The following is a 134,780-nucleotide window of genomic DNA, read 5'->3' on the forward strand; positions in this document are numbered from 1 at the left end:
GAACACAAAAGTTCAAACTGCCTCGTACGTCTCCCACAAAGAACAAATCGATGGAGAAGTCACCATGTAACAAGTATCTTCTTTTTTTATGCTTTTTTAAAAATTTGCCTGATGCTTGAGATGTTAGTGATACTTATTATATGGGCAGAGAGACGTGAGAAAACCCTCAGCAGAAACCAGTTGATAGAAACACAAGGTTGGCGATTTACATGAGTCAAAGGTGTCTCTGTAAACACTGCAGAAGAAAAGAAGAACCTCAGAAGTACTCTGGTCCTCATCTCAGATTTGTTTTTGATTTATTTATTTATTTGACAAGAATCCCATGTGGATTTAAAAAAATTAATAATTGGCATTTTAAAAGTTTTTTAAGCCAACAGGGCTCATCTGGTCTAACCCAGCTCTATTAAAATATCTTTGCATCCATGAGGAGGATAAATCTGTATCTTTCAATCAAGTGATATGTATAACATATCGGTCTGAGCAAAGACTCTCCACATTGTGGGATAAGGTGGGATTAAAGATAAAAAAAAATCTGTGAGACTCTCAGAGAGACAGGAGCACTAGTGAGGCGGAAGAAGAGTTGAGTGTTTGAGGGTTAAAGGTGAGAAGAAAAGGGTGGGGCATGAGACGCCCCTGCGAGGATTACGGCCTCGGGAAAGAGCCTGAAACTCACCGGAAATTGGGGAGAGAACTGTTTCAGCCAGTCTCCCAAAAAAGCCTCAAACTCATCCCCGTCCGGGAGGGCATCAAAGTCTATGTCTTGTAGGATATGGTGAAAACCTATGTCTTCAAGGCTGTTGTGAATAAAGACAACTAAACTCTTAATGTCACTTTACAAAAAGCAGCATTCAATACATTGATTGTCTTTTAAACTATTTATTTTCCTCACAATCATTATCTGGTCACTAAACGTTTAAAAGACAGGGCTGTTTGGAGCATATCGTCATGTGAACATGTGTCTCCCCTCAATAAGTAGGTCTAACAAAAATAAATCAATGAATACATAAATAGAAGCTATTTTCTTTTCTTTTTTAGAATGAACAAAAATTGGTCCACAAAGTAGATATGTGTGTCCTCAAATGCTTTAAGTACAAAATAAAAAACAATATTATTATCAAAATATTCATTTTAATGGCTTACTTCATACATAAATACATGTTTAAGAACACAAAAGCGAATCCACTGATTGTTCAGATCTCAAAATGACGTCATGTGGGGCTGCACACACTTAAGTTTTTTTGTTTTTTTCAGGAGGGGGAGGAGGGGGAGGATGCTACAAATATGCCAGCCGGCGTCCTTTGTTTCTAATTCTCTGTCTATACCTTTTCCCAAGGACTGCCGCCAGGTATTTCTTGACCGCCATTTGCTTTCGGTAGCGGCTGTAGCTGTCTGTGAAGATCCCGTCTGAGTGTCGCTTGGACAGAGGCTCTGAACTGTCGTCCAGCGTTTTCCCCCCGCTGTGAGAGAGACAAGAGGTTTTCACTATCATCACACTGATGCATTCATATTCACATGATTCCCCCCTGTGTGTACAGTATGTGGCGCTGAGATGGAGAGCCTGGATACCCAAGATATCTTTGTGCAGTGCCGGACCTAGCACATTTGGTGCCCTAAGCAAGCTTCTACTAGTGTCCCCCCCTTCCAGCTCTAGGCTGCTGTAGGAGGATATGCATTTGTCTTTGTTTCACCATCTGAGAGTGGGAATAATCAATCAGGTTGTCCATTTTGTGCAGGACAATGCAGCATGTAGAGATGTGCAGAGACTCAATCTGTCCATTTAGTTTACTCTAGGACAAAGCAGGCAGCCTGTGCTCACATCGTCAAAGATTTTACATGAAGAATCTTTGCAAAATGATCTTAATTTAGGCAGTGAAGCTTTTTATAGGCAACAGAGGCAGTAGCCTGGGGTATCGCTGAGAGGGTGCATCATTTCTTCATTTCTTCTTGCTTTTTTTTTTTTTCATAAGGAAAATGGTGACGTAGAGTGTATGTGGAGAGCATAAGGGTAAGAAGAAACGAAAAGTCAAACACTATCTGAGGCGCAGTACAAAAGATGAAATTTGCAAATTTGCATGTACAGTGTTTTCATATTATTGTGAGCTAAGTTGTTTATTTGTGTTGATTTCACATAAGCTCTTGTTCTTGCTAGTAATAAATACAACATACATTAGTTGTAGAAGATGATTATAATAATAAGGGGGCAGAAGAAGCTTGCCTAGGGCGCCAAATGTGCCTAGCAGCCATTTTCTCTCTTTGTTTAACTTTAACATCTCAGAACAGTCTGGCATTTATTTCCGACCTGCAATAAGATGTGATAGGCCTGCTCATAAGGCTTGAGTAATTGCACCCCCTCTCTCCCTCCCTCTTCCATCGGGAACCACTGGGACTCCATCCTATAAATAATTTATATGGAAATAAATTTAAACCTTCCCTCTGCGCCCTAACGACGCAGCAGCGAGCTCAGAAAACGACACTTCCCAAATCAATCAAGCGCCCGTTTGTGCTCTTATAGCATCAATAAAGGCTGATTCAGGATTCAGCTGCATGCTGGGAGATAATGGGACCACAGACACATACAGTACGTATAACAGCGTGAATTTATGAGCCTTTTAAAGGAACAGTCCAAAAAAGAAACCAGAACGCACAGAGGACAGAAAACAGTGTAAAAAGAAGAGGTGACAGCCAAGAAGATGTTCTTACCCTACACGTTTTGCCATCAGAGAATGCAGATATTTCCTTGCTGATAACTGACCCAGCGCTTTCCTGTAGGCTTTATTAAACATGCCGTCTGCATGCCTTTCCGTTCTGGGATGATAGATAGCCACACAGTAAAATCACCACACACCCAGCGCAAGAGAGGCAACAATTTCAAGTAGCTGCACTTTAAATAAATTCCTAACAAGTCAATTATAGGTGCAATAGTGGGCCTTATGCTCGGTTTTTAGTGAAAAATACATGTAGATTATTTCACTTGTGCCCTTTAGAGGCCTAATTTGGCAGAATATTTCACCTATCTTAAGAAAAACTGGATTTTAAGATGTTTTGGAGCCAGATTTCTTTTTTTTCTTCTTCTTCTTTTTTACAATTTAAAAATGCTGATGCGTAAAAGTAAAGTGTCAGTCGACTAACTTCCCCTGGGGATTCGGTCAAAATAATAATACTTTTTTTGGTGGAGACATGTCTCAAAATAATAAATAATAATCATTGTGTGACGATACGTTACATTGATTCACACAAAACGTACGACATACGTAGACAGAAATAGGGACTACGGCAATGAGACGTTCAACATGGATGTCTCCAACGTCGAGACAATAAAAGAAAAAGTTTGGGGGGATAAAATGGTGACAGATACTCACCTTTTCTCTGGTGGGTAATACAAAGTGTAGACGTCGTCAGGGACGGACGGGGGGCTTCTCACATCCATTTGGTCTCTGTCGTAATCCAGGGACGGCAAGGAGTTTCCATCCTCATCATAAACCTCACTGTCGAGTCTGGAAAGATGAGAAGCGTTTTAATAATCTACTTTCTAATCAGCAACTGTATATTAGAATATATTTGCATATTCAGACATGATTTTGACCTTGTTTAGAGACTTTTTATTGTGTTACAAATAAAAAGAGAAGCATTATTCTATGTAATTTATATTTACATTAACATTATTTCTAAAATCCAGGAGCTCTATTTAACAGAAACGTTTCCTTTTAATTATCTAATCACACAGATTGATTGATTATTGGCTGCAGGACAAACGAAGCCACTGTACTCCACTGCCTCAGTAGCCTAAATGACATTACCGCCGCTCCCTGGTGAATGTTTCCCCGCAATTATTGCTGTGTGAGTAGCCCTATGGATCGGCTGTCAGATGATGTTATCCAGTAATCCAATTGGCTATTATTGCCACGGACATAACTAACTGTGGAGCAGATGTGGTCTTTAGCCTGCACCCTGCTGATGCTGTGCGCAACAATGCCAACCTCTCCTTTTAAATAATAAAAAAAATAGTAATGAACAACTTAAAAGTGATACTTGAATGATAAGTAGGAGTGTACGTACCTAACACTGGGAAAGCTAAGCCCCACAGGTGAGCAGTTGACGCTGTAATGCATTATGATTCCATAGATGAGTAAGGCTAAAGTCGCTTTACTAGACATTGTCCTGCTGCAAGAGAGAAAACATGAAGTGAGTGAACACAATTCTTTGATGCATTGAGGTGAATTTTGTTTCCTGCTACTTTCACACCACACCTAAGTTTCTAAAAGCAGAAAAAAATCAGCCACACCTAACTTTTCTCCAAACGCTCTCCACTTTTACGCTGCGTAAAAACCCTCCCTGAAAAGTGGCTCCTCTTACCAGTGATGAGACGCGATCCGCTGAAGATCTCAACTGGGAGAGTGAGATAGGATCTCTATCTCAGCCTCTCTCTCCTCCTCTTCCTCTGTTCCCTCAGTGAAGCGCCTCTCCCGTCTCCTTGTGCTTGTTCCGAGTGTACAGCCCTCCGTGCGCCCGCAGCTCAGTTCTCGGGGATTTCTACGTGTACTCGGTCATGGAGAGCGTCAAACATTTGTCTGCGGAGAACTTTCCTGCGTCCTGTGAACTTAACTCCCCTCGGTTTTTTATTCATGAATCCGAAAGGCATGCCTTTTTCACTTGTCACGTAGGTAGGGGTGGGGTGGAGGGGGGGTTGGATGGGGAGGGGAGGTGGGCGGCTGCGTCATCGCACCAACCCCCCCTCCAGCCCTCCACCCCGTCCCATTGGAGTGCATCCTTCTTCTTCCGCGTCAATGAAAGACCTCGAGCCAAGTCATAAAGAAGAAATGGATCCTGAATTCAAACATTATCATTAATTAAGTTGTGAATTAATGTCAACATCTGACGTCACGCCAGTAGGATCACGTGGGGCCCGGTGGAACGTGGGGGGAGTTGTCCAGTGCTGAAACGTGACTGACAGCTTCTCTTTTACAAAAAGTTTCTTTCAGTAACGCACCAAAGAGATGTGTGTGAGGCAGCTGGCCTCATTTATCAGAATATTTTTAGTCATATTCCATGTTTCACCTCTCTTCCTCTGCTAAGGTCAGAGGTCATAGTCAGTTACACAACCACAAACAGAGGCTGCCATTAAAGGAACTATTAATCTACCACAGCTCATTTAAAACATTCAAAATCACCAAATTTGGTAATGTATTCTTTCTATTGGACAGTGACAAAAAGATTAAAGAAAAAAGAAAAGCCATATCAAAAAAGAAAGTTGTATAACGGTATCTATATATTTAACTATTTATTAGAAATTGACTTGTGGAGCTGTCCGGTGCTGAATCATGACTGACAGCTTCTCTCATACAGAAGGTTTGTCTCACCACAAAGATGTGTCTGTGGCAGCTGACTTCATTCATCAGCATATTTAGCGTCACTTTTCTCCGTGTTTCGGTCAGAGGTCAGACTCGACCACAAACAGAGGTTGTTAGTGAAAGAATGATCAATCAGTTTATCGAAAAGATTCAAAATCACCATATATGGTAATGCATTGTTTTTAGTGGACAATGATGACAATTTAACAATCAGAAACTGTCCTGTGGAGCTGTCCAGTGCTGAAACATGGCCAACAGTCTTTCTTTGAGGAAAAGGTTCAAAAAACAACAAAGGCATCCATCCATCCATTTTCATCCACTATCCGGGGCAGGGTCACAGGGGCAGCAGGCCGAGCAAAGCACCCCAGATATCCCTCTACCCAGCAACACTTTCCAGCTCCTCCTGGGGGACCCCAATGCATCCTCAGGCCAGACAGGATATGTAATCCCTCCAGTGTGTTCTGGGCCAGCCCCGGGGCATCCTGATCAGATGCTCAAACCATCTCACCCCTTTCGACGTGAAGGAGCAGCGGCTCTTCTCTGAGCTCCCTCCGGACAACAAAACTCAGAGGCAACTGACTTGTATTTTAGGTATATTTCTAATGTTTCCCATGCTTCACCTCTCTGCCAGAGGTGCGACCAAGTCATTGTTTTGCAAGTCACAAGTAAGTCTCAAGTCTTTGCACTCAAGTCAAGACTGACTAGTCCCAAGTTCTTAACACTTTGTTTCAAGTCCCAAATAAGTCATAATGTGCTCTTTAATTAAAGTAATACCAGTATTGATTTTATAAAATCATAATTGCTTTTAAAATCTGCAGTTATTTGTTAAAAACAAGTTTGTTAAAAAGTTACTTAGCTATCAAGCTAACATTAGCGAAGCATTAGCTTTCTAACTATGTCACTATAAGCCTTGACTAGCCGTTCTTTGTGCAACTTCACCTTGTCTAATTTTTTACTTACACATTTTACGTACCGCAATTTGTTTTTGTTGTCCACCACAGTTTTTAAACATGAACAAATTGTATTTTGTATAATTTTATTCTAACTGGCCCTAAGCAACGTTACATTTGTTCTTCATGGTTCTCCCCTGTAATCTGACTGGATGCTGTCAGCTTGGATACAAACTGTTAACTTGCTAGGAATGAAGAGCATTTACGTCAGTAGATACAGGAAATGAATGGAAATAATTGACTCATGGCACACCTTTCATATCACATACTGTACCTTTAAATTGTTGGCCTTTGGGAGAAGGTATCAAGTACTATTAAGTCAACAGGCTCAAGTCCAAGTGAAGTCATGAGTCACTGGTGTTAAAGTCCATGTCAAGTTGCAACTCTTAACTCAAGTTAACGTTATGTGACTCACTTACATAACATGATACTTAAGTATAATGTTGAGTTTAAACTTGTCGTCATCTGGTTGAAGGATTTAGATTGATGAACATTTAAATTCTGATGTTTTTGCCTCTTACTTCAGGCTCCTTGCTTAATTCCTCATTAGCATTAATAAAAGTAATATCAGTCTGTCCTGTGAAGACCATGTATCTCCAAAACATCAACTAGTTTTCAGCTCTGTGATCATGCATTTTCCAGATTACCCAGCGGGTTCTTTGATGCTTTATTTAGCATAAGAAGAAGAACCTAAAAAGAAACCATTAATGCAATAACACAGTTTATTTAACAAAGTGAAAATCACCAAAATTGGAAATGCATTATTTCCACTTGATGGTGATGAAAAGCTGACGTATTACCTATTTATTTATTGAGCTATTAGCTGTGGTCTCATGAAGCTGTCTAATGCTGAAATATGACTGACTGCCTGTCTTCTAATAAAACTTTCTAGAGATGTCTCAGACAGACAGAGCTGCTTGATTCATATTTCTATTTTTCCCTCATGTTTCACCTCTCTGCCTCCATCAAGCTCCGTTATACAAGCAGATATATGTTATCTGAGTCATCTGGTCATCTCTTTAATCCTTTGGCTTTCTTTTTTCATAAATGTGAGTGATGCATAACACAAATATTCATTGCAGTGGTGGAAAAATACTTAGATCCTCTGCTTAAGTAAAAGTATTAATACAACAGTGTAAATATAAGTCCTGCATTCAGACTCTGTTGTCATCAATAGAATGTATCAAAACTGAAAGCAATTGTTCTGCAGGACAAAAGCTGTTATTGTACAGATTGGGACCAAAGTGTCAAGCCCCTTCAAAAGGCCACAAGAGAAACCTGAGGGGCCCTGAAAAGATGGGGCCACACAAAAGTGGAGTTAAAGTATAGAGTGGTATAACATAGAATAACAGCTCTACAGTGTTTGATTACTTTAATTATGTGTCTTCTGCTCTACTTTGTCTTGTTTGCAGGCTCTCATGGCCGTCTTTGTTAGTCACTGGTCATTAAAAGTCAGCTGTGTCCACACAGGTATCAGGGCCGTGTGTTGAATCCTCAGCGGGTGATTCAGACCGGTCGATCCTCGTCTGGCTCTGACGTCATGTGACGGCTTGCCTGGTGCAAAGAAACACTTTGAATTCCTAAGATGTTGAGGGGATAAAATCTGGGGGAATATGTACTGAGGTGGAGCACAGGCTTTACTCTGAGAGAGCACTGCACCCAAGTGGTTATGAGAAGAAAGTGCACATCTGAGTGTCACAAACCTGCAAGTATACAGGATGAAATGTGATACAAGACACAGGAGCTACCATTGACAGAATTGCCTGACTGTATTAAGTCAAAACAGACATATAAAGAAGGCAAAAATTACTGTATCATAGCAAAAAGTTGGAACTGGTAGCTGGATGATATGTGCTATATCCTCCTGAGACCCTGCGTCCTCATATGAGGACATCACATTTTGGGTTTACCAGACCTTCTACTTCATTCTACTTAGCTTAGACCTGTTGTCCTTGTTTGTGGACACTTCTTTCTGCCATCTATTGGTAGCAAAGAACAATACACTAATCCATGTAAAAACAAGATGGCAGCCATCTCTGCTAAGTCAGTCTGCAGCTGATCCTGACACAAAAGTGGACTAAGTACAAAATCTGATCAAATTTTATGGTTGAGACTTGTTTATTTATGATTAATAATGTTTGTAGTTTAATATGGCAACAAATTTGACCAATGTCAGCAACAGTAACAAGCTAAGATGCTGTTAATTAGGAATTACTCATCTGAATACATTGGGACTTTATGATCATCTCGTTTGTGGACATTTGGACTTTATTATCATCTTGTTTGAAGACATTGGGACTTTAGTGTCATCTCTTTTGAAGACATTGGGACTTTATTGTTGTCTTGTTTAGGATATTGGGACTTTATTATTGTCTCGTTTGAGGACATTGGGAATTTATTATCGTCTTGTTTGAGGACATTGGGACTTTAGTGTCATCTCTTTTGAGGGCATTGGGACTTTATTATCGTCTCGTTTTAAGACATTGGGACTTTATTGTCGTCTCATTTGAGGACATTGGGACTTTATTATCGTCTCGTTTGAGGACATTGGGACTTTAGTGTCACCTCATTTGAGGACATTGGGACTTTAGTGTCGTCTCATTTGAGGACATTGGGACTTCATTATTGTCTCGTTTGAGGACACTGGGACTTTATTATCGTCTCGTTTTAAGACATTGGGACTTTATTGTCGTCTCATTTGAGGACATTGGGACTTAATTATCATCTTGTCTGAGGACATTGGGACTTTATTGTCGTCTCATTTGAGGACATTGGGACTTTATTATCTTCTCGTTTGAGGACATTGGGACTTTAGTGTCATCTCATTTGAGGACATTGGGACTTTAGTGTCGTCTCATTTGAGGACATTGGGACTTCATTATTGTCTCGTTTGAGGACACTGGGACTTTATTATCATCTCGTTTTAAGACATTGGGACTTTATTGTCGTCTCATTTGAGGACATTGGGACTTTATTATCATCTTGTCTGAGGACATTGGGACTTTATTGTCGTCTCATTTGAGGACATTGGGACTTTATTGTCGTCTCGTTTGAGGACATTGGGACTTAAGTGTCATCTCATTTGAGGACATTGGGACTTTAGTGTTGTCTCATTTGAGGACACTGGGACTTTATTATTGTCTTGTTTGAGGACATTGGGACTTTATTATCGTCTCCTTTGAGGACACTGGGACTTTATTATCGTCTTGTTTTAAGACATTGGGACTTTATTGTCGTCTCATTTGAGGACATTGGGACATTATTGCCATCTCGTTTGAGGACATTGGGACTTTATTATCGTCTCGTTTGAAGACACTGGGACTTTAGTGTCGTCTCATTTGAGGACATTGGGACTTTATTATCGTATCGTTTGAGGACATTGGGACTTTATTGTCATCTCGTTTGAGGACATTGGGACATTATTGCCATCTCTTTTGAGGACATTGGGACATTATTGCCATCTCTTTTGAGGACATTGGGACTTTATTATCGTCTTGTTTGAGGACACTGGGACTTTATTATCGTCTCGTTTGAGGACATTGGGACTTTATTGTCATCTCGTTTGAGGACATTGGGACATTATTGCCATCTCTTTTGAGGACATTGGGACTTTATTATCATCTTGTTTGAGGATACTGGGACTTTATTATCGTCTCGTTTGAAGACATCAAGACTTTATTATCATCTTGTCTGAGGACATTGGGACTTTATTATCGTCTCGTTTGAAGACATCAAGACTTTATTATCATCTTGTCTGAGGACATTGGGACTTTATTATAATCTTGTTTGAAGACATCAAGACTTTATTATTGTCTCCTTTGAAGACATTGGGACTTTATTATCGTCTCGTTTGAAGACATTGGGACTTTATTATCGTCTCGTTTGAAGACATCGAGACTTTATTATCATCTTGTTTGAAGACATCAAGACTTTATTATCGTCTCATTTGAAGACATTGGGACTTTATTATCGTCTTGTTTGAGGACATTGGGACTTTTTTATCGTCTCATTTGAAGACATCGAGACTTAATTGTCATCTTGTCTGAGGACATTGGGACTTTATTATCGTCTCGTTTGAAGACATCGAGACTTTATTATCATCTTGTCTGAGGACATTGGGACTTTATTATCATCTTGTTTGAAGACATCAAGGCTTTATTATCGTCTCGTTTGAGGACATTGGGACTTTATTATCGTCTTGTTTGAGGACATTGGGACTTCATTGTCGTTTCGTTTGATGACAGACAACATTTTGTCGTAAACAACATTTATGTTTTATACTTACCAGGTCCTTCTGATCCCAAATAGCTAGGAGAAATTAAAAATGCTACCAAACAAAAGTTCAGGTCTCAGGAGGACAGGACAATCTCAGGAGGACAGGACAATAATGTTTTTTAAATGGGTCAATAAATGACAAATACTGTTTAGTAAAATAGAGACCTTTGTGTGTGTGTGTCCTCTTTTTGTCTTCTGGAGCCTTTAATTAATAGAGGTAGAAAATGAATTAGGATAAACAAGAGACAATCATTATGTAATCCAGACTGTGTTAATCACAGTGACATGCTGATGACTCAGTTGGTTTTGAACATGTTTTAATCATGTTTTAATCAATATTTGAGCTGATGTTAAAAGGATATCACTCCTTCGTCATTTCATTACATGTACAGAGCTGAGAACATTGAGTAGATAAGAATATTGATCCAGTAATTAACTGATGCCTGACTCACCACACCAAATGAGTGCCTTCCTGTCAGAATCATAGTAAATATTAATAAACTTGATGTCCTGAGAAACTATTTATAGAAGCATTTTAATCTCCTGATGATCGTTGGATGAAGTGATGAACAATCAGATAAATGTAGCATAAATGCATATACGGTAAGTTTTAAAAATGGCTCCTGACAGTAAGTCATCAGAAATATTGCCTCTGTGTGTGTGTGTGTGTGTGTGTGTGTGTGTGTGTGTGTGTGTGTGTGCAGTAAAAGAAAAGATGCTCCACTTTGTTCAGACGGTCTGCAAACAGCAGCTGCCTTAAAGTCACACTGTCTAATGCAATATACTTGGAAAGAGAGCTGTGAGCAATCGCACCTGTGTGTGTGTGTGTGTGTGTGTGTGTGTGTGTGTGTGTGTGTGTCTATCACCAAAGAAGAACATATGACTCACAATAATAATTTTAGGTAGCTTTTTATAGCCCCTGTTGGTGTTGACATGTCGTGTTTAAAGAGTTTTATTGAGGTTACAGTCTCATGATCCAACTATTTACCGCTCAGCTTTTACAGCGACGTGTGTTGACAGAGAGTGGCTCTCTAAATCTAATTTGTGAGGGGTGTGTGTGTGTGTGTGTGTTTGTGTGTGTGTGCGTGTGCGTGTGTGTCACCGGAAGGGCGGATAAGAAATGAAAAACACATTATAAAAACACATTTTAAAAATGCAGAAGACAATACCCAATATTTTATTAATTGTTATCTAATTTTATTAGATAACAATTAATAAATTGTTATTCTAATTTTGTCAGCGCTTTTACACTTTTTTGTTTGTTTGTTTGTTTTTGTTCCTGATGTTTATCTCAAACTATAAATGAACGGTCCTGTAAAAAGAAGTATGTCCATAACATCTTCTTCTTATGAGTTAATAAATATAGATGTGTTTTCAGCATTGTGATAATTATTATTTTTTCAAATAATAATTCTGTGGATTTTGAAATGGTTTATTTATCTTAAAAAGCAGGAGAATCTTCTTCATGAAATAACACACAGAGAAGCATCTCTGTGCAAGATACTGAAACCCAAATTCCCTCTGGTGGCCGTTACATCACTGCATGAATGGGTGAATGTGACATGTAGTGGAAAAGCACTATACAAGTGCAGTCCATGTACAAGGTACTAAAAATTTCAACTTGAACATATGGGAACAATATATAACGACATTGCAAAATATGCAGGTTCATGTATTGTCACAGCTTTTGCAATGCATTGTTGTTGTTTTGTCTGTTTTGTTTTGTTTGTTTGTTTATTGTTCCTTCTTTTATATGCTTATTGCTGTAAACAAGCAATATGACGTTGCAGTCCTGTCTATGTGAAATGACTATAACAGCACACAGTATGTGAGAGGTGTCCGTGGTGGGGGAAGTATTTAGATCCTTTACTTTAGTAAAAGTATTAATACTACACTGTAAAAAACACTTCTGTCCACACTGTTGTTGTTTTTATGTCTACCTGCCCAGTGATGACAGATGCAAACTAGCTGCTGGTTAACTCTGGTTTAGTCACATTTAACTGTTTACTGTCCCTGCAACAATAACCAATAAATGAGAAAAGAAAAACAAAGGTTTAAGTCCTGCGTTCAGGAAAATGTACATAAAGTATTAAAAGTACTCAATGCAGAAAAACTCAATTTAATCAATCAAAAATAATTAAAACAATTAAGAAAAGGGAAGCAAATCATCTTATTTGAGAAGCTGGAGCCATAAAATATTTCTGCATGAAAAATTACTTCAGTGATTATCCCAATAGGCACCAATTAATTTTCTGTGTTTTGTGTGCAAAAATCTTGCACGCCAAAACTAAAATAATTGCAGTGAAATAAAGAGCACAATAATTCCCACTGAGTGTAGCAGAGCAGAAGTGGAAAGTGGCTTAATATCAAACTACTGAAGTAAAGTGTCAAATCTGTCTTTAAGTAGAGTACTTAAGTAAGTGTACTCATTCCACTTCTGGTAGTATCACACTCAACTGATCTTGCAATATTTTGTTGTATCTATGGCCATTATTATTCTTACAGGACAAATGAATATAGCAATATATAATATATAATGTATTACATATAGTGAGTCTGTCCTGTAATGCCACCTGTACTGTACAATAAGTGAAATGGAGCTAAATGTTCACTGTGTAAGACAGTGGACTTCAGCATCAGGCCCAGCCTGCAGCACTGCCCTCCATTTCTGGGGTTTCTGGGATCCACAGTCTCCCAGGACCTTTGAAGTGGAACATCAAACATCATCAGTACGGCCCAGCCTTAATTTCTTGTGCCAGCTCAGGAAGTTCAAGGAAACATCACTGCAGACCATCACACCCTGGACACCTGTTCAACTTCTCCTCTTATGTTGGTGCAATACACCAAAACACCAAAAACACAGGAACACATATTTACAGTTCAAGATACACACAGTGCTTTAATGTGTTCATGTCATACCATTCAGTATTTATTCCTTTGCTCTTTTGCACGACTGTTTACAATTTACAGAAACACTTGGATATAAGCATGTAAGTTGTTGGTCATAGTAGCTTTATATTCATATTTATATACATTCTGTTTCACCTATATACAGTGGTAGAAAAAAGTTTTCGGACACCCCATGCATTTGTGAAATATTGCATTAAGAATCACTCTTAGGTCTTCAAGTGCAATTTCTTTTAGTACAGTCACAGCCAAAATACTAAATAAATCCTAAAAAAGCCAAATTAAAATTGATTGGTTCCATAAAAATACATAAGAAATTTTGAGTATTGGGTCATTTTGGTACCAGTGATGAAGGTCGTTCTTTTTATTAAAAGACACAATTTTTGTTGCCAAGCTTCGTGTCTACATAAAGCCAGCACATTTGAAAGTTCTTCAGACACAAAAATGGCTAAAACAAGGAACCTAACGCAGGAAACACGCCTGAAGATAAAGATTCTCAGCCAGGAAGGGTACAGCTGCCGCCAGATAGCCAGGAAGTGCAGATGCAGTCCTTCAGCAGTTGGATACACTCTGCAGAAATACAGACGAACCAACAGCTTGGAAGACAAACCAAGATCTGGGCATCCAAGGGTTTCTTCAGCAAGAAATGACCGCATCCTGATCCGCATGTGCAGGCAAAACTGCTGAATGACATCACAGGAGCTTCAGCAGCAGTGGTCAAACCAAACTGGTGTCCAGTGTTCCACCCGCACTGTACGTGGCCGACTTTTAGATCATGGCTTAAGGTCCTACAAGGCTATCAAGAAGCCCCTGATCAATGAGAGACAGAGGTTAGCCCGGCGTCGTTGGGCCCAGGCACACAAGAACTGGACAGCCAGGAATTGGAAGAAGATTTTGTGGTCAGATGAGTCCAGTTTCCAGCTTTATCTTCCTCCTACTAATGTGAGGGTACGCAGAAGGCCAGGCGAAGCATTATCTCCATCATGTACAGTAGCATGGTGGAGGCAGTATCATGGTTTGGGGATGCATGAGTGCTGCTGGTGTTGGTCATCTCACTGTCTGTGATGGCACATTGAACTCTACCAAGTATTGTACCATTCTCGAAACCCACATGCTCCCTTCTGCGCGTGCACTGTTCCGTCGAGGTAAAAACTGGATGTTTCAACAAAATAATGCCCCTTGCCACACATCCAAGGCCAGTAGAACTTGGCTGCAGGAGCACAGTATCCAGGTCTTAGAGTGGCCAGCTCAATCCCCGGACATGAGCCCCATTGAAAATCTGTGGTGGATTATCAAAAGGTCTGTTTCAAAGCATAAACCAAAGAATTTAGAAGAATTAAAAGCAGTAATTCAAGAAGAATGGGACAAGATTACCCCTCAACAGTGTGAAAGGCTCGTGGGGAACATGCCAGCCAGGATTAGAGCTCTACTACGTGCCAATGGCAGGACTATTAATTTGATGATGTGATGGTTTATTTATTTATTTTTTTTTCAGTTTTGAACACATTCTCTGTTATTTGTTGACTTTGATACCGACAATGTTGAGAACTGACATATTGAAACTGTCAAGAATTTAGTTTTGTTAGTTTTTCTTGTAAACAATAAACAAAAAAATATAATTTGTATTTGTTTGTATCTGTCTAATGCAGCCACACCTTTTGAAACACAAAAAAGATTTTTCCACAAATATTTCATGATAATATTTGAGATTGTGTAAAATTTTAAGGGTGTCCGAAAACTTTTTTCCACCACTGTATGTACATAATAATGCTATCTAACCCTAACCCCTATATGCTCAGCTTTGTTGTGCTTGTCTTTAGCTGTATGTCTATTTCTGCATTGGGAGCAACCTAAACTCTCTTCAGTTTTGCTGTATCTGTACACATACTTGCAGTGGTGGTAAAACTACTCAGATCTCTTACTTATGCGGCAGCACTTCAGTGTAGTAATACTCTATTGCAAGTAAAAGTCCTGCAGTCAATTTTTTACTGAAACACATTTGCTTTAAAACATAATTAAATTACCAAGAGTAAATTAAAGGGACAGTTTTTTTAAAAAAAAATGAAAAAATTAACAACATTGCCTCTTATCAAGCATGAGCCTCTCATCCATGAGTAGATGCACGCTTCCTTTGGCGTGGTGATACAGTTGGCGGATGTAGTTTGGTGTAAAGAAAATAGTTCCTACATGAAACTGCTCACAACAAAGTCTGTGGATTATCTTGAGTAACTGGGTCATGATTTCTGTTAAGAGACATTGCTGTTGAGTTTGTATTTTTTGGCGCTTTGAGCATCACAAGCCCAGGGCCATCTAGTTCCATTATATTTCAGAGAGGGCAGACATCTGTGTGGCTTCAGGACTGATGTTGATTTCTTTTAATAACCTTTAAGTCTTAACATGGTTTAGCACCGAGTTATATAGCTGAGCTTCTGACTCTGCATGCTCCAAGTCATGACCTGAGATCCTCAAGCCTACCCTCCCTAGTTGTCGCCAGGTCAGGGCTGGTACCAAAGGTGATCAGGCTTTTGCCATCAGGACCCAGAGGCTCTGGAATTCTCTGCCTGAGGAGGTTTGGTTTGCCAGCCTCATCCATTTTAAATCATTGCTTAAAACATATTTTTATAGAAAAGCTTTTCCTTTTATTGCCTGATTTGTAACATTTGTGTTTTATTTTCTTTTGTTCTGTTTTGCCTCTGTGCACAATATTTTCCTTAACTCTCAACATTGTTTTAATCGTTGTAACTGTATTTTTTTATTGTTTTATTTTTATGCATGTTGTGAAGCACTTTGTGACCTTGTTTTGACAAGTGCTATATATATATAAAATTATTATTATTATTATTATTATTAAAAAAAGAACTGCAGATAAGAGGAAAATATGTATTTATTTATAATCTGAATCTGCACATTAATTCCAGCTGTGAAATAAATGTAGTGGAGTAAAAATGTGGGTAACATAAAATGAAAATTGGCAAAGCAGCTTTATTTGTATAGCATATTTCATAGACCAGGGTAATTCAGAGTGCTTTACAGAGCAGTAAAACATAAAACATAATGAAGGATACAGATTTACAATAAAAGAATAAAGAAAAAAATATATATAAAAGGTTTAATTTATTCTACATGATTTACAATTTTTTTTTAAAAAAAATCCCCATTAAAAATAGAATTAAAATAAAAAATAAATTAGAACATATAAAATTAAAATAAATATAAAAGTATAAATAAAATATATGTTATAGATAAATATAAAATAGTCAATTAAAGTGCTTCAAAATCGTACATAAGTATAGTAAACGTACTTGCATTCCTGCCCTGCACACTGGGCCAGTAAAACTAATGCAGATGTGCAGCTGCAGTAACAACACCACGGTCAGCAGGGGGCGTTAGAGATCTGTACTGGAGCCTGAAAACGGTTCAGATTGAGGACGCTTTGAGTCCTCCCTTTTTCTACTCGCATGCAACCATCCTCCTCTCAGCCGGTCCGCTCCTCTGTCGCCTCTCACATTATCGTCTCTTTATATTTTCCTTACTGAGCCGGTTCTCCTCCTGGGTGTGTGTGATCCTCACCTCCCTTGCTGCTCCCTGATCAGCTGCACCGGACACACAATTCTCTCCAGCTGTGTGTGGCTCTCCAGTCCCGCAGGCAGGGTCGGCCATGTTGTTATGTGGGGGTTGATGTAAGTTTAGTAGTAGGAAGTAGGGAGCTACAAAGAGCTGGGACACTTTAGGGATCTGACTTTTTTTTTGTCTTGTAATGCTGCAGCTGGATTAATCCTGTGTGATGACAATGACTGTGTCCTCCATCCTCACACCCTGTGCCTCTGCTGTGCTTTAACTTCAGCTGCAAATCTCACCACAGTTGCTCTGCTGGATGGATGAAGTGAGGATGAAGGCGGTTCGGTCCCGGTTGGAATAACTCGGATTGTTTTTTTTACTCGTCCCGGATCTGACTGAGGAGAGGAAGAGGGGAGAAAGGAAAATACACAAGAAGAAGAAGGCTGATTTGTGAAGGTAAAAAAAAAAAATCCTAAATTAAAGTGGTCTTTGTGAGCAGGGTTAAAAAAAAGGATGGGCCGAAACGCAGCTGCTCGTCTGTCTGACCTGTCATCAACAAAGGAATGAAACTGTCTTATGATGATACACACATATATCTGACTGTGGGGTGTAGCATGGAGTGTAATCCTCCAGGAGCTATGTGTTCATCAGCAGATCATTTTTAAAGAGGTGAAAATCTCAGTGAGGATCTGCATGTGCTTTGAGTCCCACAGGAGTGTCAGTGCAACCACACCAGACAGCAGATAGATACTTTAAAGTAGGACAAGGTCACCACACCACATATATTTCACTATATAATAACATCTGTAATGATATTTACAATGGTAGTAAAACAAAAAACTCCTTCTGCTACATCTGCTCTGACCTCTGTCTCTCACTTCTTGTCTTAATTTAAAGTCATGTTGGCCCCAGACAAAAGAAGCAAAAGTGCCACCTCATCATTTCAGATATTTAACCCAATCTTTGACTCATGCTGAGTCAGATTAATGTTAAATCAGTAGCAGATTAAGGAGAAGAAAGAGGAGGAGGAGGAGGAAGAGGCGGTTCAGGCTCTTTTACTGATGCTCTCAGTCTGATTTCAAACTTCCTGATCGAACAGCTGAGTCACAGTTTCTCTCTGTGGCTTCCCCAGTTTGTGCTGTTGCTTTATTCTTCTCCTACTTTTTCTCCACTTTGGCGTTGAGGCCAGGGGCTGGGGAAGTGTCCTCATTACCCGCACAGTGTGTGACACTCAAATTAAAGCGACTGTCACGCTCGAGGTGAGTCGGGAACATGTCATGTAAAGGATCCAGCTCATCCTGAACAGCTCAGCAGAACTGGGACTGAAGTAATGCTAGTGTGGATCCATATAAGGGCTGGTGGACATGGAGGGGAGAATGCTGTGATTTATAAGATAAAATGTTATTAATATGTGGCACCGTCACTATGTACACACTACACAGTGAGTGGACAGTGTCTTTGTTGGCCCAGAGTTCTGCATGAGCTCATGCTCAAGAAGGTTAGAATTCCTGTTCAAAGTCTCATCTCTGGAAAGCAAGTTTTATATAAACCCTCGTCCCACAGAGCATGGGTGGATTATGAGACAATGGGCCCCTGGGCACAGAAGTGCAAAGGACCACCACCACCTCTCCTTCATAGGTGCAAGACAAGCAGACTTGGTGGTTGTTTTGCACCTCTTTGTAGTCATCTGCATCGTAATGCATCCTTTTGTGGTTTTGTGTCTCTTTGTAGTCATGTTGTGTCTCGCTCTGTTGTTTTTTGCGTCTCTCTGTGGTTGTGTTGTGTTTCTTTGTAGTCATTTTTGTCTCTGTGGTTGTGTTGTGTCTCTTTGTAGTCATTTTTTGTCTCTTTCTAGTCCTTTTGGGTCTTCTTGTGGTTGTGTGTGTCTCTTTGTAGTCATTTTTTGTCTCTTTCTAGTCCTTTTGGGTCTCTTTGTGTTTGTGTTGTGTCTCTTTGTAGTCATTTTATGTCTCTTTCTAGTCCTTTTGTGTCTCCTTGTAGTCTCTTTGTGTCTCTTTGTGGTTTTGTTGTGTCTCTTTGTAGTCATTTTTGTCTCTTTGTGGTTGTGTTGTGTCTCTTTGTAGTCATTTTGTGTTTCTATGCAGTTATTTGTGTCTCTGTAATGATTTTATGTCTCTTTGTGGTTGTGTTGTGTCTCTTTGTAGTCATTTTATGTCTCTTTCTAGCCTTTTGTGTCTCTTTGTTGTTTGTTTGTGTCTTCTTGTAGTCTTTTTGTGTCTCTTTGTGGTTGCGTTGTGTCTCTTTGTAGTCATGTTGTGTCTCGCTCTGTTGTTTTTTGCGTCTCTCTGTGGTTGTGTTGTGTTTCTTTGTAGTCATTTTTGTCTCTGTGGTTGTGTTGTGTCTCTTTGTAGTCATTTTTTGTCTCTTTCTAGTCCTTTTGGGTCTTCTTGTGGTTGTGTGTGTCTCTTTGTAGTCATTTTTTGTCTCTTTCTAGTCCTTTTGGGTCTCTTTGTGTTTGTGTTGTGTCTCTTTGTAGTCATTTTATGTCTCTTTCTAGTCCTTTTGTGTCTCCTTGTAGTCTCTTTGTGTCTCTTTGTGGTTTTGTTGTGTCTCTTTGTAGTCATTTTTGTCTCTTTGTGGTTGTGTTGTGTCTCTTTGTAGTCATTTTGTGTTTCTATGCAGTTATTTGTGTCTCTGTAATGATTTTATGTCTCTTTGTGGTTGTGTTGTGTCTCTTTGTAGTCATTTTATGTCTCTTTCTAGCCTTTTGTGTCTCTTTGTTGTTTGTTTGTGTCTTCTTGTAGTCTTTTTGTGTCTCTTTGTGGTTGCGTTGTGTCTCTTTGTAGTCATGTTGTGTGTCTATCCAGTTATTTGTGTCTCTGTAATGATTTTGTGTCTCCTTGTGGTTGTGTTGTGTCTTGTTGTGGTTGTTTTGCATCTCCTTGTAGTCTTTTTGTCTCCTTGCTGTTGTTATGTGTCTACTTATAGTCTCTTTGTGTTTGTGTTGTTATTGTGTTGTGTCTCTTAGTGGTTGTGTTGTGTCTCCTTGTAGTCTTTTTGTGTCGCTTTATGGTTGTATTGCCTCTCTTTCTAGTCATTTTGTGTCTCCTTGTTGTTTTTTTGTGTCTCCCTGTGGTTGTGTTGAGTCTCTTCTGGGTCTGCACATGTTAATTTCAGAGACATGTTGTAAGTGAAGGCCAGGGGGCCCCTTGATACATACAGGTGCTGGTCATATAATTAGAATATCATCAAAAAGTTGATTTATTTCAGTAATTCCATTCAAAAAGTGAAACTTGTATATTATATTCATTCATTACACACAGACTGATATATTTCAAATGTTTTTTTTCTTTTAATTTTGATGATTATAACTGACAACTAATGAAAATACCAAATTCAGTATCTCAGAAAATTAGAATATTACTGAAGACCAATACAAAAAAAGGATTTTTAGAAATGTTGGCCAACTGAAAAGTATGAACATGTACAGCACTCAATACTTAGTTGGGGCTCCTTTTGCCTGAATTACTGCAACAATGCGGCATGGCATGGAATCGATCAGTCTGTGGCACTGTTCAGGTGGTATGAGAGCCCAGGTTGCTCTGATAGTGGCCTTCAGCTCTTCTGCATTGTTGGGTCTGGCGTGTCGCATCTTCCTCTTCACAATACCCCATAGATTTTCTATGGGGTTAAGGTCAGGCGAGTTTGCTGGCCAATCAAGAACAGGGACACCATGGTCCTTAAACCAGGTACTGGTAGCTTTGGCACTGTGTGCAGGTGCCAAGTCCTGTTGGAAAATTAAATCTGCATCTCCATAAAGTTGGTCAGCAGCAGGAAGCATGAAGTGCTCTAAAACTTCCTGGTAGACGGCTGCATTGACCTTGGACCTCAGAAAACACAGTGGACCAACACCAGCCTTTGACATGGCACCCCAAACCATCACTGACTGTGGAAATTTTACACTGGACCTCAAGCAACATGGATTCTGTGCCTCTCCTCTCTTCCTCCAGACTCTGGGACCTTGATTTCCAAAGAAAATGCAAAATTTACTTTCATCAGAGAACATAACTTTGGACCACTCAGCAGCAGTCCAGTCCTTTTTGTCTTTAGCCCAGGCAAGACGCTTCTGATGCTGTCTCTTGTTCAAGAGTGGCTTGACACAAGGAATGCAACAGCTGAAACCCATGTCTTGCATACGTCGGTGCGTGGTGGTTCTTGAAGCACTGACTCCAGCTGCAGTCCATTCTTTGTGAATGTCCCCCACATTTTTGAATGGGTTTTGTTTCACAATCCTCTCCAGGGTGCGGTTATCCCTATTGCTTGTACACTTTTTTCTACCATATCTTTTCCTTCCCTTCACCTCTCTATTAATGTGCTTGGACACAGAGCTCTGTGAACAGCCAGCCTCTTTAGCAATGACCTTTTGTGTCTTGCCCTCCTTGTGCAAGGTGTCAATGGTCGTCTTTTGGACAACTGTCAAGTCAGCAGTCTTCCCCATGATTGTGTAGCCTACAGAACTAGACTGAGAGACCATTTAAAGGCCTTTGCAGGTGTTTTGAGTTAATTAGCTGATTAGAGTGTGGCACCAGGTGTCTTCAATATTGCACCTTTTCACAATATTCTAATTTTCTGAGATACTGAATTTGGGGTTTTCATTAGTTGTCAGTTATAATCATCAAAATTAAAAGAAATGAACACTTGAAATATATCAGTCTGTGTGGAATGAATGTATACATTATACAAGTTTCACTTTTTGAATGGAATTACTGAAATAAATCAACTTTTTCATGATATTCTAATTATATGACCAGCACCTGTACCTTGATACATTGGGGCCTGTCCCTGGTAGGCCCGTTCAGTGATCCCTACTACCAACAGGGGTCCCCACAGACCCCAGAGGTATACTTTTTTTCATATCTTGCAGGTGTTTATTCTTTCTTTCCAATTCAATCAATTTGTTCGTAATGACTTCATTTCATTTTGACTAGTGATTTTTCAAGGCACCAAGATATTGAGGTCCTGGGGGCCCACCTCAAAGCACCAATTTCCACCTTTGCAGTTTCAATAGCTGGTTAGTTTTGGAGGTGGTGGTTGTTTCTAACAGTAGTTTATTTTTTGGTCCCAGAGACCCCAGTTGGTAGTCCATGTAGGGTTAAATATCAAAGCTCAACTCAGCATATTACGATTCAACAAATTGGGATCTAACTTTTTCCCTCCCGATACAAATTCTCAAAACTTGTCTAATGATCAGTGTCAGTCCTCTGCTGTTATGTTTAAATCACCAATTTAAAATCAGTAGACCTCACCGCCTGGGACGCTTTTAAATCATTTTTATTTAATGTAACATGAAACAGAGATTGCTGAGTGGATGCGACAGATAGTGGAAACACTTACTTTTAAAATGACATTGACAAAAAACGATTATGTAAATTGCAGATGTGTGAACTGCTTAATAAGGTCAGTATCAAGCTGAAACCAATCCGGTGTGTGGGACCGGTGCAAAGCTACAATGCTGTTTAATCTGTATGTAGCAGCTGATTTTGTTAATCACAAATTGAGATTTCTTTTTTAGCTTTAGCTTTAAGAGTTGCAAGTTAAATAAATTAATATTTGTAAATTTCTAACAGGAGAGACTTTGAGCAAGGCAGCAGCTCTATGAAACACTGGTTTCATTTGCAGTTTTAAAGGTCTGAGTGGACATTTAACAGCCGTATAATCTGAGCTAACATGCAACTTAGTTATTTATAAATCTGCATCTGAGATGTGCAAGCATCTCCTTTGTAAATATTGTAAGATATCTCTAAAATTAATATTGGGAAAAAGGTAAGCAGAAAAAAGACAGGAACAGGTTCTACTTATGTGTAGTGTTAAATCCTTTAGGGTGCTGCCCAAGAGCTTGCTAAATTAAATTATACTAAGTACTGGGCAGGCACTGAATTTGCGTCGTACATTTTCTAAATTATTTTCTCAGGCAGAGCCCACACTTAAAGAGAGCTCGCCCCATACTTGTATGAGAGACTTGGACTGAAAATCATAGAGACGTCTTAAGATGATCGTCTTGTCAGCTGTCAATAATGTGATGGTGGGTTCAGATGTATTTTTCCAGAGAGAACAGCCTGATCCAGACCATCACGCCGCTTTTACTGTCACTCCATTAGATGTTGACAGTTCAAACAGCCAGCCCTGTTATGTGCTGACAAATGGATGATTGTAGACACACTCAGATTCCCAAAATAGCTCACACTCACCCTAGACTCAGGTGCCAGTGTTCAGGTATTCCCATGAGACCTGTTTATTCTAGAGGATGTGTGTGATGTCTGTTCTCTGGCAGCATCGAAAAGCTTCTCTGTGAGGACTTTGTGTACTGATTTGTCAGGTTTAGTTAAATTCCTGAGGATGTTGACTCAAATTTCCAGGACAGTTTTTTACCCAGGACTGAAGTATTGGTGCTAAAGACAGCTGAGGAATTAAGCTGCTATATTTCAAAGTGAAACAGTCGAGTGATCTGAAGTCTCTCCATTCTTTTCCACTGTTTTTAATATTTTCTTTTCTTGTCTTAAATCTGTTGTAAGCGTCAGGATCAGGTTACTTTGCTCGCCACAGAACTCTACACCCAGTCTAGATCTAATTTTAAATCATTTATTGATGTTTCTGTAGACGCTCTGAGGCTTCACATCCGTAGCATCACATGACATCTCTCCAGACCCAGTTTTAACCCTTTGGCATCAGAGGAATGCGATAGATGGTGGCAGGCAGCATCTGTTGCAGATCTGAAGCCCAATAAAGCCCCAGAGACCCTCCCCGTCTGCAGGCGCAGTGTCAGCCGCTAACAGCTGTCCGACAGGATGCTGGGCAGGGTTTCACTCAGACTGATGGATGGAGGAACTCCACCTTCATCCCCCTCAGCTCTGCTGTCATCGAGCCAAATGTCGACTTCATCAGCGTCTAAATATCTTTAACCCCAGAGGAGTGGAGGCTGTAAACGTGAGATACTAAAAGGACCAAACATATTTTAGAACCAGGGTTTAGTTTAGTTATAATGCATAATATGCAAAATACAGATTTAAAATCTGTTCAATAGGGAGGGGTGATACACATTTTTAATTCAATATGATACAGATACTTTTTGTTACAATTTTTTCTGCAAGCCAAGGATATGTTACATAGCGGATACATTAAAACTTAACTTTTTTTTTTTTTTTTTTTTCCAACAACCCTGTGCTTAATGTGGGGTTAGATTTCACCACAAAATCCACTTAGTTATTGTTAGAAAAAGATCCTGTTTTGGATTGAAACAGCCGCTTTTGCTCGCACAATCGCAGCAGGAGAGGCCAATGATGTCTCACTAAAAGGCAACTGCTTTTCATGGCACTGTCCCAGCTGGAAACACAGCCATGACTCACTAAAAGACAACCAGTTTCTATGTTTGTTTGTCTCAGACAGTGGCCTGCAGGCAGGTGTCTCACCTAGGTGTCACACCACCCACCATCCCCTCCACCTCCAGATGACAGTCAGCTCATACACTATGTCACTTTAGAAATGTTGATATGATATGATATGATATGATATGATATGATATGATATGATATGCAGTATATGTGGTTTGCAGACATGTAACAACATCTTCTCCTGGTGCCTGGGCTACTTTCTGACAATTAGGAATGTAAATCAGGATGACTCGGCCCTCCAGTAATCCTGCACTGTCAGCTTACTCAGCTAAACTTTGTCTCCGCAGCCTTCTTTAGAATTCTGTACCATGTCCAGCACAAGCACCCAAACTTCTTCATCGTTCCATCAGCGAGTGTGAGAGAGAAAAACACCGAGCTCTCCTCTGTCTTATCAGCATTTTGTGAAGCCTGTGTGGAATTCTCACTCTGTGGTCGGAGTAGAGGGGGAGGAAACCGAAGACAGGTCGCTGATAAGAAAAGCGCAGGTTTAAAGTTATCACAGTAACAGAAGAATATGTAAATGTTAGGCCTTTAAACTATGTTTGTTCCAGGTGAAAACAAGTCACAAGGAACCTAAGCTGTTCATGGAGGGGAATATCTGAAGCCTTCTTAAACTTCAAGTTATACGTGTCATTTTTTTATGTTTATTATATATACTTGTGGGTTGCTGCCAGGCCTTGTGGAATAAATGTGTTTTGGCTGTTGGTATGTTGAAAGCTTTCATATATTATTGCCCTTAAAGTTAACCACAGTAACTACAGTTCAGATTAAAATTGAGTTATGACTGAAATGAAACCTTTGGATATCTGTTCCATCTTGTGACAAAATCTTGTTCTGTTCAGGAGAAAACAGGGTGTAAAAATCGCAGTATCAACAATGCAACCATAACCCAAGGCAAACCACAGAAAATGGAGTTGCTGCACTCCACCTCATCTCGGAGATCTGGGATTCTATCTTGTATCACATTTTGCTAGACAGTCAAAAAACCTTCAAAGTCATTCCCTCAGCTTTAGTGCTAATGTCTTTACTGCTGTTAGCTTTTGTAGAGCAAAATACATAACAGCTGGTGAGTTGTATAAAATTTTGTTGGCAGTAAGTGAATCTGCAATGATAATTATTATCATAACCAAAGTTTTATTCTTTATTTAAGCAAAAGTGCCAAATATTTCCTGTTTCCAGCTTCTCAACAGTGAGATTTTTACACTTTTCTTTGTTATAAATAATAGTAAACTAAACATCTTTGCATTTAGGGCTGGCAGTCGGACAAAGTAAGATATTGTCAGATGTTATATGCATCCAGGCGTCTGTATCCAGCAATGCTACCTGGGTGTGTTTTCCTAGGCATCCTAGCAGCGTGAATAATGACGGTATATTCGGCTATTCTGCTTAAGTTCATGCGCACATTGTACATTCAGCAGCTTTATACAACTGAAAATAGTAAGTCAAGTAAGTCTAAAGATGATAAACCAACAGTGACTGACATAGGACTCAAACCTCTGTTCTTTATACTACATCAGCTGACATTCTGGCAGTACATCTGAGGGGTTTTTTCCCGTAAATGTGCCACTGTAATCTCAAAGAATATCCAAGATTGGTTAACCATGACCTCTGCCCGAATCCTAACCGCCCACGACCTTGATGTGTCACTAGACAAGTATGACTTAATCATAGCACATAGACTGAGATTTTGGAAATTGCTTAAGGTTAGTGCAGCTACACTGTGAGGCTTGGATCTAATAAACTTGGGTACGACATCAGGCTTGATTTATACAGACTGTACGATCACACGCGCCTACTGAATCTCAGGCTACGACGTACGATGCAATGGCTTCCCATACTGAGTGCGCAAGGATGCTGCACAGGTTATTACCTCTCCAACTGTGAGGCACAACATAGAGGGTCACATTACCTATAACGTTCAATAACCTAAAGTTTTGTGGGCAACTCTGCCGTTATTTCCATCCATGCTTCGTCCTTCTTTAGGCGATCATGGTACGAGCTGGAGGACACATCATACAGGCAAGGCTTCTGCTGCCACAACACAATAAGGTTTTCTGCTTTGCTGGAATCCCACACATTTCTTTTTAGCATGTTTTGCCTCCATGGTGAGCTGCTCTCTGTTTGTTTAGGTTTAGCTTAGGTGCGTCATTTCATGCTGCATTTCTATTGGCTGGATAGTAGACGTAGGTCATAACCGCAGTCACACAGTGAGATGGTGATCCTAAATTTTTACACTGTCAGAGTTTTATTCCAGGCTGTCTTTGATCACAAGACCTTGACAACAGCCATCTTTTAACCCCTCTCACTGTGCAATGTAGGACCACTGTTTTAGAGCCACGACCAAAGATATCAGCATGTTTCTTTCATTTTGGTCATCTATCATCTGGGACAGCCCAAAAATCACAGTGTATACCAGGCTTAAGATATCTGCAGATGTCACATTCGACTTTGGGAAGTTGTAACAAGCATTTTCCTACAATCTTCAGACATTTTAAAACAATTAATTGCCCTTAAATTCACTGCCATAGCTTGCTCTGTAACCGAAGCTTTGACCCTGAGCTGCTCTGTGTTGGTGTTTACCCTCAAGCTACCCGCAGTTATCATGTTTCAAGCTGGAGTATCTGCCCTGATGAAGTGTCCTTGAGCAAGACAGAGTCCTCACCAGATAGCACTTCTACAGAATATTAAACAAAGATAGTGTCTAGTGTGTGGCGCTACAAACTGTGGAGGGAGATGGGAAGTTTAAGGTTTTTATAGCAAACAAACTCAGGTGATAGAAAGAAACGTGAGTTTTTCAAGGTTTTTGTTTTCATATTCATCTCTCTGTGGTTCACTCAAAAGAGGAGGCTTCTTCTGGTATTGAATTAAAGAATGTACATATTTGTTATTCAGATTTCAGTCATGTTGGCTGAAGAGACATTTTAGCCTTCAGCGGATCATCTCAAACAGTCTGTACCAAATCACAGTGCTTTGATTTAAGCTGAGTGAAAAGTCAAGCTCACTTTGTTGTTACCTTCTGTCTCTATGTCAGAACTATAATAGCAACACGCCTCTCCAGGAGAGGAAGGAGCCTCTGTACATGTTTGTATTTTGTGATGACATGTAAACTTCCTCATTTCAACTCTTCACCTTTCTCTCCCATTGTTTCTGTGTGGCTCTGAACGGTGCAACCGGGAGTCTTCTCTCGTGTTTTCATGCGATGTGCTGTTGTAGGTCATGTTATCATCCTGGGGGAAGTGGGATGTTGTCAGCAATGAGAAGAAGTTACTATAATTAGCAGCAAGGCAGATTTTCCCTGTGGTTTCATGGCTCTGCTGTACAGGAATGAGCTTGTGTTTGAGGGAATAGACTTGGATGTAAAAGTCAGTGAGGTTTGGCGTTTAGGATCCAGTCTGGCTGCACAGTTTTGGACTTACATTATTTATAAGATGAGGTGTGATCTTTATTTACTGTGATCTTTTTTCCAGACACATTTCATTATGGCTTTTTGGTCTTTGCAACGTTAAAGGGACATTTCACCCCCTTAATCAAATACATAGATACTCTTACCTGTAGAGCTATGTATCAATCTAGATTGTGCTACTGTTTTACTGCAGAGTGGTTATAGAGATGTCTGCCTTCTTTCCACTATAATGGAACTAGATGGCACTCAGCTTGTACTGTTCAAAATATACTCGTGACAGCGCAAGATGTAAACATTAATGGCATCCTCTTTAGCTTAGCTGTAACATTAGTTAGCTCAGTTGTATAGATCCACACTTCCTTCTGCACAGCTTTTTTGGTTGGCAGGTGTAGTTTGGTAAAAAGAAAATGGTTTCTACATGAAAACGTTCATGACAAGGTCTGTGGATTATCTTGAGAAACCACGCCTTGATTTCTGGAAAGAGACATTGCTGTTAAGTTTTTTTGAATATATGTTTTTGGCACTGTGAGCACCACAAGTTAAGTGCCATCTAGTTTCTTTGAGGCCCAGACATACCAAACCATCTTCAAAGAACTAGTGATGCCAAAGGCCAACTGTTGGGTTGCCTTACTTCACCTGTGTCCAAAAAGTTGCACTTGAACGCAGCATGAAGACTACAGCTAACGGCCAACTAGCAGGCTTGTTCAAGATGAGCCAGGCCTGCACAGATTTGATCACCGGTGATCGCCGCACAGTGCATGCCAGTTAGTTTCGTGTCCAACTTCATTCCAACCTGTTCTGATGTCATACAAAAGTGGACAGTGATAATCTCGCGCTGCAGTCGCTCTCCACTGACTGCAAGACCCAGGGCATGATGGGCAACGCCTGGCTCTCACCCGATCCAAGATTGGTTCAGATATTGACTTTTGTTGAATTTAAGAGAGATTTTGATTTTATTTGTCTGATTTGAAGGTTTATTCTTTAACAGAAAACATGTCATGAGACTGATGGTGAAGTTTACTTTTTGTCTCCGCCTCCTGCTGCAGCCGCCTGATCTCATCCACTTTCCAGGTGAGGCACAGGTCATCTCAAACGATGTGCGTTCTGCGCCACTTGAGAGGAAATAACTCTTCATGCTAGCAGGCGGTGGTAGTCTGTATTCGTCACTCAAAGAGGGAAACCAGACAAGGCCGATTAACTTAATGATTTTTACCACGCTCTAGCAAACAATAACACAAACAAATGTGAATTGTTTCTGCTAAAAAGCTCAGTGGCTAAAAAAAAATCTTACCTAATATAACAACTTATGTCCTCGTGACTTTAGTCATTTGTTTGCTTTTCTCCCTTCTGTTTCTCTTCTCGTGTGCTAAGCTGAACTGCCAATCAGAGTGATTGTATCCACCAATGGGCTCAGATGCCAATTCAACATGCTGAATCAACCAAAAAACAGTCAACAAGGGTCGACAAGGGCCAACAGTGGAGAACACGTTGCAAAAACTAGGGCAACAGACGCTCACCAACAGCCGGACATTGACCGACAGCCAACAGTCAGCTTGGTGTTTCAGGACCCTTATATCGGACAGAAGGCAGACATCCCTAAGATTGATATCTCCAACTCACACCAAAACAATCTAGATTGATATAAAGCACTACAGGTATGAGGCAAAATATGTATTTAGGGGTGAACTGTCCCTGTAAATGCCAACCAGATTACATAATTTTTTACCTTATCCAGGGTTGCTGCATTTTCACTTTGGTGTTGCAGTGTGAAGTGAGGACGGCGCCCGCGGTGTCATTATGTGGTGGCTGGCTGGTTTGAACAACATGGCACTGATAGAGGGTTGTCTGAGCTGATTCAGAGGCTCCCGCTCTACATCGTATCATCACAGCTGAGAGTCCGTAAGAGCCCTCCAACAGAGATCCCTCTCAGCGCTGACACACATCTCGCTGTTGAAAATATTGAAGGTCACCGCAGGCCAAAATGAGCGTGTGTAGGTTGATTCTGAGGTCAGCACTGTTTCAGCTGCGGGGCCTGGTGGTTCACTGTTTTGTTTTCTGTTATTATCCTCTTAGGGTAAATCCTCCATCCTCATAATCCTCCTAGTAGTTCAAGCTGGTAGAGTTGGCACTGTCTGCCTGGTTGCCCCCTCCCTCATCCAACCAACCTGCTGTTCCTCCTCTCTGTTTCTAAATCATTGTCTTTATGCCCACACAGCCACTAATGGGGATTTATCTGAGTTATTCTGTTGCTTTGCAGAGCTCCACGTGTATATTGTGTCGTTATGAGCAGAAAAGGCAACAGTTCACTGTGTTTTAAAGACATCTCTCCAGAGGAATTCATTTCATGTGTATAGTGAGTGCAGCTTTAGTTCAGCTCTTAGTAAAGATGGTGGACCATATATCATATGACTGGGGAACATGTGTGTATGTACACACCCTGTCTGCTGACAGGTCAAGGCGCTCTTCTCTCCAGTGGGAATTCTGTGTTCTTTTTAACGCTTATTAAACCCAAAAATGTAAAGTGAAAATGCATCTTAAACAAGCAAAAAAATACAAACATTTTTCAAAATCTCACTGTATAAGTTGATATAACACATGATTTAAACAATGGCTGATCTATTGCTATTAGTTTCTATAACATTTATTTAAGGAATACTTCACACACAAAATGACCATTTGCACATCAAACTGATGTACATGTTGATTTCATGAAGAAAACTGTTTTTCTTGCATGCCTACATGGTGAACGAAGAATCCAAAAACTGAGAAAATTCTTGATGAATTGAAGTCATAGGGGGCCGCATTTAACATCAGCAAAACTCTATCAAAACATCTGATTACAAACTCTCACAGAGCTCGTAAAGCATAATCCAAGGCTCATTTATCCAGTCGTATGCTCAGTACTTCCCATACACATGTGTTACTTGGAAAACCCTAAACACTTCTGCATAAACAGTCCCATGCCCCTACGAGTAGTGTGCTTGGGCAAGCCCTCTGCTTAATGAAATGCATGAGCAGAGTTTAAAGGCATGTACTTGGCCAGGCTTATTACTCCTATGCTTATGTGTTATAAATAATAGGTTTGGTTACGATAATGCATGAACTCAAAGTGTTCTGCTTTTAATAATAAAAAGACGACAGCTTGTGGCCCTTGAGGCTGTTTGATTTGAGCTAAATGCTAACATCAGTATGCTAACATGCTGACATTTAGCAGATAATGTGCCGCGTTCCATTTACCTTGGGAGTTGGATGCCAAAACTGGAAATGATGTCAAACACAAGTTGATCGTGTTCCAGTAATAAAAGTTGGAAAAAACATAATTTCACAGTGGGCATGGCTCTAACCAGGTTGGGATAGTAAGGCATTATGATGTATTTTGCTCATACAACACTGTAGCAACATGTCCACAGATCCAACAGAAGTATGTATCACTACAGCTTTCACTACTATAGACGCTCGGAGAAGCCATCTTGGATTTTGAGGTTTGGTTTGATGAGGTTCTATAGACCAGAGCGGCACGTCCCCTTATGGGGGATCGAAAAGCGATTACTCCAAAAAATGATTTAGGCCTACGTGTGTTTAGCGGAGAGTTTCGAGAATGTAGCATCAATTCATTTCTGTTTTTTCACCAACTTTAGTATTGTAGTAATGTCTAGTAATTATTTCGACACCCTGCTTGAACCTGAGCGGTCCCCTTTCCTGAATAAATTAAGGTTGGTCGGTCTGCCGGTGTTTTGGATTTACTCGCGACTATGTTAACTGGTGACCTTCAGCCGAATGCATCTGTGGTTGTCATAGTGACAACAGCTGTTTTCAACCAGGAAGAGAACATGTAGCTGTCCTCGCGAAGGTCTCTTTATTCATTTTTTCAGAAGAATATCAAAACATAGCCAACGTGCTCCGTCTGTGGACTCTTGTTGGAGGAACCCAGTCACGGACTGACACTCAGTCGCGGTTTGAATCACGCTTGTTATGACGAAATGTTGAAAACAGGAAGAGGCCAAGTTGCTTTTCCTGTAAATTTAACTCCTGTCTCTCATAAATTTTCTAAATAGGCCTACACAGTTTCGTCTCTGGTGCCTGTCTAAATAAACATGTGCCATATTAAAGAACCGTGCAGCCCTGTGAAACGTAAAAAAGAATATTTTCACGGGATTCAAACCCGCTCCACCATGGGAAAATAAATAATAGGCGCACAATAAACGTGGTGCGCCACTATTACAACACCACTCCACAGACAGATAAAATAAAAATCTGACAACATACAGCCAGCTTATTATTATTGTGCTACAGGTCGATAAAGCCAATATTCATTTCCCCCAGACTTTCCCTCAGCAGGGGGGCGTGGCCTCGGCGCTTGGCAGTTGATGATGCGATGTCGCTGTGGTGTATTGATATTCCGAATCAGAAATATGACTTCAGGGGGCGTTACAGTTGAAAATTTGAACTGGAAAGATTCAACTTCCTAGTTCAAATGGAACGCACCAATATTAAACAGGTTCACCATCTTTGTTTAACATGCTAACATTTACCAATTAGCATAAAACCCAAGTTCTGCGGTTATTCTGTTATAAACCAAAGTAACAGAAAACAACCTAAGTGCTGTATCTTAGGCAACTGGACTTGCTTGGGTTCTTGAAGACATTTCACCTCTTATCCAAGAGGCTTCTTCAGTTCTTGGATGAGAGGTGAAACATCTTCGAGAAACTTAAGCAAGTCCAGTTGCCTATGATACAGCAATTAGGATTATCATGACCTGGATGACTGAGAACCTTCACTAACCAAAGACAGATTCAAATTGTGACTAAAACTTCGTCTTAGTGCTAGCTGTGCCACTGCTGGACAAAGATCTGGCTGAACCCATAACAATTCCTTGCTAAGGTAAAAAAAAAAAACACTTTGGGTTATTTGTATTTTTCTAAACCAATCAGAATGGTGTTGGGTGGCGCTCAGCTCAGGATGCAGTGACGGTGCTCTTACAAAATAGTGTCAGATGAAATTGGAAGGGGAGGAGAATTCCATGTGAAATAGGCGGATGATGACAATCTACATGCTCTGAGTCAGACTAGGGTGTCACCAAAGTCATTAGAATTTATCCTCTAGGAATCTTTAATATCTGTAGAGAATTTCACAGCAATCCATACAATAGTTGAGAAGATACTTCAATCTGGACCAAAGTCGTGCACAGACCAGCACTGCCGCAGCAATAAACAGTCAAATCCTCTTCTCTAAAGCTTGAGCCAGCATTTTTTCAAACAGTAAATGAGTTAAAGTATTGATTTTCTTACACAATCAGTTGACAGTAGGGAGATGACAGATAATGAAGGGAGAGTTGGGGGATTGCATGCGATGTGAGTAGCGTGCATGGACACTGCAGTTAAGAAAAAGCATCATGTGTAATATATCAGGAGGCTTCTTGAATAGTATGAATGTAAATGACAGTTTGCTAATGTGGTGTTTTATTTTGACATCCTTTCTCTTTAAAAGGGTCTATAAGTTCAGCTCAGTATTTATTCATTAATGATCACTGTGGAAGAGTGATGTCACTTTTATGAAACAGCTGATGTCTCATTTTTGGAAGGAAAAACCATCCTCATTTTAAAGTGCAAATATTCCTGGGACACTGTCCAGTGTTTTATAGTGTGGTTCATTGCTGACCCACCGAGCCAGGCTCTCGTCTCTCTGATGATGAAACACAAGCCCACCATAGTCGACTGAGCCTCTGAGCGAAGCCCTCTGCTTTCCACAACACTGGTTTTGTCTCGAGGTTAAAGGAAAGGTTGGCTCGGAAACTGAAAGTCTATTTTCCATGCCAACATTCTCAGCATATTGGCTCTGGATCTAACATCTGAGATTAGATTTATTGGTCCTTTTGAAGACATTTTTAAGAAATCTGTTTCATTTTGACACGTCTTCAGCGACTGACCACTCGTAAAATAGTTTTGTAGAAGACGGCCAGCGCTCAGCACGAGCTGTAACCTGCAATTTAAACGGATGTATGGTTTTATTTGAGCAAAGTGTTCTGAATCCTAGGAAGGTTTCTGTGGTTTGTCCCCGTTTTGTTGATTTCCTTGGCAGTTCAGCTGGAGAACTCGATGAACTCTCGAATGCGCCCCTCCGTCTCCGATGAGGAAAAATCTCTCCCACCTCCCAACATCAAGGCCGCTGTTCCAAAATGAGTGAAAGGTGTATTACTGCACCAGCAGATCGTCTTCTGCTTCACTGATGCATGGTTGTGATCCTGTAATCCTGTCACTCCTGTCACCAGCTGTGCCACAATGCTGCTCGGTAGCACTGTTTGTTTAGTCTGCTTTCATACCCCACATCACTGAATAAAAGCTCCTATTTCACTTCACTCCTCTATTGTTTTGCTGTCTTGTAAAGTGTCAACGCCAATTAACCAAGTCCAACTCCAGGAGCAGCTGTTGTTCTTGGAGAAAGAAAACGTTCTGATCTCCCCGAGCTCAGACTTCTTTACGAGCCTGTCTGATTGTCTCCACATTTTCCGGGGCTTCACCTCACAAAAGAATGCCTCAGTGTGACTCTGGCCAAATTATGTTAGGACGAGGAATGACAACCACGCAGATGGAGACACACCGATGTTTTAAATCTTGTATCATGGTCAGGGTGAGGCATGGACGCATTGTGAGACAGTGGGGCCCTGGGTTTACACATCAAAGGCCCCCCACCCCTCCTACAAAGGAGTAAGATGCCCAGACTTGAAATTGTTTCTGTAGTATTTTGCAGGTGAACCAGAACTCAGAGACAGAAAATCAAGTCAGAGATGTTGTCTGTAGTAGTTGTTGGTCTGTCTTTAGTTGTTTGTTTTTTTGTTTGTTTTTTTTTGTCCATTTTGCATCTCTTTGTAGTTGTATTGATTCTCTTTATGGCTGTTTTACGTCTCTAGTTGCTTTGAGTGTCTTTTTTGTCCTTTTGAGTCTTTTTATGTTTTACACGTCTTGGTATTTGTCTTGAGTCTCTGTCTTATCATTTTGAGTCTCTTTCTGGCCATTTTATGTCTCTTCGTAGTTTTGAGTCTCTTTCTTGTCATTTGGAGTCTCTTTCTGGGAGTTTTGAATCTCTTGCAGTTACATTGAGTGTCTTTCTTGTCATTTGGAGTCTCTTTATAGTTGTCTGGAGTAGAGATGCACCGATCCAGCTTTTTCAATTTAGACACCGATCCTGATGCTGTGGCTTTGAGTATCAGCCAATACCTGATACCGATCCAATGCCGTGGTTGACCTAAAAAGTTATATACCTTTACATGTAGAACAGAAAAGACTAGATGCATCAGGCATTGATGACTACACAGTTCTTTCCTAAGATAAAATGAAACAAGATGAAACAGATGAATGCAATGATGAACTATTTATTTTTAACGAAAATACACAACTGTGCAACAGCAGGTGAAATAGTGTGAAATACCTCCACACAGCAGATTCTCTCCTTCGCTCCATGATGTATGACGTAGCTCGCGTCGCAATAGATTTAAAGGGAAAGGATCGCCTCAGGTATAGGTTGCATTTTCCGATACCCGATCCATCTATTTTGATGATATCGGGGCCAATATTTGATCCAGATATCGGATCAGTCCATCCCTAGTCTGGAGTATCTGTCTGGCTGTTTTATGTCTCTTTGCAGTTGCCTTGAGTCTCTTTCTTTTCATTTTTTTATCTTCTGCTGGCAGTTTTACGTGTCTTTGTAGTTTTCTTGAGTCTCTTCCTTGTCATTTTGAGTCTCTTTGTGGAAGTTTTACGTTTCTTTGTAGTTGTTATGTGTTACTTTCTGGCTGTTTTATGTGTCTTGAGTCTCTCTGTTGTCATCTTGAGTCTTTTTCTGGATGTTTTGCATCTCTTATCAGTTATATTGAGCGTCTTTCTTGTCATTTCAACTCTATTTGTAGTTGTCTTGAGTCTCTTTCTTGTCATTTTGAGTCTCTTTCTGGCTGTTTTATGTCTTTATCATTTCAGTGAGTGTCGTTCTTGTCATTAAAGTCTCTTTTTGGTTGTCTAGCATCTCTTTGTAGTTCTTTTTAGTCTCTTTCTTGTCACTTTGAGTCTCTTTCTTGCCATTTTACATCTCCTTGTAGTTGTTTTTAGTCTCTTTTCATTTTGAGTCTGTTTTTGGTCATTTTGCGTCTCTTTGTAGCTGCTGTAAGTCTCTTTCTTGTCATTTTCAATCTCTTTTTGGTCATTTTGCTTCTCATTTGATTGACTTTCCAACAAGAAATACTAACATCATACTATTATTATTATATACATACCCCTGGACCCTTGGGCCCCTGGGTCTGTGCCCAGTCAGCAGGCTTAGTAATTCCTCAATGGACTGAGGGCCCCTGAAGGGGTTTTTGAATCACAAAAAGGCATAAATGTAAAACACAGCACTAATACTGCCAAGAGTTTTTATTTTTCTCTATTTCAATGCCCTAGATTGGCCTTAATCTGTCATTTGTATATAAACGATAATCTCTTTATGGAGCAACAATGGCATGTAATGGATCGCAACAATATAAAATTGTAATGACCTTTTTATCCCTCTGTTTTGTAGTTGTCATACCTCATAACATGCATGCACAGTTGAATCTACACGTTTGAGTTGTGCATGGTTCAAAGCGGATTTACCATTTGCCCATATGTCCCAGTTACCACATGGCTTATGGTCTTAGCAGGTCGCGACAACAGAATGATTCACATGAAAACATCAGGTCATTAGATGTTCGTTTCGTTCATGTTCCTGCGCTTACAGGCCTTATGTTGCAATCACTAATCCAACACAACTCCCTTGGCCCTTCACTTTATTTATCTTTCATCATCAATGTTGAATTGGATGCTGTATTCTTCAGTCTGCTGGCATTAAATTGACAGCTCTGTGTTGTGTTTATCCAGGCAGGGCAAGACGATGGGCTGCATCAAGAGCAAAGAGGACAAAGGCCCTACAATGAAGTATCGGCCGGAGAATTCCACGGTGTCGGACCCCAACGCCACCATCACCACACCTCATGTGGGTCACTACGGGCCGGATCCCACCCAGCTGCAGCAGAACCAACAACCCTCCTCCTCAGCAGGCTCTGGGGCTGCAAACTTCAACCACACCCTCACACCATTTGGTGGCTCGTCTGCCATGACCCCCTTTGGAGGAGCGTCGTCCTCCTTCTCCGGTCCTGTGTCCAACTCCTTCTCTGGTGCTGTCTCAAGTGAGTAGTGTTGTAATGTAAGATGTCATTACAGTGCTGATAATGGTCTTAGTGAAGAGCACTGTCCTTTTTTTGTCATACTTAAAGGACCATTCAGTGTTTTGTAATCTTGTAGCCCATTTGCTTTACTGCTGAACATTTTCTAAAGCATACGATTGGGTTTTAGCCTTTGAATATATTTTTTCTTATTTTCCAGGCAGCCACTCATAATCTTTGGATGCTTCAATCTGTTTTATGCCGTGGTATTTTCATAATACCGCATGGTATTCATTATTAATACCATCTTTTTTATATGGCATTTATATCAAGTTGTAGAGACTTGACTTGCTGCAGATGGGTAATCCATCATGTTTTTCATCATTTTTAGTCATGCTAGCAGCTCTGAAGATGGCACTCTGCTGCTCCTCAGAGAAAGAATACGACTGACTTTGATTATCCCAAATAGTTCTGTTATCGTCACCATGAGGTTGTCTATTTTTAAGTGAAATGTCTTAACAACTGTTGGATGGATTGCCATGAAATTTACCAAATATGTCCATGGTGCCCAGAGGATGAATTCCAATGACTTTGATGATCCCTTAACTTTTCTTTTAGCTCCACCAGCAGGTCAAATGTTTCTCTTCCTGTGAAAAGTCTCAACACCTTTTGTCAACTTTCCTCTGGATAGGTAATCCATCATGTTTTTCATCATTTTCAGTGATTCTAGCAGCATGGCTCTGGGGCTTACGATCTCCTGGTAGCCAGTTGTTGATCCCAAATATCTTTGGTATCGCCATCAAGAGGTTTACATTTGTGGTTTTGAATGAAATAAGGTCTTACAGGTTTTACACATGTAAGGAGTTTGCGCCACAGCAAATACACATGAAGTCATATTATGCATTTGTGGATCCGTTTTTACACACAAGACTGGATTTGCACATTTGTGGATTGTTCCTGTAAGTTTGCGGGTCATGTGACATGTGTTCATGTGATATTACAAATGAACTCCAATAAAAACTTCCATGAATATCTCAGCAACTACTGGATGGATCACCACAACATCTTGTATAAAGATTCACGTCCAACTCAAGATGAGTTTTAATAACTTTGGTGATCCCTTTTCACCTGCCACCATCACTTTGTTAGAAACTTTGGTTCATGACCAAACACCTTCAGAAATGACATTCCAATTACTTAAAGGTATACTATGGAGGAATTATTGATTACTGGTTATGAACAGCAACGCCAGCAAAAGAGGGAAGTGAAAGACAACAAGGCATTTTACCTCACTATATATGCAGGTTTTTTTCGGTGTCCACAATTATCAAAGCTTCCTCTTGGATGATTGCTGCTTACGATCTGGCATCTGGTTGCTGCCATTTGAAATCCGGACCTCAGCCCTGTGCTGGGTCCAGGAACGCCCTGAGCACAGCAAAATAAGACGAAAATCAGAAAATACTGCTGATAAATTCACTACCACACACTTGAAATGGATCAACGTGATGATTGAAAGGAATGACTGAGTTAATACATTGTTTTTGAGGAAAATCCTGCATAGTATACCTTGTGTTTTGTGCTGATAAGAAAATGTTAGCATGCTTAACTTAACTCTTGTTTTATCACAACATTTTGGCCACAGGACAAAAATGTCAAAATAAAACAAACATGATGTTAACTGTGGTATAAAATGCATTATGCTGAGGAGAATGGTCACCTGCAATGTAAAGTATCCATGATAACATGTGTTACAGTAAACAGTAAATGGGCTAAACCACACTGTACCTAACACTGAGCTTAATGTGGTCAGTGTGCTGATCCGACATGTTGGTGTCACAGCTAATGCCCCAGCCATTGTTACTTTAACTAGCTTTTCCTTGTTAGATTGAACCCAGGTCCTGTTATCATCTGTGATCACCCTAAATGTGTCTGAGCAGCTTATAGCGATCCTGAAAGCAGAGAGATGAGATTGAACCCTCCTGTTTCGGTGGGATTTAGGTTGTAATCCTCCTCCACGTTGGATTATCTGCGCTCAGAGGGGGGGCGAAGGTGGCACTGCCATGGTTATTTGCTTTCTGCAGGAGATAATGGGATTACTGTTGACAGCATTGTTGTCGGTGGTTGGTATATGAATGTCATCTGTGTGGGGTATTGCTGTAACAGGAGGCAGAGTGTTTTACAGGACGGGACGGAAAGATGACGTGACTCTTAATGTAAATGACTGATCTGTGTCTTGTAATGCGTCTTCTGCCATTAATATGTTTTATGCGCAAGTGATGGGATCTAGATTATGATTGTTAGGCAGTTGATCCCATTAAAAACTGCTTTAATGTATTGACTTTCCTTTTGCTTGTGTCTGTCTTTGCAGAGTCTAGTCACCGTCATATTCCCATGCAGGAGAAATCTCACACAATAAATTTATAAGCCAAAGGAAATCAATACAGTTTGAGCTCTCAGACCTTGACGAGACAGATTTATCCCCCTTAATTGGTCTTTAAACAGTTGCACACACACAAACAAACCCTCCACAGCATCATAATGTCCTCTGCTAACATCATTATCTGCTGGTATGTGTGTAAAGTGCTCACATTCACACGCTCACAAGGTATTTATTCATTACACGTGGGTCCTTTTTTGTGTTTTAGGTGGTGTTACGTTCTTTGTGGCCTTGTACGACTATGAAGCTAGAACATCTGATGATCTCTCGTTTAAAAAAGGAGACCGCTTCCAGATCATCAACAACACGTGAGTAGCCTCCCAGTTTTGTTTTTTTTTCTTTTCATCTTTCCAGGCAATTGCATGACGATATAGTGCATTCTGGTAATCATATGTTTTCTATACCACAGCGCTTTCCCTCTGTTTTCTCTGGTCATATAGCTCCAATTTAAAAAGTATATGCTTCTTAGTACTGCAAAGACAGCCCAGTTTTATGGAAAGACCATCCTTCCAGTAGAGAAACACCTCTTTAAAATAGCAGCAGATGTGATAAGATGTCTCTCTTTTAAGCAGTAATCCCTAAACTGCACCTGTTCCTTGTATATCTGTATTCATGAATGAGTTTGATTACTGTTTGTTTCCTGATGCTGCTGCTTTCTGCACGGGGCCGTGGATCTTTTATTTGATTCATGCTGTGGCAGAGATGTCGCCTGAGGTTATAGCATTGTAATGTAAAGTAGATTAGTCTCATTCAACCCTCATTGTGACAGTGTTTTTCAGTCCTACCTCACATTTCAAAGACAGTTCAAAATTCGAATCATGTTGAAATGAATGCAGAACCAATTACTTTAAAAGAGAAAAGAAAAGCCATGTACCTTCAAACCTTTACCATAAGCCACCACGCTGGCTAAAGTGAGGATCATTTCCTTCAACATGACCCTTAAATTATTAACCAGTAACCTTTATTAACCAGTTTTCATCCAGATGATCAATCATAGCGGGATATATAAGACCTTGGTTGACTGTTAAAAGAACGAGTCATTTGTCTCATCTCTCCTGTGTCATTTTGTCCTCCTGCAGAGAGGGAGACTGGTGGGAGGCTCGCTCCATCAACACAGGGAGGAACGGCTACATCCCGAGCAATTACGTGGCTCCTGCCGACTCCATCCAGGCTGAAGAGTAAGACCTTGTTTTAACCTCATTACTCCATCTGCAGCGCATGCACCAGGAGACTAATAACATCGCCATGATCACATCTCACATGGCTCGCAACAAGCACAATATTAACGGCTTCACAACCAAGATGAGGCTTCATAATTGACTGAATTGATTTTCAGCAGTCAGCTTCTCAGTCACCACTTAAAGGAATACCTCACCACCAAATGACTCTTTGTGTTTTAATTACTTACCCCGTGCTACGTTCAACTCATGAAGAAAACTTTGTTTTTCTCGCGTGCCTCCACGGTGAAAGGAGAATCGATTAACAGAAAAAATTCTTGATGAATTGAAGTCATGGGGGCCACATTTCACAACAACAAAACTATATCAGAACATCAGTTTACAAAGTGTCGCATAACTTACACAGTACAAAGCAAGTCTCATTTATCCAGGCGAATGCTCAGTGTTTTCCAAACACATTCATTTTTTCTGAAACCTTACAATTTAAAACACCTCTACCTTTGCTGTTTATGCAGAAGTATTTTAAATAGTATTAAAATGCATCTATTTGGGAAGTTCTGAGACTGACAGTTGTGTGAGAGTCTGTAAACAGATGATCTGCTGTTGTTAAACGTGGACCCCTATGACTTTAATTCATCAAGAATTTCCTCTGTTTTTGGATTTTTCGTTCTCCATAAGCGCATGCGAAAAAAACAAAGTTTTCTTCACAAATTCAATGTAACACGGGTTGAAAAATTGATTCACAAATTATCATTAGTGGTGTGAAGTATTCCTTTAAATTTTGAGTGTAAAGTTTTTTCTTTCTCTTGACAGGTGGTACTTTGGTAAAATGGGACGTAAAGATGCTGAGAGGCTGCTGCTGAATCCAGGAAATAATCGAGGGACTTTCCTGGTGCGAGAAAGTGAAACTACTAAAGGTGATGATCACTTCTTCATTAACAGACAAGTTAAGTGAAAGGAGGAATTTTCAGGCATCCAGAAGTTGGAGTACTTTAAGGCTTTGATGGGCACAAAACTTTCCCAGTTTAATTGTCGGCACAAAATAAGAGCAACTGCATCAGAAAATGTCTGTTAAAGGTTAAAACTGTTCACAAAATATGTACATATGTACAAAAACTCAAAACTGAGTGAGCTTAAAATTTCTGCCAACAGTGATGATTGATAGGAATCTGATAACACATCCCCCACTTTAAATCAGCTCACTCTCGGATTCTAGGTCAGTGTTGGATTGTGTAGATTCTGCAACTATGTGGAGTTTTTTTCTCAATGCAAAAACAAAGCTCTGATTTGACCCCCCTGACCACCTTTTTTTCCATGGTCACGTGAAATGATAAAAGCGAGTGTTGTAGTATTTAGAGCACAAGAATTAAGTGCACAGAAAACCTGTACTGTTAGCTCCCAATAATGTGCCAGTCTAACTGTGTTTGTCAGACATTATTCAGACAGACTTCTGTTTCTTGATCCTGTGGTATTGTTTTTTAATGAATGTGTTCTAAACAGTAGAACAGACTTTTGATAATGTCTTATAGAGAAATTGAAATTTCCTTGGTTCTCCGTTTGGTATATCTAATGACTTTGATGGTAACATTGGTATTTTTCAACCCGGACCCAATTTTCCCATGTTTTTGTGTCTAAGTGACTAATGGAAACAACACTTTTTGAAAATGGCCCAGTATTGAGTGAGACTGGTCTCACACTGCGCTCTTACACTGTCTCTTCAAAATTTCACGCTGTTATGCTGCCTTGCCATCCTGTATAAAAAACACAATCATGTAATGGGAGGAAAGAGTTGTCTTGCCTATAAGTCAGCATTGGAGGTAACATCAGGGCTGAAATGACGTCAGTATAAAAGGGACAGCTGATAGGATGGGATCATGGGCTGCATGGTTGTGACATTTTGACAACGTCTTATGCATGTGACCCACCACAGGAGATTCAAACCTGTGGTTCCCAACTGGTTGGTCTCAGTCCAAAAGTGACTCACGAACATGTCCAGTTTTTTAGACAACATGCTTGATTTTTAAGTCCAGCACAGAGCTTTGATTTTGAAGTGCTGTTTCCTGCTGTAGATTGAATGACTAATGGACAGCCTCTTTACAGAGACAGCAAACTAGCTCAAGAATGTCACCAAATGCAAGTATAATGCTTAATGTATTAGACTATGTGGACCTTGAACTAATGACTAAGGAGAGATCTGGACCCCTCATGGCTGGACTAGTTAGGAACCACTAATTTCAGTTGTAGCAGTTAGCAGCTAACTCAAAAAAGAAGAACAGCGGCTGAAAATTAGGAAAACAATGAGGTCTGGGAGCTCCTTACCCTCTGAACAGAGGATGAGATCAACCGCGATGTAACAGGGACGGATGATTTCTATTGGCATGATAAGCCATTGTCATTGTTTAAAAAGCGCTGCCAACGCCTTTGCTGTTTGTCACATTCGAGGCCGGCACTGTTATGTCACGTCACCCCTCTTTTGCTTCAGCGATGCCGGCATGCTGTCTAAAATTACACTTTGGGGTGGCAAGATGCTGCCATCGTTTGGTTCTATGTAAAAATGCAAAGGCGCCATAAAGAAGGGACTTTGTAGCGGCCCTACAGCACGATTTCTGTGTTAAAACGTTTTTTGGCAAAAACAAGCTCTTTAAGTGGATGTGACTTGACAGTGGGCAATCATGGCAGCTTGTTTCTTACTCAGTACTGGACCAATTTCAAAAATTGTTCCCACTATTCACTAAAAAGCAAACATGGCAGAATAGGGTCCAGGTTGAACAACACCAAAGTTACCGTTTAAAGCCATTTGATGTACCAAACTGTTGGAGAAAAATCACTTCCATCACTTTCTATATCTAGACATAACTGGGAACTTACAGGCGGGGAAAAAAACTTTTTCAACACAACACAGTCCAATCTTTGACACTTTTGTTTCGATGGATGAAGAACATTTCCCTCATCTCCTCTAGGTGCTTATTCTCTCTCCATACGAGACTGGGACGAAGCCAAAGGAGACAATGTGAAACACTACAAGATCCGCAAGCTCGACAGCGGGGGATACTACATCACTACACGCGCACAGTTTGACACATTACAGAAGCTTGTCAAACACTACACAGGTATGTAGTGTCTCTCTCTTTTTTCTGTCTTCCCTCATTCATTATTCATCACAGTCTTTCATCACACCTGAAAATTAGTCTCAGTCACACCTGCTGCTCTGTGCCACCATGCAATTTCCTGTTCCACCTGCATTATGCCCCAGAGATGAATAGTCTTTAATTTTAATAACAATTCACGGAGCAGTTTTGATTTTGAGCCTTGTCTATGGGCCTGAGGAGGGTTGAGGTTAAATCACTGTTATCCCACTTCATTTCACTCTGGAGAGGGTTTTGGTGTGTTAAAAAATCATCTCATTTATATTTCATCACTGTTAGTTTAAGAGCATGAATTCATCCACATCAAATGGAATGAATCGATGCATGAAACAGACTGCTTTTAAAACCCTGTATCCTGCTGCTTCAGAGACTCATGTGGGTGTGTGTGTGTTTGCCACCGCTGAGTGTAATAATGTAGCGTTTTGATCTCCACGTTTCGCTTCATCACAGAGCATGCCGACGGGCTTTGCCACCGGCTGACCACAGTTTGCCCCACAGTCAAGCCTCAGACGCAGGGGCTCGCCAAAGATGCGTGGGAGATCCCGCGGGAGTCCTTGCGACTGGAGCTCAAACTGGGCCAGGGCTGCTTCGGAGAGGTCTGGATGGGTAAGAGCGAGACAGACGAGACACTCAGGAACATGTTTTCTGACATCATGCATTTGTTTAGTATTCAAGTCATAATTATCAAGATTGAGAAACACAAAATCAGCCCATATTTATGTAGAAAATGCAAACATTATGCGCATAAAACATCCAAGGAACACTCCAGAGCCTATATTTATTGTGTCTATTTTTGTCCAAACTCCAAACTAGGGAATTATCCACTTCCTGCAGTTGCTTCCTCTGTTTGTTGTATCCTCTTTATCTCCAGAGATCGTCTCACTCAGCAGCCAAACCTATTTGTTCCTTTCTTGAACCGCGGCTCGTATCCGCTCATCCCAAGCATATTTCTGCGAGGAGTGCACGCATGACAGCACATGTCTGGGCAATTACAAGACCTAATTAATGATATTGTCTCGCTCCCACCCCATTAACAGCACTGATTACCCCCGCGGCCTGTGGGCTTTTCTCTCCCTATATCTTTGTCTCTGCAGGCACGTGGAACGGCACCACGAAGGTGGCCATAAAGACGCTGAAGCCGGGCACCATGTCACCCGAGGCCTTCCTCCAAGAGGCTCAGATCATGAAGAAGCTCCGGCACGACAAACTGGTGCCTCTTTATGCTGTGGTGTCCGAGGAGCCCATTTATATCGTCACAGAGTACATGGCCAAAGGTATACCAAACACACCTGAGAAGCTCCAAACTGACATATTTGATAAGTACTTAAACTGATTGTCTGAGATCTCTCAGCCCTGGGGAATAACACGACTCAGCAGTTTCCTGTCACATGACACAGATGAGATCTATTTTTAAAGAAAGCAAAGCGACATCTTCGCCTGTAGTCTTTTCGGGCACAAAACTGATCACGCAGCTCTGGTTTTTCAGGCGCTGATGTCAGATATATGCATGGTGATTTCCTTAAAGGAAAAAATTTAAATTTTATGGATGATTTAATTAATGTGCTGCACAGATTGAGAGTCCTTGAAGGTCCCTTGTGGTTCCCTGAGGCCTGAAACTGGGATGTTTAATTGAAAACTGCAGTAGTTTGTGGGAGGTTTTCATTGCTTCAGCTGCCATGTGTTTTTTTCTCTGGCTTTCATGAGTAATTAGATTTATGTGTGTGTAAATGTTAACTCGATGACATATGCCTCTGTGTGAGCATGTGTGTCTAAATGCCAGCAGTTTGTTGATCTACTATGTGTTTTGATCTCATAACTGTAGTATTTTCCACAGATCTCCTCACGCAGAATACTTTGAATCACATATCAGTTCACAGTCAAGCTTAATTTGATATTCAGTCTAATTTCCTAACCAGGTACAGTAATAACGGAGGGCTTAATTGAAATATTTAACATTTCATACAGCAGTACATTGATATGCAGCTGGTGTCGCAGCCCTTTTATAGCTCTTATAGTATATCATGGCTGTCCTGCATTTACGACTTCTCCCTTTCATGTTTTTATAGGGAGCTTGCTCGACTTCCTCAAAGAGGGTGACGGCAAATTCCTGAAGCTTCCCCTGTTAGTGGACATGGCTGCACAGGTGAGACAAACCACAAATACCTGCGTTTTTTATGCCTTTGCGCTAGCGATAGCTGTGGCCGGAGGCATTATGTTTTTGGGCTGTCCATCCGTCTGTCCCATTCATGTAAACACGATATCTTAAGAACACCTTGAGGGAATTCTTTCAAATTTGGCACGAACATTCACTTGGACTCAGCAGTGAACTGATTTTATTTTGGTGGTCATAGGTGATAGGTCAAGGTCTCTGTGACCTCATCTGTCTCATTCTTGTAAATGTGATATCTCAAGAACACTTAAAGGGAATTTCTTTAGATTTGGCAGAAACATTGACTTGGACTCAACCATGAAGTGATTAGATTTTGGTGGTCAATCAAATATCTCAAGAATACCTTGAGGGAATTTCTTTAAATTCAGCACAAACATCCACTTGGACTAAACAATGAATCAGTTAGAATTTGGTGATCAAAGGTCAAGGTCCACTTAGACTTCAGAATGAACTGATTAGAATTTGGTGGTGGAAGGTTAAAGGTCAAGGTCACTTTGACATGTTTTTTGGCTTCATTACTCAAGAATTCTTACGTTAATTACGACAAAACATCACACAAATGGCTGATGAGATATAATGATAAAATAATTAGATATTATATCCAAAAGGTCAAAGGTCAACTTCACTTTGACATCATAGTATTCTGCAGAAACACTTTTCTAGCCATTATTCAAGCCATCATATCTCAGGAAAAGAAGGGGGGACATTTGGTCAGATACCAAATTGGTGACACTAATCTTGGGTGTCCACCTTGAACCTGTGCTGATTGTGTAGATCTTCTGTGCAGCCAGGGGGAAGACTGTGTGTGAAGCATCCATGTTTTCACAGACGTGGATGTAAACTGTAACTGCCACCTGACTGGTTCACAGAAGCACACAACTGTGAAGCAGTAACTCTAGTTTGTTTCTTGAGTGCAGAATTTGTGTCAGTGAATGTTATGTTCACTGTTCTATTTTAAATCTCCGATTTTTAAAAAAAGAAATGCCTGCCTCGGGTAAACATGTCCCCCTCAGTTTGCTTTTGTTCTTTCATTATTAGCATCCTCTTTATGTCTGACAGAGGGCTTCATGTTCTGAGCGTGAGGAGCTAAAAATTATTTGCCAAAACAGCCTTCGTGAGATGCTGTCAAAATGTTTTGTTTTTAGATTGCTGACGGCATGGCTTTCATCGAAAGGATGAACTACATCCACAGGGACCTGCGCGCCGCCAACATCCTCGTGGCCGACAACCTGGTGTGCAAAATCGCCGACTTTGGTCTGGCCAGGTTGATAGAGGACAACGAGTACACAGCGAGGCAAGGTGGGTCCACACACAAACATGAGCACACACATAGACTGAGTCACAGGTGAATGAGGTGTCAGGGCAGAACAGTGGCCTCACAGCAAGGACGACTCCCTGTTGCTTCCTATCATGGTGAATTAGGATAATAGTGGAAACCAGATGCTCCTGCTCTCTCTGATTAGTCGCGCTTTTCCCATGCTGGGAGAATTCATCTCACTGCAATGTCGGCTCCTTAAAGGACTGATTCACTCAGATTACTACCTGTGCCTGTCATGGTATACAGCTATGTGGATCATTTTGGATGTATTTGCTCAGGTTTTGAGAGTCTTCTCTTAGATTTTTGCCTCCAAGGTAATACAATGGAGCTCTTCTGCTGTCAATATGCATGTAGTTGAACACACACCCAATAAAATTTGGGAATTTGTCTTTGAAGTTTATAGCAGGAGCAGCTGTGAAACTGTTAAAATAGTATTGGACAACAAATATAATCAAATCAGGAAATAAAGATAAGATACCATTGACAGTTTTTGGAGTGTATACACCTTGATAATAGAGATAACAGAGTGCATACCTCACAAAATGGTGCCCCCATCCCACACAGCATGACATAGCTTCACATTTTCTATAGAGGCAGCTTTGTTGGCAGTTAACTGACCACAGAAAAATTAACTCAACAGTAACAAGCAGCTTTATAAATTATATCTACAGATAATACTCCAATAAGGCAGTTGGAGAGTACATAAAATAGGCTTATCAATATTGTAACAATATGTAGCAATGTTAGCTTAGCTGCTATACAGCTGCAGCAGCATTGGTTGCTACTAGCAACAGACGGTTAACTGAAGCTGAAGCCAACTGCTGTTGGCTGAAGAGATGAATGAGATTTTGTTTGTGATGCTCTCAGCTTTGATAAAGTTACATTTAAAATATTCAGCAGCAACATCTCTTCACAGTCCCAGTGTTACTTTGGTTATTCCTCAGATCGCAGCAAGTTTACATGAGGACGATATCTTCAGCAGAAAGTAGCACTGATGAAAACTGTTCACAGAGAGGCACATTGATTCATTGAATTAATGTGATTTTTCAGAGGTTCTGTATGCAAAATTCAAAGCATTAATATAGCAGTAAACCGTTGTTTGCTATGTAAAGATAAAGTGGAGTAATGACCTGTGCAGAGAATGAAGTCACTCTCCCTGTGTGTGTGTTGTAATCTGTGCTTCTCTGTGGCCATGCACGCATGTTTGTGCATGTGTCTCTTGCTGGCTGGGTCATTGCCGCCATGATGCACTGTGTTCATACATCCAGAACTGCTGATAGCGGTACGGTGCCTATTGTGGCTTCCAAGTAAGTTCAAAAACAGCTGCCCACTTAACACAATTAGCTCTGTCAGTGCTGTTGTCATTGTTTAGAGCTGTTTATGGAGTTAGCACCATTAGCTGCTAGCTACCGGCTCAGCCACTTCCATGTTGAGAACCATGTGCAGACAAGGCATACACTCAAAAGAGGTATGACATGTAACACAACAGCATCGGCCTCTAGTGTGACATATACGCGTCAACAGCGCTTTGTAAACAATAACAATGGCAAATCAGGGCAATAACAATCATTTACTGTCGCTGTTTGATGGCGGCTGATCTCATCCTCTGCTTGGAGGGTAAGGAGCTCCCGAATCTCTTTGTTTTCACAATTTGCTGACATTTACAGCCGCTGTTTTTCTTCTTTGAGTTAGCCACTAACTGCTAGTAGCTACTTTTAAAATCTCCCATGGTGGGTCGTGCTCATAACACGGCGTTAAAACTTCACATCCGTCATGCCCATGGTCCATTTCAGCACTGTTATTCCTCCTATGGCGACTTTAAAGCGAGATCAATCTGTCCCCCCCCCATTCCGCCATTGTGCTGTATATACAGCACGAAGAGGCATGATAGTCCCGCCTTAAACAGGTAGTGTTAAAGGGGCCAAAGAGCATAATGTCATGCTTGCTCAACTCTAGGGAATTTGTATTAATTTGAGTGAAACAACCCTTTAATCATAAGATCCTTACTAATGTCCTTTATATTCACTCCTATCCTTTAAACCTTAAATTTGAGAGACTTTTCTCTGAGGTGTATTTACAAGCTGAAAACCAGAAAATGATGTGATTAAATTATATAATTGTGATTCACTGTGGCCTCTGGACATAAAGCCAGACATGAAGGAATACGCCCTCTAGTGGAGTCACCTCACACCTCTCTCCTCTCCATCGTATCACAGGAGCCAAATTCCCAATTAAATGGACAGCTCCGGAGGCTGCTCTGTACGGCCGCTTCACCATCAAATCAGACGTCTGGTCCTTTGGGATCTTACTCACCGAGCTTGTCACCAAAGGCAGAGTGCCCTACCCAGGTAAGTGACAGTGACACACACATACACACACCGAATGTGAGAAAAAAAAAAAAAGGTTGGCGTCAGAGGGTGGTGATTCACGGCCGGAGTTATCAGCTTTCAGTCTGTCAGTAGACGTCAAGCTGGCGTGCTTGTTAATGTCTGAGGATGAAGTGAAGCCGTCTGACATTGTCTGCGCTGGTTGTTTATGCCTCTGCAGGGGGAACACATACACACACACACTGATACCCTCACACACACGCACATTTGAGATTAGATGAGACCATCTGGTGGAGGACGATCAGGAGATTGAACACCACTCTTGTTTATAACCATCTGCCAGACTGACACTGCCCTGGGGAGCGATGCCTGCAGTGTTCTGCACCACCTTCGCACAGCTCCGCTCTCTATCAGATGGAGCGCTGAAACCATTAATAGATTACTCCACTGACTTAAATATTTTTGATTACTGATTGAAGGGGTAGTTGGACATTTTGGGAAATACACATATTTGCTTTTGGGAAATACACGTTTACTTTCTCTGCTGCAAGTTACATGAGAAAATCAATACCACCAACACAATACCAATATCTGTGTGCTGAATATTAAGATGCAGCTAGGAGTCCGTTACCTTAGCATAGCATAAAGACTGGAAACAAGGGGAAACAGTTAGCCTGGCTCTGCCCAAATGTGCTCTGCCTAACCACACCTCTAATGCTCACTAGTGAACAGGTTGTATCTTCTACTGTTCAATCCATACAAAAAATGAAGTGTAGGGTGTGTTCAGACCGAAGGCAAAGTGAATTTTCATCTTGCGTTACTTGCGCAGTTATAGCCACTGGAGGCCTTTTGAAGTAAAAGTTGATCTTACTAACTCTGGAAGGCAGCTAACGCTAAGGCTAGTGCTAATGTGGTTCGTAGAAAGGTACAACTGATAGCTGGAATCAAGTAACAAATGCGTATTTCCAGACCTTGACATGTGGTCTTATGGCTTTGCTCACTCTCCAAGCTCCCTCAACTTTTTGGTCTGTCTCTGTACAGTACAGTAGGCCACTGATGAGCTCTTGGTGCCCAGAGACAGCAACGATAACTTGGTCCTGTTCGTGAATCTGTGTGACGTCAGAAAAATATCAGCGCTGATAGGCCTTCCAAGTGCATCACGCAACTTTTTTGCTAAAGTTGAAACGCATGAACACATATCTGTGTCCATTTGTGTCTTTGCATTGACTTTGTATGTAACTGTGGCGCACAAAATGTTTGGTCTGAACACACCTTGAGAATAAGAAGTTGTTATTGGATGGTTTTCTGGATTCAGGAGGTTGCCAGGCAACAAGCATGGATTATAGACCGGATCACAATGGTTATTTACAATAATGTCTGCATGGAAGTTATAGCTAAAAACCAAAAAAGCGATGACAGTATCTGACAGTCTTCCTGCCGTCTCCTTCTCAGGCATGGTGAACCGTGAGGTACTGGAGCAGGTGGAGCGAGGCTACCGCATGCCCTGTCCCCAGGGCTGCCCCGAGTCCCTGCATGAGATGATGAAGCTCTGCTGGAAGAAGGACCCGGACGAGAGGCCCACGTTTGAGTACCTCCAGTCCTTCCTGGAGGACTATTTCACCGCCACAGAGCCACAGTACCAACCTGGAGAGAACCTATAGCCTGCCTGGACTCTGCTGCATATCCCTACGCCTGGGAGCAGATGCACTTAAAGACACGAGCTCTTAATTATTCGACTCTACGAAAAGTCGACTGGAGACCAGGCTAACCAGTCGCATAAACCACTACATGCTCCACCCATTGGTTATTTTTTTATTTCAGTGTCCGCCACCATTTCATTTTACTTTTATATTTTTTTCTTTTAATTCATGGTACGACACAGGTCTTAATGTTTGATTTTTTTATCTTTTAAATACACTACATGTTGAATTCTCTCTCATGAACACAGTATAATTGCTGTAAAAATAAGCTGTGATAATTCCTCACAATAGAGAAACACAGTGTTAAGACTGATAGTCCGACTGTTCTGTGGTTTAATGTGGAGATCTCACACTCCATTTCCCTCCAAATTGTATTCTTTTGTGGTAAATTGGTAAATTATGCATCAAAACAATGAATTATTAACAGAGATAATATATTAAACTAACAGGGAGAAGCTCTCAGGGGACTGATGGTCATTATCACAGTCCATTTGACAAAGATTATTTAAAATTAGATCCCACACAGCTTAACTTTAATTACATTTCAGCAGCTACAGTGCAATCTTTTATTTCTTACAAATGGCTGACCAGAGTGAGACTGTGACATGGTCTTTTAAGCCTTTATAATACTTTAAAATGCGTTCTGTTTTTTTTATATTATTTTCTTCTGTGTTCTTTTATTATCACAAGACTTTATCACATTTTATTCACATCACACGGACGTGGTTTTACAGTTTCAGTTGAAGACTTCCTGACTGTCCATCATCATCCAGACAATTCTCTGCTAAGACTTTTTATAACAATGCCATAATTCTTTCTTCCCGTCACTGCCTGGGTTGTATAATCTCAGTTGACATAAAACAGCCTGTATAATGTGTCAGTGAGTTAAACAGTGATGAAACTCGTGGACTCGCGGCTTCTTGCCAGCTTAGAATGACACTTCACAGTCACAAGATGATTTTACTGGCTGTAAAACTCTTTCTCAAAGTGGAATTCATGAACAAAACAACCATTTAATCTTCTGAAATGTGACTGAACGAAGCACTTGGGACTCCTTCACGTTCATGTATCTAAGGTGGCACCACAGAAACTCTTTGTATAGCAATGATTACAGTTTTTTACAGTGATTTTATCTTTGCATTTTGCTTCTGTGTGGACTCTTCGGGACAGTATTGTGATGGGAATAACACTAATTGACGCCTGAGCTTGTGAGAAAGGGCTTTGTATATTATAAAATCCTCATTTTATAAGATTATTCATAAAACCGACAACATTGCAAAATATATTTGGGGGGAGGGAGTGGGTGGGTGGGGAGTCATCTGAGGACTTTGTACAATAAAGACGTGATTTTGCAAAGACCAGTGTTCTTTTTTATATGTAAGGTTCAGTGTGAAAGCTTGAGGGGATGTATGGAAGAAATGAAGTATACCATTAAACTTCAATTAAAAGCCTAGTCCCTTTTGCTAGCCCTGTCTCAGTTAGACACCTGGTCTGGTTGCCAAGCAATTTTTTTTCTAGAGAAGTTCTTTGGATGTATAAAAGCGGTTTGATGGCTACCTCAATTTATGCGTCCATTCCTCAGTTACCCTGTAAGTTATTCATATTCCTTTGGTCCATGAGGGTCCTTGGATCAAAAGAATCAAAAGGGGTTTTCATAAAAATGAATCCAAGTTTTGAGTCTTGTTTTAACAAGATAAAATGGTGTTGTGTCACTGCTGCCTGCCAGAGCTAGATCAAATGAATGATTCATAATTGATATATTAGCTGAAGCCTAATTTTTAAAGAAGTACTATTTATGCTGGTTTAAATAATCAATATGATTGATAGGCCCGTTGATTTTAGTGATTTAAGCAAACAATAGCGCTGGGTACTAATTGTTTTACGGTAATAATGTTTTATTAAGTGTATAATGACCTAAAAATAAGAAGCGTTGTGTGTTCGTTACCTGTAGCAGCCCAGAATGGACAAACCGAACACTGCTCTAGATATGGCTGTTTGTGTTTGAGTTTCACATTTCACATTTTTGTGTTCTCACATTGGCCACTATAATTAGAAGCCTCTACCCGACTAGCATTATCACAAAACACTGATATTTTCACTTGAAACTGCTTTATTAAATGGTTTAAATCACTGGGTCTGTTCTGGAGAGGAAGAGACGTGGATAATTCAGCTCCCAGTGAAAACATCCTGAATGTCTGGATCTGAAGTTATCAGAGAAAAAAGGTAAACACACAGGGTGTCGGTAGCTTAGTAGATAGTGCTGGCGCCCCATGCTGCTTTATGCTCTAAAACCAGCTGCCAATGATTTGACCAGCTGAGCTGCAGGTGACATTGTTGGCTGGCTTGAGTCGAGCTCAGATGGCCAGTTCACACCACTGCAACATTGTAATACAGTTCCATCTCGTTGCAAATCCTTGTGTCAGCTGGTTGCAATCTGCAATCCTCACCACTAGACGGCACCAAACCTCCCTAAAACTTAAACACTGTTCCTTTAAATGTCCTGATTTGTCTCTTTAACTCTTTCAAGTGGACATTGGTTTAAAACATGACAGGCTGAGGTGGGTGGGATCAGCGTATACAGGTCAGAAGAAAGTGCTCTAACGGTGTGTGAATCATAAAACGATCTGCGCCAAAATGTTGCACAAAATTATCAATCTAAGAGTCAGAGATGTGAGATTTCCGACGTCTTTGGAGCAACACGGCTCCGATGCGATGGTAAGAAAGTTGCTGCACCACATTACTGTGCTTATATCTGCAGAGGTATGTCCTGAGTGCAACTCTCCACACTGCAGCACACCGACCCGGATTATTCAGCCGCATATGTGGTCATGGACACGGACTGTGGGCTCAAAGGCTTCGGGCTCACGTTCACTCTGGGGAAAGGCACGGAGATCGGTAAGATTCACACACTGTGCACTAAACATGCACTTCCGGTATAATACATGTGCGTATACACGTAGCAACATGAAAGGACAGACACAACTCGTGAATGTTTCATGACTCAACTACACTGAAGTTTGGGTTACAATGTTGCCGCTGCGTTCAAGTGCTCCAGATAAGCTCCGAATTTTGCTCTGTTGGGCAACGACTTGCAAATTACCAGTGGTGGACATTAACTAAGTAGACTACATCCAAGAATAAATAAATGAATAAATACACACACACACACACACACACACATACTGTGACTTGCTCCACATTCACTCCTGTGCCTCTTCAATCACAGAAATCACTAATCACCAGATATGCCTTTAAAGAGCATCATAGTTTCTTTTTTCGTTTTGTTTTGTTTGTTTTTCCTTTATTTGTCCCTCTTTCCAACATCCTCAACCTCTTCCACAAGCTCCGGCTCCTTCCCCGCCAGAGAGGTGACATTCCATGTCCCAAGAGCAAGCTTCCGTAGCTGAGGATCGGACCGCCAAGGCCCCCGCCTTGGTCTGCTGCCCGATCCACACTGCACCGAACCCTTCTGGATCCCTCTGCGGGTGGTGGGCCTGCAGGAGGACGAGCCCATGTAGCCGGTTCGGGCTGGGCCCGGCCGGACCCCATGGGCGAACGCCCGGCCACCAGGCGCTCGCCCACGGGGTCCCAGCCCCAGGCCTGGCTCCAGGGCGGGGCCCCGGTAACCCTCCGGGCCGGGTACACCAACTCTTGTTATCTTCCATCATGAAGGGTCTTCTCATAAGTTAAAAAACAAACAAACCAAAACAAAAACAAAAACAGGACAAATACTTTTCCCCCATGAAATGAGCATTTTGGCTTTTAATGTATTCATCTGGTACAGCCTGAGCTATATATTATTTTACTGAAACAACCCTTTGGTTGATCAATACCCACATACAATTATTGGAATTTGCAGTCGTGGAAGAAAAACTCATATTTTACTTCAGTAAAAGCAGAACAACTACAACAGTATTAAAGTAAAATAACTTGTTGGGCAGAAGTGACCCTGCCAGAGTTATATTATTGTACAGTACAGGCCAAAAGTTTGGACACACCTTCTCATTCAATGCGTTTTCTTTATTTTCATGACTATTTACATTGTAGATTCTCACTGAAGGCATCAAAACTATGAATGAACACATGTGGAGTTATGTACTTAACAAAAAAAGGTGAAATAACTGAAAACATGTTTTATATTCTAGTTTCTTCAAAATAGCCACCCTTTGCTCTGATTACTGCTTTGCACACTCTTGGCATTCTCTCGATGAGCTTCAAGAGGTAGTCACCTGAAATGTCCCAACCTGAAATGTCCCAACCCCATTGATAAAGCAAGAAATTCCACTAATTAACCCTGATAAGGCACACCTGTGAAGTGGAAACCATTTCAGGTGACTACCTCTTGAAGCTCATCGAGAGAATGCCAAGAGTGTGCAAAGCAGTAATCAGAGCAAAGGGTGGCTATTTTGAAGAAACTAGAATATAAAACATGTTTTCAGTTATTTCACCTTTTTTTGTTAAGTACATAACTCCACGTGTTCATTCATAGTTTTGATGCCTTCAGTGAGAATCTACAATGTAAATAGTCATGAAAATAAAGAAAACGCATTGAATGAGAAGGTGTGTCCAAACTTTTGGCCTGTACTGTACAATAATATAACTCTGGCAGGGTCACTTCTGCCCAACAAGTTATTTTACTTTAATACTGTTGTGGTTGTTCTGCTTTTACTGAAGTAAAATATGAGTTTTTCTTCCACGACTGCAAATTCCAATAATTGTATGTGGGTATTGATCAACCAAAGGGTTGTTTCAGTAAAATAATATATAGCTCAGGCTGTACCAGATGAATACATTAAAAGCCAAAATGCTCATTTCATGGGGGAAAAGTATTTGTCCTGTTTTTGTTTTTGTTTTTGTTTTTGTTTGTTTGTTTTTTAACTTATGAGAAGACCCTTCATGATGGAAGATAACAAGAGTTGGTGTACCCGGCCTGGAGGGTTACCGGGGCCCCGCCCTGGAGCCAGGCCTGGGGCTGGGACCCCGTGGGCGAGCGCCTGGTGGCCGGGCGTTCGCCCATGGGGTCCGGCCGGGCCCAGCCCGAACCGGCTACATGGGCTCGTCCCCCTGCAGGCCCACCACCCGCAGAGGGATCCAGAAGGGTTCGGTGCAGTGTAGATCGGGCAGCAGACCAAGGCGGGGGCCTTGGTGGTCCAATCCTCAGCTACGGAAGCTTGCTCTTGGGACATGGAATGTCACCTCTCTGGCGGGGAAGGAGCCGGAGCTTGTGGAAGAGGTTGAGTGCTACCGGCTAGATATAGTCGGCCTCACCTCGACACATAGTTCCGGCTCTGGAACCCAAGTCCTTGAGAGGGGTTGGACTCTCTCCTTTGCTGGAGTTGCTCCGGGTGAGAGGCGGAGGGCCGGGGTGGGCTTTCTGATAGCCCCCAGACTCTCTGCCTGTACGTTGGGGTTCACCTCAGTGGACGAAAGGGTTGCGTCCCTGCGCCTTCGGGTCGGGGAATGGGTCCTGACTGTTGTCTGCGCTTATGCGCCGAACAGCAGTTCAGAGTACCCGCCCTTTTTGGAGTCCCTGGGACAGGTGCTGGACAGTGCCCTGACCGGGGACTCCATTGTTCTGCTGGGGGACTTCAATGCTCACGTGGGCAATGACAGCAGGACCTGGAGGGCCGTGATTGGGAGGAACGGCCTGCCCGATCTGAACCTGAGTGGTGTGCAGTTATTGGACTTCTGTGTGGGTCACAGTTTGGCCATAACTAACACCATGTCCGAGCATAAGGATGTCCATCGGTGCACGTGGCACCAGGACAGCCTAGGTCGCAGGTCAATGGTTGACTTTGTAGTCATGTCATTTGACCTGCGACCATATGTTCTGGACACTTGGGTGAAGAGAGGAGCAGAGCTGTCAACTGATCACCACCTGGTGATGAGTTGGATCGGGTGGCAGGGGAGAACGCCGCGCAGACCTGGCAGGCCCAAACGAGCAGTGAGGGTCTGCTGGGAACGCCTGGCGGAAGAACCTGTCAAGATGATCTTCAACTCCCACCTCCAGGAGAACTTCGACCGCGTCCCGAGGGCGGAGGGGGACATTGAGTCCGAATGGGCCTTGTTCCGCTCTGCCATTGTCGAGGCGGCTGTTGTGAGCTGTGGCTGCAAGGCCGCGGGGGCCAGTCGCGGTGGTAACCCCCGAACCCGCTGGTGGACACCAGAGGTGAGGGGAGCCGTCAGGCTGAAGAAGGAGGCCTACAGGGCATGGTTGGTCTGTGGGTCTCCAGAAGCAGCTGAGGGGTACTGGCGGGCCAAGCGGAGTGCAGCAGCGGCAGTCGCGGAGGTAAAAACTCGGGCGTGGGAGGAGTTCGGTGAGGCCATGGAGAAAGACTATCGATCGGCGCCAAAGACGTTCTGGCAAACCGTCCGGCGCCTCGGGGGGGGGGTGGCAACTTGCTCACACTGTTTACAGTGGTGGCGGGGAGCTGCTGACGTCAACTGTGGACATTGTCGGGCAGTGGAAGGAATACTTTGAGGAGCTCCTCAATCCCACCAACATGTATTCCAGTGAGGAAACAGAGCCGGGGGTCTCGGGGGCGGGTCGTCCAATTTCCGGGGCAGAAGTCGCCGAGGTAGTGAAGGAACTATGCGGCGGCGGGGCCCCGTGGGTGGACGAGATTCGCCCTGGATATCTCAAGGGTCTGGATGTTGTAGGGCTGTCCTGGCTGACACGCCTCTGCAACATTGCGTGGACATCGGGGGCAGTGCCTCTGGAGTGGCAGACTGGGGTGGTGGTCCCCATCTTCAAGAAGGGGGACCAGAGGGTGTCTTCCAACTACAGGGGGATCACACTCCTCAGCCTACCCAGTAAGATCTACGCCAGGATGCTGGAGAAGAGGGTCCGGTCGATAGTTGAACTTCGGATTGAGGAGGAGCAATGTGGTTTTCGTCTCGGACGCGGAATTGTGGACCAGCTCTTTACCCTCGCCAGGGTGCTGGAGGGGGCATGGGAGTTCGCCCAACCAGTCCACATGTGTTTTGTGGATTTGGAGAAGGCTTACAACCGTGTCCCCAGGGGCATCCTGTGGGGGGTGCTCCAGGAGTATGGGGTTGGTGGCCCTCTGCTGAGGGCCATCAAGTCCCTGTACCGAAGGAGTGCGAGTCTGGTTCGCGTGGCTGGCAGTAAGTCAGACCTGTTCCCAGTGAGGGTTGGACTCCGCCAGGGCTGCCCTTTGTCACCGGTTCTGTTCATAACTTTCATGGACAGAATTTCTAGGCACAGCCGAGGGGTGGAGGGTGTCAGGTTCGGTGACGGGAGGATCTCGTCCCTGCTATTTGCGGATGACGTGGTCCTCCTAGCTCCATTGAACAGTGACCTCCAGCTCTCACTGGGACGGTTCGCAGCCGAGTGTGAAGCGGCTGGGATGAGAATCAGCACCTCCAAGTCTGAGGCCATGGTCCTCAGCCGGAAAAGGGTGGATTGCCCACTCCAGGTCGGGGGGGGGAGGTCCTGCCTCAGGTGGAGGAGTTTAAGTATCTCGGGATCTTGTTCACGAGTGAAGGTAGGATGGAGCGGGAGATTGACAGGCGGATTGGGGCGGCGTCAGCAGTGATGCGGACGCTTAACCGGTCCGTTGTGGTGAAAAGGGAGCTTAGCCAGAAAGCGAAGCTCTCGATTTACCGGTCGATCTACGTTCCAACCCTCACCTATGGTCACGAGCTTTGGGTAGTGACTGAAAGAACGAGATCGCGAGTACAAGTGGCCGAAATGAGTTTCCTCCGCAGTGTGGCTGGGCTCAGCCTTTGAGATAGGGTGAGGAGCTCGGACATCCGGGAGGGACTAGGGAGTAGAGCCGCTGCAGTATGCTTCCATAAATTACATTTAAAATATTTGACAAAGTTAACATTCAACCAAATAAAAACATTTACAAGACAAATATGATACATAAACACACATACACACACACACACACACACACACACAAAAGACAAAATGGTAAGCCTACTACATACTAGTGCAATGTTACATAGAGCTATCAGAAGAGTTTTCATTATTCCGACTGTACATGAAGGCAACATCTCTTTCTTCACGTGCTTGTGTGCAAAGTTGAACTGCACACCGCCATCTTGTGGTTTGTTAAACACAATGCAACCGATTTTAGGTCCAGTTGGTCAAAGACAATAAAAATATAACTCCAAAGAAACAACAAATATTACAACAATAAAACAATACAATGTTAAAAAAAAATCAATAATAAAACAGTCAAAACATGAAAATAAGCAGCAGGGATTAAAATAATACAGAAATCTTAAAAACTATGGCTCTGACATTACTCCAGATTAAAAACCAGATTAAAAAAATGCTGCATTGAGCTTTCGTTCTGTTGATTGTATCCCTGCAGTGGTGTGTGCTGTGGAGGCCCTGGCTGCACTGGTTGTTGGGAAATCCCTGCAGGAGATTGTGAGCGACTTCCGTGGATTTTACCGCCTCCTGACCAGTGATGGTCAGATGAGATGGGTAAGAAGAGCAGACACATGAGCACTGAAATATAAAGTATTAAAAGATGAAGATAACACTCAACAGTGCAGCCTGGTATTTATCATATTTAGAACAAAAGCAAAGTCTCACTGGAGTTTTATTTGCCTGTCTCCTCCTGGCTCCACATTACATTATATTTATTGCTTACAGCACCTTGCTTTACTTTTCCAAACATGGAGCGAGTGATTCACATCCTCTTATCACATCATAGATTCCTTTTACTACGTTTATTAAGATATATTGCTTTTGTTGTCTCATCCAGAACACGATGAGTCATGGTGTTTACATAGATCCAAAAATAAGAACCACATAAATCCTGTTTGGTTTTCCAATTTTAAAATCATTCTGTTTGTTCTTACGACATCTTGCTGCTGAGTTTACCACAGAATTGTTTCCTCGTATTATTGCAAGGACCCAGCGGCCCTATCGTCTAGTTTCTAAAGGATCAAAAGTCCTGATTAAGACTGATAGAGGACAGAGAAATGTGATGAATCCAGGCTTTTCAGAATCTGAATCTGGTTCATCGCCAAGTAGGTTTTCACGTATAAGGAATTTGCTTTGGTGTACTGGTGCGTAATGTCAACATTATATGAGAGAATGAAATAAAAAATAACAGCAAGAATTGCAAAAATCAAGAAACATACACATAGAATAGAAGAAAATCCAAATAATATGTGGAAAAACCACTATTAAAAAGTCTGTTCAGTATTTTTTAATTAAAATGACAGAGCTGTGCAGGTATTAGAGGTTGTAGTTTGTGCAGAAATGTGCAGACTTGTCCAGGAATGAGCAGAGGAGTGAGTTCAACAGGTAGCATCAGGTGCATGCAGAAGAGCTCTTCACACACAAATAAAGCAATTTATAATGTGTGCAAGGTGGAAATATTTTTTATGTTCCAAAAATTCTGATTAAGGCTTTTCAGTAAGTAGTGTCAGGTGCGTGCAGCCAAAAAAAAGCAGAAGAGGCTCTTTAGAAATCTAGTTTCGAAGGCCCCAGAGACACTTTTTGCCATCTTAGTATTTTACAGCATTTTTTAGTGCTACCTGCTTATGTAAAGCTGAACTCATGAAGTGATGTCACAGCTGATGTTTCAAGCTCTCATGTGAATCAGTTAGGCCCAGAGAAAGGAGTGATCCACCTGGCCACAGCTGCGGTCCTGAACGCTGTGTGGGACCTGTGGGCGAGAGCGGAGGGCAAGGTGGGGACTCCCTGATGAGGCATTATTAGCAAATCACCATTTCCGCCATAAGCGTGACACTTCATGACTCATGAGCTGTTGTCATCATTTTCCCGCAGCCGCTCTGGAAGCTGCTTGTTGACATGGTGAGTCACGGAAAATGTAGATGTTGATTTATGTCCGGGATGTGACTACGGGGGGAATATCATGTTTTATGTGTGTCAACGCAGGATCCAAAGCAGATTGTGTCCTGCATTGACTTCAGATACATCACTGATGCGCTTACGGAGGAGGAGACGCTAGGTGAGACTGGTTTATGATGTGTTATATATGTCCAGCACAGTTTAGGGAAATAAATCCCCTTTTCCTAAATGCATTGCTCACTCTGCTTATCTTTTTTCTGTCAGACATACTGGTGAGAGCGCAGGAGGGCAGGCAGCAGAGAGGTGAGCACACTAAACACAGTCTTTAATTACCAGGTTGAATGGGATTCTGCAGAATGAAATGGCCTCTTTAGAAACTATCAGGAGTGCTTTTAGCCCGCATAATAGGCCCCAGCACTCCACGATCGCTCCATTAAAACACACTTCTCCTCGGGCGTTTATCATCTATGTGGACTGCTTCTTTGGCCTCCCAGAGGAGCACATGCTGAGAGAGGGTTATCCTGCCTACACCACCTCCTGTGCATGGCTCGGATACCCAGACCAGCAGCTCAAACAGGTCTCTGTGCTGCAAAGTGCACATCATTCCTCAGGTTACACAAATCATCCTCAAATAACCTTCACAGCTGTGTGTTTCTGAAGCTCTGCACAGATGCTCTTAAAAGCGGTTGGACCAAGTTCAAGGTGAAAGTGGGTGCTGATCTGGAGGACGACATACGCAGGTGCCGCCTCATCAGGCAAATGATTGGACCCAATAACACTTTGGTGAGGTTGTTTTTCACCCCAGAATTGTATTAACACCAGGAAGTAAAAGTGTACTGAAGTTTATTTGCGTTTAGATGATCGATGCCAACCAGAGATGGGACGTAGCCGAGGCCATCAGCTGGGTGAAGAGCCTGGCTGAGTTTAAACCTCTGTGGATCGAGGAGCCCACGTGTCCTGATGACATCCTGGGTCACGCTGCCATCTCCAAGGTGAGGAAGAAGTTTGATTTTCCTGCTAATAAAATGAAAATAAATGTTTATTGAAAATTAAAGCATGTAAACATGTTTTAGTAGAAGCCAGTATGAAGTATGAACCTGAAAATAACCATAATAGGTCCCCTTTAAATGCTGATAAACGATGTTTGACTTTGTTGTTGCAGGCTTTGGCTCCACTCGGGATTGGAGTGGCAACAGGAGAGCAGGTCAGAGCTCGGGTTTATTCAACCGTACATATCGCTGGCCGATGAATCGATAGTTTCTAGTTGGGTGACTGTTTCCTCTGCAGTGTCACAACAGGGTGATGTTTAAGCAGTTCCTCCAGGCCTCGGCCCTGCAGTTTGTCCAGATAGACAGCTGTCGGCTGGGCAGCGTCAACGAGAACCTGGCCGTGCTGCTGATGGCCCACAAGTTTCAGGGTAAAACTCAAGACATGACAGTTTTTTTAATGAAGCCACAAAAATAATAAAAGAGAGTAAAAGACTGTCAAATAAGTCAAAAAATATATATAGTCTGTATCTGCAGTACACACACTACTACGTCTTTTCCCTCAGTGCCTGTGTGTCCTCATGCCGGAGGAGTCGGTCTCTGTGAGCTCGTCCAGCATCTGATTCTGTTCGACTACATCTGTGTGTCTGGGAGTCTCAGCAACAGGTAAGAGCAGGATTTGTTTGTGTCCCTAGTCAGAACTCTTGACTGTAAACAATAAACAATTTAGGTATCAGCACTGTTGTTTTTCTCTTTAGAATGTGTGAATATGTAGATCACCTTCATGAACACTTCACCAGTCCTGTGGTGATTGATGACGCCCACTATATGCCTCCAAAGGTAAGCTGGACAGATGGAAACTATGATTTACATAATTAGTGTCTGCATTACATTACATCTTCGACGCTTGTTGCTTTTGGCCAGTGGTGAAGAAGCAAAGGTCCAGTGTGTAGGATGAGGGTGCATATATTGGCAGAAATGGTATATAATATTTATAGCTGTTTTCATTAGTTTATAATCACATGAAAATAAGAATCATTGTGTTTTTGTTACCTTAAAATGAGCCATCTGTATATACATATGGATTTTTTTAAACTGGTCCAGTATTGAGAGAGACCTCTGCAGCTGCAGCAGCTAAACAGGCTGCAATGTAGCGCCTACAGGCAATTATGTATCGTCAATTTACGTCCACTATGGGTTCTTGTTTTTGCCACTGATGGCTTCAGATTGTTTGAATTGTCACTTTAAAGGCCACTGAGACCCCTGGTCTTAATGATGAGATTGATTTTTTGCCATTTCTCTGATTCCCAGTATTGAAACTGATGTATTGTAATTTGTGTATTGAAAATCCTTGTCATATTTTGTACAGCAGCCTACATTAATGTATATAAGGTACGGTTAAAAAACACAACATTATTGCTTTGCTAAAATCACTTCTGGCAAAACATTATTCATGTAAGCCTGTCTATTTGCTTTATGGATATTAGACATTATTATTATTAGACATGATCTATTGATATGGGGGATCTTTATCTCCTTGTGGTTTTTTTCCCCACATGCCTACATGTTTTCTGATTTTTCTGTTTTTTTTTGACACACCTATATTGCCTACACCTTTGGCGCCCCCTGCTGTTTACATATTTGTGTCAAACAGAATGCCAATCTCACCTGTATATAATTGAGATTGATTAGTTGTTTGTCAGACCCTGAAGAAGACTTTGGTCGATACGCGTAGGTCTGTCTTGTTGCCTTTGCTCTAATAAAAGTTACTTTATACATATTTTTACCTGAAGACGGAGTGCCTCAGTTTTTTTTCCTTGGTTGTCTGCATTTTTTTTTTTTCAAACAGCAAGACTTCCTTGGTTTTTTGTTCAATATCAATTTACCTACTTCACTGAAGAGCACCTGTCGAGTCAGAGCCTTGTTTACCCAAGCAGCGCTTCCTTCCTTCTTTCTTTTTCAATAGGCTTCAGATTGTTATTAGCAGTGTCTTGCAACACTAGAGAAAGGATCCCTACAGAGAACTTTGTTTTTCTCCTTACCTTTCACTGGTCTGTTTGTTGTTTTTGTTAGTGCAGCCCTTTGAGGCATGCTTTGTGATACTGGGCTGTAATAAACTTCAACTTGACAACTGTAACCAAGTCTCACTCAAGGAGAAGTCTCGTTCTGAAATCTCATGAGAGGTGACTTGTTACAGGAAAAACATGGTTGGAAATGTTAGTGAGAGCCGGAGAGAAGAGTGTCAGGAACAGTTTGTTGTGTTGGAGTACAGAAAGCTTAGGTTAGTGTTATCTAAAAGATTTTCAGTGTCACGGCTGACTATTTATCTGATTGTGACAATATGAAAAGTCACAAGTCACACTAACAGACTGGACCGGTGAAAGGTAAGGAATACATTTCGTTTCTGTTGGGTCTTTTGTCACAATGTTGTCAGACACTTCTAATAATCTGAACCTGTCAGTAGCAAAAGCAAGCTCTTCCAGGGGGCATAAATTGATGGTGCAGTATTTCAAGTATTACATTGCAGCCTGTTTCCCCACTGCAGCTGCAGCGATCTGTCTCAATACTGGACCAATTTAAAACAAGTTGTCTCCACTGGTCACTTTGACACAAAAACATGAGAAAATACAGTGGAGGTTTAAAAATACCAGTTTCAATTTAAGTACAGACAGTACTTGAGTGACTATTTTTGGCCACTTTCTACCACTGCTTTAGGCACTTGAGCTCACTGTGCTTATTGTTCCCAGGATCCAGGCTACTCCTGTGAGATGCTGGAATCATCAGTGCAGCGACATCAGTACCCTGAAGGAGAGGTGTGGAAGCTGCACGGAAACAAATGAGGACTTTATCTGAAACATTTTACCCAAGGCTCTTTTAGACTCGTGACTAGATGGGGTTAAGTGGACTAAACCACAGATGTGTACCAGACACTGTAACATTCTGACCTTTGTAATATTTAATTGTGTTTTGCTGCTAGGCTCCTGTCAGGCCAATAATTCTGTACAAATCAATCTGAAACAACGGTCTTTATTTACAATTAGAAATAAGTAGTATTAAAATCAAACATATCAAACTGGCATTTACAACAAGCAACCTGAACATTCCTCCTCTTGTGATCAAACTAAGTGCATCAGCAGTTCAACTACAAAAAATGTACCATGAGTGGAGGTTTGTTTACACTTGGAGGAAACACCTCTGGAAGAACCTGATATGGTTTAAAGGGCCAGTTCACCAAAATCACAATAACATTAAGGCACTTTGTTATTTGGATGAACTGAACTTAAACTATGATCTTTCTTAAAAAGAGTGAAGGATGTATACAGTACAAATAAAGCAAACACATTTGAAAACTACTTCCTACACACCATTAACTGTGTTTTTAAACAGCCATCTGCATCTTAATGGTGGGATGAGGGTTGTAGTCACAGATCTCAAAGTCCTCTGCACGGAAATCATTGATACTCTCCACTGTTCTCAGGATCTTCAGCGTGGGGAAGGGGCGGATCTCCCTCTGCAGCTGTAAAGTCAGACACGTGTGTAAGTTTGAAATCAAGCAGAGCAGAAAGACAGAAAAATAAATCTTAAACTAACTTACCTGTACTTTAAGAGGTTCGATGTGGTTCAAGTAGATGTGAGCGTCTCCCAGAGTGTGAACAAAGTCACCAGGCTGGAGGGACAGAGAAAAAAAAAACACAACAGGTGAGGTGAGCACACAACAATGTGCTGGAAATTAGTTTTAACAACAGCGCACTGCTCTTACCTTGAGTCCTGTGATGTGTGCGATCATGTACGTAAGAAGTGCATAGCTGGCGATGTTGAAAGGCACCCCCAGGCCCATATCACCAGAGCGCTGGTACAGCTGACAAGACAGCTCACCGTCACACACGTAGAACTGGCACAGGGCGTGGCAGGGGGGCAGAGCCATGAGGGGCAGGTCTGAAACAGCATATGAGAATAAAGATTTAATATAATAGAACATCACTACAATCAGGTTTAAAGAGAGTCCTAACGCAGTTTAGGATTAGTTCGAGCTATTTTTGATTTTAATAATGCCACACCTTTGGGGTTCCAGGCGCACATGATGATCCGTCTGTCCTCTGGATTCTTTTTGATGGTGTCGATGACCTTCTGCAGCTGGTCGACACCTTGTCCTGTGTAATCTGATGAAGGGATTAATGAAAAAAGAATCATTGAAGATGCTTTATTTAATCCATTTAAAGGAATAGTTCTTCATTTTGGGAAATAGGCTAATTTGATAGATCTACTTTTTAAAATAGAAGCTGAACTGCAATTCTCAGTGGAGATCTACACAGTCGATCATCTAATGTGATCATTCACCTGCAGGACGCCTCAGCCTGCAGCTTTTCCATGTGATTTTGATCGTACAACCAAATTTGGAAAAATGTATTTGTTGTGACTTTAAAGTGGAGATGCATAAAAACCTTCAAAATGAGAATGTGTAGTAGTAAATATGAACCCTTTGTCATAAAAAAAAAAGCTTTGTCACTTCACAGTAGACTGGATGTGGTTGTGACAAACCGTACCTGCGTGCATGTTTGTGTACTTGGCACCAAAGTGCCTCCACTGGAAACCGTACACTGGTCCCAGGTCGCCCTCCTCTCTCTCTGTGAACCCAAGGTTGTCCAGGAATTCCCGGGAACCGTTGGCCTCCCAAATCTTCACCCCTTTCTCTGAGAGCTCCTTGGCATTTGTTGACCCCTGTGCGAGACAGTGAGGAAACATCAGAGCCAGGTCAGTGCTTTTTGACATGAAACCTCAGACAGAAATGCTACGTGTGAACTTAAAAAGTCAATTCACCCAAGCCAAGTTTTGAGATTTCTATTTCCATGTCTAAGAATGGAACTTCGTGATGGTCTAAAAAAAATTTAAGAGCATAATATCAGTTTTCATAGGGACTATTTATTTGGTAGAAAGTGTTCAAATGAAAACTTTCAATATGGTGTGGATAGTTCAGACTAATGGAGATCATTTCTGGAAAGCCATGCCACTGTTATTTTATTGTCTTCTTTTCAAATGTGGATAGATTAAAATCTAAGCAGTAAAACCCAACACTATCTGCATGGCTTCATACCAATAGGAGAAAGTGGGAAAATATTTTTTTCTGCGAAATAATTGGGGTGAACCAACTCTTTAAAAAGGATCAATCTCGTCTTATCTTGATTCCTCACCTTAATAAACCACAGCAGCTCTTCAAGGATCCCTCTCCAAAACACTCTCTTGGTCGTCAGCAGGGGAAACTGATCTACAAATAAACAGGAACAGGTTAATAGATAATTACAGACAATATTAATAATTACAGAAAGTTGTTTAACAGTGGTGAAAAAGTAACAAAGTACAGTTAATAGCCTGACAGACGCAGGATTTTGAGGCCAAAACTGACATTGATTTTTGAGACTTTAGAAAAAGGAGCTGAATCTTTCTATACAAAGACATAAACAGATATAATTACATTATAGATACCCCTTAAAAGTGGTTTTTAAAATGATGATTAAAATATGTAAGGGCAGCTGCTTATTTCCGGCTCTTGTACTGAATTACTTTTACTTTACATGAGTATTTTGATGCCATGCTATGTTAAACTGCTACTCCTCTAAAATACATAAATATTGTACTTCTTACTCCACTACATTTATTTCATTTGAAAGCTTTATTTAACAGTTGCATAATTAAGATTTTACATGTACAACATAAAGGATGTAGTGTCGATTGATTAAGTCAGTGTACAGTTAAAATTATTTCTATTATTTATATATAGTATATAACTTATGCAACTAACTGGGGACATTCTGCATCTTTTACTGTTGATACTGAGTCTATTTTGCAGTCACTGTTGAATTTTCAATGTTGTACACTTCTGTAGGAGTATTTTTACATTGTGGTTTTGCTTTTACTTTAGTAAAATGACCTGAAACTTCCTCCACAACTGTTTTCTACCAGCATTTTAACATTTACAGGTTAAACACACCTCTCAGACTGTATCTTGCCTGGGCACCAAACACAGAGATGACTCCTGTCCCGGTTCTGTCCCCCTTTTTGCGGCCGTGCTGCATGATGTACTCGATTTGATTCAGGTACCCGCGTTCATCACAGAAAACACCGACGTTCTTCTTCTTCTCTTCCGGTGGCGGCGTCTGAGTCTTTTCCTCCATTTTACAGCCGTCTGCTATGTGTATTTCTGTAGTGGCAGGCATTTTCGTTCACCTCAGAGTAGACGGTGTGATACTGAGAGCTGCTGTGTTGTTAGTGTCACTGGTGGTTTCTTTCCCGGGCGATTTTAGAAGAACCGCCGAAACGGCAAGCCCGGCCCAACAGCTAACCGTCGCTTCCGTTACGAAACAAAAGCTGTGTCCCAATTCAGGGTCTGCATCCTTCGAAGGGCGAATTTGAAGGCCCCTTACGTCACAACGCTGCGCGAAGGCTGTCCCAATTCATTCAAATTCGAAGGCTCCTCCAAATGCAGCCGACGAATGCGCCCTCCTTTTCCCTTCATTCGGAGGATGCACCGCGACTATCCTTCGTGGCCTCCCATATCCCAAGATCCTTTGCGCGCCTTTGTTCAACCCGGATCTTTTTACAATGGCGGCAAGCTTGAGCAGCGGCAGCGGCAGCGGCACCGGCACGGAATATACTTTTAAATGTAAGTAACGGATTTTTACTTAACGCCAGAAGTTCAAGGGGCATTAAAACCTGTAAATGGCTGTTAAAATACCTGACGTTAGTAACGCTAACACGTAGCCACCGGAATGTAGAGCCAGCTCCGCGATGTAACGTTAGCTTGGCTAACGTTAACCTGTTGATACGAGGAGCTTAGCCTTTAAAAGTAACGGTAAAGCCTAAAAACCCTTCACTTTGAAATGTTACAAGCTCGGATGGTGACTTATATCTTATTGTAACTGTGGAGATGTTGTTGGCTGTGTATACCTCACATCAGGTTAATTTGTTGTCGTTGTAAGTTGTACATGTGCAGTTAGCTCCTCTTAATTACAAGAGATAGGAGCTGTCGGGGCGCATCTCTCCTGCGCCCAAAGCTGAGTGCAGCTGAACAAATAACGTTAACGGTGGGTTTATTTCTAGGCTGTAAAACTGTGAACGTTTGGATTGAATGCATAGCTAACTTGAGAAGCATTATTATTGTTATTATCGTTATTATATCGAACAATCAAATCTTCCTGTTGACATAACTGAAAATATGCTTTACATGTCATTTTGTTGTAGGGAGCAAGGAGCAAACGGAAGAGTTCATTAAACTCCGTGGTCAAAACGACCATCTGTTTACGGGGGCCAAAAACACTGCCACACTTGGATGGAGGTAACTGTTAAGGCATAAATAAATAGCCCATTTGTACTCTATACATACTTGTATGTAACAGTTACTTAATTTAAAATGAACCCAAATCCTGTACAAAGAAAAAATATAATCTTTAGATCACATTAAGTGAATGTTGTTTTTGGGTCGGGGTGGGAATTTTATGTCTGTCCTGATGTCACCTTTTGTGAATCTTTACATATCTGTGATAATGTGATTTTTTTTGTGTTTGCCTTTTGTCATGCTTCTCTCTTGTTTAGAACAATCCTGCAAAAAATGGGCCTGGAGGGAAAGGTGGAGCCCCAGCAGGCCAAAAAAAGTGGGACAACTTAAAAAAAAAATACAAAGTATGTGCAGGTTTGGATAATGATATGGAAACTACATTTGTTTTACCTAAGTTAATAAATACTTTGATAAAGAAACATAGAAAAAACCTCCAAGGCACCCTCCCAAAGTTGTTAAAATGCCTTTATTCTCGTGGCATGGTCATATAAACCTTAAAACCACAGTCCTTCGACGCGTTTCAGCATCAAGCCTTCATCAGGAAGTCAAACAAATTAATTTTCTTCGTTCTCTTTTCTTCGTTTCTTTATCACTACATGAATTGCATTGCAAAGAGCACCTCAAACATATTTCTTTTTGAGTCCATGAAACACTCCTTTTTCAAGACTTTTTAAATAAATACTTTAAAGAAAACTGCTGCTGTTGTGATTCATTTCTTCTGCCTTAGGAATGCAAAGATCCAGGGACAGGACAGGGGGTCAGCGGGAAGCCCACTGCTGCCACCTGGCCCTGGTTTGTCCTCATGGATGAGGTTATAGGACAGAGGCCTTCGATGGCACCTCCTGTCCTAATTGCCTCCATCCCTGAGGACACACCAGGGCCAAGTGCTGCAGTGGGTGAGCAGCAGCAGCAGGAGGAGGAGGAGGAAAGGCAGCCAGGGCCAGCAACAACAGGCAAAAGAAAGAGAAGAAGGGGAAGAGATAATGAAATTATAGACCTGATCAGGGAAGACATGAGGTTGCAGAGGGAGGCAGAGGAGAGAAAGAGAGAGCAGAGAGAGGATGGAGAGACTTTTCAGCTTATTGGAGAGGATGGTTGACAGACAGTGATTTTTTTTTTTTTGGATGTTTTTTTTCTCTGTTCGATTAAGTTCTGTGTTTCTTATTTAAAGTGTTAATTAAAAATATTGTATATAGTTCTAAATTAAAATCTTGTAACCTTGTTCCATTTTCTGTTCTAAATATTGTATATAGTTAAATTAAAATCTTATAACCTTGTTACATTATCTGTTCCATTTCTTATTTACAACTAAAGTAAACTTTTGAACTCCTTTTCAGTGACAACACAAGTAATTTATTTTTTCTGTGATTAACAAATATTTACAAAGATACAATATGAACATTTATAACTATAACTATTGGATATTCTTAACATGTACAACTATTTACAAAAGATCAGAAATTACTATTTATAGAGAACATATATACAGTTTAATTATTGGCTGAGCAGGAGTCCCTGGTGGTGCTGCTGGACTGGATGGGATGCCACAATAAAGACCCTGGAGTCTTCTGGCTGTGAGTGGGACATCATGTCAGGGGTGGGGGATGCATGTCTCCACTGTCCACCACATCGTCCATCAATGGGGTTTGCAGGGCTGACGCAATCGACGGCTGCCACGTCACTAAAAATGTTTAAAAGAGAGGCAAGAATAAAACACACAAAATACTACTGCACAACTTTTTAAACCCACCACAAACTACCTCAACAAACAAAACTTTACAAAACACTTTAAACAGGAATAGCTTTAAAATTATTTTACTTGCCCTCTAAAGGTAATCATGGTCGAGGACACCCTCCTCCAGGGCAGACACCTCTGCAGAGAGCTGGTTCCGCCATGGAGCACCACTGACTGCCTCCAACCCGTTCTCCCCCTCATCCTCCGGCATGTCGTCCTGCACTTCATCCTCTGGGGCCATGATGTCACCAGCACCCAGGCAGATGTTGTGCAGGACGGCACATGCTGTTATGACCTGGAGAAAAGAAGAAAAAAAAAAGATTAATGTAAATGTAATTTAATTTTAATTAATGTACTGGTATTCACCATTTAACAATAATTCTGTTGTGTCATGACATACCTGAGGCACAAAGGTGTGGTGCACCTCCAGCGCTTGGAGGAAGATGGCCCTAAACCTCGTCTTCATCATCCCAAAGGCACGCTCTATGATGGAGCGTGCCCTGGAATGATGGCTGTTGAAGCGCTGGGCTCCCACACCTTGTACCGGCTGCTTGTAGGGAGTGATGAGGGGGAGTGGATGTTGGAGGCACGGGTACCCACCGTCTGCCAAGATGAAGTACCCTGGAGGAGGGTAGATGGCACGCCTGTACAGTGGGCTGTGCCGGAGTACCCTGGAGTCGTGCACCGACCCCAGCCAGCCCACGTACGTGTCGATGAAGCGGCCCTGATGGTCACAAAGTGCTTGCAGAATTATAGATGCAAATAGTTTGCGATTCCTATAGCATTGACCATCAGGGCCGCTTGGTGGCTTGATCCTGACATGGCAGCCATCGATTGCTCCAGCAGCTTTTAGAAAAGCTCTGTGTCTTGCCAGCCCTGCAAACCCGAGTTACTGCCGCCAGGTCGTCAGCGGTCTTGGGGAGGTAGATAACCCTGTGGCGAATGGCCACCACCTCCTCAGTAACTCGATGAACGATGCGGTGAACAGTGGAGCGAGGCATCCCAAACACCCTTGAGACCACCCTGTATGATGTCCCACTCGCCAGCCAGAAGAGAAAGACCAAGGTCTCTATTGTGGCACCCCATCCGTGTCGTCTTTCCTCTTGGAGAAGGTCCAGCAGCACCGCCAGGGACTCTCTGCTCAGCCTGAAATCTCGCCTGGTGTCATGATCATCAAAAAATATTTGGAGAACTGGAACATTCATATTGATGCGGCAGTACATCGGTCTCGTCTGGATGGGGAAAGGAGGGTAAGAACAGGAGAACATAAATGATTAAAGCAAGAATAGCTATTTAATTTTAGTTAATAAGACAATGCTAGTTAATGTTATACCTTAGATCAATAATGCTTTATTTGTCCATCTATCCACTTTGGCTTCTCAATATGGTTTTGATGTTTAATGACACATTTTAATACTGAATTAAGTCAGGGTTATTTACAGGGTTCGTACACATTTTACTATTCAATTCAAGCACTTTATAAGCCCTTTTAAGCATTTAAACTAAAATTCAAGCACTTTTCAGACCTTGAAAACACAGCATTAAAATTTCAACATTTTCAAAGATTTTAAGCACCTGTACGAAATCTGTATCAAGTGTAATGGTTAAATGACATGAACCACATATATATATAATGTTATGTAGCGTTTGTCACTTAACGGTATCGTTTATTAACGGGTATATTAATTACCTCGAACTACGCTAGCTATGTATGAACATTAATGTGAAATGTGTGTAAAATAACAGGTTTAACGTTACCTCCCCACAGCTCTCTCCCAGCCGGAGATAAACGAGCCGCCGGTGTCGCTGTCGCCGGAGCCGCCTCTCCTCTTCCTCCAACAAAAAATATATTAAAAAAAACAAAATCAAAACCTCTGGCTCCATCGTCTGTTATGTTTTTGTGTCGTCTGTCCGTTATGTTTCCGTGTCGTTTCTTAAGTTCTCTGTCCGTTATGCTTCTGTGTCGTCTCTTAAGTTGTCTGTTATGTTTTTCGTCTTTCCCGGGCTTGGGCGGCAGGAGTCATGACGTCGTGACGCAACCCCGAAATGCTCCGTAGGCTAGACTGTCCCATTTATCAACGTGACCCGTCCTTCGCGAGAGTAGCAGAAACAGAAACTAAAAAAGGAACCACAAAACATTTTTTACATTACTTTCTTAAATTTTAGTAATAATTAAAGACAAAATATAGACATACAATTATAAAAATGGAGAGAATGTATCATGTACAACAAATAAATTCGGGAGAAGAGGCTACTTTTAAATATATGTCAAAGGAATCCCATTATTTTTAATATATTTATCTAACAAAATAAATGTCAACTAATTGTCCTGTGGTTCAAGCTTTACATTATATGACAATAAATTACTGCAGTACAGTAAAATTGAATTATTATTATTATTTATGGAAAAGTAGTAATATAGGCCAGAATAAATTATAAATTTATAAATTAAATTCATTTTAAATTACAAATTAGTTTGTATAAATAAAATTAAATCAAATTAAATTAAATCACATTACATTTTGCAAGCAGAATCATTTTGTATACCAGATTTTCACCCTTTTCCTACTGCACAAAGCTTCAAAAAACAATTTTATGTATAGACTTTAAAGTAGAGGTTTTGTCTTTGCATGCACATAAATACAGATTGTTTAAAAAACTGCACAGAAGATGTTGTATTATAATTATTCAAGTATCAAGCTTACAACAAATTGCAAATATTACATTCAAAGTTATGGTTTAAGAAGTCATTACATGAGCTTGCCCTACTTTCTTTGGATTACTTGTGACAAACATGACAAAAAACAAAAGAATGGCTCAAGCATAATGTTCAAAGTTTTATTGCCGAAACATTTAAAATCATTAGAATGAACATACATGAATAAAAACAACACAAGCTGTACATGTAAAGGTACATTTTCAAGTTTTACAAAAATATGCTTAATTGTGCAAGAACTGGACACTTAATTCAGCATCTGATGATGGTGTGTGAGTGCTGGAAATAGTCGCATTACTTAGTTTAAGTGCAGAAAACAAAACATAAAACTGTTTGTAAAGACAAGCAAGTCTGTAAATTTAAATATTCCCATGTCTACAAATACCAATGCTTCAGTGCACATGGGTGCATTTGATTTGTTAATACAAAGTCAATGAATGATTACATTTGTTAATGTTTCTTAATTAACTCATCATTTTGGATAACAACATTTGCATAGTCTCTCAGAATAATACTGCATTTGAAGAAATGCACAGGGAGTTGTTATTGTGTGAAGCTGGTTGTTTCAAATTACCACAATTCATTTTACTCAGTTGCAGTTTGGAGCTCTGCCAGGTGAAGCTGGGAGCCAAATAATTAACACATTAAGCCACATCGCTGCCTGAATCAATACCTCTTATCTGCCGTTTATGGAGTGTCAGAGCCTCCTGAGCTACGAACTGGATAAAAGCAGGGTCGTCCACCTCCAACTCTGCTGGGACTGAGACACTGATTGGAGCAGAGTCCAGTATGGTTACAACCACACTGCTGTCAGCTTTGGGTCTGATATTCTTCATCTGCTGCTGCGGATTCACCTGGAAAACGAGTAAAACTGCATCAGTGATGGGAAAACAATAAATAATTGTCTGCCTTACCTGCCATAGAAACTAAAATAATTAACAAGATTACTGACAGCCAAAATGATAATGCACTTCTTTAGGCTATATTGTCAGGTAATCTTGTTTTGGTTTGGCTTTGGAGTCTTTATTTAAACCGTGTTAATTCATTTTAAGGATCAAGTCTATTATCTACAAGAGAATTAAAATAACAGGATTATTTTAATGCTCTGTGGTAAAGAGATTCACATGTTGTAGGTAGGAATAACTGTAAAGAAAATAACATTAACATTTCAAATTAACTACTGTAAGAAAAAGTCTGACAAATCTAACGTTACTACAAACGTACTGTGATCACGCTGAAGATACTGTGTGACCCTGCTGTGCTGCTGGACAGCTGGCTGACCCAGCCGTACTTGTCATCCATGTTTCTGAGCCATCTCTGTGTGTCGGCTGTGTGTCTCTGGACCAGCTGCAGCCTGTCGTTGTATTGCTGTTGGGAGGCGTTGAGCAGCATGTACATCTCCTCCACCTCAGAGTGTAACTGCTGAACATTGGGACACTCTAAATAAGCACACACAGAGAAATGCGCATTAATCCAGGTGTGTGTGGTGACGTCAAGAACAGGAAAACAGTCCAACTTTATCTTTATTTTATTCTCTGAAAGCCAAGTATTTAAGATATTTGACAAAAGCATTCACATATTACTTTATCAGTGTGAATGCAGACATTCTAAAGCTAAAACGCTATTAGTTATACACAAAATTCAGGAATTTCCAACAAGTCTTATTAATCAGAAAATTAATCAACAATTTTAACAATCGATTATCTATTTAAGTAAGTCATATACAGTTTCCAGCTTCTTAAATGTGAGAATTTGTGTGTGTTTTATGTCAGAGTAAAATAAACATATATTTAACATAGCAAACATAAATGAAGAAAACTAAAGACAGCGTGGATTTTGGGAAAGTGTGATGAGCATTTTTTGCCCCCTAAATGATTAAACAAACTGTCTAAGTAACAATGGATGGATGTTTCACTCTGGCTATGGCAATGGCTGTGCTGCAACTTGTGAAATACAGCTTTTTAATTGCCCCTTTAGGTGAATTTCTTCATTAGTATTTGGGCCAGAATTACCATATAAAATCCAGACAGGAACAACTTTGGCATATCTCTATATGCATATAGATCATATCTACATACACCACTCAGCCACAACATTGAAACCATTGACAGGTGAAGTTAATCACACCGACATCTCGTTACAGTCTAATGTTCTTTTGGGAAACCTTGGATCCTGGCATTCATATGGATGCCACTTGACATGCACCACCCATCCTTAAACACTGTTGCAGACCAAGTACACCTTTTCTGGCAACAGCACCCCCCAGTGGAAGTGGCCCCTCAGCAGGACAATACACCATGCTGCGCTGAAAAACCTGCTCAGGAATGACCCAAGGAAAATGGCAAAGACCTCAAGGCTTCAACATGGCCTCCAAATTACCCAGATCCCAATCTGATTGAACATCTATGGGGTATGCTGGCCAGACAGACAGGTAAGAGCCAAGTCTGATCCACAGTGGGACCTCTGACTTGTCAGTGCATGGACACAGGGCTTCTGGGGGTGTCCGTAGTATCTGGCACCAGGGCATTGGTAGCTGATCTTCTGAGGCCTCTGGGTTGCAAGGTGGAGTTCCGGCACATCCAACCTGATTGGGATCTGGGGAATTTGGAGGCCAGGTCAACGCACTGAGCTCTTGTCATGTTCCATAGGTCATTCCTGAGCAGTTTTTGCAGGGTGGCATTGCCATTGGGGAGTGCTGTTGCCATGAGGGGGTACTTAATCTGCAACGGTGTTTGAGTTGGTGGTGTGTGTCAAGTGGCAGCCATGCCAGGACCAAAGGTTTCCCTGCAGAACACTGATCGATGTGATTCACTTCACCTGTCAGTGGTTTTAATGTTGTGTCTGATTGGTGTATGTGGCTGCTAAACAGATCTGAAACCAGTACTTCCTACTTAAAAAACATGTTATTGTAGCAGGTATTTACCTTTTACCAGATAATCTTCACACGCCTCGCACAAGGTTTGGAGCTGCCAGCACTCTGATGTTTGTCTGCGGAGTCGTCTGCACAGATATCTGCTCTGGGACAATCCCAAAGCAGAAAGGGATCCCGTATCTTTGTAGATAGACATACAAAAATAGATGTCACAGTAGATATCATTATTTTATATCTAGAAATGTAGAGCTACAAGTGTTACACCAGATACCTGTGCTCGGTTGCTGAAAGTACTCCTCTGCTTCTTGTATCTCCTCAAATACGTCAGCCACTGTGGAGCTGAATTCTTTCAGCACATTCCTCCCAAAGTCAGACACTGAGTCAAGGATGTGATCCAGAGCCACTGTCCTGAAGAAGCCAGCACTGGAGTCGCTCTGCATGCCCGACAGCGGGCTGGGTTGGGCCTCTGTGGTGAAGGCCGTCAGGAAGGAATGCCCGAACACCTGTTGCATCCTTTTCACCAGTACGACGCTCTGGTTGTACAGGAGGCTGATGTTTGACAGCAGCTGGCTGAAGGATGCATCCGCCTGCAGGAGCTCCAGATCTGCTCCATCGTCTGTGACCTGGTTCTCGGGTGAGGTGGCGTGACCCACATTCTCCTCATAAACATGCTCTGTGGCTTGCAGCTGGGCCGCCATTTTCCTGAAGAACTCCTCCACCTGCAGAGAGAGGTTCATTTGGAACTATCTTGTTACAAGTGTATTACGAATCATATTTAATTCTTATAATTTTGAAGGTCAGTGATGATAGGTGGTGAGGTCGAACCTTGAATGAGAAAGAGGCAAAGCCACGGCGACACGTAGAGGTATAGAAGGCTTTACAAGTATCTTCAAGACAGGGTCGACATTCTTCAAAGGAAGACTTGGTTAAATCTTGACACTGTCTCTCAGCCTCCTCTAGTTTCTGCTCTGTTTCCCGGACCAGCAGCATCGCCCCCTGAAGGAACCCCAGAACAAAAAATGTCACAGATACATTACCTCTTAATAAGCCAGAGAGGATAAGATGTGGTTTGGGGCCTTGGCACAAAGCCTTTTATTTTGAAATGATATTTAAAAAAGCAGATTAATCTACAGACAGTTCATTTATCCTTACTGCAGTAAAACTAGACTCCCTAAACTAGCCCCACTCCCACATTCATTCTTCACTGTCTGCTTTGAGGTTTCTCTGTGAGGCTTTGTGTGGCTTTGCCTTCATGAGGCAGAGATTATGTCATGGGCTTCAGAGTAACGCACAGAGACTGGTATGTAACTGGTCACATTTTGTGACAAGTTATTGTATTTAAACGCAGCCTGACTGCATGGTATTTCTTACATCAGGAGTGATTACTGTGACTGTGCAGACCTATTACATGTCTGCAGGGGTTTAATGTATATAACAGTAACACATAGCATACCATCTTCTTGTCACTGCTGTGCCTCAGGGCGTCCATAAGATGTCTGTGCTTCTCCTCTCTTTTCCCCATCGTTTCCTTCACCTGCTTCACCCCGAGGAGCGCTCGCTTTATCTCCTCATCGACACACTGCTCTCCTGCTGCAGACAGCTCTGCACACACCAATGAAACATACCGTGATTAAGCAATGCAAACAAATTCAGTGAGAAAAAGTGCTATAGATATAATTTTCTATGGATGAAGGCCTCACTTTGCAGCATGTCCTCGCCCACTGGAGGAGAGTCAGCTGCACAGAGCAGGAGCTGAGTGATGCAAAGAATTTGAACAAGCAGCCTCCTCATCCTGTGTTCAGCTCTGTGAAAAGGGCAGAATTTACTTATTATTCTGCTATGGAGCACCACACAGCACTGTGGATGGATTACTGAATGAGCCTTCTGGGCACAGGGCCAGAGCTCCAAAGTTTTTAAGGGCCTTCGTCTGCAAAGTATAACTCAAATGAACACATGAAGACCAAGAGGAGGCTCAAAAAGACCACAAAGAGCTGCAAAGGAACTACAAAGAGACGCAAAACAAAAAGGCTAAACAATCCGCCCATGCACAGCACCATGACTGCTTTGACATTGCACAGATCATGTCATGTGTCTACCACAAGATGGTGCCATTTCCCAAACATTTTAATACAGAACTCATTTAAAAAATAATGCAACACGAAGGGCAAGTAATTATCCCAGTGTTCATTTATAAGCATGAAATATCACACCAGTGTAAAGCCATATACACATAATTGCCAGAGGTGATCCCCATTAACTAAGCTTCTGTAGCCCATGGATCTAATCACATTATATAACAGGGATAATAACCATAATACACTGCAAATTGATTATTTGTTATAAGTTAGCGCAATTCCAAAAGCTTTAATGACTACTTTTATTATTCCTTAGAGTAATCTTGTTCTTGTACCTTTAACGGTGGACAGGCAACTCTGTGTGCATGTATTAATCAACAAAATTAAAATAAAATAACAAAACTAAAATTAATGCAATGCAATTTTATCAATTAATATTCACTGTAAACACAGACTATCAATGTGTCCATTCCAGTGTCCATGCATGTGACCCTAAATCAGTCTTAATAACTGTATTGGATGCTTCCTAAGAAATGCCTTCTCCAAGTGCACTGTTGAACAGCTATATTTTGGTTATTCTTTTTGTTACTGGTGTTTTTGACAAGGATATCCGAGCAAAACAGAAGGTATAGCATATAACAATCAGAAGACATGTTCACTGTCCCCTCTGGGAATATAACAAACCTAAGTCCACAAAGACATTAAGTCAATTCTCCCCTAATTCTCCTCTCACCCAAAGCTGCTCACAGCCATTCAATAGAACTTCAACATGAGACACAACCTGGACAACACAAGAACACTAATGATGATTTAAAAAGTAAATGGGCCTTAATAATACCAGTTACATCTGAATCTACTGAGTCATTACACCATGTGGCAGTAAAACTTAGACACTCCCTCTATTAGGGCCAAAAAGGGGCCCCAGGCTTCTTCAAAATATCCTCTCCCCCCCTTGAAATGTGGTTTTCCTATATGCAAAACAGACACGAAATAAACTGCAAAGTAGTTTAAAAATAGTGTATTTACCTTGACAGCTAGGCAAACATCAGACTCCACAACAGAAGCAGCAGGCCGTGCTGTTGGAGAGATGAGAGTGAGGCGCCCGCTGCCCGCTTCCTCGAAGGATTGTTCTATTTTTATGGATCTACTCACCAGCACAGATCCTATTAGTGTGTTTGCATTATTAAGCCCTACACGCGCAGCATAACTACAGATCAGTGTAAGACAGGCTTTAATGCGAGGTTAACATTACATGCTCGACTGTTTGCAGGTCTATCTCATTTAATTGTCTCCCAACATACTGCAGGTAAAACTTTCTGCTCTAATCTCCATCAGGCTGACAGTACAGCTGGGCCTCCTGCAGGGAGCTGGCACACACCGACATGGTCTTGGCTGAGCTCTGTGTTGTAGGCCACAAGGGGAGCAGAGGGACGGCATGAGCATGTGCAAATATGTATGCTATTACAAAAACATTAAAGAGGAAACTGGTGTAGCTTTTAACTTTAATCATGTAGTGTATACTGTGTGTTTAAATTCTGGAACATCTGCTCTGTGAGAGTCATTATGCTTCCTGTCTTTGCTTCTCTACCACCAGCGACTCTCTCCTTCTGCATACAAGACAATCAGAGTTGTTCTTATCATGATCCAAACTTGGCAGCCGCGTGATAAATGTGGAATTCCTGCATGCTCTCTCAGCTTGCTGTTAATCTGAGCCCACTGCTAAAACGCCTTGACCCAGCAAATGAGGTCCCAACCTCTGAATGAGGACCAGCAGGAGCGAGGCTGTAAGATACCTGACCCTCAGCTGCTTTTTATCAGCTCCCCGAGATCCCTATCTGGAGCCTAATACCAGCCTGCTGCTCCAATTATAGCCGACAGTAAAATAACAGTTTTGAAGCCTTTAGGAAAACAAGTAATTAGTCGCTTTATCATCTCAGGCTGGTCTGGAGTCTGAGATGTGGCGGACTGGGTCAAACTCCAGCTATTAGCACTGAGCCTGGGTTTGAAGGCTCTGCTATCCAAAGAAAGAAGAAAAACAGATCTCAGTTTGATGTCTGTGTCAAGTTTTTTTTAAAGCTCAGAGGACGTTAGAGCTGGGACAGTCAGTGTTATCTGTTTCTTTTTGCTGTAAATCAACTGGTTTGAGCTGAGCCAGTATAAAAAGATAAACATCAGGCAGGGCCACAGCAGTGACACTAACCTGCACTGTGAAGACATGAGTGTCTAATTTCTTTGATGTGAGATGCAGCTGTTTTCTGCCTTTGATCAGTGATCTGCATCTGCAGGCTGGAGAGATTATGGACACAGGAAGTGTTGAAATGATCACTGCACCTGTAGGAGTTAAAGAGGAAGTGGCCGCTGGTGAACCTTACTTTCTAATTCTGATAGATTGTGGTCACTCTTGGCTGCCATTGGGACCACAATGTGCGATAGAAATTATCATTATGATGAACGCAAAATTTTATATCATCTAATGAAAAAGTTTGGGAGGATATGAAACATCATACAGTATATGAAGCAGACATACCATGGAAGATAAATGAAGCTACTATAATGCAGTGGTTCCCAACTGGTCCAGCCACAGGATCCAGATTTCTCCTCGGTCATAAGTTCAAGGTCCACACAGTTTTATATATTCAGTGTCATACTTGTGTTTGGCCATGTCGTTGAGCTGTCATGTCGTTGAGCTGTCTCTGTCAAGAAGCTGTCTGTCACAACAGCACTTCAAAATAAAAGCTCTGTGCTATAAATTTACTGTACTTCAAAATAAAGTGTGTTTTTCACAAACTTGACACATTTGCAAATCACTTGCGGTCTATTCAGAATGGATCTGCAACCCACCAGTTGGGAACCACTGCTATGAAGCACATGGTAAAACATTTAAGCCGGACACAGGTAGCAATAAATGGAGTAATCAAAATTTTGTCTATAATTGAATCCAAAAAATGTTATTTTCTTCTAACAAATGAAAAAAAGGCATTGCTTCATGACTTCTTAAAGGGACAGTTCACCCCAAATCTAAAAGTGTGTGCTGGAGATATCGACTGTAGATAATACTGCCTTCTCTTCAATATAATGGAACTAAATGGCACTCGGTTTGTGGTGCCCGGATAAATAGATTTAAAAATTCAATAGCAATGTATCTTTCCAGAAATCATGACCTGGTTACATAAGCGTGCATCTACTCATGGAATAAAAGAAAAATATGTAAATGTTTACAGCCGTATTACAGGAATGTGGGGATATTGTGATAAATCAGTTGATAAAACACTCCAGACCACATGAGTAACCTATTACTGAGTACCACAGAGGGGCCAAGTGGCCCTGCAGGAATATCACATGAGTATGAGAGTGATTTTTCATCCTTAAAGGAAATGAGATGTGAATATGTAAAAACACAGGAACTGCAGTGAAATGTCGCCGTTTCGGTGTCGCTCCACCTCCCAAAACCTTTGAAATTATCTTTAATGGGTACCAGATTTTCACCCGGGGACGCGATTGCCATCAACCCCCAGTAACTTAATCTCATGTCCGGCTGGATTACTGCAGCGCCGCACGACGTCCCGGGGTCTGTCCACACTTCCTCTGTCCCTGCAGGGGGACAGACAACAGGAGAGGACAGGACAGGCACCGGGAAGACTTCAAAAACCCAGAGTGGGACAGTGGCTGTGTCCTCAGGGAGCTGGCAACGGCGGAAAGTTACAAAGAGAAAGCTAGAGAGAAAAGGAGGGGAAACCGGAAGTTGGGCGCAGTAGCCTTCAAAATAAGAGTTTTGTAATTGGTCTTTGTTTAGGGGGCAGAAATGATGATGAAATGAAACAGGAAGTGTTGCGGAGATTACTTTTGACATGTAATGGGTTACAGATGACTTGTTACTTTGTTAAAGTCGTAATTAGTAATGTAACTATTTTAATGACTTCATCAAAGTAATATAGCCTAACTTATTACGCCTGATTACTTTTCTAACATTTTTTTTAAGCTGGGCAACAAAGCTAAAAAAGGTGCAGGTATAGACTATGCCAAAAGAAGGTTTTCCTGCATGGTAAAAAGATGCAGAGCAACAGAATGAATGTTATATTCTACATATTAACTTTTCTATATTTTTATGTAACCTCTTTTTAATCACCAACATTTTGATCAGTAATTTAATGACAGATAAATACAGTTACATTTCTTTTGTAATTTAATTACATATTACTATTTCTTCCCAATCCTAGAAACAAGATATGATTAAGCCAACCCAACACATTAATGTTATATCTTGTTTTTTTATATCCCCAAAACTGTTTTTTTTTTTTTTTTTTTTGTGGTTCTGTAAGAATTTAGCAAACACTAAACGTGTTAAATATTGAGATTAAGTTGTAAATCTAAATTTGGACAATCAGTTTTTTTCCATAAAGAGCTGTCAACTCTGTGCTCGCTAAATACAAACCAGAGCTGTACCCACTCTTAGCTCTATGCATTCAAACTTTTAAGGGTATTAGTGTAAGTGTTCTGGTGTGTAATAATATGTCTATTGTAGTAGATGTTCTGTGGGATATAATGTGATGTATGTATTCTGGTATATGTACTGTGGTGTGTGCATTGTAGTATATGGATTGTGCTCTATGTATTTTATTGTGCCTTCCATGTTTATAGTGTGGTTGTATGATGTTTTAAACTGCATATTTTTAATAACATTATAGGTCTACATGTAAAAGCCCAACTAGGGACGAGAGTTGAAAATAAGCAATAGCTATAAATTCTGTGCAACACATCAGTCCCATACTCTGTATTGGAACTATGTTAAATTGCGTCATCTGTATAAATAAAATTAAAATAAAATCAATTCAATTCAATTGAAATAAAATAAATTAAAATAATACAATTCATTTCAGTTCAATTCAAATACAATAAAATAAATCAAATTCAACTCAATTCAATTCAATTAAAATAAAATAACATAAAATAAAATTAATAAAATATAATAAATCTATTTCAACTCAATTCAATTAAAATAAAATAAAATAAATATAATAAATCAAATTCAATTCAATTCAACTCAAATGAAATAAAATAAAATAAAAAGTAACTTTTTTTTTTTTTTTTTTTACAACAGTGTTAGTGCTTTCCTTACAGTTGTCTGGACTCTTTGCTGTTACGTAACAAAAACTCTTTAATTCTGAAAGCGTCACCGGAAGTGCAGCTGGTCTCTCAGTGTAACTTCACAGTGATAGTAAACGCACAGCACTTCTTCCTCCTTCAGGCTCCGTGAACATCACATCACTGCTGCAAAAACCTCCTCTGAAGCAAAGCGAGAAGCACAATGGGATTTTAAACCCAAGACTCGACATGAAGACAAACTGATAGCTGTGTGTTATTTCTTTTATAAGTGTGTGTGTTTTCTGTGGAGCAAGTTTACACTTTCGCACTGGATGCTGAGATGCGCAGAAAGTGACAGCGGTCCTCATCTCTTCTACAGTCCTCAACGAGTTAGAAAACGCCATGAAAGGTTTGTTGCTTCTCCATAAAGCGTGTGTTTAAAGTGTGTGTTTTAAATCCAAACATACAGATTACACTCATGACAGATTTCTGTGCGCATTTTCTTTGTGGTGCGCGGCTCACATCTGGATGACATTACGGTACTGCGGTGCAGAAGTTGTGAAATACTTGGGAGTTTCTTCCCTTTTATTCCCAGCACTTAGTCGCATCTCAGAAGGATATAAAACACCAAATAATGTTTGCACAATTAGACCACATTGAACTTGTTAAAGTTGTGATGTCTAAGAAACAAGATGCTTTCACAAGAAGACATCCTGCACACTGATGATGACCAGTGCACATCTCTTGTTGTGCATGTGATTTCCAGCTTACAAACTGATGTATGTGTGCTTAAGCTCCAACCAGGGGCCACTTGACTGCATTTGTAGCATCCATAACTACACCATGTTACCCAAGAGAAACTGGGGTGAAATAAGACTCTGACCCCCCGCCAGCACGCACACACTCAGCTCATCCCTCTGTGTCTCCCCTGTCTCCCCCCTCACTCCCATCTGTTTACCATTACCAGTGATGTTCCCCCTGCTCTGCTCCAGTCTTCAGTGTAGTGCTGCACAGTGTAATTAGGGTTTACTGTCAACAACCCAGAGAAACCACAGCCTGTGGCTTTTACAGTTCTCTGGACCTCCTATCTCCACACACACACACTAGATATCATACTACACTATCTCCAACCTAATGCCTTGATGGCTGCCTCCACTCTGCCAAACACAGATCACTGTACTCAAGGATAACTTTATGAATTCTTGGCTCTGTGCAGCTGCCCTGTAGTGTTTCTCTCAGTTTGATTTTGCCTTAGACACTATATACCTCCAGCAGAGCACATTGACCTACTTATGTCATGTTTCTGATTATGTCACACAGACGACTTTGCAGACGAGGAGGAAGTACAGTCTTTTGGATACAAGAGGTTCGGTGAGTGAAAAATCCTTCTCTAATCATAAAACTTTTATTGCTCTCTGTCCTGCTGTTACTCACCTTGAATTACCTTGATAATTAGAGGCATGGCGGTCTAATTGAATCCTCTAGTTAACACAAAAGACACATTTTTCATGTCAAGACAGACAGCTCATCTGTCCTGGCTTTTAGCTCAGTCGCTAATGGTTCCGCAGGGTACGGGTGAAACGTAAATGTGGCTGACAGTCTGTGAGGTCCACCTCGCCACAGGCCCAACGACTGCTGACAGAGCTCGCCAGATCAAGGAGAATCAGAAACTACCCGTCTCTCTTTCATCCACTTAAATTGAGTCACTTGAACACGTTGACTCACACAAACATGCCGCAGGACCTCAGAAATGTGGAGCAGCTCAAGCTGAAATTGTAGTCAACATATATCTCTGTGTTGTGGCGCAGATGGAGTTCACCTGCATTTGGTTTGTGTACAAGTGCACTCATGCACATGCACCATGAAGGCTGTGTAGCTTAAAGGAACAGTGTGTAAGAATTGGGGGGATTTAGTGGCATTGAGCAGTGTAGACTGCCGATTGCAACCAGCTGAAACTCCTCCCTGTTAGAATTCCTTCAGCGTGCAGGTTTTTACCAGGAGCTGAATCATCTGCAAAACATACTGAGCAGGTGATTACAGCTGGTAAAGTTGTAAGTTGTAGTGTTCTCCCAGCACTGTTCAGTGTGTTTAGATGAGCCACTAGATTGTGTTGTGATTCACACACTGTTAGAGTACTTCCTTCTGAAGTGACCTGCAGACGCTGATCCCACCCACCTCAGCCTGTCATGGTTTAAACATTATCCACTTGAAACACTTAAAGAGACAAATCAGGACATTTAAAGGAACAGGGTTAAGGATTTAGGGAGGTTTAGTGCCATCTAGTGGTGAGGATTGCAGATTGCAACCAGATGAAACGTCTCCCAGTTAGAATTCTTTCAGTGTTCATTGTCCAGGAGGTTTTTACCTGTTGATTTATATCGGTAAAGACACTTAATGAAGCAGTTTAACTTTTAAGAATCAGTGTTTTTCTGATACTCTCATTGTGGAGGAGCCTCTAACTACAGTGGCCAATGCGAAAAGGCGAATGGCCCTATCTAGAGCCACTGTTTGGTTTGTCCTTACTGGGCTACTGTAGAAACATGGCCGTGCAACATGGCAATCCTTTTGGACGAGGACCAGCACCCTATGTAGATATAAACAGCTCATTCTACAGCAACAAAAACACAACAATTTTTATTTTTTAGGTGATTATACACCAAAGAAATCACACTTAATGTATTGCTTTCCATTTCTGCAACCAAATCCCACTAACTCTTAAAATCTTACACACTGCTCCGTTAAAGTCACAGTGGGGCCCCATTCTCAGAAGTTTTCCCATTTGACTTGTACACTGGTAGTGAACTGGACAAGACCAGAATAATAAGGATAAAAAAGCTTAAAGGGTCAGCTCACCCAAATTACAAACACTTACGTATCTCTTGTTGTATCAAGCCATGCAACCAGTGTTGGTCATATTTTTCCAGGTTTTGGGACGTTTGTCCCTGAAGTTTTTCCCTACAATACAGTATGACAGAAACACGTCTTTCCAGGAAAAGTGTCCCCATGACTCTGGAGAATCCACAGACCTAACTTTCAGCAGACTTTATCTTTTGCCAAACATATAGTTCCCATTACTAATAAATCCTGTAAAGTGAAAAAAATATGTCTCTAATTTTGGTGAAATTACCCTTTAAATTAGCATCTCTGGTTTTTTTCCTCCATGGCAGCTATAATATGGTCCATTCTGCTCTTTCTCCTTTTCTTCTTTGATGTGAAATGCTCATACAATTTGTATTTTTATGTCATAAATGCACATTTGTTCCTCTGACATGCTGCATTAATGATCGTTAAGCACAGCTACTTTTACACAGAAAGGATCAGTTCGTTTCAGCGCTCTCCCAGTCACTGATGTTGGGTTTTGTGAGGCATATGTTTGCCATCAAGTGCATGCATTCATGCTTTTTGGATAAAGAAGAAAAAACTGGCAGCAAAGGGCAAACGCTGTGTCACACACACACTCAAACACATCATTATTACTTTCCTTGGAGACGGAGCGCGTGCTCCATCTCGGTTGTGTTGATTCAACATTGATTTGGGATCAGGAGCCTCTGTGTCTCTGGATTTAGGGTGTTGCTGCAGCATGACTCATTCACACACAGTTCGGCCGAGGTCCACCAGAGTGGATGTGAGGCAGCACCAGCTGAGAGGAATTCAAACTGTGTTAAAACACAATCTCTTTTATCCGAGTCACCCGAGTAGAAGCATCCTGTTTGTCTTTCTCTGCGAGCGCGTGCGAGTCTCGCTCATGAATTAGATTAGAGAGCTGCAGGGCGGGGAGCCAAATCCTGCTCACTTTTAACTTTATTCAAATGAACTCTTGACATTCAGAGAAGTAGGAGGAGAGAGCTGCTGAACTCTGAGCTGAGTGCTGTTGGCCCTCTCAGGGACCGGGCAGCTGTTTGGAGGGGTCGACTCCAAGGGTCTGCCTCACCCCTCCAGAGGCTTTGTTGTGCAACAGAGATGCATTCATGCAAACCATCACAAACCCTCATTCTTCCACTATTAGCACCATAATGTCAGGACTCAGAGGAAAACAAGCAGTTATTTCCTCTCTGCATGTTTTGCTTTAATTGATTGCACTCTCCCAGGAGACTGATAGTGTTTAAACTGTTGTGATGTGTCAAAGCTGTGGCTGTTGTGCAAATCTGTGTCTAGTTTATAAAGTCACTACTGAGCAGTAAACATTGGTAAGAACCAGTGCATACAACACCAGTGGGCTTCTGTTTGTCTATGCATATTTGGATACACATTTCATATACTTTGCATACATTACTGCTGACCATTTAATATAGTGCTTCAGACATTATGGAAAAAGGAAGAAAGGCGGCCATTGACTTCCAATAAAACTAATACACAATGAAAATCAACTTACAGTGGTTTTAAACATGCACTGTGGATTAAATCACATATTATACAGTACATGTGAAATCAAACATGAACAACAAACAAGATGTCAAGACTTTTTTTTTATTATTAGGTTTTGCCTTTTGGTCTCATAATTTCACACAAGCACTTAATAAAACCTAGTACCTATCAAGTATCAAGTACCTAAGTTTCAAGCTTCTGCAAGTTGATTTTCATACCTTACTGAAATGATTAGTAGTCAGTGGTTGCCGATAAAGAAATCACACAATACCAATGGGCTTCTATTTTTCTATTGGCATTTACATTTTCAATACTTTGCTATTACTGTTGACCATTTCTTAAAGTGCTCCAGAAGTTTTTCCATGAAGCCATTTACATCCACCATTTCTAGTACACAATGAAAATCCACTTGCAGTGGTTTGAAACATACTTCAATTTGTAAACCATTGTCAAGATGTCATTATCAGGACAACAAGAGGATTGTATTTTGTTTTGAATGATCTATTTCAAGTAAGTTTCAAGCTTCTGGAAGATGATTTTCATACCTCACTCAAATGATTAGAAGTCATCGGTTGCCAATGAAGAAATCAGTGCATACAACACCAGTGGGCTCCTGTTTTTCTTAGCCTATTTACTCATACATTTCACTTACTTTGCTATTACTGCTGACCATCTAAAGCACTCCAGAAGTTTTACCACAAAGCCATTGAATTCCACCAATTCTAGTACACAATGAACGTTGTTGCATTGCTTTTTGATCTTGTAATTTCACACAAGCACCTGAAGACATCACAAAGAAAGTGAAAACTTTGCGATTGACCCCATGAAGATATAAAGGTAGCTAAATGTTAACTGTAATAATTTATCTTTTTCCAGTAAGTTTCAGGCCTCTGCAAGTTGATTTTTATACCTTACTGAAATGAATTCAGTTTGATCAGAAGTCAAGAGTTGCTGATAAAGAATGCAGTGCATACAACACCAGTGGACCTCTGTTTTTCTTAGCCTATTTCTTCACATACTCTGCTATTACCACTGACCATTTTCTGAAGCGCTCCAGTTTTCCCCAGAAGCCACTGACTTCCATCAATTCTAGTGCACAATGAAAATCACCTTGCAGAAGACTGTATTTTTTTCTGGATTATTAGGTTGCTTTTGGATTTGGTAGTTTAACACAAGCACTTGAAGACATCACAAAGAAAGTGAAAACTTTGCTACTGGCCCCATGAAAATATAAAGGTCGCTAAATGTTAACTGTTATAAATTATCTATTTCAAGTAAGTTTTAAGCCTCTGCTGCCAAAGAAATCAGTCATAAAACGGAAAATGGATTCCAGCACTGTAAAGAATACATGGCTTGTAGTTAATGGACTGAAATGTGCAAAAACACAGTGGTCCAGTCAGCAAGATGCCTCAGCATGTGAGATAAAGCGTGGGAAGGCTTGAGGCTTGAGTGCTTGAAGTTTTCCATATAAAAATGCAGTAGGAAAGATAACGGAGCATTGGAATACCATATGGTTTGATGGTCAGCTTTATCTTCCCAAGAAGGGTTGTTTGCGAAACTCCCTTTTAGTTTCTTGAATTCCAAGATTTAATGCACTCATCACAGTTTTGTAATAAAATGCTCAAATGCAGCTGTGATAAAATCTGACACAGCTTTCATTCAGTTTCTTCACCGCTTTGGCAAACAAACACAGGCTCGCCTCCAGCTTTTCTGCATTATAAAGTACAATGTGTAATGTCAACATACGTGTACAAGTAACACGTAGTGACCATGTTGCTGAAATATCTTTAAGAGTACCTTTGGGGTTGTTTGTATGTGTGCTGACGTGCAAGGTAACGAGTCAGCTTTCCGAAGGTCAGAAAGAGCCCGCTGGGGAAATGCACACTTACACACACACACACACACACACACACACACACACACATTTTAAACAGAGTGAACTGTTTCTGATTCTCTATCTTACACAAACGTCACCCAGTAGGCATGCATACATCATGTATATTTACACAAATACACACAAGGACGCACATTTTTCCACTAGTTTGTATACAAGTGGAAATATGTAAACACACACACATGCATACGCACACACACACACACACACACACACACACACACACACACACACACACACACACATTCACTGAGTGAATTCATCTGGTAATCCCATCTCTCTCCCTGCCAAGTTGAAGCCAGGCCGGAATTGCTTCCACAGTGCTCAGGCTTTAAACATATTTATTTTTCAGTGGGGGGGTTGACATAAGAAGGCCATTAGAATAAAATAGAAATCTACCTGAGCTCTGGCTGAACTCTACGGCCCCTTTAGAGCTGGTATAATCATCGGTCATTGGCAGTCAGTAGTTGCCCCTTGGCCCAACCCAAACCAGTAATCATCCAGTCACAAAAATCTTGTAACTAAAAAGTTTGGATCATGTCAAAAAATACAGTTGGCAATGTAGTCCTGTGCATATCCAGAAAACCTCTGTGGGAAAGGTGCTGCATACAAAGCGTGAAAAAAATCAGTAGAAAAGCAAAAAGTTTTACCATTTAAAACGTAGCGAGCTCTGATTCCAGTGTGCAGGTGCCTTCCGGAGGACAAATCTGAGACGAGGTGAAGCAAAGTCAAGCTAAGATTTTGGGTTCAACTTTCATGAACTTCCACTGTTGACCAATGGCAAAACAGTCTTGACAGTGCTGACCTTTAAGGAAACAGAGTTGTTATAACAATGTTATAGTATCAGTTGTCATATTATCCAATTTGATATGAGTTCTGCTCTCCAGAACTTTAACTGCTCTACAAAAGAGATGTGGAATGGTTTGCACTCAGTCGTCCAAGAACTTGCTAGCTAGCGCTAGCTAATGTCTGTGGAGAATTGTTTTGCTCCAGCTAAGCCCTGCCCACCTAAAAATGCCATACTGTTTACTAACAGTAAAAAGGTAAATAATTCACAGCTAAATGCAACAAGAATATGCACTATGGAAACCAATCAAAGTAAGTTAGCAAAATGCCAGTGGCATCCAGAGGAAGCAGTATGTAGCATTATTATTTGAGATAGTGGAAGGGTTTTCCTGACCAAGATAGGCATGTTCTTAAAGGACAAAAATAATTTATCTATAATATATAAAATGTTTGTATGTTCAAAAGAATTACAAAGGACACATGTTTTCATCTCAATCCTTTGTTTAAAGGGACAGTTCACTCCAAATCAAAAAATACATATTTGTCCTCTCACCTGTAGTGCTATTTATCAATCTAGATCTGGTGTGAGTGTCCGAGTGTTGGAGATCATGGCTGTAGAGATGTTTGCCTTCTTTCCAGTGTAATGGAACTAGATGGTTCTTGGCATTTGGTGCTCAAAGTGTCAATTTTTAAAAAAAAAAACAAAACTCAACAGCAATGTCTCTTTCCAGAAATCATGACCTGGGGCCTGTATCACGAAGCGAGATCAACCTTTCCTGGGTTACCCAGACCTATCCTGGGTTGACTAACCCTAACAATGGCAATCAGGATAATCGGTATCACAACGCTGGATATCAACTCGGTAACTCAACCCAGGGTTGCTTTATCAAGAGCCGTGAACGTGCACGCAGCGGACCAATCACAATCATGAGAGAAGCTCAGCGTCACTGAGCGTCCTCACAGAGCGCCGTATGTGAGGGGAAAAAAAGTATTTCTTGTGAGGATCAGAGATTAATTCTACTAAAATATGAGGAAGAGAAAAGCAACATTACAGAAAAGGCCAACACCGTGGCAGCTGCAGGAGGAAACATGCGTGGCAACGCATAACGGGATGAATAATGTTTAGTTTTAGTTTAGATTAGTTTATTTGCACATAATGTTAAAAACAGACAGTATAAAATTTACAAGATTAAAAAAAGAAAAGTGCCGGAGAGGTTAGAAGCCACTAAAAGCTTATCAAAGAAATTCCCCCGTCAAAACATCAATGAAATCACATAATAGAGAAGAAAAAAAAACGGGTAAGGAAAGAAGAAATAGAGGAGGAGAGAGGGAAAAATCAAGACAAAACAAGGCAGCAAATAAAATTATGTGTAGGTTAAATTACTCATCACTGGTTCAAGTAGCTACAGTACCTGTGCCTGTACATCTGACACTGATCACACCCTTGAATCCCATGAAATCAATGCTGCGCAGATGAATTGCGTGTATTACAATTATCGTCTAACATCATTGCGTCTGATAAATTGCTCTTCTTTGTCATAACGTTATATATGCTACAATAAAGCTTAAAGCTGACGCCACAATTAAATCATATCAACACCAAATTGATAGTCTGAATAAAATCGTCCTGATATTGAGCTGTGTTAGAAATTACAGCTGTGCAAAAATATACCTAGTCTCCCTCTTTAAAAAACAAAAAGGAAAATCCCTCAAACACCATGAAGTGTAGACATGATAGGCTACTTTTCACATTTCCAGCAGCAAAGCTGTCAGTTAGGCCCATTATCTTTAACAGGGATCATTTCCTCCAACAAAACAAAATGTTGGCACTAATATATTAAGTTTCCGCAAATTATCAGTTTCTTTCTTATGACATTTCGACTTCTTTCCACTCCTTTTTGAACAATCTTTTCATTGTCTGTTGTTGTTGCTTTCTTTTCTTTTTTAATGTTCAAAATAAACTTTCAAATCAAAATCAATCAAATGAATTAAACTTCCCGTCATGACTGGGCTGCATTTCTGTCAACGGAGTCATTTTTTCCGAACAGCTGATTGGCCAGTGGGTGGTGCTTTTTATAGGATCAGATTCAACCCTGAACTTACCCTGCTCCGGAGCAGGATAGCCGTTCAGAGTAAGTTACCATGGTGATCTACCCCGATAAGAACTGAACTGGCTTCGTGAGACCGAAAACCCAGGGTTAACCCTGAAGTTACCTCACTAAGACATTAATCCTGCTTCGTGATACAGGCCCCTGGTTACTCAAGATAATCCACAGACCTTGTTGTGAGCAGTTTCATTTAGGAACTATTTTCTTTCTACCGAACTACACCTGCCAACAGTATCACTGTGCAGAAGGAAGTGTACATCTACTCATGGATGAGAGGCTTGTGTTCATGACATCGGAGATGTAAACATTAATGACAAATTGGTCCGGTCAGTCTTCTGGTTTCCCTTTTTGAGTGATGAATACAGACTGCTGGGCCTGAGAGTTGCCAGTTGTATCACTGTGCAGAAGGAAGCGTGCTTCGACACATTGATGGGAGGCTCATGTTCATGACATCGGAGATGTAAACATCAATGGTGTCAAAACACAAAAGGAAGCGTGCCTTCTACGGCTAGATCACCTGTCACCACTGAGCTAGCTAACGTTACATGAGTAGATGCACGCTTCTTTCTGCGTGGTGATGCATTTGGCAGGTATAGTTTGGTAGAGAGGAAATAGTTCCTACATGAAACTGCTCACAACAAGGTCTGTGGATTCAGTCAGTTACATAAATACAAACTCAAATAGGTTGGGGCAGTGTCAGTACACCAAAAAGTAAATTGCAACATTAAAGATAAAAGACTCTGAACATCACATACTGAAAATAAATAACTATATACGAGGACAAAATTATGAACTTTTCACCAGTCAGTGAGCTTACAGTCACAAGTGAAACCATATTATATTATAATAAATTCACCAGCTTCCTGCACTGGCTCTCATGTCGTGCGTCACTGGGTGGTATTACTGTATAGATTTTTACTGGAGGCGTATTGGTCTGCAGGTAGGAGTCAGGGCCAATCATGAAATAACGGAGGCTTGATTACTCCATGCAGCAGGTCCTCCTGGGATCTGCCCTGATGTCTGGATGGGGGTCTTACTCCCTCTGCTGCTGGGTCTCCTGTTCCCACACATGTGGGTTTGGAGAGGCCGGGCTCAGGAGGTTTGCGGCCGGCGTGGAACCCAGAGTGCACTAATCTATTTCCTGCACTTGTTATGGTTTCTCCAGCGAGGCCCGGAACATTCCTGGAGCCGAGCTTGGCGTAGGGGTGTCTGTGCCTGGAACCAGCTGTGTCAGCACAGCCGGGCCTCGGATCGGGCCCGGTGGGTTTCTCTGGCAACGAGCATCCCCCGGCTTCACAGCCACCTTCAGCTGTAGTCATAATGACACCTCAGCTACCACCTCATCCATCCTGGTTAACATGGAATCAAACAGGGTTATGTTGACGCTAGCTTTTGTCAGGCCCTGACACATTTAATACAGACTGTCATGTGATACTTTGCAGTGTGTTTGTCAGAATGTCTGATGAGGATTTTTATGCACTTTGCTGTGGTTTCTTGGCCTTTTTTACAGAGTTGTGTTGTGGTTTTCTCAAATTCTGCCTCTGAGTTCTTTCTTAAAATTGCGTGGCAAGTTTTGATCACTTAATACTTTGGTAAATCGTCTAAAGCCTTCTTCACTGTCTGCCATACCACTGTCAAAAATGTTCCCTTGGCCTTGAGACTTCACAGTCAGCATGCCTTCGCAAACATTATTTAATCTGTGTGTGAGCACATTTGTCTTGATTTGTTTTTTTTTTTTACTGAACTTCTCTCTTTGCTGCTGTCCTTTCTCTCACGTGATTCTCATAGTCCATAAAGTCACATTTCTTATTTCCAGTTCCCTAAATTGCAGCTTGTCATTGCAGCTGCTGTAATCAATACTTTTGTATTAATAATTAAACAAATAAAGATGTGTAATGTGAAAGGCATTGCTCACAGTGACAAACTCCTTGAAAAGCATCTTTCAATTGGCATTTCACCTCAGTGTTGTGTAGCTTTGTAGCATCTTGTTCCAAAATCCACTGCATGCTAAAAGTTTGCGATTAATCAATAAACATTGGGAAGCATTTAGCAGCTTAAGAGCCACAGTAGATACTTCCCTCAGGAGTGGGCGGAGACCAAAACAGAGTTAGGTTTTTGGCTTTTATGTGCAATTTACTGAATTTTTGAAAGGTTGTTTTTGTCCTGTGTACTCTCACACAGCACAATATCACAGGACGACAAAGCTCATTAATTATTTTTGGAATGAGGTTGGAATGAGGCATCAACCACTCACATCATGCAGAATGGAAACCATGATAATGGTGGACTTGTTGCAGCTGTTGCAAATTCCCTTCGCTGCCAGTGTGAATAGTTTAGATGTTAAATATTTGTGTCTTTTATTGGTCTGGCTCCAGGTGTGTCAAGGCCCTTAAAAGGAAAGTGAATAATGGACTTACTCTCATCAGATCAGATAGGTTAAGGAAAAAAAGACATGGTGACCTTAAAATAACTCAAAGTTCACCCCCATCAGTGGTTCTCTATGGTTACTTGATCACATCCTTCCCAGATACATTGATTATATATTACTGGCTCATGATTAGGTACATTATATGCAAATTGTGGTGCATTACTTTTTGTAGGTAAATGTACGAAAAGTGCATGAGAACAGCCTGATCAGAGGCCTTTACTATGAAGCAGGATTTGCAGTTAGCGTGGTAACTTCGGGGTTAACTCTGGGTTTCCAGTACTGCGAAGCTGGTTCTCTTTTTACTGAGATAAATCACCATGGTAACTCATGCTGAATAGCTAACCTGCAGTAGAGTATGTTAACCTCAGAGTATCGGATCACAGTCTGGCAACACCCAGACTGCTGAAGAAAAAGTATGCATGGACGAAAATCCAGAGTCTCAAGGGAAAAAAAAGAGTAACCTTTATATTGTTAGAGGTCGTTAGTAATAGTAGGTAATTTTATTGTTTCAGGGCTCTATTTTCATTCTTCAAAATAGAGCTCCTAACAAATATAGAGATCGTTAACAACACTAAACACATGGTTTTAGCAGTGTTTTAACTTATGCAAACTCGATTTTAGTCTGTAGTGATAGTGTTGCTATTTTACACTCTTATTCCATCACTGCATCTCAAAATAATGAGACACCTACTTGGTGAGGTCTCAGGTGGACCCAAACAGGAGTCAAAGAAATGCTAAGTTTGCTCTGTGCCTGCTGGATGGATGCAACTTTGCTTTCATGTCATCATATTTAAAACCTGATGATGTGTCAGCGTTGTGTTTGCAGCTTGTGTCTGCTGCTGCCACCGAGTGGGGCAAGAGGGTACAAACTGATATGGACGCTTAATACATTATTTTAAGGGCTTCATAGTGAACTTCTCTGTTGAAAGGAACTCTTGTAGAAACTCCAGACACAGACATACTAGACCCGAGTCTGCAGTGTGTTAAACACCTGCTGTAGAGAGCAGACATGGATGGAAAAACACTTACTGAAGTCACCTGCTAAAACGAGGGGGACCAGCTGTAAAACACAGGGTTTCTCTTTGACTTTCAAGGAAGTAAAAATGGGCTTTTGGCAGTTGGGCGCTATTTCTCAAACAATTTAAAGTGATTTCAAAGCCATGAATTTATTTTAAGCACTTTCAAGCACACATGGTTTATTCTTTACACACTATCAAAGGATGTAATGCCTCTTTAACACCTGTTCTTGATTTTTTTGTGGTTTTCTCCTCCACACCTGTGGCTTGTTGACTAAATGGGCCCATTCAGTATAAAGACAACTGTGTGCTGGTGCTCTGTTTGGCTCTGATGATGTCTGCTGCTCTTTAGTTTTATTAATTGGGTGATAATTTAAGAAGATATGTTCCCTTTACTTCATGCCACCTGGTGTCATGTGCAGGAGATTCTCAGTTGTGTTTTTGCGCCTTTGCAACTCCAAGCTGGGGCACTTTTTTGATTGATTTGTTTCAAAAATGTTCATACCCACAAGGTTTTTAAGTAAATTAAAGGCTGTGAAGAGCCTTGAAAACACCTCAAAGAGAAAGTAAAGTGGTGACAAGTGGAGAAAGAAGTGTGCGTTTTTTTGTGTGAGTGAGAAAAAGAAAAGTGCAGACAGACAAATTATATTTCCCAAGGAGACACCCAGAAACAATGAAGTATAATGTGATTAAACAAATAAAGTCAGATGTCAGCCAGTGGCTTACAGAAACCAGCTCCACGTCTCAGTTTCACATGTCAGGCTTAAGTCTTATTTTCTCTGCGCAGAGACAGGAGAGTTCACCCTGAGATATTTGGAGCGGGCTGTTAAAGCTGGAACCTCTGGGTGTAAACAAAAAGATGATGTACAGACCAGGAATGAGGGATTTCATTCGTATCTGGCTTTGGGAGAATCTCACCACCGGACAGACGGGAGGAGAGATAACACCAATATGCTGAATGAGCTAGAAGAGCAGGGGGCAGCTGGGCAAGAGGGTATCCTATCCCAGGAGATGTGGAAGGGAGTGAAAAGGAAGTGGGAAAAGGTGGAGGAGACTCAGCTGTTTGAAAGAGAGGAGCAGGAAGTGGATGGATGGGTTTGGAGACGCATGAGAGAAGCTCTTTGTGAGGAGATAAGAGTTTGTGAGTGTGTGTGTGATGGTAGTAGATAAGGAGGGAGTTGTAACCGTATAGTCTCCAGCTGGAACTGTTTATCTGAAGCACGAACTACACACCTTTATTACATTGGAGCATACGCACTCACAGATACAATTAGAAAATCATTAGTTTAGCGCTGCAGTTTCTCAGATGTCATTACTCAGTACTCTCAGACGTTTAGACTCGCTCTTATCTCCGGTATAACTCAATCCTTTCAACCTGGAATCTCACGGAGCTGAGTGAATGTGATGAACGGCAGCCAGGAGGGGAAATGGCAGCCGATCACAGAGAAATTTTTATTTTTTTCTCTCAATGTACAATAATAAAGCATGGATGACAGAAGCAGAGGTGGAAAGTACATTAACACACATGTTGCCCAGAAGAATGATTTTGTGCCGATTTAACACAAAAGTATGAATGTAAAAATATAAATTCTTACTTTACTGTAATAATTTGACAGCTATGGTTACTTGTATAGTGCGCTTAGCTTTTTAGTCTAATAAATAAACAAAATAAACTCACAAACTGTTAAGAAAGAAATATTCTTTCACTTGTTTTCCTTAATAAACAGAAAGATACAACCATACACCCTCTGAATCCTCATCATACATCATCCTCATCAAACATCATTTAAACTTGAAAGAAACAACAACAACAAAAAAAAACTGTCAACTGTTCCAACAATCACCAACTTTGGTTTAGTTAAAAATAAACCCTTAATCCACTGAGTAAGATGTGAAAATATGCTGACTCTACACACGGTTTTACCCACTGTCTCTCTTTTTACAGTCCTGTAACATAATCCCCACCAGTTGCCATCTTCCTCAGCTCAGCCGCCTGTTCCTCCAGTAGTGACTGACCTCTGGTGGTGTGGCCTGTGTACTGCATCACCCCAATACAGCATTTCTGTATCAGTTGAACAGACAGAGGGGCATCTGTATTCTTGATGGTATTTAAAATCACATCATCTGGATTGCTTAATACTCAGCGATACTGCCCAAGCTGACTTGCATATTATTTTACATATATATTTTAACGCAGTTTTTCAGTTTGTTCTTGGGACCCCTGCTGAAAATGAAATGATGCATCTCAAGCTGTGGTATCATGATATAATAAATTTGACTATCATAATAGAATTATATGTCTAAACATCAATCAATTCAGCTTGAAGTAAAATTGTGAATGCAGGGAGCTGTTTCATCAAATGTGCAATATGAGATCACTTCCTCTCACATTCACATTTTGACACATTCCAGTAATCGAAACAAAAGCCATACTTGTGACTCATGCGTCAGCGTGCAAAAGCCCTGCTATTCTAGCACATTTCTGTAATTAGCCATGACAGTCAAATGTGGCGTTGCAATCTGGACTTGCAAAAAAAAGAAAAAAAAACTGAGTAGTCACAGATGATCAATTGAAGCAGCAACAGCTGAGACATGCTGACCTTTAGTCTCTAATGGTCTAAAGGGGTTGAGATCCAAAAACACTGGACGGTGATCAGTTTAAATAATCAATTTTCCAGTTCAAGTCAATCTTAATTTGAACAAGCCGAGCTGATTTATAAATCCCCAAACTGATCCTTTAATACATGACTTTCCCCATGGATGTGTGATCTCAAACCTCGTTAGTCTCATGCTGCCAGCCTTTGGTTCTTTATACAACAATACTGGTGAACCTCAGCTGAATCAAAACATGCCAGGAGCTGCTCCACTGAAGGCACCAAAGAGCCCTAAAGGTGGATGTCTGGTTGGATTTCGGGTTTAAAAATGATAAAGACAGAAGAGTTGGACAGAATTACAGCAGAATTACGCTATAATATTGTAAAAAAAAAAATGCTACAAAAATTTCTGCAACCATTTAAAGACATCACTCAGATACATAATCTGCAAAAACATCTGATCCAAAACAAATCCCACTTGCGAAGGTATTTGCATTACTGTAATAGAAATATCCCTAATCGAATCAGTTTGACTTGGCAGTCCAATCATTTGGGAACTTGTGAATCGGAATCAAATCAATTCAGGAAATCAGTGGCAATAACCGGCGCTACAACTTGACACCCTCGGGCTGTAATGCAGTTTGTGTGTTAAAAATCTGATTCCAAAAAGTGAAACCCAAAGCATGTTGCTGTCTCAGACTTTAGAGAGCTAATAGTTAACTGACTGTGACATGTAAAATCAGTGGAGTGCCACTTTAAGTAAATGATCTGAATACATGTTCAAACACTGGACAGCAGGTAGAGAAACTACAGTATGATAAATGATTTTAACATCACAGTCAGTTCTGAGGGATCCTGTAAACATTCTTCCAAACCATCCACCCCCTCCTCCTTTTCTTTCTGTGTTTCGCAGTCATTATGCTGAATAAAACAGCAGTAACATGACTCCAGCCGCTATATATGAAGAGCAGGCGTCGACCGGTGATGTTTTTGCCAGGACAACACATGTGCTGGTAGTTAGGTGCTATTTTCAATCTGGCCCGTGATCATCTGAGTGTCGGTGACTTTTTCTGACTCTCCTTTAAGAGTGAGGAAAAGCAGCAGAGTCCCCTCCAGCTCTCACACACCATAATAACCCCCAGTGTCCTTGACGTGACCCACATGCAGATGTCGGGAGGGTTCCAGGAGTTCAGTAAGGCCTGTATTTAAGAGCCTTGAAGGGGGTGTTCAAACAAGGGGGTCTGACTCATCGATTTCGTAATTAAATAAAAGAATAGCAGAGTGCAGAGAAGGTGCTCCAAGACACCTGCGTTCCCGTTACACCTCCAGTGAAAAGACTTTGGTTGGATTTTGGCGAGCTGCAGTTCTTTGTTCTGCAGGGATCATGCAATAGATCTTACATTTGTATTCCCTCCAGTGTGTGTGTGTGTGTGTGTGCGCATGTGTGTTCAGTCTTACAATAACACACATGATCACACTGTTGTAATACAAACTGAAAGCTTTTATATATGCGAGTCTCTTGTGTCCACGAGGTTCTCCAACACCTCCGGCAGCAGAACACACAGCCACAATTTAACAACGAATTTGGGGATTCTAATTCCTCCTCTTTTAGCATAAGTAATAAAACCTCCTAGATCTGTTATTCATGGTCCAAAATGTTAATGAAGGGGGGGAAAAATGGCTATGAGCGTTGCCAAGATCAACCTACAGCTTCCTGGTTTGCAAAAGGGAGTTGAAGCAGAGAGGAACAGAAAGGAACTGCTCCAACACTCTGTCAGATGCATAATGACTATCACATTTTCCATGTGTGGCTAAGACTGCAGACAGAGGGAATTCACTGAATTCATTTTTTGGCACCTTATAGAGCTCTGCACAACGCTTGTCATGCATGCATATGGTTAATTAACAAATTAAAAAGCAATAAGACGCTGCATATTTCTGTTGTTCACATGCCTCTGTAATTTGGGCCCTCTTTTTTCTTTGAGTCAAAGTGACTCCAAACATGCAGAGTTTGTGTTAGTTATCACTCACAATAGTCTGTGATCACTGACTTGATTTGTTTCCAACTTCCATGTATGGTAGTGCTGTTAATAAATCAGCAATTTGGCAAAAACAAGGAAGGGTTTGCAGATAAAACTGATAAGAAAAATGAGAAAAATGTTTTATGTGTCTGAGGAGGCTGTGGATGAAAAGGCTAAAAACAACAGTCTGTACATGTTCCAGAGCTCAGGGGCACATGTAATATTGTTATATACATTTTTCACTTATTAAAACTGAAATATAGTTGTAAGTATTTACATTATATAAATGACATAAAAGATACCTAGGAGTGTTAAGTCAAAGGTAGTCTGACTCACTGGATGTAGACTGAGGCTATAAGCCTGCCATTGATTATTTTAATCATCATTCTCCCTCCCTTGCATGTTACTATTTTCAAAATCTCCTTTGCTGAAACTGGGTAATATTGACGAACGCATACCTGCTTTGCTCTTTCGGTGAATTGTTGTAAAAATCTACAACAAATGAAAAAAACTTGTGAATGCACCTCAGAAAGGTCCAGACTCCATCTTGCTTGACTCTCATGTCCGACATTGCTCTGTTTTCTGACACGGCCAGTCAGAAAACTCAATCAGAGTTGATTTTCCAACATCTTTCGAAATGTCTCCAGTCAAGACATACCTGAATTTGATCTTTTTTGCACCGGTGGTCTGATCCCAGACCGTCCTGACACCCCATCAGATTAGCAAACCCTCCGTTGCTGCTGTCAACAGAGCCACTCTCATCCTGGCAAGTTTGCTAGGTTAGCATGAGCTAAGACATCAGACACTGTGCCATTTAACAGTCCCAACAAACTCAAATCAATACCAAAACATCTCGACTCTCTCCTTAAACCTGTTAATAACCGCTAGGTAACGTTAGTCGTGTGGTGCTAACAGTTAGCCCTGTCACTGCGTGTGTGTGTGCGTCCAACACTATTTTGCAAGGACACAGTCGCTGCATCCTGGGTTTAGTGCTGCCATATATCTGCAAACAGATTCTGCGTATGTGTGCAGGGTCTGTAGGTGACGGGATAAGATTTGGCCGAATACAGCCTTGGAACCTGACAGCTTTTGTCTGACCACATGTTAGCTTGATTAGCTTTTTTAATTCATCAGAAGAAGAAAAGTCTTTGCTCGGATATCTGCTGTCTACACCAGATCAACCTGAAATATTGGCCGTACCCCCAGAAGCTTCATCGTCATCAGACCAAAAGCCAATAGGCTCCAAGACTGAGCGCTAACTTGGACAATTGTCACTGGCTTCGAGAAATACAAACAATCCAGAGTGCTTTTCCCCCAATACCAGAATGATAATATGTGCTTCCAGACCTTCCTCAGGCGCTGTCACAGCTCTGTGGAGATAGTTCTGGCTACAAGAGACAAAGACAACTGGATGTTATTGAAGCCTCTGATCCAAAATACATCTTTAGTTGCCTTTCACTTATCATCCCTGGATGTACAATGACCTGGATGACTGAGATTCTTCACAGCCATAGAAATATCATGAACTGTGTGCACTTTACCAAATCATGAGTTTGCATGGAAACCTTCTTTCTTTAGGGACACATTTTCTAAAGATGTAAAATCCTGCTACTGTTCAAAGGAGCTCTGAGTTTCTCATTTTCACTGTCAAATTATTCCCTTAAGTAAATCCTAAAATTTTCTCACGAGTATCTGCAATCAGAATACATTATTTTGTTCAGTTAAGTGAGTAAAATACAGGATGACAGAATGTGTGATCACTTCAACAGTATTCTGTTACCTGTCTGCGCAGCACAGATTGCCGAAGATTGATTACAAACTGTTTTTGGTCATCAGATCTTGCTGTTTGGAGTATTAGAGTAATCTCTTTGGTCCTGGATGACGCCTGTGCAGCACAAATTCTTCCACTTTACAGGGAGGAGTTTCCCTTCCCAGCACTTCTTCCACATTACCCTAAACAAACAGTTGTGTAGAGTAATTTAAAGCCATTGTCTGGTGTCGATTACTGCTTTCAGTAAGTGGTGTGATTCACGACGCAGATGTCAGACAGCTTCTCTTGATGCTGCTCTGAGGTAGAACAGCGTGCCATCCTCATGTCTGGAGTGTGTGTGTCTGGACTGATTTTGGCAGAAAAAAACATCCTCTTCTTCCTGACCGGCAGCGGGAGAAGATGCCTTGTTGTCATTCAGACTGACAGACCACGCCCCCGCATCCGACCGCAGACGTGGCGGGCCACCCAGAAGGAACTCCGGCACACATGATGCTGCATAACAGAGAGCATTCCTATTGTTGCCCACCTCAGAGAGCATCCCAGACCTGCGTTTCAATTTTGTCTTGCTGACTTTGGAGGGAAAGTGTATAATTTTATAATTGAACATTATGCATGTGGTTTGCTCTCATCCTTGAGTACGAATTATTGTGTTGAGCAATTCATACAAGAGATCATAATTTTTTGGTTGAAAAAGTTTCCACTTTCTGAGCAATGCATATTTTGTTTCATTTTTAATAAGATACTACTTCACTGACGCTGTATGAGAAAATAGGGTTTAAAATCACCTTGGAAAATGCTCAGTTATGAGATTATATAACCATATTTTCCAAATTTGCATACATTTTCACCTCATCTGTAACTGAATTAATTCTAAGCCTTTCATTTAAGGCAGTCCACCCACCTGACAGCACTCAGACCACAGTCATATTCATATTTTACAGCCCTCTGTGTTCTCTCTGTGTTAAATGATAGAGCTTCTCATTACAAGCAACCCTGAAATCACAGAGCGGCATTCTCCACCATGACCATAATGTTATACCGACATTACCCACAAGCAACACCAGAGCAGAAACCGCCATGTCGGGTAGAAACTGTCACGCCACAGCGGAGGAAACATTCAGAGAACACAAGCGGTGCTTCGGTGTAGGCCTGTCCTCCTCCATATGGCGGAGTCAGTGACGGATGTGGCCAACATGGTGATGAGTTTGACTGATGTGGGCAGGGCCTGTAAAAGAAACTGTCCCATTGAGAGTTTCCCCAACCAGCTTTCTGTCAGGTATTCCAAAAATCTGCACAGCTCTTTAAAGCCTTCTTGGTTTTATCTGGCAGCATCTCAGCAGGACAGGAACTGTAGTTCACTATATTTACATCTCAGACACTGTTTTAGTGCGGACAGACTTCAACAACTGAAAAATAAACTTTTCCTCTGGTGGATATTTTTAGCTTTAGATGTTTGAAGAACATTGTGCAGTTTTATCAAAGCAGAAAGTCTGTGGAGACAAGACATGAAGATCGTTCTGTTGCTGTCTTTTTGTTTATTCATCCAACTGAGACACTTGCTGTCCATCAAGCAAATCCAATGCAAAACACACCTGCCTTTAAGATTTTTAATTGTCAACAACACACGTTACCCTAAATTTACTTTTGAGGTTCCATCTTCATGTAGTTGTTTCCAAAAATCCATCAACCATGCATTCCTGGTCAGTGTAGAGTTCTTCTTGGTCACTTCACCTTACTTGCCACCCTCCTGTTTTCCCTGGAGACTCCCATTTTTTACTGCCCTTCTGCATTTTCATCTCGAGGTCACAATCTCACCCGAATTTCTCCTTACTTATTTCAATCAGGAGAGACTCGCTCTGAGAGAAAAGAATATTTATTTACATGAGAAATATGAAGAGTCTTTGGCGATTAGACCCCATCATGATGTCATCTATTTCAGGAGGGAACATTCTGTATAACATGTTCTCGCCACCCCCAGTCATTTCAGTGAGGGAAGGTGCCAGAGAGGAAGCGGTTTCAAACGTGGCGGTAGTTACAGCACTAGCAGCTTATAAGGATAACCAGAGGAGAAACTGGCCTGGAGTAACATCTCCACCAAACCTGGTCTCACTCCAAAGTCATCGAAATTCTGGTGCTTCGGCGGCGTCTTTTAACATCAGCATGATATGTGTCCAGTCACTGTTGCTCGGCAGCGTCAGGGGGAAACGTGGTGGTAGAAGAACAAAAGTTTAGGCGGCAAAAATCCAATTAGCGTTGGTGGGAGGGGAGTGTGGATGGGTCCGACAAACACCAACTTTCACCCAGGAGAGTGGTGTTTGCGTCCCTTAAGAATCTAAAGCGAAACCCAGTCCCTTTCACATCGTATCTGGACGTGGAAGATCCATGACTAAACGTTGATATGTGACGAGGTCGGAGTGAGAATGTGTTGTTTGGGGGGAGGACACCCAGACCCCCTGCTTTGGTTTCAAAATCCTTCTTAATTTTGAGTTCTCGCGGTTCGGAAGTGTGCATTTCACTGCTGCCTTGGAACATGCAACTAGTGGCAGATATCAGTACTGCAGGTGTAGGCAGTTTAGCGTAACACTAAGCTGTGTTGGTTGCAGCTCCCAAGCATCCACCTCGTCTTGCTGAGGGGAATGACCTCAGCTTTAATATTTACGTGATTTGTATGCATGAGTATACAGTATACACCACCTCCTTTACTACAGCCAGGATGCTGTTCATGGTCTACAAGAAGGTAGATAAAAAAAGATTCAGAAACTGGCTGCAAACAAGTGAGAAAGAGGTAAATTTGAATGCCTCAGATACCATTTTGTGGTTTATTATCGCAGCTGCTCATCAGAGGGAAAATGCCACATTATTTATTTTATTCCTGGTTTTCTCCGACTGGCGACATTTAGCTGTTTGTTTTTCTTTGAAGTACTTGCCAGTGCTCCGTTAGCGCTGGGGAGTCTTTGTAGTGATTTTTGACTGGCACCTGAAGCAACCAGTGGGACATCTAGACATCGATCAGATGAGGTTTCAGAAAGGAATAAGTGTCAAATTCAAACACTGCCTGGTTATATTGTGAGGTGCTGCACTTTGTGATCACTTCTTCCAGGTGACTGGCAGCTGCATGAAGACAAACAGTCTTTGAATCTTGTTTTTTGTCGGATAAAGTGTTTCTCTTGTTTTTCTTGTCCTGCTCTTCTACATTCTCACTTTGAACTCACTTCTTTCTGCTGATGGTGTTGTGTTTCCTTTAGTTTAGAGTGTAGACATGCTATCAAATTCTGGATGCTAATGTGATGGTCATTAACCAGTGGGCCACACACACACACACACACAGGCAAAAAGAAACACACACACTTTACTAGAGAGCTGCAAGGTTTTGGGGTGCTTAAGCTCCGATGTTTTGCTTTGTAACTAAAACCCAAGTCATTTCGTTGGGCCCCAAATCCCTCAGCTGAGTAAGACCATTCCCTCTCCCCACTCCATTGTTGATGTAGTTTTCTGGAAAGACGACCTGTTTGTGTAACTGCAGCGGGCACTGAGTCTGTGCAGAGCCGAGCGGGGCCTCCGGGCTCGTGGGAGGGGGCTGGGCTGCAGGGTGGGAGGATGCTGCCGCAGCCTGCATGCCTGTCTGACCGCGGCTCATCTGAAAACCATTTTGGACGTGTTTATTTCTCTACCTTTACTATCAGTTGGTGAGTCATCATTATGGTGGGATGAGGAGTGGAGTGGGCAGGTTGGCCAGCTCTCTGTGTCTCTCCACAGTTATTTGCAAGCTGAAGGACGATTTGATATTCTTTCTGTTCAAGGAAATGAACAAAGAAAAAATCTAAAGTAAGCAGTCTTTTAGTTTCTGGATGCCTGGCAAGAAGAAATTAACTTTTTCACATTAGAGCTGCACTCATCAGTGTTTTTGTATTATCAGCACATAAAATGTGTAATGAGGAAGGAGTCGCTAGTAATTAGGTAAAATTATCACCTGCTTCCTCTCAGCTTTATGGAGAGTTTTACTGACTTTTAGCTCATTGTTTTGGTTTTATGGCCTGCAAACTTTATCCTCATTAACCTCCTTTCCAGTTTTGATAAATTCACTGTACACTACCTGTGCAAAACCAAAGACAAAGTTAGCAGCTAGCTGGTGAACAGCAGCTAAAGAGTAAAATATCTCCCTCAGGAGTTGGTGGAGACCAAAACAAAGCTAAATAAAGGTATAAGGTAAATATTAGATGTGGCTCCATGTAAATGTCAATGTCTGTTGGACGTGTAAAAAAGCAACTATAACACATCCGCCATAACAACTTTTTTTAAGGTAATAATGCTAGCATTTTCAGCTGCCCATAAGTGGCCAAAAAACAAAGAATGGAGCTTTAAATATGTCCGGTAGCTATTTTCCAGGGGCATACAATAAGTGTTGCACTGCTCTTTACAAGCTCAGACTATGTTGCACGACTAGCAACTCATCAGGTTTAGTGACATCAGTGAAAACATCTACTTTAGTTAACATAATTTTTATATAGTACAAGAAGTGAGATTTTCTGCATCTTTCAAAATCATACTCGGGGGGCATCAGTAGCGTAGTGGATAGTGCCGGCGCCCCATGTATAGAGGTGATGCCTCGCTGCAGCGGTCGCGAGTTCAACTCCGGCTTGCAACCCTTTGCTGCATGTCATCCCCCCACTGTCTCTCTCTCCCCCCCATTTCACACACTATCCTGTCCATTAAAGGCAAAACGCCCAAAAATAATCTTTAAAAAAAAAAAAAGAAAATTATACTTGGTGTTTTCACACCTGCCCTGTTTGGTTTGGTTCAGTTGAACTCAAATTCGTTTGCCCCTAAGTGCAGTTCGTTTGGGCAGGTATGAACACAGCAATCGCACTCAGGTGCACACCAAAACAACTGGACCGAGACCTTCTTGAAGAGGTGGTGTCAGTCCGGTTACAAACAAACTCTGGTGCGGTTCGTTTGTGGTGAGAACGTGTTCCGACCTCAATCCGAACCAGCTGCAGTCACATGACACATTGTTTGGGTTAAACATGAGCATGTTACAGTCCTGGAGGATTATTAATGTGCACCTCCTCCTGTACTGCCTTAATATGCACATTCAGCACATCCAATGCATCAAAACATTGTTTTCTAGTCGGAGCCGCGCCTCGTTTTCAAACTGTATGGTTTGACTAAAATGAACAATGACAGCAATATAGTCCACGATGACCAGCACTAAAATCAACCTGCGTAGTTGTCCCTCCATTGTGACATTAGAAAGTGTCACATTTATCTTGCAAGTGTACTCTTCTTCAACGTTTTGTTTACTTCCTGGATTTTTCCTGCACAGAAATTCTGACCAACCAAGAGCAGTTTTCTCACACAAGGCATTTGATCTGGTCTGCTTGTAAATGCTGCCGTGAGAACACGAACCAACTCTATGCAACTGAAAGCACCCTGAATGGAGACCAACTAATATGAGGGTTTATGCACTCAGTGAGCCAGAATACAACCATCTACTGCTAGCAGAGGCTGATGGGATGAGCTGTTCCTTTAACAGAAATTTTCTACTTCTTGCCTCTTGCCTGTTTAATATGTGTCTAGTGTAACCCCATAAACCTTTCTTCAAAGCAGGTCTGACAGATGAATTTGATATTTATGTGGAAAAATTATAATTCTGCCTGGCTCCCCCACAGCGAGGCGGCAGACAGTTGGAGCCTGGGAGAGCTGCTGGATGCTGCAATCTTTCTTGCCTCATAATTTGACAATGCCTATTGTTGGATGTGATGCAAAGCTCAGTCAGAGATATCCTTTTTTCTCTGCTTCCCAGTTGTACGTGGATGATCTGGCCCGTGTCACAGTCCCAGAGAGGTTCTTGGCTCGCTGTGGACGATGTGACATGGGTTACTGACTTTTCCAGTTCATCTGTCACTGTTTTCTCTCCACCTCTCAGATCTTTAAATCATTTTGCTTTTCCACTCTCCTTGGTATGTTCTCACATTTCATTTTTTCTCTCCGAACTCATCCTTTTTGCAACTAAGCTTTGGCCTTGTCCTGCCTGTCTTCACTCCTCCTCACTCCTCCTTCATTCACTTATAACCACGAGCATCGTGCCCGCCTGTCTCATGTGATGGAGGCGTATGGTTTCCATCACATGTAATAAAAGCGATGGAGCCTGAATCAGGCCACACATGGAGCCGGGATGGTGTCAGTTTCCTGCAGGGCCTCAGAGCCATCCCGTGAACTCAGAACCCTTTGGCCCTAATCCTGCACTTCCTCTGATTGCGTCACTGGCAGGTACGGCTCCGAAGTGAGCGCAGTGGGCACACTGCTGAACAGAGTAAATTCTTGAAGCTGTTAAACAGTCAGTTATTAGGTGAGGTAGCCATGAAGCCAGGACCTCCGCTGTGAGAGCTTTATGCATTGGTTGTGGAGTGTGTTAGGCGTGTATGCACAGCACCTCTTTTTAGAGGAAAATCCATCTATCCAAGTGTGACTACAAGAGAGGTTAGTGATGTATCTTTCATTTCTATGTCTATATTTTGTTCAGTGGTTCCAATGTTTTGTATAAAATCTCCTTGATCTTAAGTTAACTTTTAATTTTTTCTAGCATATTTTGCTGTAAGAAATCACTAAATTGGACAATGCATTAGTTCAGGCAGGACACAGTGTCAAGCTCAGCTCACATCCCAGCTACATCAGCTGATCTCAAACAGCCCAGTCAACTGATGGAGCAGCTGATTGATGGAAGGGAGTCAGCTGATGGATCACATGATTCCTTTCTATACAACAAATTAATAAATCTCATTCAGGGCGCCTTATTTAAACTGCTCTGGCCTGCCTACTGTTGTTTCCTCTGCAAGCTGCTTTGCAACCAGCCTTCACCCCAGCTCCTCCTTTTCATGCTGTGTCTGACTTAACAATGTCATTTCTGTTTGTCATTGATGCTGCTCTGTTCTGTTCCTGGGAGGTCTTTGCTGCTGCTCTCCCCACCTTAGGCTTTCAATGTAGGTGCATGGAAGGGCAGGGAGATTTGCTCTCTCTGCCTCAGGCTTTCCTTGTAAGCATGTGGAAGGGCAGAGAGGTGTGCTCTCTCTGCCTTAGGCTTTCCACATAGGCATGTGGAACAGGCTTTCTGCGTAGGCCTATGAAAGGCAGAGAGGCCCCAGAATAGAACCATACTGCCAAATATAATTCTGTAAATGGAAATAAAGTTTTCTTTGACTAAAGTGGTCCTGACTGAACTGAGATTAATGTCACCAAGGCAGGTTGAGGACAAGAAGGTACACAGAGGAGGTACATCGAAACATCACAGAATCCCAAAATTTCCATACCGATGCCCCACTAATTCTTAAGTTGTGCCACATTATTGAGATTGAGCACTTCACATGGGCAGGCTAGAGGGTTCAGTTGTCACTCAGAGTGCCAGTGCACACTTTGATTTTGTTAGGGTTAACTGCTTTGACAGTAGAGTGTGGCTGTTCAAAGGTACAAAACTTTTTTTTTTAACAAATTAACCAGTGGGCCAACTGATCTGTTGTCATGGAAAAGTTTTCAAATTTTGTCCATAAAAATTTGGGAACCCTGGTATAAGAAGGTTTCTTTAAAACCATGTCTCAAAGTCACTAATTTATGTCCACCATCACTGAAAGTCATGCACCAGTGCACTCGTTTACACACACACACACACACACACACACACACACACATATTGTTGCAACACATGATTTGGTGCAGGCCACCTCACCGTGCCATTGAGAAAGCTGAGCAGAGTATGACTCATTCATTGAGCCATCGTCTCCCTCCTGACTGTAAAACATCTTGGCTTAGATTACAGTGTATCAGAGACCTCGTAAAACTGAAACTTAAACTTATTTCTGTTTGAGTAATGAAGGACAGATGGCACGAAAGATGACTGCTCTTCAGGAAAACAACTGGAAACAAACAATTTCAGCATTCAATGAAAAAAAAAAACTCTTCATTTCACAATCAGCAGAGATACTGTTGGTGGTGGATCTGATGGATAACAGCTGTCCACTGTCTTTGCAACATAATGAGAATGTCAAACAAGTAAGGGTGCATTACTCATGTAAGACCTGAGAACAATTTTAAAGGCGCTGTATGTAAGAATGTGGCCAAAACGGTTACTGCACTCAAATTCAAAATACTGCCGCGAGTCATGTCCGCCCCCCCTCCCCTACAGATTCGAGGTAGATTCGCTGGAGACTGATTTGTTTGCCCACGGGTGGCTGCTGTGGCAGGGCCGCGTCGCCGCGTCCTTGATCTTCGGTTTTCCAACAGACCGTTCGAGCAAGTCCGGCTTCTCTGCTGCTAACGCTGCTGCCGGGATACAGCTGAGGAGACTGCTAATGCTATGTACTGGGACACTGCTAATGCTGCTTGCCGTGCTGCTGTGGCTCAGTCGTAACTGTAACTGATGCTGAGAGTCTACTGACTGCGTAACTGGTAGACGGCGGTGGGTGGCGCAACAGGCCAAAACACAAATTCAAAACATAAACATGATTTGCAGACTGCAAAAAAAATTTTTAGATGCAAATATTCTGGCTGTACTATTGTTGTCAGTGAGTTCAGTGTGTTATATGAACATTATTCCTTCGTCTCTGTGACATATTAGGATGATTTTACGACTATTTGCTGGTTGGATTTTTTATATGATGTATATTTAAAATGTTGGCATTATACATTTCTGCAAACCAACCAAGACAGTTGCCCAGCTGCGGTCCAACAAACAACAGAACTGGTTATTTCTATTGAGACATCGATGGCAATTTCAACATAATAACTTATGAGTGTCACATATCCTTGGTTGCAGAAATGCACAGTGCTAACATTTGTGTGCATTCACGCGACAAAGTCCTCTCATATCTGTGGTAATTATGAATTCTGACTACTGGGGGCAATAAAGGAATTAGAGTGACGTGATTATGGAGCAGTCACATATGAAGAAGTTCAAGGGGGTTGGATGAAATGTCAGACTTTAACACGCAAAGCCTTGTTTGTATTATAACCATGACATAGCCCCTAACCCAGCTTTGTCATTAGAATAATGTGTTTGCATTTTACACTTCTGCAAACCACAGATTTTTTTACATTTGTTTCATTTCACATGCATCATCTCAACATTTCTAAAGTGACATAGCTCAGATTATATGTACAGTATATGAGCTGATTTTCTCATCCTGAGGAGGAGGAGATGGTGGATGGCGTGATGCTAGCCAAGAACTGCTGCCAAGCAGCAAACAGCGACAGACCACTGTTGAAGAGCAGCAAAAAATGTTTTTTAATGACAGTTTGGACATTTCCAGCAGTGATTGTAGCAACTAAAGTGATATTTTAAGCCAAACCACAATGTTTTCCTAACCTGTGGTTTTTATGCCTAAATCCAACCCCATTGACAGATGCTTGGTCAATGGTCAGATCAGATACCAACGCATTATGGCACCCTTTAGCAGTGGTATAAGATGCACTGGGTGGCAGCATTTTTTAAAGCTCCAAGCAACTGTTGTAGTACAAAGAGCGAGAAATTGCACATGGGGCAATTGGGAGGGTTCAGAAAACTCTAGACTTTCCTCCTGGAGACCGCTGTGGCGTGTGAAAGTCAGTCGAGTCATTTTCATAACAGTGAAGTGCGCTAGTATGTGTAGCATACTATGCTAGTGATGTATGTCACGTGACAAACGAAGCTCTAGTGCAAGTTCAGTCAGAAAGACAATATGTTTAATGCTCAGACTGCAAGTTTCTTTCTCACCCTGCAGTTCACTCCTTGCACGCATGCTCACGCACTATTTCTAAGTGTCATTGTCTGGGTCTGTCAATTCAGTCATCAGATGATTCAGAGTCAACCAATAGCACAGCGACACACCTTCTCTGTCAGCCTATTATCTTACTTCTCCTCATTCTAAATATGGTTATTTCTCTGCTTTAGTTCTTTCATGCTGCCGTCGTATGCACCCTCCACCTCCCCATCACAACTTAGTCTTTACAGATGCATCAGTCTCATCCGCCTCAGGAGTCAGCAGCCTCAGAGTCATCAGCCACCACCACCACCACCAGTGTCTGGACTAAACGGAAGTTTATTTTGAAAAGACACAATGCATGTAATGAGCATAAATTGACATGCTGTTCCCAAACAAATTGGCACTGGGGCACATAAAACACATCATAGTTTGACGTGTAGAGCCACTGACTTTCTCAGACCTTAATTAAGAAGCTATATTTACCTAAATCATGATCTTTCTCTGAATGAAATCGAGTTGTTTTTGTTCCTTAAAGAAACCTAACTTTAACCATGGTGTTGTCATATCATAAAACGCTTCTTCTTATGTGTCATGGGCATGAACATATTTTGTTTAATATGCATGACTTGTTTTTCTGTCCCAATTCATTAAGTTTATTTCTGTCTCTTTTCCTGTCTTATATCGTTTTTCACTTTTTACTTAAACTTTCATCTGTCATTCCTACCTGCCTTTCTTTCTTAGTCCCTGTACCCTTTCTGTCCTTCTTTCTATCTTTCTTCTTTTAGCTTTGCTACTGTACCATTTTAAAAACAGAACGTCTACTTGTAACAGGGTATTATCCCGTCCTGATCTACTTTGACTTGAGTCGAGGCTCACAGGACTTCTTCCTCTGCTGTAGTTTGTGTTGAGCTCCTCTCTTTGTCGTTGCTGCCAGGTATAATTCACTGATTGCCCTCTTGGAGTAATCTGCACTCTGGTTCCTGGAAAGGGTTGAGTGTGTGTTAGGCAAGGCGGGGATCCAAATCACAGTTTGTGTGACCTCAGCTCACAGCTTTGTGTTCTCATCCGTTACTATAGCGTCCCTTCTGCTATTTACAGTAAATAAACATTGTCTTTTAATGAGCAGGGTCCACGCATCGGTCGGGCTTCGTTGTGGAAATTACTCTGGCATTTCTGGGGCAAATGAATGGCCATGTTGAGATGAAAAGGTGATGTGTGGGTAATCCTTTGTTTCAGGAAATAAGGCTGGTGAAAGACACCGACTTGGAGACACTGAATTATCACTAAGGTAGACACTGTGCGGATATTATTCAGCATAGAGGTTTTGGAACAATGGGTGACTTTATCCACATTATAATACATTAGAAAACCCACTGGTGTGTTTTTGTTTGTTTTGAAATGGCTCTTTGTCTTTGGAGCATCATTTTTGTTTCGCTATGAGCAGTAAAAGTGTTGTTGTCATCTTGTGGTCTGAGCATCCTGGACGTTGGTTGTTTTTGTGGTCGCGGTCGGTCAGATTTGTCTGTGACTGACTGCACAGGCGAAGGGGAAAGATGACGAATCAGAGTCTGATTTAATAACGAGCAGCCAAACTAAAGGAAACTCAGTCTCTGATGTTAAACTGCGAACAAGGAGGTCAGTGTTCAGCATATGTTTTTCCACAGTCTCTGCTTCAAGTTCTCTTCTTCCTAATTTTCAATATTCAGTAAAAAGTGTGTCACACTACAAGTTTCTTTTTGAACTTTTATCACATAACTCCACATGTAGCCAAACTTCATGTGCTACAAACCTCAAGATATTCTATCCATGCGTTGGGATTTGTGCATCTGGGCTCTGTTAGTGTGACAGACATTTGAGAATGTGTGAAAGACGTTCGTCCTGACTGTCTCATATCCATCTGGCCGTTTGTCATGTAAACAGCCAGTTCGAGAGCGTGGAGCGATGCCATGTCCCAGTGTCTCTGTGGTACTTAATGATGATGTTTGGTTTTTTAATTTAATTTAATTTGGAGCTTATTTATCTCTTGTGTAGTTCCCAATTTGATTTTTGTAATGCATAATGTCTTGGATTCAGTTTTTTCAGCATTTATGTGTATCATTTTGAAAAGCAAACAGTGTCCAGTCCAGCTTAAAATAACTTTGTATTCCTGCCAACAGAAGCAGCCATGATGAATGTGACAATACAGTTTACAGAGCCACATCTCATGTAAGCATAGGTTTGGTAATTTGCAGGTTAAAGGACGCCAAGCTAAAACTGAGCTAAATTTGGTTGAAATGTGACTTTTATAGATGTCTATATTTACACATAACCATCATTTTTACATCAGTGTTTACCTTTCAGTGTGTAACTATAGGATTTGCTTCACATTGAAATGTCGTCATTTAAATACTGTTGAAACAAGTAACCCTAAACAGTTACAACCCACTTTATTCCGGTTGTTTAACACCTGTGGTTTAACACACGTGGTGACTGACAGTAAGCAGTATGACGCATAACTGAGGCCTCTTATAGAGGGGCGGCTGTGACTCAGAAGGTAGAGCAGGTCATCCACCAATCAGAAGATCGGTGGCTTGATCCCTCAGCTCCTCCAGTCAACATGCCAAAGTATCTTTCGGCAAGATACTGAACCCCAGATTGCTCCTGATGGCTGTTTCATCAGTGTGTGAGTTTGTGAAAAACTGAGTAGCAGGTGGCACCTTGTACAGTAGCCTCAGCCACCAGTGTGTGAATGGGTGAATGTGACATGTAGTGTAAAAAGCCCTTTGAGCAGGTCCATTTACCATATAGTCCTTATTTGGAGAAGTGCAGTAGTTTTTTCCTCAGACCAAAGTAATCTGTGTCCTCCTCTCTCTTAGCCTTTCCAGTGGATGTGGATCCACGTTTTATTTTTTTGGTCGAGCATCCCAGTGCAATAGCATGTGATTTAGAGGGCTAAAATACAATGACAAAGGGTAAAGCATACCTGGAGAGCTTTGCAAACTGCAACACTAACTTGAAGCAAATGTTTCAGAGGGAGTGAGACTTATTTTCCATTGTTCATATATGTGCAAAAGATGCTGACTCATTGCTCTGAGGTTATTTGGAGGGCTGAAAGGGACCAACTCTTGGAGCAGCAGAGTGCCAAGCGTAGTGAAAGCAAAACATAACAGTTTGTTAATACACATAGAAATAGAACGCTATTTCTGAGAACAGTGTTCTCATTCTAGTGTTTTCCATTGTTTTTCCAACTTACTTCAGACAAAATCAGCTGCTTTTCTATGGAAACAGCACACCCCTCAGTCCAGCACTGAGTCTAACCTGTGTAAAGTCAGCAACAGAAAGTTTGCTGATCCCATTATGCCAGCCCCATCAGCTACCGCCATGCTTAGAATCTAATTTTGTGGGAAACGCTGAATTGTTTTTTTATGTTACATTTTTATGTTTTTAAAAAGTACTATTGACAGATATCGTTAATTGATTTTCTAACTTTTAAAAGTCCAGTATCAATCAGGCTATTATTACTAGTATTGAAAACTTTGGAGCCCAGTCTTAAGCACAATGTAGCATCTGATTACCTCTCTCAAAACAAGCCAGTTAATACAATCATTGAATGTTGATATCTTCACTTATGCTGATGATGTAAATGTATATAGAGACATCACAAGAAACAAGGCAACAGAGATAGCAAACACAGATGATTGGCACCAATGTTAAAAACACCAATATTATCCTGAAGCTTCACTCAGCAGTCCAGTCCAGCATCTGTCTCTTCTCCTTATTTGTCCTGCTCATCCAGGAAGTGACCCACTGGGAAATGAACAGCAAGCAGGTCACAACCCCTGATAAAGCCTCAGACAGCCCACTGGCGTGTCGACACTCGGGGGTTGAAGAGATTACAGCTGCTCCATCTGACGTCTGTGTGCTCGTAGAGGAGCTGTGAAACCGAATTCTTCCTCCTTGTTGTTGTTGTGTTGTGTTGTCGGCCATGTGTTTTGTGTTATGTCAGGTGTCCTCCACATTTGACAGCCAACATGAAATTCTCCACTTATCCTCGGACCATCTGAAGCTCATCAGTCAGCATGCACTGAAATGGAAAAGCCTTTTGCCTGTGTAATAGTTTATACTCTTACAAAGTGTTTTGGTATCATTACAGCGCAGCAGATTTGTAAACACTGTCAGCCTGTTTGGATTGGAGCAGCAAATTTGGGCAGCAGCGCTTTGATTACTGTGAACTGATGAACTGATATGATTGCTTTATTGTGGAAGCATGCATGAGCTGACACTTCAAACATGTCAGCAGTTATGAATGATTCAGAAATGCAATCATTTATGGTGGCTGCATTCCCAGAGTACACTTCTATGCTTAAAGTTAAACCAGTGGCGAGGGAAGACTTTGGTAACTCCTCATGCACAGCTGTGTTAGCTTCTTTGTGCTTAGTTACTGGCTCCACACCCAGAGCTGTGCTTTTAAAAGACAAATGTCTTTCAGGCACACATACACTTGTTTATATGTCTCAAGGAGCCCATTGAGGGTGATTAGACACGAGCGTCAGACGTGGTTTAGAGCTCTAAAAGCTGAGGTCACTCTCAGGTGTGTGGTACAATATGTACGCAGAGAACAGCACAACATAAAGTTTTTTGTGTCCTCCTCTTGATCCTGATCATGCATCCAAAGCATTCCTCCCTTTCTCTCCTCCTGTGTTAAAGATTTTGGCCAGAAATCAACAAAAGTCACGAATAGTTGATTTTGTTTATGTGACGATGTCATGCTCTGAGATTTATTCACAGATTTATTAGTGCAGCTTGAGGCAAAAAGTAAAGGTTGGGTTTTTTTTGCCCGTCAGAAACCTTGGTTTACGGCTGCTTTAATCAATATTTTTCCGTCAAATTACTATTAGGGCTTTTCTTTCAGCACTTTTGGCCACAGTTAAACCATGCTGCATCAATTTGTGTCTCTATTACCAGTTTAAACACACCAGGTTGTGCCGGGTTGGGCCGAAAGCACGCACAACCACCTTCAAGCAGGTTGCAATGGCATCAGATGGGCTTTGTCATTATGTTGTGAACATTCAGTTACGATCAACGACATGTCAATTTATTTAACAAATGAAATCATACAAGCTATGACTCCGGAGAAATGCTTCAGCTCAGCCCATCACCTCCTTTATTAACTTGTGCATTGCAATATAAATTGTACATTGATGGTTAAGTGAAATTCATCGCAATTTCTTATTTTTAACTTTTTCAACCATGGCAGGCAGCTGTTTTCTGTGATAAAGTAGCGTAAACACTGTACGCTACCTGCTCAGCACCAAATGGCAGAGACCGAGAAAGCAGCTAACTGCTGAATATTGTGCATAGAGCAATATATAAGCTATATTAGCAGATAAAGAGCAGCTAAAGAGCCAGATGCTTCATTCAGGTGTTGGTGGAGACCAAAGCAGAGCTAGAAACAGAGTGAAGATTGGATTTATATATTTGTCAGGTTACCTTAAACACAACTTCAGTGTTACTCCATATCTGCCAAATGTGAAAAGAGACAATTGTTTGCTAACCTGTGCCCCATCAAAAGTTGATAAGGTTTTAATATGTCAGTGTTGTATTTATGACTTGTTACGCTGCCCCCAAGTGGCCAAAAATAAACTGATGAAGGTTTGAAGATGTGAAGATCATGGCAAGAAACTGGCAATAGTTATTTTTGTTAATCTAAAGATTATAGCCTGACTGATTCTGACTTTTTGAGGCAGTTACTTAAATCGTTATTTGGGAGTTTAATCCAGTAACACAATCCCATAACGTAAAACAATGTTGATTTGACTCCTTAGACTAGTTGTTTTAAAAAAGTCTGGTGGACAAAATGTGTAATGCTGGCACTGTTTCTAATTACCTCAAACTTAATTTTTCATTTCTGTACAGCAGATTTCTACATTCAATTTTGGAAAGTACAGCTGTTGGCAGATGAAATATAGCAGGTCTGTGTTTTGGCATTGGTGGCATTTGATTTGGGAAAAAATCAAAACCATGGATTAAGGATTAAATTTAAAACCCTTTTTTCACTCTTTTTTTTTTTTTTTTTTTTTGTTGTTTGCAAGACTTGCCCGCACTTTTTACCGTAAATCTCATGTTCTCTCAGGTTGGCCGGGCGCTAAGGAAACCTCCCTTCCAGCTGGACTTGGTGTTTAACGGAGATCTAACACTCGGTGGTCATTAACAGTCCCTTCACACCCATAAGAGTGATTCAAGTTGTTAACTTTGGCGTCTAAACTCCCATTGAGACCCCGGCGAGCCAATCAGCTCTGCAGCTTTAATTTATTGAAGTATTACCTCATGTATTAAACGAGATGTGTGGTGAAATCTTTGGCGCTAAACGGTCCTGGCTTCTTACAGGTTGATGAATAATGGTCATGTGATTTCAGATGGTGATAGTCATGCATTGCCCTCTTTGTGCTGCCATGGTAGAAAAGACCTAATCCTTCATATTGTGAACGTGAAGTGAGTTTCATTCCAGGTGCATGAAAACCAGAACCCCCCCCCAACATTTCCACACACAGACACACACTTCCTGAATTGAAAATGAAACACAGCTGTGTTCCCGTCAGTGCTGTGGATCTCGCCACTCATCTGTCATGAAAGATATCCTCAGAAAGGAATATTCCACCAGTGTCCCCTGCTAGCTGCCTTTTAGTTTGACTCCAAAGTCAGCTGAGGCTGCAAGAGGAGAAAGGTGCAGATGTGCAAAGAGGCAGAATTTAATGTCACAGAAAAGTGCATTACATTTACTTTCCTTGTTCCTTGTGTAAAATTCATCAAAGTGTGAATCTTTGTGCTCACGAGAGAGACTGACTGAAAAAGAGGAAGTTTGCAGAGTGAAAACTGAGTTCGGGAAAATAAGCATGAGTGTAAACAAATCAGTGGGGGGGATTGTTTTTGTGTCCCCTGCCCCTTCACCACCCAGCCCCTGAGGGAACTGCAGGACCCTTTAATGTAGACTCCAGGACTGTTTGTCCAGATGTGGGACTCCTGGACGTGGAGAGTCCCCAGCTAACACCAAATTCTACCCACATGTCCTTTTAAGACTTTTCTGCTTTAGAAAAATGTATTGAATCATGCGGTCTTTCTTTTTTTACGCAGGGATCCAGGAGGGCACCCAGTGCACCAAGTGTAAGAATGAATGGGCACTGAAGACCTCCATCGCTCTGCTCTATGTGCTGTGTACTCTCCTCACCATCGCTGTCGCTGTGCTTGGATATAAAGGTAAGACTGCCCAGTAAACTACACTCTCCTCTGTCACTGAGACCTCGTGTGTGTTTGTGTGAGGAAGAGAAAGAAGTCTTCATCGTCACCAGGTTGGCCAACCGAGAATGACATGAATGTTCTTTGGCAGTGTTTCTTTTCTATTTTTTAAAGGTAGTAGATCAGTAATTGAAAATATTAGGAGAGGATCGCCACACCTAGAAGAAAAAACTCTGCAGTGTTTCTCTCAGAGGTCACTCGGACATATAGTTAAAAGGGCAGTTCACCTAATAAATACTTAAAGGAATCTTGCGACATTTTGGGGAAACACATTTATTAGCATTTTTTGCTGAGAATTAGCTAAAAAAGGTCATTCTCATGTATTCGATCTCTCCTTTAGATATGAAGCCACAGCCAGCAACCACTTAGCTTAGCACAAATACTGGAAGCAAAGGGAAACAGCTAGTTTGGCTCTGTCTGAAGATAAGACAAGTTCAAACTTGCAACTACTTGCAGTGCGCCAGTCTGCAACATTCTTAAGACCTGCCGGTTTACACTGTTGAACTAGAGGAGACGGTGTATCATCTGCAGGCAACAACTGTACTTCTATTCTAACTTCCAACTTTTCGGGCTTATTTGGTCGCTTAATATAATGTGTAGCTTCTTGATATATACATGAAGATAGTTTCAGTGAAATATTTTTTACAGTTGCATTTCTTCTGGTGATGAAATGGCGGAAACATACTATCCCATAAGTTAATAATGTGAAATCAGCCATTCAGTCTGTCTCTTAATTATTTTTTGCCTCTTTTTGCTGCTTACGTATTATATTGCTTTGTGTTTTTGTACTATTTACTTGTATTGCTCTTTGTTTTGTACATTTTACTGACTACACCGATCTGTGTATTTCTTTTTACTAATACATACTTATATATTGGTTTGTGTTTTTTTTCCACTGATGTTTGCACTCTATCCCTCTGCTGCTGTAATGTCGCAAATTTCCCTGCTGTGGGATGAATACACAGCATCATATCGCATCATATCGTATTGTATCGTATCGTATCGTATCTTAATGTATCTTAAAACAGCCTGAGCAACGGAGCGTACTAATAATAAATATGCCATAATAATTTAAATAACCAGCGCCAATTAACCAGTCATTTACTATGTGTGTGTGACATGTGCACATACAGCAAGCAGCAGCAGCTTGCCATCCGATAGGACTTTGCTACAATCTAAAATCAGCCACTGGCGACTTGACAAGTTGAGTCGCAGCTGACACCATCAGCTTAAGCCGAGCTGAGACGGGACAGTTCACACCACGGCAACTTCACTCTGTAAAATTCACCTCTTTGCAAATCTTTGGTCTGAAATGGGCTTTAAATCTTGTTTGTTTGATCTCTGCAGGTTGCCTGGCAACCTCATGATGACAATAAGGAAATTACTATGCCTGACCAAGGAATAGTCTGACACGTATTCCCCTGTAAAAACCGCAACTGTTCACTTTAAAATTTTGCTTTTTTTTACGGATTGTGCAACATATATGGTGTTATTTAGCTTTAGCTTTAGAGCACAGATTGTGTTGCCTTTCAGACTAGCTGTTTCTGCATGTTTCTAATCTTTGTTCTAGCCGAGCTAACCAGCTGCTGGCTGTGGCTTCATATTTAGCATACATGAAAGTGGTATCAATAATTCCATCTAACTCTTGGTAAGAAAGCAAATAAGTTTATTTCTCCAAATGTTGAAGTATTCCATGAATACAAGTAGCATGAAGCCAAGCAGATACCATCGTTTTGGTATTATTTGTCCAGATTTTGAGATATCTGTCTCTGAGGTTTCTGTTTCTGCCCCAATACAATGCAGCTGAATAAAAAAAATATCAACAGTGTGCAGAGCATTGAAAATACATTTAACTGATACATCAAAAGCATCTCTCTGTACAAACAAAGACCCCATTATTTTTATATGGACAATTTATTCAGTACAAAGTAGATTCAACAAAGACTGTTCACAGTAACTTGGGTATAATTTGGGTGAACAGACCCTTTAAGTTTCACCCTATCCCCTCAAACTGTGCTTTAGCTCCTGTGTCTCCACCCCACAACCTTCTCTCAGTTTATTTTACCAACACCCCCAAAGCTCACTCCTCAGGGGAGGGTCTTCAGGCTTTGTGGAGCTGAACTTCCTGGTTGGCTTTTTCACATTTTTTCCAGGTCGGGAAACGGTCCCGCCGTCTTTCGCAGAATTGAACTCTGAATGTTCCTGCTATAATTGTCCTAAACACTCCAATATGCGCCTGCGTATGTCCCCTCCTCATGTTTGGTTTGTGAAAGTTAACATGTTCAGGGGTTATCTGTGTGTCTTGAGTGCATTAACAATGATGTCCCCTTACTCTCTGAGCTCAGTCGCTCCTACTTGTTCCACGGTGCATGTTTTCATGCAGGCCTAATTGATCCCAGATGAGCAGCGAGTGAACTTAGTACAACTCCAGCAGAACCCACTGAAATTGGGTTTTTACTGGCACTGAAGCTCCGCTCTGTCAAGGGAACCACAGCTCAGGCTAAACACACTCCCAGCTCCAGATGGTTATGTAGTGAGACCCAGAGTGCTCTATGCACTTAACATGTGTGCTTCTCTCTGTCCTCCATCACTGACCCACAGAAATGTCCTCTATGTGGCTCTTTTGTTTTGATGCAGTTTAACCTTCGAGGTTTGGCGGGGATTCAGTGACCTCTGTCTTCTCCTCTGCAGCCTGTTGTGTTGATTGACGCAACCAAAAGCAAAATGAGGTCACTCTCTGGACTCTGGAGGATTTAAGTCCCATTAATTTTCTTTAAAGACACAAAGAAACTGACTGGAAGAGCACATAACCTGTGCAGTTTACCTCACTCCCTGTGAGAATGGCCTTTTATTCTCAAGGACCAGCTGGTTTTAAATATGAAAACGATTTTCCTGCCACAGCCTTACATCATCTGGTATGACCTACAGCTTATTGTGGCTAATGTTAGCCAGTATTAGCAAATTTAAGTTGCTGTATACCTGACATTACGAGGTCAGTTTCAGACTTTTTGACTCTCTTATACTTGTGCTACTGTTATGCTGTGCTTTAGCATACCACAGTCAAGTGTTCAGATCCTTTACACAAGTAAAAGTACAAGTGCATCACTGTAAAAACTCTGTTACAAATAAAAGTCTGTTACAAACTATGCAAGTACAATCAGAAAAAATGTACTTTAAAGGGATAGTGCACCCAAAAATCAAAATTCAGCCATTATCTACTCACCCATTTGCCGATGGAGGCTCAGGTGAAGTTTTAGAGTCCTCACAACACTTGCGGAGATCCCAGGCTTATGGCACCCCAGATTCAAACGTCCAAAAACACGATTGAAACTACAAAATATCTCCATAGTGCTCGTCCGTAATGATCCAAGTGTCCTGAAGCCCCGACATAAAAAGTTGTTTGGAAAAACATCATTTGAACTCTGTTTTAAGCCTCATTGTAGCCTTCAGCTCTAACTGCTTCTCTGTGCACCACGCTTATGTGTGCACGCTTATGCACGAGACCAGCGAAAGCACGTGCACACAGCTTCACAGCTGAGTGAAATGACTCCTTTGATCAATTCGGTCCGATAACATTTCGAAAGTCTGGAAGAGTCTGTGAGGTCGCCTTGTTAAGTCCTGACGTCTCCTCTAGGCTTGCTGCAGGTCTATAAGCTTCTGTGACTCAGAGCAATCTCTCACTGAACATTTTTTTCACAACAGATAAAACATGTCTGTAGATTTGACTAGCTGAATTACAGTTGAATGAATTTGTTAGCATGATGCTTCTTGGATGCTTCCAGCCCTGAGTGGTGCCTGCAGGTCACCTTTCAGGTTGCAGGTACAACCACCACCACCAGCCTCTTTGTAGCCTGAAAGGTATAATCCAGGGCAAACAAAGTCCAGGCCTCTCAGTTGCTCACAAAACTTACTGTAATTGCTGTGAGCACAGGCAATAATTAAGAGACCTAGATAAACATTTAGGACAGGACGAATGAGTGAGACTGATGAAAACTTAACTTCACCTAGCATTTTGATGTCAGACATATCATTTACTTTATTGACATTTTGAGATCTGTTTCCAGTGAGGTTTTATGGAGTTTATATAGTGATTTTGTTGTTGTAAACTGTTTTAATGATATATTATTTATTAGGTAGCAATTATTAGGTAATAAAAAGAACCAATAAGAGTATCAATAAAGTCCTAACAATATCATGCCTACATAACAGCATGTTGATGAGCTGCTTGCCTTAAAGACTTAAGTGAGTGAATGAGCCTTAAACTATTAAAGTGGGAGAAGGCAATAATGGGATTTTAGAACCCCCCCCCATCCACAGTGGAAATTAAATCCTGCCCTTTCTTTAATGGCAATTAGCTGTTGAGAACATGTTGTACAGTTACTTTCTCTCACTCTTTCCACTTGTTCTGGAGGTTTTAACAAGTGACCAAGGAGACATTTAGCACAACACTCAGTGAATAAAACACTCAAAATCGTGTTTTTGTAAGGAAAAAATCATTAGTAGGTTTATGTGTAAATGCATTACTACTTCATCTGTAAATTTGACCTTGAGGATTATCTCCTTTGTGAGTTGTACTTTCAGCTGTACATTAAGTTTTGAGGTGCTAGCCCTCTCTGGCTCCTAGAAATGATAAACTTACAAAAGCATGGAGTTTATAGTTCACTCGCTTCATAACTATTTTTTACTATTTCTGACTTTATATGTATAAGGAAGCTGGATTTTACAAGACAATCCGGACGGTTTGAAGAACCACCCACACAAGAGCTGGAAAGAGTTCACACTGGGTACAGAACAGCTCATTTTTACAACACTTGGACCCGAGATGGTTTTCTGCCAAAACCAATGCTTTCCTCTGCAGCCCTGTTGCAACTTCAGCTTCTTTGCATGTGTGTTTTATGGTTAATTTTGCCACAGTGTGATGCAGTGAGCCTCCCTGAAGGCCAGTACATGAACAGAACATGTGGAAAAGGCCCAGAAATATCTGTATGTGGGAGCGTGCTTGTGTTAGTTTCAGTTTCCAGGCTAGTGTACGTGTGAGTGTCAGTGAAAGAAACAATGTGGCCATAGGTGTAGTGTATGGTCCAGTCTGTGGACGTGGACGTGAAGTCAAAGTGTCTTTTGTGCTCTGCAAAGCTGAACTGTATGTTCTGTGTCTGGAAATGTGTCCCATTTAGTTTAATGTGTGGAACATTTCCTTTCCAACAGACCATTTTCTCTCATAACTAAAAAATAATGTGGTAATCCAAGGATATTTTTAAAGGTTCATATGGTCTAAAATATGTTTATTTGTTCCAGGAGTCAACTCTAGGTGTGTTTTTAGGATGTCAAAGAAGGTGAAGAAAGGAAACAGAAAACAACTTTGACCATTTTGGTCAAACATTCATTTTCCAATTTTAAGTTTTCCAAACATCTCAGTTTCTATTACTCTGGAGGCAATTCTATAACATAACAGTAAAAAATCTTTTTTAATTTGCAGCCTGGAGACTAAAGAATCATTTCCTTTAGTTTTTGAAGTCTTGGATCTAAAGGGTTTGTTTGACATTTTGTAAATTACTTTTTGTTATTTGAGATCAATACCACTCTCATATCTGTGGGGTAAATATAAAGCTAAAGAAAGCCAGAAGACATTTATGTTAGGGGTAAACAGCTAGCCTGGCTCTCTCCAAAGGTGACAAAATGCAGCTGCCCATTGTTCTGACAGACCCAATAGTCCAGAAAATGTATTATGCCCATTTTTGTGATAGCCCAGTATCCCAAAAACAAACACACATTCTTCCAAAGGGCCACTTCCCTGAAGCATATGGCTAAATTTTGACCTTCATACTATGGTGAAGGCATGACTTGCCCAGCTCTGCCTCTGATTGGCTAGTTTTCATTGCTTTTGTTGGTTAGGATTGGTTCGGTTTAGGCACGAGGAGTGATATTGGTTAGAGTTATGCTGTGTTCATAAAACAAGCGAGACAGAAGTAGCTATAGGTAATTATCGTCGAGTCGCTGTTTAAGCGTTGCTCAAAGTTCTTGTTAACATAGTTACGTCATGATGGGCTTGTGTGTCCTCTCGCAACAATGCAATATCACAATATCACTAAAACTATTTATGCTTTTGATCAATATCTCAGCTGCATTTTAACATCTCGTTTCACCACCCTATTGCACCACCATGTGCACCAGAAAACTATGCAGAAAACTAACATACTGTCAGCTAACTAAGCTAAACAACACAGTACCAAAGCTAGAAACAAGATCATATGATTGGTTGAGGCTTTATCGCATCATGAAAGCGCTGAATCAAGTTGAGGCCAGATCAGCTTTGATTTGTACTGTCAGGCCTGTCCACAGCATCAAGTGCCGGGCGTCAGTTCATAGCTTCATGTCACGTCTCCCATTGAAAATGACTTGTAGCCTGTTACTTTGTCGTTTGGTAGTGTGCACGCAGTATTAGGGAAGGAATATCAGGGAAAACCAATTAGAGTTATTATTATCAGCCATGTGCTCCGTTTGGAAGAGTGTGCAGCCTATTATTGGAGAAACAGCTCTTCGGAGCAATGCACATTCGTTTTTTGGACACCAGGCTGTCAGACATTTGATCTTTTGGTCAACTGGGATATTTTGCCGACTACTGGGGCTTGTTGGAACAATGGCATGGCACCCACCAATGCCTACCAGCACTGTAAAACCACAACATGTGTTTTTTTTAAACTTTGGATTAAACCAGACAGAGTCAAGCTAGCTGTTTTTCCCAGTTTCCAGTCTTTATGCTTAGGCAAGCTAGCCAGATGCTGGTGTTAGCTCTGAACAGACAGACACGAGAGTGGTATCAACCTTCTGATCTAACTCTCTGCAAGAAAACAAATAAGCCAAATCATTCTCACTCCCAATTTGTCAAATACCAACACTTGGTCAGTGGCCCAACACATCAAAATGTGATGCTAACTTGATTAACTTTTGGTTTCACATGGGAGACAAACAGCGGACTCCTGGGTGAAAGTCCAGAGTTTGTTTGATCCACCAACCTCCCCTCCCATTCTATTGGGACTTTCTTGCTCCTTTATGCTATGGCAATTGCTTGGACCTTAAAAAAATGCCACTTAAGGGTGCCACGTTGTGTCAGTATCTGATGCCAAGGGCTACTGACCAAGCTTCATCATTTGTCAAGTGAGACTGGGTTGAATAAGCATAGTCCCCTAAAATGTCAAAGTTTTGCTTTAAATTTAATATACAGGGGATATAAACCAGTCACTAACTGTTACACCGTGAAATTTAAGCCATTCGTGAGGCCATGAATAAAAGGCTTTACCTGTGTCTTTATTTGGAGGGACGGATGGATTTGAACTGGCTCATCTTGTCTCTCAGTTGATTTAAAAGCCTTGTGACCAAACTGTTGTTTTAACTGTGGGGAATAAACAGCTGGGGCGCAGCTTCCCAGCAGAGTAGCCCGTACAGCTCCCAGTTAGAGGATGTGTCCCCCTGGCGAGGCTGGTGGTAGAAGTGGGCTGATTCCTTGGAATCCCAGACACATTCCAGAGGAAATGAACGCTGGTGTCGCCTGTGGGGGCGTGAAGAGCCTCCCCTGCCACAGCGTCTGTCTCCTCTGGGCTGTCTTTGATCCGCCTGTTTACTGAAGACCCCCCCTTAGGTCACTTCCTGTCCCCTAGGGCCCTCGCCAGTGTCTCCCCGTGCACCTCCATTCTTGGCATCTGTAACTGACCACCCACTCCATCCATGCTGAATCACTGTTTCTTCCGTTCTGTCTCTTTCGCAGTGTCTTACTTTTGTTGTCTCTCACCCAAACTTTTATAGCACTCCAACTCCAACTCTCACTTTTTCTATGTTTCCCTACCTGCTGTCACACTCTAAATCTGGCCTAACCCGAGAGATTACATTAATCGAGTCCAGCATTATTACATGCCCACAAGACACGTAGACACATCTCTTATAGTATCTGTCAGTGGTTTCCTCTCTGATCCCTTTTATATATGATGTCTGTGGTTGCAGGCAATTCTGGTTAATAAAGGATGGAGTCTGTGATGAGACTATGACACTAACCTTTTTCCTACCTGTCCTTTTTTTCTTTCAGTGGTGCAAAGAGTTGACAGTGTGTCTGAAGGTATTGCAAACTATGGAGGAAAGATAATAGCTGTTGAGACTGATTTGAAAAAGCTAGGTAAGTCTCTGGGTTTACGCTGAAGTGAAAGCTGCAGTGAGAAACTGAGACATTTTTGTAACTTATTTTTCAAATCTCCGTTGTCAGATGATCAAGCCGGGGAGAAGTCGGAGAACACCACCACAGAGATCCAGGCTTTCAAGAACAACATCTGGACTCTCCAGAGGCAGCTGTCTGCGGTGGAGGAACGCATCCACAGCGATCAAGTTAAGCTGAGTCAGCTGCAGAACATTGGCTCAGAAATCCAGAACAGCCAGGGCTCCCTTCAGGGAGTGGTGGATAGCAACACAGCCACCTTGCACTCTGTAAATGGCACCCTGGTGTCTTATGGTGGCATCATTGATGGCCTGCAGGACAACACAGCCCGGCTGCAGAGAGAACTCCAGCAGCAGGTGAAGCTTCAGGACCAGGCGCTGCTCAGTATTAGCAGCCTCAACTTCACCCAGGCCCAGCAGAGAGGCCTCATCGCCGTTCTGCAGCGCTCAGTGGATGACACCAGCCAGGCCATCCAAAAAATGCGCAATGACTTTCAGAGCCTCGAGCAGACGGCCAGGCAGACGCGCTCTGATGCCGAGTGGCTTCGTAAGAAGGTGGAAAACCTGCAGGTCATGGCCAGTAATGCTTCAGCTCTTGCAAAGGCAAACAACGACAGCCTGGAGGAGGTGGGATCACAGCTCGCCTTTATGGCCAGCCAGCTTCAGAACACCAGCAGCATGGCTGATGCTCATGACCAGACCCTGAGGGAGATCTTGGACCGGCAGAGGGACTTCGGTAACTTCACATCTACCAAGTTTGACCGACTGGAGGTGCGGCTGGATGAGTCAGAGCAGAGCATGGATCGCGTTACCGGCAACATAAGCTTCACCACGCAGCTTCTGGGTGCCATCAACCTCAACCTGAACGACTTACGCACTTGTTCCGAGACCATCGGGCGTCACTCAGACTTCTTGGTGAACCTCAACAGCAGCGTGACGGATGTGAGGACAGAGGCAGCCAGTCTTAGGTCCCAGCAGGAAGAGCTGGCAGCACGTGTGGACAAGGAGGTCACCAACCTCTCTTATGTCATGGAGGAGATGAAGCTGGTGGACACCAAGCACTCACAACTAATAACCAACTTCACTATTTTAAAGGGTGAGAGTTGTGTGTGAAATGCGCTCGCTCACTTTCTTGCATAGACTAAGATGATGACTAAGATGATGAAGATCGATAACTCATGACTGTACGCTAATTATGAAGCTAGCAGCTGGTTAGCTTAGCTTAGCATAAAGACTGGAAACAGGGGGAAACAGCTAGCCTGGTTCAGTCTGAAGGTAACAAAACCTACCTACCAGCATTTGTAAAATTTATTGAATGACATGCTCTATTTTGTTAATTAAATCTGCACTAAACCTGAAGTGTAAAAATATGTGCCAGACTAATAACATAAGCTAACAGCTATTGGCTGTAGCTGTTGTATCAGTCTCCTCAAATAACTTTTTCTGCAAGAAAGCAAAACAATATCACTATTCTTTTAAAAAATACTTTAAAGTTTGTTTCACTAGCTCACAGTCGGCCTTATTTTTCAGGTCCTCCTGGTCCCAGAGGGCCAAGAGGGGACAAAGGACCCCAGGGGCCAGCTGGTCAGTCTGGCCAGAAGGGAGAGAAAGGTGAGAAAGGTGGTCCAGGAATACGAGGGCCCAGAGGAGAACAGGGTATCCCAGGCCCACCTGGTCTGCCAGGGTTAAAAGGCATGCCAGGTGTACCTGGCAGCCCCGGATCCAAGGGCTCCCGAGGGTCAGGAGGCAGGGCTGGACCTCCTGGAACTAAAGGAGAGCCAGGTACTGCTGGGCTGCCTGGAAGAGATGGACAGCCTGGTCCTCAGGGGGCACAGGGCCCACCAGGTATCAGAGGCTCAATGGGGCCAGCTGGGGAGCAGGGGCCAAGGGGACTGCCGGGACCAGTGGGGCCTCCAGGGCCACCAGGACCACCGGGACAACCAGGGCACCCAGTCCGGGGTCCATCAATGCCTTTGGGGCCTGTGTCTCTGCAGGATGAGGCAGTAGCTCCTACACTATGGGCCCCAGGTACGACTTTAAGTCTTCTGTCACTAGGGGTGGAGGGAAAAATAAATACAGCATAGTATCAGAATATTTATGTGTGGCAATATCTTATCTTAGTATCAATACTTTTATTCTATCAATAACTAATATTACAAATACAAACCAAACTTTAGGTAGCCTACTAGAATAATTGAATCAATTGCTTTTTCAGTCCACTCGATAAATTTTGCTGCTACAAAAAAATAGCTTAAGTGAGATGAACAGACTGAGAACTTTATCTTATTAGATAAAACAGATGTTGACAAAGTCTTCCTTTGGGGACATAATTTACAGTTGTAATAAATCCCAATAAATCCCAATATATTTTATCACAATACTCAGCATATTGCAACATATTTAAAATTGCAATAGTATTGTATCATGACTGAAGTATCATGATAATATTGTATCGTTGACCCAAAAAGACTTTTTCCCATAGACTTACATGGTGAAAAAGGCATCTGTAAATCAGTGAACAGATTTTTTTAGCTTCACAACCTTTGCATAATGACTCTTTCATTATCTGAGTTTTAATCCATTTGGTCCGACAATATTTGGAAAGTCAAGAAGAATCACTTTATCGTCATTCAACTCAGCAGAGTGCTAAACCGGAAGTAGCTGGCTTGGTTGGTGAAAGTCTCTGGTGTGCCTGCTCTACGGGCGGGCTCTACACAGTGTGGAAGCAGTGCTGATCATCCAGGTGATTTTATACGTGGCAGTTGAACTTTTTTTTTGGCTTCATGCACCTCTGAGCAACTTTCATAGGAATGAACTGAGCCCTGCCTCCAATGCTGTATCCACTTCATTTTATACATCCATGCTGGAAACAGGGAAACATTGAGCCTGGCTCTGTCCAAAGGTAACAAATCTGTACAAATAGGACAGTTATCAATCTTCTCATTGACAAGAAAGCAAATAAGTGAAATCCCCAAAATGCCAGTCTTGCTTAATGAATATTTTCGAGGTATGGGCTAGGTATCTGTACTTGATTCGTTAAGGTATCGACTAAAACAACCCAGTATCAAGTCCTATCGAAATGTCAGTCAAACAATACTTGCATTCAGTCCCTTTTGCTCCAGGCGTCTGATCCCAGACCGTCCTGATTCCCTGCTGGATTAGCAAGCTTTCTGTTGCTGCCATCTATGGAGCAACTCTCCTTCCATCGAACAGTCAGTTCAGCGCCTGCCCGGTTAGCACAAGCTAACACAGCAGCAGCAGCTAACATCCCACATGGAGCTGTTAAACAGTCAAATCAAACTCACACTGACACTTAAACTCCTCGACTCTGTCAATAAACCAGTTAATAACCATTTAATAACATGTAGCTCTGTTATTGTGTGTGTAAAGCCAAGCGGACTCACAACTTTTCCCCAGCACAGAGCTCACACTTAAGCAGCAGCTACACTCCATACAATCTGTGGTGTGCTGAAGTTGAGTGCAGCATTTACAAGTCTGGCTATACTACATGCCACTCATAATGGGTATCAGATGAAGTACTTTACTGTGTCACTTTAAGGGTACAGGTACTGCAATTTCATAAACGATACCCAGCCCTTATCATTATTGATAATAAAAGTTTTTGTCTCCGTGTTTTACAGGATGTCCCTCTGAGTGGGTATACTACAAAGACAAGTGCTACTTTTTCTCCAAAGACCTGCACAGTTTTGATGACGCGAAGGCAACCTGTGAATCAGAGTCTGCGTCGTTGTTGATCATCAACGATTTGGAGGAACAGGTGACTGATTATGATTGTATTTTCATTGTAAAGTTATTATGTGTTGGAACGGAAGGTTGTAACTGCTCTGTGATGTGTCCTCATGTCAACTCAGAAATGGCTGAAGACACAGACACATGGAAAGGGTTACTTCTGGATGGGTCTGACCGACAGGGCTGAGGAGAACATTTGGCGCTGGCTGGACGGGACTGAACCTGCTTTCACGTCAGTATTGAATCAGAAAATACCTCCATCAGAAGGAACATCTTATCCTGTATGAAAGTACAGTATGTGCTGCTTCTAGGACGGATACTCTGTTTCAGAGCGATGGAACACTGCTCTGCCATAATAATAATAATAATAATAATAATAATAATAATAATAATGATAATAATAATTACAAGCGCTAGGCTTTCCGTTACATGAAACAACACCAAATAAACGTGCAAAGTCCTAAGAAAATCTCAACTTTCTGATATTTTCTGACAGCGATGAAATGTATGCAGAGCTCCACTCCTGTACTGCTGCTGCCCGTTCAAACAAAGCAAATAGTTTCACATTCATTAAACCTGTATTTATTTAGGCTGGTCCAGTCAGAGCAGTTGCTTTTGCAACAAAAGCAAAAATCCAACATTTGGACAACCATTAAAGCTTACAAAACTGCAAATAAAGGATAAAGACACAATTATAAAATTCATCAATATGGGAAAAACCCTGGTCAACCTCAAAGACCTACACTTGTGGTCCTGAGAGAAAAAAAATCTCCCAAAGAAATCAGATGATCCAGCTTCAATTCCTGCTGCAGTTTGATTCTCTTTTACTTTTTTGCTACACTCATAGAAGAAGTGCTAAATCTAATGTGTGATTGCCCCCTGTTGTTTGCCTGCAGGAAGTGGAAGCCTGGTCAGCCTGACAACTGGGGCCATGGGCATGAAATCGGAGAAGACTGCGCGGGGCTCATCCATGGAGGACTGTGGAACGATTTCTTCTGTGAAGATCTCATAAGTTACATCTGTGAGAAGGAAACAGAGACCTGTACGTCTGTTTTTGTCTTCTTTTCCAAATGTCAGTGTATCTTAATTTCCTCAGACGTGCCCTAATGTCATGCTGTATGTTTTTCAGCAGCGGGATTGCCTGGATCGTAGCGATGTCTTGAAAGGGAGCTTGCAGTGAGCAGCTAGACTTTCCCCATGTGGCACTGGTCCACCGACACGGCACATGGAGAGTCCGTACGGAGAGAGCAAAGGGACAGTTTTTTGAAATGAGCCCAGGGCTGCAGCAGTGAACGCCTCTCCAATGCTGAAGAGATGCCTTTCTCCTCCAAAGTGAACCACCTTTACCAGCAAGTGCAATACAGCAGGACAATCACAGAAGGAGGACTTTTATTTTTTAAAGTACCAAATCACCATTTGATTTATATATATAAATATTTTTATGGTTATTTGAAATACATTTTATAAGAACTGTATTCCACGTGCAACTGAATATCTGAATGTATATTTCATTATGCAAGTTTTGTAGGAAATGATGAATTCTATGAAGCCAAGTGGACTTACCGTAGTGCTTTTCATAACATGTAACTGTCTTAAAATGAAAAGGTGCAAAATGATGCGCAAAAAACATGAAGTGTCGCTGATATGCTATCTTTGAGGAACCTGTTATCTTAGCCTCATGAATGTCTATATAGCATTTTCATTTATACGAGTAGAACCAAATGAAGTATTTACACATAAATACAGAAAAATGTCACAATCAGCTCGAGCTCAGTTTACAGTTTAATACTCTATGTATGATACAGTATTTTGTGATTACGAGATTTATTTTCACTATTACAGACGTACTTGTGTTTATGAATATGAATCTGTGGATCCTACCTACAAATATAAAATGTGCCATTTTCTGCACTCAGGTACTTTTTACTGTTTAGAAAAACACTTGAGTTTAAACGCTACGAAAGATGAAGGAAACACTCACAAATAAATATGTAAAAAAACAACGAGATGTTTGTTTTTTCTGTGCTTTTATGCAGATAAGTAGATCTGGTGTCAGATGGCTTATCTGCAGAGGTGTGGACTCGAGTTACATGACTCGGACTTGAGTCAGACTGGAGTCACAAATTTGATGACTTTAGACTCGCCTTGACAAAATCAAAAAAGACTTGTGCCTCAACTTGGATTTTAACACCGGAGACTAGTGACTTCACTTGGACTTGAACCTTTTGATTTGATACCTTCCCCCAAGCCCAAAGATTAAAATATATGTTATGTAAGAAGTGTGTCATGAATCGGTTAATTTCCCTCCATTACCTAAATCGACCCAGCCGGCCACCAACGTTGCTGGATGTTGGTTGAATTTGAAATGCCAACATCAGTTTGATGGTGGCACGGTGGTGCAGTGGTTAGCATTGTTGTCTTACAGCAAGAGGTTTCCTGGTTTGAACCCAGAGTTGGGGGTTCAAATCTCAGGGTGGTGGAGCCCTTCTGTGCGGAGTTTACATGTTCTCCCTGTGTCAGCGTGGGTTTTCTCCAGGTACTCCAGCTTCCTCCCACAGTCCAAAGACACGCAGGTTAATTGGTGACTCTAAATTGTCCGTAGGTGTGAATGTGAGTGTGAATGGTTGTCTGTCTCCATGTGTCAGTCCTGTGATAGTCTGGTGACCTGTCCAGGGTGTACCCTGCCTCTCACCCAGTGTCAGCTGGGATAGGCTCCAGCCCCCCTGCGACCCCAAACAGGATAAGCAGTTAGGGAAAATTAATGAATCAACTTAATTTTGATGGAGAATAGTGAGGGCAGATGATGTTGACTTTAAGTTGTGTCCTTAATAAGCAAAATAATACGTCTTCCAAACATCTCATGACGTCATGTTGACGTAGAATGACAACATTTAGTTGTAAGGTACGGAGAATAAAACCCAACGTCTGCTAATGTCATAATGGTAACAT

At 41.5% G+C, this 134,780-nt stretch overlaps 6 protein-coding genes and 2 long non-coding RNA genes across 12 annotated transcripts in view; 4 read left to right on the plus strand and 4 right to left on the minus strand.

Annotated features, from left to right (window-relative positions):
• The window catches only part of adcyap1a (adenylate cyclase activating polypeptide 1a), a 5,716-nt gene extending 1,224 nt beyond the window's left edge, over window positions 1-4,492 (minus strand). The window contains exons 1-6 of one of the 4 annotated variants that reach the window (XM_033639421.2): window positions 4,354-4,492; window positions 4,057-4,161; window positions 3,360-3,494; window positions 2,701-2,805; window positions 1,323-1,457; window positions 674-794 (exon numbers count right to left, since the gene is read on the minus strand). In XM_033639421.2, coding sequence (XP_033495312.1) covers window positions 674-794; window positions 1,323-1,457; window positions 2,701-2,805; window positions 3,360-3,494; window positions 4,057-4,154 — 594 coding nt within the window. In that variant the 5' untranslated portion in view covers window positions 4,155-4,161; window positions 4,354-4,492. Of the gene's footprint in view, window positions 1-462; window positions 795-860; window positions 1,458-2,700; window positions 2,806-3,359; window positions 3,495-4,056; window positions 4,162-4,353 lie in introns of those variants that run through there. The other 3 variants (XM_033639420.2, XM_033639422.2, XM_033639423.2) reach the window with 3 other exon arrangements.
• A 12,359-nt stretch (window positions 4,493-16,851) lies between these two features.
• LOC117264864 (tyrosine-protein kinase Yes) lies at window positions 16,852-52,613 on the plus strand. The gene is made up of 13 exons (XM_033639157.2): window positions 16,852-17,160; window positions 17,325-17,494; window positions 36,736-37,043; window positions 39,665-39,764; window positions 40,536-40,634; window positions 41,448-41,551; window positions 43,595-43,744; window positions 44,231-44,386; window positions 44,875-45,054; window positions 45,847-45,923; window positions 47,096-47,249; window positions 49,485-49,616; window positions 51,048-52,613. Exons 3-13 carry the CDS (start codon window positions 36,749-36,751, stop codon window positions 51,254-51,256), a joined length of 1,656 nt encoding a protein of 551 aa, XP_033495048.1. The 5' UTR covers window positions 16,852-17,160; window positions 17,325-17,494; window positions 36,736-36,748; the 3' UTR covers window positions 51,257-52,613.
• Window positions 52,614-53,832: 1,219 nt separating this feature from the next.
• On the plus strand, window positions 53,833-65,424 carry enosf1 (enolase superfamily member 1). Its single transcript, XM_033639056.2, has 15 exons — window positions 53,833-54,010; window positions 54,088-54,190; window positions 59,644-59,759; window positions 60,892-60,978; window positions 61,077-61,103; window positions 61,188-61,260; window positions 61,365-61,403; window positions 61,595-61,677; window positions 61,761-61,883; window positions 61,958-62,092; window positions 62,263-62,304; window positions 62,388-62,517; window positions 62,653-62,752; window positions 62,845-62,926; window positions 64,834-65,424. The coding sequence occupies exons 1-15, from the start codon at window positions 53,930-53,932 to the stop codon at window positions 64,924-64,926; spliced, it is 1,314 nt and encodes a 437-aa protein (XP_033494947.1). The 5' UTR covers window positions 53,833-53,929; the 3' UTR covers window positions 64,927-65,424.
• tyms (thymidylate synthetase) lies at window positions 65,098-68,482 on the minus strand. The gene is made up of 7 exons (XM_033639058.2): window positions 68,073-68,482; window positions 67,276-67,349; window positions 66,631-66,805; window positions 66,145-66,246; window positions 65,847-66,022; window positions 65,682-65,753; window positions 65,098-65,603 (listed from the first exon to the last, which is right to left on the minus strand). The coding sequence occupies exons 1-7, from the start codon at window positions 68,296-68,298 to the stop codon at window positions 65,466-65,468; spliced, it is 963 nt and encodes a 320-aa protein (XP_033494949.1). The 5' UTR covers window positions 68,299-68,482; the 3' UTR covers window positions 65,098-65,465.
• Window positions 68,483-68,501: 19 nt separating this feature from the next.
• On the plus strand, window positions 68,502-73,109 carry LOC144458863 (uncharacterized). 2 transcript variants are annotated; one of them, XR_013488234.1, is made up of 4 exons: window positions 68,502-68,744; window positions 69,323-69,416; window positions 69,674-69,760; window positions 72,920-73,109. It is a non-coding gene; the product is annotated as an uncharacterized LOC144458863 (long non-coding RNA). The 2 variants fall into 2 exon arrangements; XR_013488233.1 differs by lacking the exon at window positions 72,920-73,109 and having other exon boundaries at window positions 69,674-70,109.
• LOC144458862 (uncharacterized) lies at window positions 71,216-73,038 on the minus strand. Its single transcript, XR_013488232.1, has 3 exons — window positions 72,910-73,038; window positions 71,552-72,383; window positions 71,216-71,446 (listed from the first exon to the last, which is right to left on the minus strand). It is a non-coding gene; the product is annotated as an uncharacterized LOC144458862 (long non-coding RNA).
• A 1,323-nt stretch (window positions 73,110-74,432) lies between the features above and the next one.
• Window positions 74,433-78,530, minus strand: LOC117264795 (clusterin-like protein 1). Its single transcript, XM_033639055.2, has 7 exons — window positions 78,440-78,530; window positions 78,193-78,341; window positions 77,565-77,735; window positions 77,011-77,458; window positions 76,791-76,919; window positions 75,092-75,306; window positions 74,433-74,721 (listed from the first exon to the last, which is right to left on the minus strand). The coding sequence occupies exons 1-7, from the start codon at window positions 78,528-78,530 to the stop codon at window positions 74,512-74,514; spliced, it is 1,413 nt and encodes a 470-aa protein (XP_033494946.1). The 3' UTR covers window positions 74,433-74,511.
• A 5,494-nt stretch (window positions 78,531-84,024) lies between these two features.
• LOC117264356 (collectin-12-like) lies at window positions 84,025-133,839 on the plus strand. Its single transcript, XM_033638248.2, has 10 exons — window positions 84,025-84,305; window positions 85,217-85,267; window positions 119,721-119,843; window positions 127,960-128,046; window positions 128,134-129,177; window positions 129,612-130,109; window positions 131,723-131,859; window positions 131,954-132,063; window positions 132,728-132,873; window positions 132,961-133,839. Exons 1-10 carry the CDS (start codon window positions 84,299-84,301, stop codon window positions 132,981-132,983), a joined length of 2,226 nt encoding a protein of 741 aa, XP_033494139.2. The 5' UTR covers window positions 84,025-84,298; the 3' UTR covers window positions 132,984-133,839.
• The last annotated feature ends 941 nt before the right edge of the window (window positions 133,840-134,780 follow it).

The sequence above is a fragment of the Epinephelus lanceolatus genome, chromosome 20 (assembly GCF_041903045.1).
Source record: "Epinephelus lanceolatus isolate andai-2023 chromosome 20, ASM4190304v1, whole genome shotgun sequence".
In the NCBI taxonomy this organism is placed as follows: domain Eukaryota; kingdom Metazoa; phylum Chordata; class Actinopteri; order Perciformes; family Serranidae; genus Epinephelus; species Epinephelus lanceolatus.

Coding starts and splice junctions, on each gene's coding strand:
- LOC117264795 (XM_033639055.2), bottom strand. CDS start 78,530: ATGAGGAGGCTGCTTGTTCAAATTCTTTGCATCACTCAGCTCCTGCTC. Junction 75,307..76,790: donor TGAAGATTATCTGGTAAAAG/GTAAATACCTGC, acceptor GTGCTTATTTAG/AGTGTCCCAATGTTCAGCAG. Junction 74,722..75,091: donor GTATCTTCAGCGTGATCACA/GTACGTTTGTAG, acceptor CTCGTTTTCCAG/GTGAATCCGCAGCAGCAGAT.
- tyms (XM_033639058.2), bottom strand. CDS start 68,298: ATGCCTGCCACTACAGAAATACACATAGCAGACGGCTGTAAAATGGAG. Junction 66,023..66,144: donor GTGCGCCTGGAACCCCAAAG/GTGTGGCATTAT, acceptor ATGCTGTTTCAG/ACCTGCCCCTCATGGCTCTG. Junction 65,604..65,681: donor TCGAACCTCTTAAAGTACAG/GTAAGTTAGTTT, acceptor CTGACTTTACAG/CTGCAGAGGGAGATCCGCCC.
- enosf1 (XM_033639056.2), top strand. CDS start 53,930: ATGTTGCACAAAATTATCAATCTAAGAGTCAGAGATGTGAGATTTCCG. Junction 59,760..60,891: donor GTGATGGTCAGATGAGATGG/GTAAGAAGAGCA, acceptor CATGTGAATCAG/TTAGGCCCAGAGAAAGGAGT. Junction 61,404..61,594: donor GGAGGGCAGGCAGCAGAGAG/GTGAGCACACTA, acceptor TTGGCCTCCCAG/AGGAGCACATGCTGAGAGAG.
- LOC117264356 (XM_033638248.2), top strand. Junction 119,844..127,959: donor CGCTGTGCTTGGATATAAAG/GTAAGACTGCCC, acceptor TTTTTCTTTCAG/TGGTGCAAAGAGTTGACAGT. Junction 128,047..128,133: donor GACTGATTTGAAAAAGCTAG/GTAAGTCTCTGG, acceptor CTCCGTTGTCAG/ATGATCAAGCCGGGGAGAAG.
- LOC117264864 (XM_033639157.2), top strand. CDS start 36,749: ATGGGCTGCATCAAGAGCAAAGAGGACAAAGGCCCTACAATGAAGTAT. Junction 44,387..44,874: donor CTTCGGAGAGGTCTGGATGG/GTAAGAGCGAGA, acceptor TTGTCTCTGCAG/GCACGTGGAACGGCACCACG. Junction 47,250..49,484: donor CGAGTACACAGCGAGGCAAG/GTGGGTCCACAC, acceptor ATCGTATCACAG/GAGCCAAATTCCCAATTAAA.